The sequence below is a fragment of the Canis lupus genome, chromosome 26, assembly GCF_048164855.1.
Source record: "Canis lupus baileyi chromosome 26, mCanLup2.hap1, whole genome shotgun sequence".
NCBI classification, from domain to species: Eukaryota; Metazoa; Chordata; class Mammalia; order Carnivora; family Canidae; genus Canis; species Canis lupus.
The window spans coordinates 35,648,575-35,792,393 of NC_132863.1; the positions used below are offsets into that span (position 1 = coordinate 35,648,575).

Sequence of the window (143,819 nt, forward strand, 5' to 3'; positions counted from 1 at the left end):
AGCGGGAGCGAAGGCTCGCGCACCCCAAGGGAGGGCGATCCCAACCCTCCCGCCCCGCAGGCCGGCGAGGAGGCCTTCCAGCACCCGGCCTCCGCTCCGGCGCGACCTCGTTCCCACGCCTGCCCCCGCGCCCGCCACGCTGGCCCCCGGCCCCGCGCCAGGCCCGCCGAGCCCGTGTCCTTTGCACGGGCCGCCCCTCCTCCGCGGACCTTCGCGCGGCGGCAGCCTCCTCGACGGCCGGCGGCTCGTCCTCCGGGCACCTCCCACCGCCTGACGTGGCCCTTGTGCCCACGTGTTCACCGCGCGCCCCGCACTCCCACCCCACCGGGCCGCGGCCTCGGGGCGGGGGCGGGGGCGGGACGCCGGGGTCGGGCAGGAGGCGCCGGGGAAGCGCGCGCGGCAGGCGGCCGGGGAGGGTGCGTGGAGGCCCCGGCGCGTCCACGGCGCGGACGCCGGGGCCCGGGGGGGACGGGAGCCCGGGGTGCCACGGCGCGCAGAGCCCAGCCGGGACCCCGCTCCCGGGCCCGGCCTGCCCTCCCCCGCCCTCGGGAGCGCGCGCAGGGCCCGCCGCGCGCCCCCACTCACCTCGGCCGCGGACGCTCCGGACGGGATCCTCCCGCCGGAAGTGTGAGGCGGGGCGTCGCCGCGGGGTGGGGGCACTTCCGCCTGAAGCCGCCGGGGGCGGGGCGGGGCCCTGGGGGCGGGGCCTGGGCCCTGGGGGCGGGGCCTGGGCCCTGGGGGCGGGCCCTGGGCCCTGGGGGCGGGGCCTGGGCCCTGGGGGCGGGCCCGCGGGCCACTCATCACGCACCGAGCACCCCCAGTACTCTCGTTCCTTGTGTCTCTTGCGCTCTACGGCCTGTCTCCCGTGCCCCCTGCGTGCTGCCCAGGCATGCGCACCCGGGGGCAGACAGAAAATAGCCATCTGTTTACTTCTATTGGAGCAACCAACGAGCCACAAGAGATAAATCTCTCATGGGCTTTTTCTTCCCAGAGCTCAAGTCTGCTGGGGAATGAGAAGTCAGGGGCATTACATTTTACGACTTAGGCGATCCATGGGAGATAATACACATTTCGTGAGACATTTTGTGTGCCTGAAACTTTCTAAGAATTATCTTAATTTCAATAAGTGGGGGTGGCAGGGAGAGTGTCTGGGGCAGAAGAAATGGGGAGAGGAGAAGGCTGCGGCCTGGCTTGAAGCCCAGTTGTTTATAAGGGGAGTTAACAAAAGCTGTGGTTGGAAAAGTAGCTGTGGGGCGGGTTGCAGTAGTCTCAAAAATGCCAGCTAGGAAATTCAGATCTCACTGATCTTTCAGGATAGATTAAAAGAAGCGGAGCCTGGCGCATGAGCCACTAGGAGGTCAGAGCAGGTGAGGGTTGCAGGAGGCCCAGTTAGTGATTTTTTGCTCTCTTCCCAGTGCCTCCTGTGCCCTCTTCTAACACTGGCTGCAAACCTGGATCCTTGTGAGTGACTCAGCTGACCTCCCTGGCCCCTCTGAACCAGAGTGTAAGCAGGGCATTATGCAAACCACTGCTGCTCCCACCCCCACAGGCTGGCAACATGCAGGCATTAGTTCATTCATTTGGCACTTACCGAGCACCTACAATGGCACCCACCACTGCCCAAGGTCTTGGCTGAATGCAGTACAGGCTGAATTCTCAAGGCCTGTACTGCATGCACTTTCTCTGCCTTTTGAAAGACTTTTCTCTCAGAGGTAAAAGAAAGTGTCTATTTTCATCACCACCCTCATTCAAGCCTCCCAGCTACCAGGGCTGAGTTTTGGAGCAACAGCCTAAAACACCAGCTGGAAGGCTGGGCATGAAGCACCAGCAACACACAGGGTGAAGAAACGTGTCTTCTTTGTAAGTCACAAGAATGTGAGCTGTTCCCTGGCTGTGTCCCTGGCAGGGAGAAGAGGGAGGATATGTTCACGGGGGTGTACAGTATGCCATTCCCTGCTGCGCCCGGCAAGCCTAAGCAGAAAACACTTTGTCCTGGTGCAACAATCTGTGAGCATCCTTAATTGTTGAGGGGTGTGTTTGTGTGTTGCATGTGCTGCTCAAGCACATACACATGCACAGTGAGGGCAGAGAGGCTGAAGAGGAAGAAATCTCCCAGACACACTGAAATGAAGGCTTGTCCAGATGAAAGAGCAAGTACAGAGAAACAGCTGTTAATAGGTACCACAGTTTGTACATGAAAGAGTATTTATTGAAAACATGGTTACTGACAGGAAGCTGCTCTTGGCTGCTCTCAGCTTACTCTCTTGGCTCACAACTGGAAGTGGTTTTTTTTTTTGTTTGTTTGTTTTTTAGGGGGAGCCTTCAATTTTATTTTCCCTCAAACATTCCACCCTAGGATAGGTAGATCTTATATAAATATATATACACGTCTGTATAAGTATGGCCTATAGTAAAGAAAATATATAGTCCATTCTTCATCGGGCAGTACCTACCATGCCAGGCTACCAATACTGAATGCCACTGTGTTCACATGTCCAAGGAGAGAGGCTGGGGCGTGGTTTACAAGTGCCACAGCACCAGGGAAGCCCCATTGGCACAGCCGTGGCCTCAGCTAGCTCCCTGAAATCATGGCCAATGGCAGAAACCACAGCACTGGGATGGGGGCGGGGAGGGAAGGCCAAACTTCCTGAGGTCGGGGAGGCCAAAGGAAAGCAAATAAGAGGGGGCTGCCATTCAGGTTAGGTGGAAGATTTCTAAGAATGGAAAAGATAAAAATGTGGGGGGAAGGGAGTGGACTCCAGTGACCTCCCCAGTCTCGGCCCAGGCCTCGTCTGGGCTCTCTCCCTGTAGAATTCTTTGAGACTAGAAGGTAGGACTTAGCTTGCACGTGTCTGACTTGCCAGGATGAGAGCCTGAGAGCTTTGCAGGGAGAGCTTTCCATCTGCCCAGACAACTGTGTGGGCAAGAGAGATCTGGTGGCTCCGGAGACCAGAGATGTTAGAGCCGAGCCTCAGTAGCAGCAGCTTATTGGCACTGAATGAGGCCGGAGTAAGCCCTCACGAAGGCGACAAAAGCAAGGGCAAGGCATCTACCAAGCCAAGGCCGAGGCCTCTGCTTGGCTCTGAGACACAGGCACGGGTCACCCAAAGGCAGTCTCTCTGAGGCTCTTAACATGCCCAGAATGTCTGTTCTCTGCGGGCAGCCTTTGCTGGGCTAGCTCTTGTCCACACAGGGATCCAGCTGACCGGAGAGCAGGCTCAGGAAGAAAAGGTGAGTGACTGTTGTTAACTCCAGCCCAAGCAGCCCCTGGCCCGGGAGGCAAGGGGGTCTGCTGGCCATTCCTCACGCTCTGGTCCCAGGCTCCATGGTGACCAGGAGGGCAGAGCACCCTGCCTGCATGGCTGATCGTGGGCAGGGACCAAGAGGAAGCTCTGGGTGGTCTGAGGTGAGTTTGAGGAATGGCTGGCATTTACTGGCCACCATGGTCACTACAGATTCTGTACAAGCAAAAGACAAGGCACCAGTCTGTGGGTGTTTCTCCTGGGCCCCAAATCCCTTCCTGGGTACCGTGGAGTCTGGCTCCAGGCCTCAGCCATAGTGATAGACAAAGTCATAGCTGCTGGGCTCCTTGGGTACTGGCGGCGGGGCTTCAGGAATCTGGATATTCTCCAGATCCAGGAGCCGCAGCTTCATCTCCATGCTCAGCAGCGTATCCAGGTCACTCTTGGTCAGCTCGCTGGACATGTCCTTCCCCAGAAGGGCACTGAGGCCATCAATCCAGATGCAGTACTGTGGGAGCAAGCCGCAGAACATCACATGGTGGCCCCAGGTCCACAGGAGGTCCCACCAAGGTCCCTTTGTGGGGAGGATTCACAATAGTCTCTTTTGGCACTACTTAGTATAGGCAGAGCTGATTTGGGATAACGGCAAAAATAAAATGGGAGGTAATTCATTCGCTTCCCCACACCACCAAAAAACACAATCTTTTGGCTTTTATGAGGGATTTGCATTTAAGCTTCCTAAAATAATCTGAACTATGATATTTTTTTGAAATAGGACTTTTAAAAATGCAACTAATGAATACAGCAAAATAAGACCTAAGTACTAGAGCATCAACTAACCCAAAACTGCCCATGACACAAGCAATAGTGGAGGGAATACATATTAGGAGAAAAAATCAGGGCACAAAAGGAATCACTGTAGGATCTCAATTTTGTTTCCAAAAAAGTAAACAAACAAAAAGCCCTGTCAACAAATGTTAAAAATAAGTGCTAGAGAAATTGAACTTGAGGGTCTCGTGATAAGGAGGAGTAACAGAATTCTCCACCTGTCCCTCTCACTCCTCCTGCCTTTGCTCACCATCTCCCCACCTGCTAGTTCCTCATTTCTTTTCTTTTTTTTTTTTTTTAAGTTCCTCATTTCTTCCCAACAGCACTCACTGGCATCTTGGGGCTGGCCAAAGCGTCTCACCCTCCAGAAGCCCACCTCTAGTCCCCTCTGTCACTTCCAGAGCTCAACACATGGGGCTCCAGCACAGTTACTCATGTAACTTACAGTATCTCCCAGTGCCACAGGTACAACGGCAGGCTCCGGGTCAGGAGGACCAGTCCTACTACCACATGCGCCCAGGAGCCAAGGAGGGAGAATCTGTTAGGGTCACTTGGAAGGTGGCCATGCGGAGACTGAAAAGGGGGGGAATTTCCCTAGTCTGAACAAGTTGGATTATCCCCTGATGAGCCTGTTTTTCTAATGGCAACTTATAGCTGCTGCTGAAGAGTAACCTGGGGAGCCCAGCTCAGGGGGATGGACCCCAGCCTGGTAGATGCTCAGTGCCAAAAGCCTTCATGACATGCTGTGGCCTCCTCTCTTTCGGGGGCTGTCCCTCCAGCTGAAGAGTCACAGAGAGGGCTCAGCTGTCCAAAGCGGCCCCACAATGCTCACCTCATACTTGTTAGGTGCGATGAAGTTTAAGGTCTCATCAGGGTCGTAGAGGATGGAGAATGCCAACTCCAACACCTCCTGAAGGAGAAAAAGTTTCAGTTATGTGGAGTAGTGGGACGGCTTGGGCTCTGCGACTCTGGCCAAATTCCTTGTCACCTGGCACCATTGCTGAATGTGCTGATTGAGATGTGGTATCATCAGGCCTCATGGCACATGCACGAGGGTGGCTGGAGACAAGGCACAGTGGGAACGAGTGGTAACTCACCCACCCGCCTGGGTCACACCTAAGATGTGGATGCTTTAAACATTGGAGAAAAGTCCTTTCTCAACACTCAAAACCTCTGAATGTCAGAGTCCATGACTGTAGATTACCTTCGGTACATATGTTGGTGATTAGACTCAAAATCTTAACAGTTTAGAAGCCACCACAGCAATAATAAAATGTGGCCAAAAATGAGAGAATTTAAGCATCAACAACATAACTGTAATGGCTTGGAACAAATGTCATTTGCTTCAATCCATGAGTTCATAGAAATGCTAAACAAAACAAAACACATACACAAAATTAATCACTGTTGGATGATACCAGAGAACCAACTCACTGTTTTTAAAGTAGGTACTTTTAGAGGCGCCTGTGTGGCTCAATCGGTTAAGTATCTGACTTCAGATCGGGTCATGATCCCAGGGTTCTGGGATTGAGCCCTACACTGGGCTTCCTGCTCGGCAGGGAGTCTGCATCTCTCTCTCCCTCCCCACCCTGGCTAGTGCTCTCTCTGCACAGTCTCTCTCAAATAAAATCTTAAAAAAAAAAAAAAAAAAAAGAAGTAGGTACTTTTATAAAAGGAAAGAATCAAGCACATATTCTCCTTTCTTAAATAAACTGGACCACTGGGAAGCCAAGAGTAGATGATAGTAAGTTTCTCTTTAGAGAAGTAGTTCAGCACATAAATGAAAAGAAATGACCGCATTAGAACACCACTAGTTTGCAAATCTTAATTTACTAGTGGACAAGGCACTTAGCATCAACAGTCTGCTAACTTTGCAAAAAGAGAGGCAATCACACCTCAATCATGTGTCTCTTGATAGAACATAATGCCACTTAGGAAGTCATCCTGCTCCCCCCAAACCCCCAAAAGGGGAGTCAAACCTGAACTGGAGCCTCCCCCTAGATTTCTCCAACAACATACAGATCTGGGACAGAGGAACAAGGTGATCTATACCATGGAGAGACAATCAGCACATTTCAGACCTGGAGAAACTACCAAATAAGCAACCTGATTTCTTCAACTAATAAACTGCAAAGAGGAAAACAAAGATGGAAAAGAGAGAGGGGAACTAAAGACTAATCACAGTGTGCATGCCCTATTTGGCTGCAAACAAAATAGGTATGAGTATGCACGTGTGTGTGTACACATTAAACATTTACATATTTTTATGAAGAGAAACTATATGTTACTTATAAGAAATACAAACATCTGTGCAACATTTGATATGAAATAACTTTTTAAGTTTCTTTTTAGGAGTAATAATGGTATTGTGATTATGTGAAGAGTCCTTATGATTTACAAATACATTCTAAATAGTTAAGAGGAAATGATATCATACTTGAGGTTTTCTTTGCAGTAATAATAAGTAGATGGGCAGGATCTGGTGGGTGTTGGTTGTTGGGGCTGGGTGATGCATATGTGGGGGTTCTGTCTGTTTCTGTGTATGTTCAAAATGGTTCTTAGTAAGACTTGCAGGAATAATTGAGAAGGAGAGAGTGGGGGCAGGAGAACATGCACTTAAACTGCAGCCACCATCGACTCAACTCTCCAGGCGTCACAGTGACAGTGACTCCGGCAGGCCTGCTGCTCTACTCACCTTATTCTGTTTCAGAGCGCTCTTCTCTTTCATGTGGGGGCAGTCCTTCCCAGTGACGATGGCCTTAATGTCTGCAACAGGAACTGGTAAATTAAAGCAATTAGTTTCTGGAAGATCCATGCTGTACGTGGGTCTTTGCACCAGTGCTGGAGAGAAGCCCCAGTGCCTGAGGGAAGCCCCAGTGCCCAGACCAGAAGGCTGTATCAGCTCAGGGAGAGTGGCCTTGTGCTCTTTCCTCCTCCATGGTCCCTTCCCAGAGGCCATGGCCTGCTGGGCTGGGTAAATCTAACTGGGGGTCGGTTCAGGGCTGTGGGATTGATTCCCCAAGGATGGGGGCCCTCAGACGCTCACATCACTTCCATGGCACAGTGATGAAGACGACAACGCTGCCAGAGCAAACAGCTGTGCTTACTACCTCCCAGTCCCTGTCCTAAGTGACTCATTTAATCCTCTTACAAAGGAAATGTGCCTATTATTCCCATTTTGCACAAGACACCAAGGCAGAGGTTACCATTGATTAGAGTGAATGGCAAAGCTAGTATTTGAATACAGTCAGTCTGGCTTCAGAGCTTCTGCTTATACTACTGCCTTTTGATATCATCTTGTAGCACCCTGACAATCTGCAAACCCCATTCCCATCAGTGATCCCACTGAACTCTCCAAGTGGCCCTGTGAAGTAGGCCAGATGAGGAGACAGGTCCAGAGAGACATGTGGCCCAAGACCAGATAATCAGTTTGAAACAGCCAGGACTACAACTCTGTTCTGGTGACCTCGAGTCCAGCTACTATGATGCATCAACAGAGAAATGAACCTACTTTTCTCCTGCAGGGATTCAAATGTCACCTCCCCTTGAGGGTTGTCATCCAAGTCACCATAGTGCAGGACCTTGTGGTTCAGTGCCAAGCGGCAGTACCAGAAACGTTCTGGAACATAAGGGTAGACAAGCAGGTGACCAAGGACAGTTCTGGGAGAGGCCTAGGCACAGGAAGGGCAAAAGGATGACTTGTTCCCTGCCTGCTCCCTCCCCAGTGTGCTGACTTTGAGCAGTCAGGACCAGCCTGACAGCCTAGGCCCGCTCACCTTGCCTTCGGCGGTTCCCAATCTTCCGGAAGCTGCTGCCCTCACAGAGCCGGTTCAGGCGCTGCTGCTTGATCAGTTCCAGGATCTCAGGCTGGATCTTCTCCCTTAGCTCCCTGGGTGGATGCACACAGGAGCAAAGGGAGGTCAGGGGACGGCAGAGGTGGCGGTGCCTCCCCGCAAGCCCACCTGGCAGCACTTACACAATTGGTGGGGACTGGAAGTCATCCTGACTCATCCGCTCGGACTGGCGCAGCCGCAGGATCTCTGAGTAGCTCAGGCTCCTAAGTTTGCTCTTGAACTGATCCAAAGAGCTGGGTTTGGAGGGCAAAGCTCGAGTGATCTGCTCTCGGACCACTTGCATGACCTGAAAGGGAAGAGAGTGGCTGCCTCAGCCCCACTGCTGAGGGCCAGGCAGGTTCCAGGCAGCATGGGCTCAGATTCTGACCCCATCTCTTAACTGTGGGTACTTGGTATGTATCACAGATGACTACCACGTGGAGGGCCAGGACCTGTGTCTCATGCCAGTCCACAAAACCTCATCTGTGCTTGTACACAGTGGTACTCCGTAGGCCACAGCTGTTACTGCGAGGCTTAGCCTCCTGTCCTCTACAGAAGACAGGCAGGGCAGGTACCTGCTCCATTGGAGAAGTGAGGGGCCCAGGGCACCAGGGGCAGCAGGCAGATCCCTGCTCCAAGGCTGCAGAGGGAGCCACGGTTCTCCAGTACCCCATCCTGTGACCCAGGGCTGCTGACCAAGCTCAGGTGGTCCCCTGGTGCCAGCCAGCAGTCACAGACTGTCACATGACGGCCTGAGCCCATGGGCGTCGGAGCCCCGAGCCACTGACCTTGTTGAAGTCCTCCGCTGTCGCCCGCATCTCCTTCCAGGTCTTGTTCAGCAGCTGGATGCAGATCCCAAAGAGCTCCTCAAATGCCCGGTCATGGGTAAAGAACATCGGGTGGTAGTCATTTCGGCCCTCATTTGCTATGAAAGAAGAGAAGCGGGAGGGTGAAACTGGGCACTCGCCTGCAGACCTGGGTCCTGTGCCCCCAAGTTCCAGGGCAAGGCCAGGGTGAATGAAGAGTGTGGGATGGGCCTTTCTCTATTTCCTGAGCTTTCTTCTCTTGGTCTGGCTCTGCCCTCTCTCAGCTCAGCTTGCCTGACCCATGGGAGCACATGGTCGGGGGCGTAGCTCCTGAACATGTTAAATGACCCGTTCAAAGCAGCAGCCGTGATTCCCATAAACAAGGATAAGATGGGATCACAGTTCACCCAGTGATTAGCAAAACAAAGCACAATAGTTGTCCAGTCCCACTGACCCTTGACTTCATAACCTCGAGTGTCCCTAGGCTCCTATTATGGAACGGGTGTAAGAAGAGGGGGGTGGCTCGGACTTACGCAGTTCCCCAACCTGCAGAATTTCACAGAGCATTTTGGTGAGCTCGATGGCGCTGCGGCCAAAGGGGCACTCATGTTTGTCCTCTCGGCTGCTGTTCTCCAGGACGATCTGTTGGGGAGGAAGGCCAGGGGATTAGGGAGGCAGATGTGGCAGCAGGGCTGAGCCAGTTGGCCCCCAGTCTTTACCCGGATGTAGGTGTCCTGATGGACTTTGGCCAAGTACAGCATGTTGTCCAAGGCCAGCATTCCAGGAGGGGTCTGGGTAAAGTCCATTGCTGGGTTGATATGGTTCTGGGGAAATAAAGAAATCTGATTTGAGACTTGATAGCCTCCAGTATACAGCACCAACCTGAGGGGAAGCCCTACTGCCCTCCTCTCCATGCCACTAGCTCTTGTGTCCCAGAGCCTAGCATACTGTGCACCAAGTAGGGAGGTCCATCCTCAAGCTTTATCTTATCACAAGATATTCACTTCTACTTTTCAGAGAACTTGCTGCTCTTGTGAGAGCTCCTATCTTTCCCTATGTGACTGACCTCCTGGTTCCTCCAATAGATGGGAGTCATCCCAGAGGGCCCAATGCTGAGCAGAAATGTGTGACCTGCCATGCCAAGGCAAACCGAGTGCCAGGGCACCCCTCCCCCAGCTTCTTAGTGTCATCTATTCCAGGGCCACCATTATGTGGTAGGGAGGGTTCTCAGGGCTCTATGTGGGGCCCTCCGACCTTCTGTCAGGGAGGAAAGCCCACCAAGATTCATACTTTGGGAAACTTACAGTAAATCCCAGCATTTTGTAGTCCTTGGTATACATGGCTTTTCGCTTCTCAGTACCGCTCCCAGGGACGTTGCTTGGGTCAGACTCTGCATCAAATGCGATCCTTCTCAGTTCAAATATGATGTCTCTTTGAGCCTGAGAAGTGAAATAGATAGTCAACAGGTAAATCAGCTAACCCAGGGAGGCAAGAAAAAGAAAGAGCAGGTTGGGCTTTTGGAGGCAGGACTCTGGCCCTGATCAATCTCTGAGAAGGCATCACATCTGCCTTAGCAGGACAGAGGTGGGCTTGGTCCAAAGAGTCACTCAGCAGGAACAGAGGGCAGGGAGGCCGAGCCAGGTTCCCCAGGGCAACACATACCATATCTGCCGACATAATCAAGCACAACCCCTGAACACAGCAGGCGTTCAATGCATAGCCTAGCGGTGGAATGCATCACATCAAATGGCATATAATTTAAGCCAGGAATGCTCTGTCCTGCTGAACACCTACCTGGTCATTGGGGTCCATCTTGGTCATCATCCTTTCTTCCAGAAGGTTAAAGGTCAGAACTTGCAGGACATACAGCTGATGGGCCATCTCAGTTTTGATTGGGCGGTTCCCTCGGATCACATGCTGGAAAAAGCAAAGGCAGGGGACAGAGGGCGGAACTGATTTTCTTCTGCTGAAGACTCACATCCATGCTGGTGAAAAAGAAAGTATGCTGGGCAAGGAACAGGGTTTCCCTCCCACACACGGAACTTCAAGACTTCGAGTTCTAGAAGGGATGGAGCATGAAAGGACTTGATTCAGGCTGAGATGACTCACTGCAGGCCCCAAGGGCACAAGACCTTTTTCAGCACTCCCCTGAGCAGAGGAAGTGGAACCAGGGGGCAGAGGCTGTATCTGGCCACACGGAAGATGGCAGCTACCCTGCTAAGATGATGATGTAGGGCTTGGCAGCTGGACCATCCTCCAGGTGGATACTCACTCCAAGAAACACAGTGTGTGTGGAGGACTCTGCTTTGCCTTCCCTTAGAAATATACAATGTTGGGATCCCTGGGTGGCGCAGCGGTTTGGCACCTGTCTTTGGCGCAGGGCACGATCCTGGAGACCCGGGATCGAATCCCACGTCAGGCTCCCAGTGCATGGAGCCTGCTTCTCCCTCTGCTTGTGTCTCTGCCTCTCTCTCTCTCTCTCTGTGTGTGTGACTATCATAAATAAATTAAAAAAAAAAAAACGAAATATACAATGTTGTGGATGGCCCACCAAGTAGAGGCTTCAGGACAGGCTACTTTTTTGAAATGGCATGGAGATAACTACACAAAGGAAGGCAGCTAATGCTCCTGGGCCAGCTCCCGAGGCTCCTCTGTCACCTTCTCCCCTATCACTCCATGCATGCTCCCCTCCCTGCGTCCTGTATTCTATCCTGTCCCCTCTTTCCATGACCCCACCATACCCTCTCAACTCAGTACCTCTGATGCCCACCCCATTTCAGGCTCTATCCTCTGCCCTCATGCCCCACCCCCATCTTTTTTCTTGCATGCTACCTCTCTCCCTCTGTCCCTCGGGTTGATCAATGCACCTGGCGACATTCTCGCTTCCTATTGTCCTGTTCTCACTTCCACAATGGCAGCTCTTCCTGGCTTGCTCCCTTGTATTTCTTGCTTTTTCCTGTCCTACCCACCATCTTGAATCCTGTTGTTCTTGCTTTCTTCTCACCCAAATGAGACTCTTGCCCAGTTTTACACACACACCGCCTTTGTGTCCTTCATGTCCTCTCAGTCTAGTGCTATATCTCTGGAGCTGTGCTGCCCAATACGGCAACCACTCGCTATATATGGCTGAATGTATTTCCGTTAGTTAGAATTAATTTAAGTTAAAAATGCAGGTCTGTGGTCACACTAGTCACATTTTAAGTTCAATAGGTGTATGTGGTCAGTGGGTACCACCCAATGATACAGTAGATAGAAGATATTTCCATTGTCATAGAAAGTTCTACTGGACAGCACTGCTCTAGAGCTCCATAACTCTACAGAGTTTGCCCTGGCTTGAGACTGAGGTCTTTGGACCTGTGTAGTCTGATTTGGTAGCCACACTTTAAATGTGGGTAGTCCAAAATGAGATGTGCTGCAAATGTCAAATGTACACCAGATCTCAGAGCCTTAGTGTGAAAAAAGAGAATGTAAAATACGTCATTAACAATTTTTTATGTTGATCACACATTGAAATAGTATTTGGGATATAGTGGGTTAAATTAAATATATTATCAAATCTGATTTCCTATATTCCCTTTTTAATGTTGGTACTATTGTCATTTAAAATTAAATAAGTGGCTTGTAATGTATTTCCACTTGGTGGCGCTGCTCTAGACTAGACTTCTGCTCCCTGACCTGTGACTCCAGAGTGTTCCTCGTTTCTCTAGATCTGCACAGCTCAATAAGGCAGGCAGCCACAAGCCACATGTGGGTATTTTAACTGAAATTTTAAAAAATGACAAATTTAGCTCCCTGTCACACTACACACATTTCAGGTGCTTAGTAGCCATATATGGGTAGTGACCACCATTCTGGACAGCACCTTCATGCTACAGAAGGTTCTACAGATGGTGCTGCTCCTAACCCCTCACTAGAGTGTGTGCGCTCAGGCCCTCACCTCCTCCAAGTGGTGGAATGTCTGCAGAATGTTTGCAGCTCTTTCTAGCTCCCTGCTCTTGGCTCAGTGTAGGGGCTCATTCGCATCCCAAGGGGAGTCCTCAGTTCCTCCTCCCCCAACCTGAGCAAGCCACCCCACCCCCAGCCTCAGTGCAGGGTCTCCTAGGCCCCCTCCTTACCTCATTTGGCCTCCCTCTAAGCCCCTTCCTTTCTCTGTGTCCCCTCCCTCTGCTGCTCCTGATTTTTCCCTACCCTACCCTACCCTACCCTACCCTACCCAACCCAGCTCTCTTGTCTTCCTTCCTCCTTTCTTCTCTCCATAATTTTGAAAACCACTTTGAGAAGAGGTTAAAGTTAATGTGATATGGTTTTCGTTCACTTTAATCCACTTTTCTCAAACTTAGAAACATGATAGTAGGAAGGTAATCACTCTGCCAGTAATGGCTTCCAGGAGTACAGCTCCAGTCTGAGGAGTCATGGTTTCAGACCTTTTACCTCAAGTCCTGTTTGACTGCCGAGCAATTCAAGGGCTACACTCTTGGGCTTGACTCCCTGAACTCCTGGGACTTCAGTGAGCATGCATTAACCATTTCAGTGCTGAGTCCTGACCTTGAATTGTCTTTTCTAGTAGAATCTTCACTTGTTCCAAGGTTTGTCCAGAAATGAGCTGAACTAATCCCATTGAGGTAAATAATAAGCCTCAAAAATGCATTCAATTTCCCTCAGAAGGGTACCTTCCCTCCCATACATGCAGAGGGTGGCACCTAAGACAGCTGCTCAGGTATGTGGACTAGCATGCATGGGGCCTGTGTGCTCTGTATCCCTCGGAGGCAGCAGGCTGGAGAGTCTGCTCAGGTCCCTCCTGCCTGACTGGCAGTGGGGCTCTGACTAGGGATACGGCCAGCAGGCAGGAGCTGACTCTACAAGGTGAAGTGGGGGCTCTGTGTATTCAGAGTAGCCCATCGCTTGACTCTGCCAGTGCTCAGAGTGCCCTTCTTGAATTCTATCACTTTTGTATCCTGTTCACAGTAAAGTAACTACTGATGTGAGCGGGGTGCTTACCCAGGGCCAGGCACTCTGCTAAGCGCCGTGTATATATATAAGCTCCTTCAGGCCTCCCATCCAGATGAGCAAATCAAAGCAAATCAAAGTTAAGTGAATTGCTCAAGATCAAAGATTGGTTAATGGCAGAGTGGAGGAGGCTGGTGACTCTGAAGTTCATGCTCAGAATTATCAAGCTTTTCACACCTGACTTCTCATTTCTTTTCTTTTCTTTTTTTGAGACATCTTTTTTTTTTTTAATTTATTCATGAGAGACAGAGAGAGAGAGAGAGAGAGAGAGAGAGAAGCAGAGACACAGGCAGAGGGAGAAGCAGGTTCCATGCAGGGAGCCCGACATGGGACTCGTTCCAGGTCTCCAGGATCACACCCTGGACTGAAGGTGGCGCTAAACCGCTGAGCCACGGGGGCTGCCCTGACTTCTCATTTCTCATTTTATTCCTTTCACTGTGGTCTCCTGGTTTTTCCCTTGGTTTTGACAACTGATAAAACGGCCCCCTTTTCCCCCCAGATCCTTGGCTCTCTTCAGCTTTTCCCACCCAAAGCCGGCTCTTTCCCACCCACATCCCTGTGTGGGGACAGGGAGTCAGCCCTTTCCAGATGCCTCCCTCCTCACCAGCTCCCATCTACTTTCCTCCCTCATACACACCCAGGAAACACGCACACCTGTTAGTGTGAGGTTTCTAAATGCCAATCTGGTTATGTCACCATCCTGATTAAACCCCCCCCTACTGCACTTGGGAAAAAGACTAAGGCCTTACTTGATCTGCTCTTTGCTGCTCTCCAGCCTCCAGCCAGGCACGCACTGGCTCCCTGCCTCACCCTCCACCCCACTGCATACTCCTAGGTCTGCAGAGGGAGCTTCAGCCTCACTTGCCCTCATTCCTCTAGAGGCTTCTTGACACCTCCTTCAAGGCAGGTCATGCTCCTCCTCCAGAAATCCCCCAGACTGTGAAGCTCTATGGAACCACTGACCACACAGAGATCTGGCCCCATCCCACTGGACTAGATCTTCAAGAGCAAACGCACTGTCTTAGTCAGCCCTCCACTAGTGTCCCACTCAGGTCTGACTGGTGTTAGCTGAATGAATTACTTTCCTCTTCTGTGCCTGTTTTAACACATTCCTTCTGGATAAAAAATGTTGGGAGTTGCAGGGCAACAAACAGTACAGCTCGCTGGCCTTAGTACCTCCTCAGAGACTGCAATTTCTGGTGGGCCAGCCTCCTGGAGACAGCTCTGCTTACAGAGGACTACAAGAAAAAGCTTTCCAGCTTACCAAGGGTTTATTAGCACCTATCGGTAGGTTCCTTTGAGTGCCCTCCCCACTCAACAGTAATTTCAATAATAATAATACGACTACAGTAACAGTAATAATTGCTCTCACTAGTGACAAAATACAGCTTTGTTCTGGGGACTTACATTCAGGATTATGGACCGAAGGTGCTTCTGTGCAAATGCATTGGCCATATCCTGTTGAGAAAAACAAGCAAATGTAAGGCAAGGTGGTAAGCATCCAGCTGTGACAGCTGTCAAGCGAAAAGTGATATCAGGGCTCTGGGGCTTTTTCTCTTAAATGTTTTCTCCTTTCAAATGGAAAGTGGGCAAATGGAGAAAAAAAAAAATCCAAAGACCACCAAACCTATTGTATACTCAGAAAAATTCCCTCATGCTTTTTTCTGGGAGTGCAAATCAACTCAAACAGGGTGACCCTCCCCAATGGCACAATCACCACATCATTTCCAAAGAGCAACAAAGACTGCTTCAGGACGAGACACTTGTGTCACAAGGATGCTGGGCAATGGACAATGTATACGGAGCACAGAGCAGCATGACGGTTCCCATGTACTGTTCCAGGTAGACACCCACCACCAAGGCTGGAAGGCACTCCTCCAACCCAAGGCGAGGGCTTTGGCCCCCTTCCCCCACCCCCGGCGCCACAACAGCTGGCAGAGTCAGGGGCGCAGATGCTCTTTTGAAACAGTAAGTAGTCCTTGATTCACTTCTGATTCTGGTTTGGAGAATAGAATGTTGGTGCTTTTGGGTAATTTCTCATAATAGGGCCATCTTTTTTATTATATTTTGTTCAGATTCTGACAGTAACACTATTTATTTAGCACACTCAGGAAATAAAGTATCCTACATAAATGAGTCTTCCAGGGAGCGAAGCTTCAAGGGTCCTTTCAGGACCTTATTTTGACCGGCCTTACGCATATTCTCTAAAAATATACTATAGACATTTATTTTTGAAGGGACTACAATGATTATAACTTCATCACTGCCAAGGACTCGGCTTCAGCAGAAGAGCGGTGTGCTATGACACTCTGCAGCCCCGAGGAGCTCTGAAATGTGAGGTTATTTTTCCCTAAACAGAATGGTCCCAAGGTTACTGTGCTTTTAATCTTTCTGACAGCTTTTCATAATTCTTCTGTCTCTTCCTTCCAATCTCGGCCATTGCTTCTTACCACGTTAATTAGTATGACTTCACTTTCTAAACTGCTGCCTTAATTTAATTTTATGGATAATTCTAAATCAATGGGCCTGAGGGAGCTGTCACACCTCTCCTGTGGAGCAGTATCTGTGAGCACTCTCATTTTTCTCAGAGCTAAAAGGCCCTTCCCTCTCACTTCTGCATTTCTAGCCATATTCCAAGTGGCTGACGCTACTGGGAACATTAAGTTTTACTTTGCATCCCCTGAGCACACACTGGCTGGCAGAGCAAAGGGGGGACACTTAGGGGGGTTTACAACAGTTGCTCGAAGATGGTAATCAACTAATGATCCAGGGTGAAGTCTCCAAAGCCTAGGAAGGTGGCCTAGAAACTCCTTTGGTAGCTATAGGAAGTCGGCTTGAGATTAAATCTTGCTGTGGACAACTCACAAAGTGGGTTGTATTGGGTAACTGACATTCGTCTACTGCTGGAATATAATGGCCTTAGACCAAAAGCTTCTCTGGGTGCTGGGGGAAAGCATTTACCCTCTTCATAGCCTCATAAAGCCAACCTCTAAAGCTCCTTCTAACCAAGAAACAAGCATGCAAATTCCCTTCTGACAACCATTTAAACTTTTTCAAATTCCTATGGTGTAGTACGCATCCGAAGCAACATGGATTTATTTTTACTCTTTGCCGTACCAAGCTGGGAGAAGATGCATCCGTCCTATTACCGAGATGAAAGTCTCAGGCTACTTCTGAATCTGATCTCCCCTGGCTGAACCACAAACTTACCTAAAGGCAGGTTACAAAGGAAAGACTGGGCAGATTCCCTAGGGCAGGCATCCCCTTAATCCTAGAAGTCCTAGCTGGAGATGCTGGTCTCCAGCACTTCCCTGAGCACTCTGATGTTTACAGCATACAACCTTTCCCTGGGTCTTGGAGTTCCATGAACACCTAGATCAGAGCATGAGATTATCGCCCAGCTCTGACCTCCCCACCTGGAAGAGAGCTGGGGCCCTTTCCACACGGCGGTGCTACTTACAGTGACAGGCAGGTCTAGAGGGTTAAGGTGCTTGTCCTGCCGGCAGAAAGCAAAAAGCACAGAGAGAAGCAGATGGAAGAATGAGCTTTCAGCTGATGTTCAAAACAGGACTGGGAAGGGAGAGATTAACAGAACAAAGCCATCCAAGAAAGACAAGGACAGACAGAACCATAGATGCTGCTGGTCCTCCCCCTGGAACCCACCAAGAGCTTGGTTCATGATCCCACATGAATTCCAACTTACAGAGCCCATGGCATTGACAGAGAACTTAAAAGTCTTTCTTCTATACACCACTTGGGCTTTTAACAGAGATATCCAGATTGTCATAGGTGGACGGGCCCTTAGAGATCATTTCCTCTGGCCCTTTCATTTATAGAAAGAGAAACAGAGACCCGAGAGGTTCAAGCACCTGCCCAGCAAGGAAAAGCACTTAGCCTGTGGGCCCTGGGCTCAGGTCAGTGGTCATTCTTCCGCCCGGCTGATTCCTGATTTCCTCATTTGTAAAACAGAGTTCTTATTTTCCCTTGTGACATCCCTGTGAAGCACACTGGGCATATGTTGCTGCTCCCATGGTACAGGTGAGGGAATCGGGCTTCGGAGAAGCAGAGCTGTCTGTATCGTGTCACACAGCTAATGGACAGGGGAAGAAAGCAGCTTAGAATCTGGGCCAGAGGGTCTTTATCCATGAAACTTCATGCCAAGTCCCCACACACTTGCTTCCTTAAGTCAAGATCTCATTTGTGCTGGTTTCCTTGGACTCAACAGTGATGCCTAGAGGGCCTCCTTCTCCCTTCTCGATCCTCTAGCCTGGGTCAGCTGCTAAGACCCAATTGGGCTCGTCATCTAGTTGCATATACAAGGTCTTTTTGGAAAGCAGCCACCCCTGCTTGTTTACCTATTGTCTGAGGCTATTTTGGCCGTAATGACAAGCTTAAACAACTGCCACACAGACCATAAGCCCACAGAGCAAGAAATATTTACTCTCAAGCCATTTGGAGGAAAAAGTTTTTGCAGGCCCCCGCTTGGCCCTAAGACCCACTGATTCCCCCTTCTAGATCTTCCCCAAGTCTTCCTTAGTAAGGCCACTCTGAGGGCCCTTGACACAGAGGGACGAGAGGAAGGACTCTTGAGGCAATGGCTGTATGTCTGCTGTCTGCACAACAGAGGGGAGGGTGGGTGGGAGACAATTCTTCTCCTGGAAGAGCCCAGATGAAAAGCTTGAAAAGGCAGCCACAGACCTGTCGCTTGTCCTCGGGAGCCTTCAGGAAAAGCGCGTTAATCAGTGCAATGGCGTAGGTCTGAATCTCCTGGTTGGAGCTGTGCCAGTGGAGAAAGAAGGCAGAGGGAGATTAGAGGACTGACCAGCAAGAGGACACTTAGGGGGGTTTACAACAGTTGCTCGAAGATGGTAATCAACTAATGATCCAGGGTGAAGTCTCCAAAGCCTGAAAAGTGGGCAACTCCACCAATAGCAATTTATCCAAAGACAGTAATCAGAGAGCTGGGTAAGATGTATTGGCAAAGCATTTCATTCAAGTACTGTTAAAAAAAGAAAGAAAGAAAGAATGGTAAACAATCCAAATGTCCATAGTCACAACTCTGTTTATATACATTAAAGTCCTAAATCATCATTAAAAATCACATACAGAGTAGAAGTTCTTCTTCCTGGATTCAGAGATGGTGTAGAGTGTCTGTAAACCCTAGAAATGGTGCAGAAATTATTCTGTGCAGTTGGTTGACTATGTGTTATTTTCTCCAAGGAGGTGAGAGTCTAGAACTGTTACTGGATTTTCAAAGGCATATGGGATGTAAAAGATTTAGAGCTACCCTTTTAGAAGAATCGTTATTTTTTTGAAAAATATTTTATTTATTCATTTGAGAGAGAGAGAGAGAGAGAGAGAAAGCACAAGTAGAGGGAGGGGCAGAGGGAGAGAGAGAGGGACAAATATGCTCCCCACTGAGCAGAGAGCCCAATGTAAGGCTTGATCCCAAGACCCTGGGATCATGACCTGAGCACATGCTTGAACAAGTGAGCCACCCAGGTGCCCCAAGAAGAATCTTATACATGGGAAAGGTTCAAGCCATTATACATGGTTTAATATTCCATTAAAAACAAAACAAAACAAAACAAAACAAGGTACACAGAGTATGTATGGTAAACTCTCAGTTCTGTTAAAAACATGCAGAGAAATAAATAAATAAATAAATAAATAAATAAATAAATAAATAAATAAATAAAAACATGCAGAGAAAAAACAACTAGCAGAGCAGTCAATTTAATGTGAACAGTGGTTGTGTCTGGAGGTAGGGAAATGGGCAAAGGGTTTACTCTTTGCTTTTCTATACTTTCAAAGTCTTCAACTATAAACTTATTTCATTTTAAAACAAATTAACTACAACCATTCTCTGGAATCTTATAACCCTGGCACTGGGCAAGATGCTTCTACCTGCCACACTGGGGGTACACACGGTGGCTTTCTTTTTAGATGGGCCAGTTGACGTCCTGGTCAGGTGAGAGGTGTCCTGGGGGGGGGGGGGGGGTCTCATGGAAGGCACTAAGTGTCCCAGCCCAAATAGAAGAGGCCAGAATTTCTAGTAACAGCAACAGGTTGAAAATATTCACAGACCGACCCCTGAGAAAAGCCATGCTTTTCATATCATCCTTGGGGACGCAACTGGGTCATTCCTGATTCAGAAACAAAGAAACAGAGGGATAAGTCTGCCGTCAGGAAAATCAGAACTCTCCATCTGGAGTTTATAATGTTCCCTTCACTTCAAACAATCTTTTTAGCTTTGGGGTATGAAAACAGAGACTGAAGAATTCCTTAGAAGTGACAAGGAGAAATCAGAGCTGCAAATTGTGCTTTCTTTTTACTTGGATTAGTTGTGCGAGGGGGAGGTATGGGTTGGGAGCAGAGTTGAGTGAAGACAAGGCTGCTATAAACAAGCAAAGCTGGGAGCTGTGGCTTCCCTGGGAACTGACAGGGCATTCTGTTGGCACCTGTCCATGTCCGAAATGCTAAAAGGGAGCAAGAGTCAGAAAGGAATCAACAGTATTACCATGTTGCTTTGGGGGTCCAGCCCCCTTAAATTGTATAGAAGGGTTAAAGTGAAGTGAAGAAAATGGAGAGGAGGGGAACAGTGCTCCAAAGGGTTCATCTGTTTTCTGGTTTTCCTGTCTGATAAAATGTTTTAAGATGTGATAAGCTTCTTAGTTGGTTCTTTGTGTTTTTTTGTGTGTGTGTTTTTTTTTTTTTTTTTTTTAAATAGGTCCTACATAGAGCTCAATGCCAGGCTTGAGCTCACAACCCTAAGATCAAGACCTGAGCAGAGATCAAGAGTCAGATGCTTAATGGACTGAGCTACCCAGGTGCCCCTGTGTTCAGCTTCTTAGAAAACAAACAAAAGCAAAGAACTCTTGAATTGTATACATATCCTGTACTGGCCATGATGCAAGATCTGTTATCTCCTTTGATCCTCACAAGTCTGAGTGGTGGAGAGGATTAACCCCAGTCTAGAGATGAGGAAACCAAGACCAGAGACCAGGTAACTTGCTAAAGGCAGAGATGTGGTTAGCATGCAAGAGAGCTGTGATCTGAATGGATAGCCTGAACTCATACCCTATACAATATTTCTTGCTACCCCCCACAGCATACCGTTTGTCTGCTAAACGTTCATACAACAAATACTAATTGATTTCTAGTTAAATCAAGGCAGGGGACCCAAAAATGATTGGTCGCTCCTCCCAGAGAGTTCAAAATTTTAAATGGGAGATGAGTAATAAAAATAGAGAATTTTATATAATTATTACAGGTACAAACAGAGACTATTTGGCCCGTAGAGGAGAGAGCATCTAATTGTATGTGGTGCATGGTAGTGCAGGAAGGCTGGGAGAACTCTGCTTCATCCTGAGGGACAAGGAGTGCCATGAGGATTTTAGCGAGAGCATGACACGATTGGGTCCAGGTCATGGGAGCGTCCTGGCACTAGTGTGGAAGTAGTGATGAATGAGTGAGCAAGCAGACCGGTGGCATGGAACACAAGCAAAGGAGATGTACTGGAAATAAGAGGCGAGAAGGGAGGCTGAAATAAGAGGCGAGAAGGGAGGCTGGGGCAGGGTGTCTTACTCACACCTGGAGGTGAGAGATGAGCTGTCCCACGGTGATTTCCTCGGCGATCTTCTGGTACAGGCTCTGGCTGTTCAAGACCATGCTCTCCAGGATAGCCAGGGACCTCTGAAGGATTGACACGTCCACCATGGGCTGGCTCACATACCCTGCAATCTACAGCCAGCGAAGGTCAGATCAGTCAGGAAGCCCAGGGCCTGAGAGCACTGGGCGACTTGGGTTTCTGATTATCAGCTCATGAAGGGTTCCTCCAGGTGCGCTGCCTACATGGGGGCAGCTATCCCCATAAAGTCACTGGTACCTAGTGTAGAGCCACCCTGGCCAGTGTGCCAGGGTTTCCCAAGGCATGGACAACTCAATTTCAAACGACAGCATCCAGTCAACTGTGTTTCCTCAAAATCTAAAGGTTTAATCCTTTGTTTTCAAAATAAAGGTTCAGGCATGAAAAAGCTGAGTGTAGAAAGCAGAGGATCTTACTGAAACTGGGGTCTCCTTTTTTTTTTTTCCTGGGGTCTCCTTTTATCTCGACATACCCTTCTCCTGTCACATGTTCTGTCCCTGCATGCACACAGGACAGCAGAGGCTTGACAGGAAAACCTCAAAGTCTTGTGATCTAGTAATTTCCCATTATTCTCAACCCCCATTATAATGTCCCCGACACATGGTCATTTCACTTTTGTCTGAATATTTCCAGCATCAGGAGGTACCCAGTGGGGGATCCCTGGGTGGCGCAGCGGTTTGGCGCCTGCCTTTGGCCCAGGGCGCGATCCTGGAGACCCGGGATCGAATCCCACATCGGGCTCCCGGTGCATGGAGCCTGCTTCTCCCTCTGCCTGTGTCTCTGCCTCTCTCTCTCTCTCTGTGTGTGTGACTATCATAAATAAATAAAAAATAAAATAAAAAAAAAAAAAAAAAAAAAAATAAAAAAAAAAAAAGGAGGTACCCAGTGTCCCAAGCCAATGACAGCTCTGATTCTGTATCTGTGGATATATTACTCATTGAGTTTAGTCCAGTTTTTGGCATTGATGCCGCCTCTTCCTGTCGAAGAAAGGAGGGCAAAAGTAAAAGTGTCCCCTCCCACCCACCAAGTTTGATCTGACCATCCAAACAAGCTGCTTTGCAGGCTGCTTTGTCAACAGAAGGCAGACTTGTAAACCTAAGGTAAAAGGTGAACAAAATGAACATGTATAGCCAAAGAGAAGGGAGCTCTTGGGAAGTAGGTCAGAAGACTCAGGGCTGGTACTGATTGACTGGTTGGGATCATCTCAAGTCTCACTAATCATCCCATCCCGCTTTGGCCACAGTCAATTCTGAAAACCTGTTTCCATCTTCTCAGAGCAGGCCCTGACAGAACAGTGAAGGAACTCTTTCAGGATCCCAGGAAGACCAAGCATGAGGATGAAAAGTCAGGCCTTGGGGGATAGAAAGTTAACTCTCAGTAGGATGACTGTCTTGCTTGCATCTCTCCATAAACTGAGAGGACAACTGGCCACAGAGGGAGGAGAGGAAGATGGAATGCTGGAGGCCTCACCTGCTTAATGAAGGTGATTGAAACCATGTCCCAGGAGACAATGCCATGGTCCATGAGCTCTAGGAAGGCAGTCAAGGTGAATGCCAGCATCTCACTGTAGCTGAGACATAAGCAGAACACACACAAAATAATACAAAGATTCAAAACCGGGAACACAGGTGTGATGGCAGCCATAATGGAGATGGCTTTGAGCTTAAATGCCCCACAAGGGGTGGGTAGGCACAGCCATGAATAAGCACCTGTTTGCATCCCTCGCCAGGTGTGCAGCAGATTCTGTCCAGGTATACATCTCTGGGAAAAAAAGAGCTACCTGGGCACTGGCTCTCCTTCCCCATATCACCTCATCTAAACACAATCACTCATCCATTTCCCAAAACCAAAAAGGTATCAGACTTTTATCAACCCCAATACTTGGCAGGCGTATCCAAGGGAAATAACAGCCCACGTTCAAGGCCGAGAGGCAGCAGAGTATAGGACAAAGAGTACAAACCCCAGACCCGGGCTCCATTCCTGTTCAACCATTTACTAACTATGCAAATTTTATCTTTTCAAACTTCAAATTCCTCCTCTGTCAAACTGAGTTTATCTCACAGCATTAACATCACAGGGTTGTGGCGGCGGCAAGATGACAGTGTATGCAAAGCCCTGCTGCAGTGCTGATGGAGGATGGGGATTACCACGCCGTCTCTCCTGTGTCCCTTCTCTCTCTACATACAACCCTTTACACATCTGTACGGTGCTCTAGATTTAACAAACCTTATTCCCACTGGCAAGGCAGATTTGGACCCGTTAACAACACTCCTCATGGCGATACTCCAATATAAGCAGCATCTCCAGGTTAAAGAGGAGGAAACCAGGGCCAGTCTAATCCTGCACCCCTCAGAGATGGCAGAAGGCTGATGGCCACTGAAGGTTTCAGGAGGTCAGTGCAGCCGCAAAATCCAAGACTTAAACACCTGTGATTAGTTGCTTTGTTTGGCTGAAAATTTCAAAAGGTGGTCTATTGACTGAAGATTTCAGACTCCCCCTGTGCCAGCTGAGAGAGACAGAAAACCACCACTGGCCTAGACAGCTAACTAAACATCTGTTAATCATTCACAGCACAGTGTCCCGCTGCACTCATCTTAGCACTGGAGCACCACAGAGGTGTCCGCGGAGTATCGCAAAGTTCTGGAGCGATACTCCTGGGACCTCCTCCCTGTGAATATGGGTGGAAGGGAGATGGCGAACCCATGGTGAGCACGGAGGAAGCCCTGTGTGTGTGCGCGTGCATGTGCGTGTGCAGAAGTGGGAGGTGACTGGACAGGGAGGAAGCAGGGGGACGATTAAGAATAGACAGATCTTTTCTGGTCAATAACATGGACAGTCCACTCACTAGCTTCCACCAGGCCAATCATTTTCCATAAATGTACAGATCTGTCACGACATGCCCTCTCTCTTCCTATACCCCCTCATTTCACTATGGCTTGGCATCTGTGAAGACCAACTAGACTACAAGATTCAGGACCACAAGAGAGAATTCCTCTTACAGACCCCAGTACTGGGCACACTGCTCTGTATATAGAAGGTGTTCAATAAATTCAGGTGACTCAGTGAATATGAGAAAAGGATCCCCTGCAGAATGAAGGAAGACTTCTGAAACTCCCCCAGTAAGAGCTCAGTAATACTCACTGGGACAAGAGCTTGGTTCCACTCTCCACAAGCCGTGTCAGCACGACGATGCCATCCATGTTGATGAACTCAGTGGCGAAGGTCACATCAGCAGAGAGCTTGGCCAGCTCTTTCATGGCATCCAGCCGGGTCTCCATGTTGGATGACTGGGTCCTCTCCATCAGCTGGCGTGCAGCCCGGGACTATGACACCAGGGACAAGATGTATGCCATCTGCTCCTTGTGGCAGGTTACTGCTCTGTGAGTAGCTCATAAAGGCTTTTCTGTGGACATCCAAGCCCGAGGCAGAACTACTTGTTCATGCTGTCTAGGAGTTGCTTAAAAAATGCTTGTTGGATCAATCATGGAATTACCATTGTGCCAAGACCAATCTGTAGTTACGTATATCCTTTCTGTAGTGCTCTGGTCTATGGATTACAGAAACTTCCCAGTGAAGGACTACAAAAGACCGGGAGACAATAGTCCACCACCTCCAGCAAGTCATAGAGAAAACAATACTGGCTCCACAGAGGGGAGTTTTCTATTAATTTAAGCCATTAGACAGTGGACCAGGTTGTCTCGACATAACGACCTCTCAGTCACTAAAAACAATCAAGGAGACTCAGGACAACTGGCTGTCAGAGATGCTTCACGAGGGATTCTTGCACTGGATGGAGAATTTAATCTGATGATCACCTTTAAAGTCCTTTTCAGGGACACCTGGGTGGCTCAATGGTTGAGCGTCTGTCTGCCTTTGGCTCAGGTTGTGATCCTGAGATCACAGGATCCTGGGATCAAGTCCTGCATCAGGCTCCCCATGTGGAGCCTGCTTCTCCCTCTGCCTATATCTCTGCCTCTCTCTGTCTCTCATGAATAAATAAAATCTTTAAAAAAAAGTAAAGTCCCTTTCAATCTGAAAATATAAGCCTGACAAGTTTTTTTTTTTTTTTAACTTTCTCTGAAAGCCCATATCATGGTTCCTCGAACTGACAGTCCTAGGGAACCTTTAAGAACATCGAGGAGCCGGAAGCTTTTGAAATAGCTTTTTCAAAGTGATGACTGGTGACTCAACCTTCTCCTAGCACTTGAACTTTTTCCAGCAGAATGCTTGCTTCCTTTCTACAAGCTCCAGCCACAAGCCCTCCCCTAGAGTCTGCCGGCCCTTCCTCTTGCGGAAATTCCTAGCTCTATAGCCAGTGCCCTGCAATCCACTTGCCTGCATCATTCTCTATTTTTTTGCGTGTTAATTAATATTCTCAGCTGGAATAGAAGAGCCTTGAGAGCAAAGTGCTCCTGTGGTCTTTATTTTTTCTTACTATGCTAAGCAAGTGATGGAATCCCAGCTCCTGCTGCTGGCCAAGGAGTCAGTCCTGTTCACCTCTCTCTGCTCCCCTCTGCCTCTCCTCTTTTTTTTATTACAAAGATGGCCCTATAGCAGCACATGGCTCTCAACACAGAAATCCTCCAGACTCCCCACAGTGGAGAAAATGCACACTGCGAGAAAAGGTCACAGGATAGAACAATTTGCAGAGCACTGGTCTGCATCACACTTAGAAACTTCCAACTCCAAATGTTAATTTTCCTCCCGAGACTGTGTTTCTGGGCCGCTGCCTCCTGCTCCAGAGAGATGTACTCCTGAGAAAGTCAACTACTCTGCGCAGGAGGTCTGTAAAATGCTTCAGTACAGCTACGGCTACAGCTATGAAAGCAACTCCCAGACTGTCATATTAAGCTAGCAGAGCTGATGCGGGCTGGGGGTGGAGGTGCGGGACGTAAGCCTTTAGGATGAGAAGAGTTCCGGAGAAGGGGGAAAGCAGAACTCGCTGGTAGGAATACTGGCCAGGAGTCAGGCAGCCCCGGGTTTGAAAGGCAGCTCTGCCATGTTTTTGTCTGTGTGACCAAGTGGCAAGTCATTTAACTCAAGCCTCAGTTTGCCCATCTGCTAAACGAGGCTATCGAGCACCCATCTCTTCAGGTGTCTGTCAAGATGAAATGATACAATATATGCGAAGCGCTTGGCCTTCTGGAACCGTTAGCTGTTACTACTCCACACTGCCCTTCCACTCAGATGAACCAGTCTCTCGCCTTGCCAGGAAAACGAGCGTCATCATGCCCTTAATTTTCTGGCAGCCTGGGATGCCTGGGTGGCTCAGCAGTTGAGCGTCTGCCTTTGGCTTGGGGTGTGATCCCGGAGTTCGGGGATCAAGTCCTGCATCGGGCTCCCTGCAGGACTTCTCTCTCTGCCTGTGTCTCTGCCTCTCTCTGTGTGTCTCTCATGAATAAATAAATAAATCTTAAAAAAAAATTTTTCTGGCAGCCCCTCCACCCCTAAGGGACCCCCATATCGATCATCCTCCTCTGGGACCAAATGGTCAAAAATCCCTCCACCTGGGCTTTGGGTTCCTCCTGTCCTGACCCAGGGAGGTCCTGTTTCATTAATTATCCCCCTTCCTGCACCATCAACCTTCCTCTCTTCCATCTTAACTTATTTTCAAAGATACAAAAAATTGCACCAGAAGTTAGCAACTATGAAGGGTCAGAGGAGGTGGGGAACTGGGTAGATGAGGGACGGGAGTGGGAGGGAGACCTTTTACTACATCTTTGCAAACTTTTTGATTTTTGAAACCCTTGAACGTTTTACCTCTTTCTAAAAAGTATTATCTTTTTGGCTTCACATCCCTGAGTTCCTGTCTTCTGCTGTCTACTTCCTTTGACAACCAAGCTTCCTGATAGTGTGGTAAAGTCGGGGACCTCACGCTGCCACCACTATAGTCTGGCTGCCACTTATCACCCCACCAAAACTGTCCTCACAGAAGTCGCCAGGGACTATGGACTTTCCGGATCAACAAACAGCTTTTCTGTTCTCAGTTTACTAGGTCTCAGCTCTCGGGCAGACCACACTTCCTCCATCCTCACACTCCCAGCCCTCTGGGCCTACGCCACACCCCCCTCTTGGTTTTCTCTCTGCCCTTCTGGTTGCTTCCTTTGTTACCTTTAAGGACCACTGAGGAAGGAATCAGGGAGTCACCTCAGATTCTCTCCTTTCCTTCCATATCCAGGCTATCACCATATCCCCAGATTTACCTCTGAATAGCTCTCACGCCCGTCCGCTCGTCTCCACTGCACTTGCCTTCATGGGCTGTTAACATCCTCATTAGCTTCTTAAAGATTCCTCCTACCACCAACCTTCTTTTTTTAGCCCATCTACCACACTGTCACTACAGGGATCTTCCTAAAATATACATCTAAACATAATGTACCTTCCTGCTTAAAATCTTTCAATGTCCCCATATTCCCTTCTGAATAAAGTCCAAACCCACGAGCAGGCCGTCTGGGACCCTTCCCCTGGTTGCTATAAGCCCTCTGCCATCTAGTACTCCAGCCTCCCAGAAACAAAGCACATGTCTCTGCTGGGGATACTTTCTTTTCTTCTTTCCCAGCGAATTCTCACTTATCCCTCAACATCTGTGCTAAGTGTCCCCTTCTCTGGGAAGGTTTTCTGGGAATCCTCAGGCTGAGCCAGGCAGTCCCTTTTCTGAGTCCCTACAGCTCCCTAAGCAACTGTCAGGATGCTTGAGAGAGGCCTTTGTGTGTTTACTTCTAACAATGTTGTGAGAGCAAAGAATGATTTTTGTTTTTAAAGTAATCTCTACACCCAATGTGGGGCTTGAACTCACAACTTTGAGATCAAGAGTCAGATGCAAAAAAAAAAAAGAGTCAGATGCTCCACCGACTGAGTGCCCTCAAAGATTGACTTTTTAAGCTCTGTAGTCTTGGTTTCTAGAAGAGTCTGGCCCATGGTGGGTGCTCATTTTTGTGTTAAACAAATGTACTCCAAAGGAGAGCCAAATACCTACCGGGGAGATAGCCAGCTGTAAGATGGTCCCATTCTTAATATCACTGCGCGTCTAGATAACAAAGAAGAAAAAGAATAAGATAAAATATTAAAATTGTGTAAGCCAGCTGAATCAACAAGAGCTTGCTGTCTTTTACAGTAATTATAACTGAGCCTCTTCAGTCAGGACTCCTGTGTGCTTCTTGCCCAAGAACTTCTCAGAACACTTCCACGCACCCCCAAGCCCTCAGGCACCCCGAGCCCTCAGAAGGAGAAGACATGGCTTTCCAGCCACTAGAGGCAGGGCTGTTGCGCCCCCATCTGCCTGGGAGGCAGCTCTTCCTCAGTAAACAGAAGCTGCTTGCATGTCAGCAAGGCAGGCAGCACCACCTCCTCCCTTGGATCTGACTCTGCCCCTCCCGCACTGACCTGCTCCGTGATGTAGAGCTGGGGGCCATCTGCATAACGGAGGGTATAATACTCTGGGTTCGGCAACGACCACCTATGTAAGAAACACACCATGCAGACATCTGACTCTTCTGCCGGGCCTGGCTAGAAGCTGCAGATGTATTAATAATTTCCAGCAGAGTTGCCTAAGGGATTGGGCGGCCTTTTTGGAGGATGGGGGAAACCCAAAGCTTCAGCCTGAGATGCTGACAAAACCACCGGCTCAGCTTTGTGTATCGACTGGTACCGCAAAAGGTGGTCCACACAATTCAGCATGGGCCTAACACCCCATCAGGGCCTCAGGCAGGGCATTCCTCGGCTTACTGGGGGTGGGGGTGGGGGGTGGAGATTTCTACAAGGTCTTAGGGATGTCCTCCTCAGCTATACTTCCTTTGTAAGACAATGATCTCCCAGGATCCAGCTAACTGGAGATTTCTTTCAAGGTCTGACAACATCCCGTTAGTTGTTAGCCTACCATTGTGCAGAATGAGGGCTGCTTCTACTCACCCATCACAAACTTCCTTGATGATGGATGCCAGAGGCCGTTTCTGAAAGACAGAGAGAGAGAGATCCTTCATCTACAACCACATGCAACTCACACCCAGGTTTTGAGGAGGGGTTGCCAAGCAGGATCAGTCCAGGACCTGTACATGAACTGCCTCCCAGAAGCTTCTGTTGAAGAGGAAGCCTCTCCCAAGTCAGGGGACTGACCTTCTGCCACGGGGAGGGACAGGCCTTGATAATCCTGTAGCTAGCTCTTCCTCCTCATGCTAAAGGTCCCCACCCCTGAAGACAACCCTGCCACATACTTCCCAGATCCTGCTTCTGCTTCTCATTGCAGGAGCTTACCTGGTCGATTTCAAGGAGCTGAGCATTAGCACCTGGCCACTCAATGGCTACTTTGACAATGTCTGATGGTGGTGGCATTGTTCCCAGTGGGACCTACTTCTCCAAGAAACACAAACAGACACAGCCGCCTAGAGCAAAAGAATCAGAAAGAAGAAAAGAGAGAGTTTGCCTTCATTTTTCACTCGTTAGATATTTTTGAGAATCAGAAGACAGTGTCCAAAGTAACATATGGAACTACTTGGTTGGAATTTTTCTACATCACACCATACCCTCTCCTTGGGCTTTTTGTCTCTGGAGATTAAATCGACAAGTAGAAATGGGACAGACCTATCCATCAACTGCAGATCTGCCAGTAGCAAGATCTGCCGGCATGACACTTCGGTCTAAGGGTCAGGAGGACTGGGCCGCAGAAGAATGAATTTACTGCAAATTCCTGTCTTGGGACCTTGGGAGGGAGAAGCATATGCTCTGAGACAGATAAGAATAGCCAGAGCCTTTTCTTGGTTGGGTGGTTAGCTGACGGAGCCAGCCCACTTGTGTTCTGCAGCCATCCTAGGAAGATCCTAGTGTCAGCAGGGCCCGGCCACATGCTCTCTCGCCTCCTCCCTAGTTACTGCTGCCACTCCTTCCCCCTCAAAGGACACAATGTGGAGCCTCCTCTGTGTGGGATGACGCAGAGTTCAGAAAATGGGGAAGAGAACTGGGACAGGAAATGCTATTTTAGTCCCTATTGCCAAGGGCAAGGGCTGCTGGAGCTCAAGCGTAGGGAGGTGAGGACAGCCTCACACAAAGGCCCCTCTATAGGAGGACGAAGCTTCGGAAGTACCTCTGACCCTCTCCCCGTTTGTCTCCCAAATAAAGGAAAATAAATCATTTTGAACAGGTCTGGAAGATGGGCCCATGTGACCAGTATCCTAGGCAACTCCGCTAGCTTAGTGATATTCCAAGCAGCAGCTAAAGCATCCTCTCTCCAAGGTCTGATGAAGGCAAGTCACTCCACTGATGGATTATTTCCATGTATATTTACATTCCTTGCCTACAGGTTCAGGAGAGGCCTCTCTCTTAATGAAAAAGACCTTTCTCCTACATCTGCCAGGCTTGGCCACTCACCCGCAATTCATGCTTCGCTAATGGAGACCGCCTGGCTCTCCCGGAACATGCAGCATAGCTGTTGCTAAGCTGTTATTCGTGTATGCTATCAACTTTTAGGCCCAAACACAGATGTCAGTTCTCGCAGCCTTGTGAGCATAAACCCCTCTGGTGAAAGGGGTAAAAGTTCCTCTCCCTACACACTCACGAGTCTCAGTAAGAGGGGAGCTTTCATAACCATTTCCGGATCAGGGTGGGGTGCTCCGGAAGTCAGGTGTCAACAATACCAGCATTTCCAGCACATGACAACGCACAGATGGTTTTCTAAGTGCTTTCACTGATTCTGCTGAGCCCTCCCAGCAGCCTCCTGAAGTAGGCGGAATCAGATTATTACCTCCGAAATGACACAGCTAGAGCTCAGACGTCGGTTAAAGTGCCCCAGTTCAACCAGCTCATGGGTAGGTAAGGGGACAGAACTTGGGGCTGACTTTGGCCCATGCTCTTCCCTTCTCCCCTGAGCCAGCCTGAATTTCTGTTCATTGGAACTAAATCAAGCCTAAGGAAGTAGTGGAGTGGGGGGCAGCTGGCCTGATGGCCCCTAAAGCTTCCACAACCTCTGCGGCTCCAAGCAGAATGTCCCACATGTGATGTTCATGTGCCTAGACACATAACGAACCTATGGAAAGAAACTGTTCCCATTTAGATTATCTCCTGGTTGAAAGGTGACACAGCAAAGCAGGGGTGGGACCATGACTCTCCTAAGGCAGGCATCCTTAACCTTACTGGTAAATGTGCCATAATTAGGAGGTATGACTGTACAGTTGTGAGATCACTTTTTAAAACTGATAGAATTTACATACAAAACACACAGAACACATATATATGTGTGTATAAATATATAAAATAGAAATACATCTCTCTGCAACCACCACCCAAAACAAGACTTTGAACATTTCTATCACCCTAGAAAATCTCCTTCTACCTCCTTCCAGTCAATCCCCCACCTTGCAGCCCTCTAAGAGGCAACTTCTGCCTGACTTCTCTCACCATACATAAATGTTCTGTTTTTGCACTTTATATACATGGAGCTGCATAGGATGGCTTCTAGGACCATTTGTTATTTAGTTCTTCTTTAAGATAAGTAGGTGCTACAGGTGCAAGAGAAAGAGCCCTGGGCTGGGAAGACTGGCCTGCTGAAGAAGTAGCTGGATTTGGACCTGATGGACTCAGGACCCAGTCACAGTCCCAATCCCAGGGGTCTGGGCGAAGTGGATGTGTCCCTTTCACCCAAATTTCTACTGTGGGATATGAATATTGAACTAAAGCACGTGTAGAGTGCCTCCTAAGTTTAAAAGGCCATGATTCTAAAGCAGAATTTACAAATCCAAATGAAGAGTATACCCACTTCAAAATCCACATCCAAAGAAACTACACCTTTATTTTGATGGTGCTACTAAGAAACAATCGTATTTGTTAGAACTCTGGATACTGTCTTTGGAGACAATGAAGCAAAAGCTCATTATTTGGCAGTTCCACTTTACTCTGACCCCACTTGGCATTTCCTGGGTTGACTGTTTCTTTTCTTTATTAAACTTTGCCCTGAGTGATTCTTGGCGGTTTCAAAAATTCATATCCATTTTACAGCATGGAGATTTGCAACCGCCAGGACGATCCAAGAGATACTATGAGCTCCTATTCTCAGCGACTCTGCCCTTTCTCACACAGGGCAGGCTGGCCATTTATGTTGAATGACACTCTCTCGAACCATGCCCCAGCTGGTGAGACCCAAGTGAACACTCAATCTAAGCAGGACAAATCCAATTCTTTCTATTAAATTTAAAGACACAGGCTGAGGAAATTGGATGACTAGGGGCCCTGGAGCAGAAAGCTCATAGTTCGGGATCCCTGGGTGGCGCAGCGGTTTGGCGCCTGCCTTTGGCCCAGGGCGCGATCCTGGAGACCCGGGATCGAATCCCACATCAGGCTCCCGGTGCATGGAGCCTGCTTCTCCCTCTGCCTATGTCTCTGCCCCTCTCTCTCTCTCTCTCTGTGACTATCATAAATAAATAAAAATTAAAAAAAAAAAAAAAAAAGAAAGCTCATAGTTCAATTCGGAGCAGGTACCATGGCAAGGTAAAGCCACCAGCAAGCCAAAAATACCAAGAAGCAAAAACCAAGAGCCTTTCAGAGGAAGCTATACTGCAGGAAGAATCCAGAAATGTGTAGATAAGTGGAGGCCAGAAACCAGAAACCACAAAGTCCCAAAAAGAGATGGAAAAGCCTGATGACTTCCCAGATTCCATGGCTCCAACTCCTACACTTGGGGTGCCTGAAATTCCCCCGGATCCTGCCAAAAAAAACCTCCTTTATATGGAACTAGCCTGCTTTTCTGTTCACTGCAATGAAAAGGCCTATGACTAAGTTTGACCCCAAGCTTTGGAGGAACTCTGATATGGGGGTCTGCACAGACAGCTGCGTAACAGGTATATGATAATGACAGTGAGCAGGTCCTTAATAACACCAGCTCAATTAATGAAGAGTGAGACCCTCTTAGATAAGTTTGGTGTGTTTAAAATAGATCAGTTATATAAGCGACTTTATAGTAATCATGTTGTATATAATAGTATGGGTAGACAACCTCTTTATAGTTGATCACTAATTTCTTTTAAGATTTTATTCATTTATTTATTTATTTATTTATTTATTTTATTTATTTATGATAGTCACACGGAGAGAGAGAGAGAGAGAGAGGCAGAGACACAGGCAGAGGGAGAAGCAGGCTCCATGCACCGGGAGCCCGACGTGGGATTCGATCCCGGGTCTCCAGGATTGCGCCCTGGGCCAAAGGCAGGCGCCAAACCGCTGCGCCACCCAGGGATCCCAAGATTTTATTTATTTAAGTATTTATTTATACCAGGGGTGGGGCGGGGGAGGAGCAGAGGGAGAGGCACAAGCAAACTCCCCACTGAGCACAGGGCTCAATTCCACAACCCTGAGATCACAACCTAGGCAGAAACCAGAGTCAGTTGCTTAACCAACTGAGCCACCCGGGCTCCCCGGATATTCCACTTCTATAGCATTTTACAGCTGATGCTCAAGGAACCTTGAAAATCATCCCTACTTTACAGATGAGACAACTGAAGTTCAGATGGGTTGAGAAGCTTGTCGTCCACAGGGCTCCTTCCCACGCCTCCTCTCCCTCCATAAAAAAGAAATCAGATCAGAACTGGATCTCAAGGCTGAGTCATTTGGACTTCAAAGTTAGTTCTTTCCCCTCTACTTAATACTTCTTCAATGCTGATGACATTAGCTAACTATTACATGGTGCTAATGTCCTATTCTAAGGGCTTTACATATATTGATTCATTTAATCCACACAGCAACCCTATGTGATATATTTTTACTCCCCATTTAACAGATTAGACAACAAAGCACAGAGAAATGAAGTCCAATGCTCAGTGTCACACAGCTAATAATAATAATTAGATCCTGGGTAGTCTGATGCTGTTGGAAAGCCAGGTGAAAAGCAGGTAGTGCTGTCTGTGGCCCCCAGCAGGTGCTCGGAGAATTCTGATTTGCTGAACCAGAAGCTAAAGCACACTGCAGCTAAGAGACCTGCAGAACAAGAGCTCACTGTTCCAATAGGGAGTGGTTCCTCACTGTCTAGAGGAGATCCACACCTCCCCACATGCTATTCAGTTCCTTTCCACCTAGCCAGATCTTCCCAGACTGCTTGCTGTTTCTATGAGGCAGGCCGTGTTCTTCCATTTCTTCTGGCCCTCTGCATGTCCCCTTCCTCCCCTGGACTGTCAAAAGAGCTCCTATTCGGGCAGCCTGGGTGTCTCAACGGTTAGCGCCACCTTCAGCCCACGGTGTGATCCTGGAGACCTGGGATTGTGTCCTGCGTCGGCTCCCTGCAATGGAGCCTGCTTCTCCTTCTGCCTGTGTCTCTGCCTCTCTCTCTCTCTCCTCTGTTTCTCATGAATAAATAAATAAAATCCTAAAAAAAAAAAAAAAAAAAAAAAAGAGCTCCTATTCAAACATCAAAGCCCAGCTCAGATGTCATTTCCTTCCCCACCTTTCCCAAGCAAGATAAAATAGGATGGGGCCGCTGTGTTCTCATAACATTCTGTTCCAACCTCTAGAAGGGCTACTGTGTGACTCCATTGTAGGTATTAGTACTATCATACTTACTGTTATGATAGTTACGTATTTATACATCTCTCTTCTTCACTAGTTCCTCCTCCACGGCAGGTATGCCCTGTAGCCCACTAACCTAGCACAGCACCTAGCATACAGTTATGGTTTGGTAAGCACCAGTGTCTATGCAAATCCATCACCTCTAGCTTCCTCAACTCCTATGAACAGGGCTGCCTCTGAATGGAAAGGGACTAGCGTGAATTGTTCTGGTTGTTTGGGGTTCCCTCCACGTCCCACCACCTTCCAACTTCATGGTAGTTCCACTGTTGAGTTAGTTGTCATCTCTAACGTTAGAAGGTGTCTCACCAGAAAACCAGGGTTAGTGCTCCTTACTCTACTGAAAAGAAAAGGACGAGTATCCTTCTGCTTTTCTCTCTGTAGATGTGTCAGGAGATGGGAGAGTAGGAGCAGTCAGGGTCTCCCGAGCACATTCCTGGATGAAGGGTCTCCTTGTGGGAACTCCTTCAGTACTTGCTTGCTTACTCTTCATTTTCATTTTAGAAAGGAAGTGGAAATTAGGTCGAAGCAATTCAATAACATTGCAAAACTCTGAGGGTTATAAATAGCCTCTTGCTCTGGCCGCTCAGTGGTGCTCTTGAGTTCAACAGCAAATAGCCAGGCCAGAATAAGGGAACTGTGGTTCACATCCAGGCCCAGGGGGTGGAGAAGTGATACCCCTCTTCTAGATGAAACAGCTCACCATCCCTTACCTCCCACCCCCTTTAAAGCATTGCAGACATCAAGCTGGCTGGGAAAACTCAAAATGCCATCAACAGGAGAGAGGTACGCATTTGATCTGAGGAAGGTAATTCTGTAAGGCAGGAGAATGAAAGCACACATTTTCAAAAGCAAAGCTGGGGAAACGAGAGAAATAGTAACATTGGTGTCTCCAATGGAACATTCTCTAAGTGGCCTCCAAAAGTGTGTTTCTAAAATCAACACCGTTACAAAAGGCCCCGTGGAGCTTTATCAATCATCACCCATGCAGTGACTGCTTTGGAGTTTGGAGCAGAACTGACGGCAGGGTGGCACAGCCCATCTGAAGAAAGGAAGTGAAAGAGGATCCCTTCCCTCTAGTAAGGTATTCAGAATGAAGATGCCTGGTTTCCAGCTCCTCTTCTCCCCTGTTCTCTGCTCTTTTAAGGATAAGGATTGACATGTGCTTTTTTTGTTCTCTTCTTTTGCTTTTGATTCAGTTGGGGTGGGGGGGCGGGCAGTGTGGGTGAGTCTGGTTTGTTTCCTGCAAGAGTCCACCATACCAGGAAGGGAACTAGAGGTCACACCTTCTTTCTAATCGAAACCACAATCTCACTCGAGGCTCTCCCTCTGAAATCTTCTCATCTGAAGAGTGACTCAACTTCCCTTAGTTCGGACTGCTGAATGAGGATGAACTCTCAGGTTCAGAGGAGAGGAACTGGGTTGGCAGAGATTCAGGTTCTGCTGCGTACTGCTAGAAACGCTGAGGACCTTCACGCCAACAGCAGCTGCTGTTTCTTTTTGTAAAAATATGCTGGACACCAGACTTACCCAAAAGCCACTAAGTTGGAGCCAAAGCACAATGAGGAAGGCTATGGGAACTGGGAAACTGTTTGGGCTTCTTCCCCTAAGGATCACCTAGGTCTCCTCTTACCCTGTATAGAAACCCTCTGCAGGGTTTGTCTATGTATAGAACAGAGTTTAAACTCCCTAGCAGGGCATTCAGCTGACCCCAGTTCCTCATGGCTCTGCAAGGTGGAACTGCCTTTCAGACTCTCCCGTGTAGATGCTAGTATGTTGCACCAGACCATCTTGTTCCCTCAAACATCATGCTCTTCTGAGTCTGTGCTTTTGCTTGAGCCATTACACCTTCCACCTTAGCCAACTGGCAAACTTCTAGTCATCCTCCAAGGCCCAGCTCATACAACCACTCATCCATGTGGCCTTCCTAGTCTTCTTGCCTCAGGTGGAATTAAATGCACCCTTTTCTGAGCTCCCAGTTGTTATTAGTACAAACCTTCACAGTCCCACTGACTTGTAATCCTCTGCGTGGTCTCTTCTCTTTCTACTAAAGTGTGAACTGCACTCCAGCAGCATCAGCAGCTTCTGGGAGTCTATAGTCATGAAGGATCACCCAGTCAATCAGAATCTGCCTTCCAACAGGACCCTTAGGGGGTTCACATGCATGTTTAAGTCTGAGAAGCAGACTTCTAGACCAGTGGTTCTTTTCTTTTTCTTTTTTTTTTTTTTTTAAGATTTTATTTATTTACTCATGAGACACACAGAGAGAGAGAGAGGCAGAGACACAGGCAGAAGGAGAAGCAGGCCCCATGCAGGGAGCTGGACATGGAACTCGATTCTGGGTCTCCAGGATCATGCCCTGGACTGAAGGCGGCGCTAAACCGCTGAGCCACCCAGGCTGCCCAAGACCAGTAGTTCTTAACTCTGGTTACAACCAGAGTTGTACATCATCAATGCCCACCCCATGTCACTGAAGCCCCTCCCCACCCAAGTGATCCTAATGGTGGTTAGGGCTGAGAACTACAGCCAACAGGACTGTTAGCCATCTGAGAGCAGGGACTCATCCAGCCTGTGTCTCGTCCCCTGCCCATTCTTCCCCAAAGTCTGTAGTACAATACCCAGCACAGTGCTGTGCCTGCAGAATTCCACACTAAAAATACCCTCCATGGGACACCTAGGTGGCTTACTCAGTTAAGTGTCCAATTCTTGATGTCAGCTCTGGTCATGGTCCCAGATCTGTGAGATTGAGCCCCATGCTGGGCTCCGCACTGGGCATGGAGCCTGCTTAAGATTCTCTCTCTCCCTCTGCCCCGCCCCCAGCTCTCTCTCTTAAAAAATTAAATTAAATTAATAAAAATACCCTCCAGGATGTCCTGGGACCTGACTTTCAAAGAGAATAAAAACACTACAGAGGACTATCCACTGCCTAGAACTTTACAAATCCCTCACTATAACAATTGACAGATTTAGAAGGGCTCAGTGTTTACAGACTATTTCCCTCAGTTTTTGGAAGTGAAACAGACACCGAAATGGAAAACACCAATGAATTTTAAGAAACTGTTCCCCTTCAATAGACCACTGTGGTTGTGAGATGGTGGCAGAGCTCATGTGGGAAGGGGGTATGGTGAGCTGAGAAGAGTCCTGGGTTATGGCTGAAATCCCGGGCTGTGGGCCTGACTCCTTCAATACTGACTGTAACAACACAGCATTGTTCCCATTGTAAAATCAGGCCAAGCCCTCTCATTTTATAAATGAGAGAACTGAGGTCCAGGAAAGCTGGCAAGGCCACGCCACCAGTGGGGGACAAAAGGCCTTGCCCCCCCCCCCCCCCCGCAGCATGTCTGGGTTAGCTCCCCCTCTGCAAGCACAGGAGACCTGACTGCCCAAATTCACGACCACAAGCCTCTCCAGCCCTCCTGTCCTGATCCGCATGAGGAGGTTAGACTAGATATCCTTGATGTCCCTTCCCACCTTGACCTTCTAGTGAGCCAGTGCCACTTAATGGTTGGAGCTTGTGTTCTGGAGTGAGACAGACCCAGATTTGGATCCCAGCTCTAACAATTTCCATAACAGTAAAATGGAGATGAGAATCAACCCTCCTCTCTAAACAGTAAAATGGAGATGAGAATCAACCCTCCTCTCTAAAGCGGTTATGAATATTAAGTGAGATAAACTCTGTTAATCATATAACCACAAATTCTGACACACAGTAAGCAGAGTTCCAACTGTGTGAACTTAAAGAAGTTGCAAAAACACTGTAACCATATTTCCCAGCATAAAAAAGCCCAACCCACCAGGCTGCAGGATATTGATGACAAAATGAGAACAGATGTGAAGGCAATCAAGGAGGCAAATCAGCACAAAAGGCAAAGGCAATGCTGCTGGTGGTGAGCTATTATTGCTGTTGTTATTGTTACTGTCTTCTAGAAGAAGCGCCTTGGAGAGTTTTTGGTCAGTTCTAGAGCAATGGCCAATACAAGGCTTGCCACATAACAGGTGCTCAACAAATCTTTCCTGGTGACTCATATTAAACCAGCATGCCTCCAGTGGGATGGCAAATTCAAATGCCTTAAGTATCAGGGCAGATATGTAAATGAGCTAAGTAGCATCTATTGCAGGCACCGTGAAAACTGCAAAGTACCCACCCCTCCTAAAGGAACTCAAATTCAACACTTTTAAACACATTTCACAGCTTGGCCAAGACAGCAACTTTGCAGGCTCTGCAGACCACTGATTCTGGTTCTTCTTCACACCACACGGTTGTGTTGCAGATCATCTAATCACCCCGTGATCTGGTCTTTCCTTTCCACGGTAAGCATCCTGAAGATGAAGGCTGTGACTTATACTCTCCAGTCACCCTAAATGGCCTCAAACAGTGCTGGCCTCTCGGTAAGGGGAACCTCGCTCGGTGAGCAATTGTGGAACTGAACAGCCAGAGTGTTAACTCGGGCGTGGTACTCCTGGCACCACTGCGATGCTGCAGGGTGTGTATATTCTTCTCCCCAGATCCTGGGACCAGACTGAGTTGGTGTAGACGTGCTGGGGTACAAATGACTGGGTCAAAGAAGGACTTGCCTTGCAGGTTTATCCTCCAACTGCATCAGATATGCTTGCTACTGAGCCACCTAGACAGGTGGTACTGATGCGTCCAGACACTTTTACTCTGCACGAAACCAGACAGAATATGCAATACAGCCACAGGTGCCACTGTTTTCAGGTTGAGTCCCTACTTCCGGCCCGCCCCCAAACTTCCTTGGCACCTCCTAGAGGCAGCATAGGGTATAAAGAGACCAGACTCCCAATCGATCAACACATTAGGTCCTGGTACTAATCTCCCTCCTCCATTCACAAACTCTAGGATGATCACCAGCAGACAATGTAACTTTTAGGAGACTCCTTATTTTTATTAGTAAAATGCAAGTAGCAATAACTACCTCAAAAGACTCTGAAGGGGATTCAATGCCACAGGTATACAAAGGTTTTAGAACTGCACACCCCAATACGGCAGCCCCTAACCTAAGTACTCTTTAATAGCTTTTGGGCATGTCATTACCACGAACTGAAATGGACTGGCTGTAGGTAGAAAATGCATACCAGATTTCAAAGGCTTAGTGAACCCGCACCAATGTGAACTATCTCATTAATAGTGTTTTCATAGGGAATCCCTGGGTGGCTCAGTGGTTTGGCGCCTGCCTTCGGTCCAGGCATGATCCTGGAGTCCTGGGATCGAGTCCCACATCAGGCTCCCTGCATGGAGCCTGCTTCTGTCTCTGCCTCTCTCTGTGTCTATCATGAATAAATAAACAAAATCTTAAAAAAAAAAGAAAAAGTGTTTTTAAAGGGGCAGCCCCGGTGGCTTAGCAGTTTAGGGCCACCTTCAGCCCAGGGCCTGATCCTGGAGATCTGGGATCGAGTCCCACGTCGGGCTCCCTGCATGGAGCCTGTTTCTCCCTCTGTGTCTCTGCCTCTCTGTTTCTGTCTGTCTCTAATAAATAAATAAAATCTTTTTAAAAAAAGGCCCATAGAGGCTATCTCTTATTAAAAAAATAATAATAAAAAAATAAAAATAAAAAAAAATAAATAAAAAATAATAGTGTTTTTATATTGATTGATCACATGTCAAAATAATATTATTTTGGAATATAATAGGTTAAGTAAAATGTGTTCCAAAACTTAATTTCACCTGTTTTAGTTTTTCAGTTGTGGCTCCTAAAAAATTTAAACTACACATATTGCATTCTATTTCCATTGGACACTGGGTATGGCTCTAGCCTAGAGCTTAGGACACAATATATTCCAATATTGGTTTCCTTCCCTCACTGGCAGGCTATTAGGGGCCACAATTCACAACCCCCTTCCTCCTGTCAAAGCCAAGTCCTCCATTCCCTTATTTTTTTTAAGATTTTATTTATTTATTCATGAGAGACACAGAAAGAGAGGCGGAGACACAGGCAGAATCTCCCTCCTCGAGGGAAGCCTGATGTGGGACTTGATCTGGGACCCTGGGACCACACCCTGAGCCAAAGGCCGACACTCAACCACTGAGACATCCAGGCCTCCCTATTCCCTTATTTAATAAGTATTTACAGTGCCTGGTCCTGTGCAAGATGCTGGAGATACAAGAAGCAAAACCAGACACTATCTTCTGGACCCTATTATTTGGTGGCATAGACAGACATTTTAGACATTTTAATACTTTCACAAATAAAACTGCAGCTGTTCAAGTGTGACGATGTACAGAGGGTGACAAAAGTGAGGAATTCACCAGGAGGAGGAGTCAGGACCCAGAGATGCCCCCTAGGAAGCGATACAGGAGTGCAGGTTAGATTGGAAGGACCAAGACGAGTTCACTGGACTAAAACGGACCGGGTAGAGCAGAAAGAAGGCTAAGTAAGTGTAAAGGCCCTGAGGAGGGCCAGGGTTTGGGATGTAGAAGGAGCAGGAAAAGGACAGTGTGAAGAGGACCGAGCAGAAGGGAGAGGCTGGAGGTTCCAGGTCTCCAGGGCTTGGGCGAGGATCTGGGGCTGACCCTGCAAGAGGTGGGCAGCTGGCCAGTTTGAAGCCGCGGAGTGTCGGGATCTGATGTGCATTTTGAAGCATCCCCCTGGCCGCGGTGCGAGGCCCCCGGCAGCCAGCCCCAGCGCGTGCGGGCACATCCGGGAGGACAATGCAGCCGTCCAGGTGGGAGGCGACAGACGCCCGAACGGAAGGGGAGCGGCGGAGGTGAGAACTACACGGGCTGGGGGCCACGGAGCCGGCCTGCTCGACGGGCAGGGTGTGCCTCGGGGCGGCGAGGTCAAGAGAGACTCCCGGGCCGCGGCCGGGGCCACCAGCCGCAGACACCCCCGGCTCCCACTGCGCGCTGCCCAGCCCGTCCCTCCCCCATCTGCTGTCGCGCCCGCAGGCTCCATCCTCCCACCCCCTCCTCCCTCCGCTCCTCCAGGCCCTGCCCGCCCTCTTCCCCGCCCGAGGCCCCTCCCGGCCGGGGACCCGCACCCCTCCGGCCCGGCGGACCCAGCAGGGCCGCGACCCCCCTGCAGAACCGGCGCCGAGCAGCCCGGGCCCGCCCTCCAGCCACTTTGGCCAATGCAGGCCGCAGCCTCCGGCCCCCTTCCCCGCCCGGCCTCTCCTCTCCGCGTCCCCCGGGCCAGGCCCCTCCCGGCGGCCCGCCACACCGCGGCGCCCGGCGCGCCCCCCACTCACCAGGGCGCCGACCTAGGCCCAGCTCCCGCGCCCGGGTCTCGCCTCCGCGGCCGCTCCAGCCTCCGCCCGCCCCGCCTCCCCGGGCCCCGCCCCCGCAGGCCGACCCGCGCTCCTATTGCTCCGCTTCGCCGTCTCGCTGAATTCTCTTTCTCCCATTGGGTTGCTTACGTGTCACTCAAGGGAGGGCGGGCCCAAGGCCCGGGGAAGCGCCGGCCGTCTCCGCCCCACTGGCGGAGGCCTCTTAAAGACACAGGCTTCCTGCGCTCCCGCCCTCACCACCCACCCCGCGGGCTGTGGGGTCAGAAGGCGCGGGCTTTCGCCGCAGATGCGGGAGGCAGCCTTTTCTCCCTCGAACTTTTCTTTGGCACGGCCCGGGAGTGACGGAAAAGGCTTTGATCCCTTGTGACAACTGGGAGATTTTGAGGGCTGAGCTGTCCTCTGGTGGCACTCAGCCCCATGCCCAGCGGGCATGTAATGCACACTCTACAGTAGGGATGAGTGAGTGGGAGGTGACAGTCGTGTCAGAGGCTGTGAGCAGAGATGGAGCTAATTATACCGGCACCCGGGGCTGACCGTGGGCGCCGAGCAGAGGCAGAGGGCTACCGCTCTGCTGTACTGTCAATGGAGCCCCGTGGGAGGTGGCATTTGTCACCGCACCTACGCATCAGATCGAGGCCGGGCTCCGAGCCAAGGCCTCACTTGTGCTACCTCCCTTTATACTCAAGGCGGTCCTGATGCAGGTATTATGTTCATCCTATTACTACGGATAAGGAAACTGAGGCTTCTAGCACGGGCCAGTGATCATACACCTGAGTCTGGGAGCACAGGCCAGAGATCATACACTCCATGGCAAGGCCCAGCAAGAAGTCAGACTGTGCTGGTTTGATTCTAAAGTTTATGGTGGCCTAGCGGTTTAGTGCCACCTTCAGCCCACGGTGTGATCCTGGAGTCCCAGGATCGAGTCCCATGTCAGGCTCCCTGCATGGAGCCTGCTTCTCCCTCTGCCTGTGTCTCTGCCTCTCTCTCTCTGTGTCTCTCATGAATAAATAAATAAAATCTTTAAAAAAAATAAATAAAATAAAGTTTATGGTTCCATCACTTTGTCTCACAGATCCTAATGGCAATCTCCGAGAAGTACGTATTTTGTTGTCCATTTTACAGATGCTCAGCGGATACTAAATGAAATCGATAGGACCCAGAAAGGATAAAGTAACAACCACCATTTCTATGGCACCTTGCCATTTGCCAAGCAGTTTTACATATGTTGTTTCATTTGATCCCCAAAATATCGAAGGTAGCTTTTATTAGTCTTATTTTACTGGTGAATAAACTGGTACTCAGGGAAGTTGAAGCTTAGAAATAGCTAACATCAATACAGTCTCTCCCGCCCCCCCACCCAAAGGTCCTCAGCAAACTTTCCACAAAGGTCCACATAGGGCAGCCCTGGTGGCCCAGGGGTTTAGCGCCACCTTCAGCCTGGAGCATGATCCTGGAAACCTGGGATTGAGTCCTGCATCAAGCTCCCTGCATGGAGCCTGCTTCTCCCTCTGCCTGTGTCTCTGCCTCTCTCTCCTTCTGTGTCTGTCATGAATAAATAAATAAAATCTTTTTTTTTTTTTTTTTTTTTTGGGGGGGCAGCCCCGGTGGCGCAGCGGTTTAGCGCCGCCTGCAGCCCGGGGCGTGGGGCGTGATCTTGGGGACCCAGGATCGAGTCCCGCGTCAGGCTATCTGTGTGGTGCCTGCTTCTTCCTCTGCCTGTGTCTCTGCCTCTCTCTCTCTGTCTCTATGAATAAATAAAATAAAATCTTTAAAAAAAAAAATCTTTTTTTTTTTTTTTTTTTTTTAAAAAAGGTCCACGTAGTAAATACTCGGCCGTATGGTCTCTCTGACAACTACTCAACTTGGCTATTGGAGTGGGAAAGCAACTACAGGCAATAGATAAACAAATGAGTGTGGCTGTGTTCTAGGTGGTGGCCTGTGGCCACACTTTGCCCACCCCTGGTCAACATGCTTTGCTGGATATCAAGGTCTTTTTTTTTTTTTTAAGATTTTATTTATTTATTCATGACAGACACAGAAAGAGGGGCAGAGACACAGGCAGAGGGAGAAGCAGGCTCCCTGCGGGGAGCCCTATGTGGGACTCAATCCCAGGACCCCAGGATCATGACCTGAGCCAAAGGCAGACACTCAGCCACTGAACCACCCAGGTGGCCCTCTCAAGGTCTTTTATAGACCATTGCTTTGTGGGATCCTTGAGGCAACTTTGTTATTATTCATACTGTTATTGTCTTTTATAATTGTTGTTGATGATGCTGTCTGTCATCTTTATCCTTTTACAAAGGAGAGTCAAAGGTGTGGCATGGTTAAGGATTTATCTGGGGTCAATGCAAGAACTAGAAATCAGACCCAGTTTTGCTCACTCTGCATCCCATTATCTACCACACTCCTTTCTGCCCCATTATAAGGTAGCAAGCCATGTTCACCTTACCTTTCCCAGGCTCCAGGGAAAGATAACTCCTATAGTTACCCTCCTGGGGAACATTCTACTCCACCCTGCCTTCCCCATTTATTCCAGCCCATCAACACCTCTCCTTCCCTGAGCACCCATGGTGTTTATACCCAGTAGCCTTGATAATTACTGAGAAACAGTCTCCATGTGGTCAGTGACTGTTGTGACCCACCAGCTGTCTGCCAAACCCCGTCTTCTTGCCTTCCGTAGTCACACGGCTGCCCAGCTAAGCTTCACTGCCCAGCCCTACTTGCTGTTAAGAATGGCCAGGTAACGAAGCTCTTGCCAGTGGAAGCAACGGTGTGAAACTTTAAGCGAGGCCTTTAGTCAGTGGGCCTGCCTCCTCTCAGCTCTTTCTCCTTATCGATGGCTAGACCCAGCCTTGACCTTGTCATGAGGATAACGTGGGAGGGAGGGGGATGACAGCGCCACAACACAGGTGCCAGGGTCCCCGAATGATCCCGTGGAGCACAAAGCTACCTGCTGGAAGTATTCCAGGTCACTTCATACTCTCATGTAAAAGAGAATTAATCTTTGTTCTTTAGGCCATTAACTTTTGGGTGAGGAGGAGGGGAAGGGCATCTGTTAGAGCGAGCCCTGCCTGCACTCACACAGCCTGTCCGTAATACCTCCTTAATGGTGTGCCCTGGTGTCTCACTTGCCTCATCATCATTCTGGCCCCGCTCAGTACACATTTATCCAAGGAACGAGTCCCTCACTTTAGCTTTATACTACTTTGTCTTCTTTTCCTGATATGCCAGTGCAGGTGCTTTCATCACAAGTCTCAGGAACCAATTCTGGCTAACTTCAGCTGAACGGGAGTTTGAGGGCAGCCTGGGTGGCTCAGCGGTTTAGCGCCACCTTCAGCCCAGGACGCGTTCCTGGTAGACCCAGGATCGAGTCCCACATCAGGCTCCCTGCATGGAGCCTGCTTCTCCCTCTGCCTGTGTCTCTGCCTCTCTCTCTCTCTCTGTGTCTTCCATGAATAAATAAATAAAAATCTTTTTTAAATTTTTAAAAAAATGAACGGGAGTTTGCTGGCAGGCTGGTGGCTGGCTAACTCACAGAGGTTACAGGAAGCTGGCAAGCTGGGTTATGGAGGGACAGAGATTGGAGATGCCGTGGGTGTCGAGGTAGTCAAAACGAATTAGTTCCATCCTTTTCTCCTCATCCTGGAACAGATCTTTCTTTGATCAGAATCAAAGTCCCTGGGGCAAGAGTTGGCTAGGCTGGGCTCAGGTAACTTGTCCCCTTAGCTAAGGAAGGCAGACATGGTGATTGACAGCCCCACCCAGGCTGTACACAAGGGAAGAATTCCAGATTCCTCCATCTCCACTCTCAGCTGCTACCCCTGGCCATTTGAGGCCGGGTGCTCTGTTTCCAGGAGGGGATCAAGTATGATCCCTTAACACTGAATGCCATGGGGATCCCTGGGTGGCGCAGCGGTTTGGCGCCTGCCTTTGGCCCAGGGCGCGATCTTGGAGATCCGGGATCAAATCCCACGTCGGGCTCCCGGTGCATGGAGCCTGCTTCTCCCTCTGCCTGTGTCTCTGCCTCTCTCTCTCTCTCTGTGACTATCATAAACAAATAAAAATTAAAAAAATAAAATCTTAAAAAAAAAGACTAAAAAAAAAAAAAACTGAATGCCATGACTATGTAAACCCAACACAGTATCTGGCACAGGGTAGAGCATAATAGTTAAGAGCCCTAGGCCTTGTATCATACAGAGCTCTCTGTTACTTACCAGCTCGGCATTCTTGTGTAAGTTACTAGTCCTCTGCGAGCCTCAGTCTCCTCATCTGTACAGTGGGGATAATAATAGTACTGCCCTTAATGGATTGTCCTAGGCATTAAATGAGATACAATAAATGAACCACGCAGGGCACGGTGTCTGACATAATACGTGCTCAATAAATTGTAGATAGTTTTGAAAACTCCAGTAGGCCTTCTATAAGTATTGATTGTGCAAGTGAATTATCCGTAATATTCTTGAGTTCCTCTGAAACTTCATCAGAAACTGGAAGGTATCGAAATACCCCTCCTGGTTCTCTAACACATAGACCTTCCACATTTGGATAGGCTGGCATCCCCTTTGTGGCCCTCACTGCCCTCCTTACCCGGCTTCAAACCCTGATCTCCCCTACAACAACTTCCTTAAGTTCATGGCTCATCTCCTGTGCTCTCTTCTCGCTCCACTGACTCACCTGGAAAGTCCCAACTCTGCTCAAACTCAGCTCATCACCTGTTTCTCACCTGTGCCCAGCAATGAACGTGGTCACAGAGAAATCCAGATCCTTTGTGGTCCAAGTGGGTCCTCTGCACTGTAGGGCAGCCCCACAGCACCGCATTTTCCCAGTATATCTGGTCCTGCTCTCCCAGAGGCTCTCGTGCATCTTCTCTCTTCTACTTTAAGCTCTTCACTCGCAGTTGATGACTTTATCTAACAAAACAGAAAAACTAACAAAAAAGAAAGAAGGAACAAAAGAAAGAAAAAGAAACATAAGGATACAGGGAGAAAACTCTCTCATCTTCTCATTGCCCCCCGCCTGTCTTCCTTGGAACCAAAGAGCTTTGCCTTCTCTCCTATTCTGTAAAGGTACCTTCTCTAACCCCTGTAAGGGCAACCCTGCAAGTGCTCCCTAGATGGCATCTCTTCTCACTCACAGATTTTGCTCCTGTAGGTATCCCGTCTCCCGGGCACCTTGGTTCTCTGTCGTGCCTACCCATGTCCAACAAAGCTGTGACATGGCCCCTCTTTAGAATGGCAGGGGCTTCACCATGGTCTGTCTACAAGACCCCAGATGATCTGGCACTTGTCTGCTTGATTTCATCAATGTCCAGTCTCCCCCTACTCACCCAGCTGCAGTCTTACGTCCTAATTTCCTACCTCTGTACTTTTGCATTTGCTGTTTCCTCTCCTGGCATGCTCTTTCCCCTGATGCTCACATGCTTACTTCACTTTATTCAAGTCGGCTCTAAAACCTCCTCAGGCAAGTCTCCCTTGAGCTCTCTATCATCCTAAATCTAGCTCCCACTAATGCTACTCTGTTCCCTTAACCTGCTCTAATTTGCTTCAACATGCTCAAATCATTCCTTTTTTGTTGTCTGACTTCCACAAGAGTCATAAGTTCCATGACAGCATGGATGTGGACTGTCTTGTCCCTAGCTGTATCCCCAGGGCCCAGAGCGTATCTTGCACATGACACGTGGTCAATATGTTATTGGTTGCAGCACTGAATAAACAAAGGAAAACAAACCACAGTAAATGGAGGATCTCAACAAAGTTGACTCATGTTATATTTGAACGTTCCTAAACGCTCGTGTACTAAGCATAGCCCTTCACATACATTATTGTTGAAATACAATCCCTGCAACCACACTGGAAGAATTTCTGATATAGTGCCTCATAAATGTCAAAACCTACATGTATCTGCTTAAAGAAATAGAGCCAGTATTTATTGTGGGTCTGTGTGCCAAGATTTATGTCGGAGATTGTTTTATATGTGATCATTCAAATCAACTTTCTATGGAGTATTAGAGGCCCCATTCTACAGATGAAGAAGACTGAGGTTTAGCAGTGCAAAGAAATTTGCTAAGGCTGCACAGCTTCTATGATACCCAAGTCAGTCTGATTTCAAACTACATGTCCTTCTCTTTATGCTACCCCCTGAAAACAATACAGAACCTGGGCATTTCATTTTCCAATTTATTTTATTTCTCAAATAATTGTGGGGTTTTAAATTTAAAAATTGTTTAATTTATATTTATTTATTTTTTAAAAAAAGATTTTATTTATTTATTCATGACAGACAGAGAGAGAGAGAGAGGCAGAGACACAGGCAGAGGGAGAAGCAGGCTCCATGCAGGGAGCCTGACATGGGACTCAATCCTCAGTCTCCAGAATCACACCCTGGCCTGAAGGCTGCGCTAAACCGCTGAGCCACCTGGGCTGCCCTATATTTATTTATTTTTGAATAATTGTTTTTTGGGGGGATTCCCTGGATGGCTCAGCCGTTTGGTGCCTGCCTTTGGCCCAGGGCATGATCCTGGAGTCCTGGGATCGAGTCCCACATCCGGCTCCCTGCGTGGAGCCTGCTTCTCCTTCTCCCTGTGTCTCTGCCTCTCTCTCTCTCTCTCTCTCTCTCTCTTTCTGTGTCTCTCATGAATGAATAAATAAAATCTTCAATAAATAAATAAATATTTTTAAAAAATATTTTATTTATTCATTTGACAGAGAGAGTGAGAGAAAAAGCATGTGCACAAGCAGGGGAGCAGCAGGCAGAGGGAGCTGGAGAAGCAGGCTCTCCGCTGAGCAAGGAGCCCAATGCAGGATCATGACCTGAGCCTAAGCCAGATGCTTAACCGACTGAACCACCCAGGTGTCCCTCTTAAATAATTATTATTAAGCCTGGATACCTATGAGACTTTGAGTTAAGGCCTGGATATTATTTCTCTCGTTTGCTCCTCACATCCTTGTGAGGCACATCTGCTCCTCCCTCTGTTCTCCAGTTGAGGATGCCGAGGCACAGGGAGGTGGTGGACATTTGCCCAGGCTTGCTCAGTGGAGTGGTGAAGCCAGTATTCAAATCCATTCTGCTTCATTTCAAGGCCTGAGTTTTTTTCGACAAGGCCGTGCTATCTCCCTTAAGACAACTCTCTGCCTGGGATAGAAAGAGAAGAAAAATGACTAAAACAGATGAATAAAGTATCATTACGAAAATTCATGGTGACTTGGTTTTTTAAGTGGGAAGCAAAGGGCAGGAGGCAGACAGCCAGTCTAGCGTCGCCTCTTGCGGGTTGGGGGGTTCACATAACTCACGATATAACTGAATTTGCAAAGATCATTCTTCCAGGAACTGAGGCTTATCGTGTATTTTTGTGAGTGGAAGTGAAGAGAGGGGAGGGTGTCCTGGAGTCCGGGGTGACCAGTCAGCTCTCAGCCCCAGCGGGGGAGGTACTTGAGCTTCTCGTGTGAGACTAGCGCTCCCTGCTGGCCTAGGAAGTCATCTTCAACTCCAGCATCTGAAGCTGTGTGTGTGTGTGTGTGTGTGTGTGTGTGTGTGTGTGTGTGTGTGTGTGTCTGTGTGTGTGTCTGTGTGTTGGGGCAGGAGGGCTTTGAGGGGCATATTCAACGAGATTTGAGAAATGTCTAGCACACCCAGTATGTAAAATTAATAGCTACCACTTACCAATATAACTGGGTAGCGTGCAGGCACTGTTTTATAGATTTGACATTAATTTTTTTTTTCCTCCTGGGACTTTACATACTACATCTAATTTTACCGTCACCCCAGCCCTCTGAAGTAGAAATTATTATTTTTACTCCCACTTTTCCCAAGAGGAACTTGAAGCAGAGAGAAGTTATTTCTTTTCTTTTTTAAAAAAGGTTTTATTTGTTCATGAGAGACATATGGAGAGAGGCAGAGGGAGAAGCAGGCTTCCTGTGGGGAGCCTGATGGGGGACTCAATTCCAGGACCCCAGGATCACGACCTGAGCCCAAGGCAGATGCTCAACCACTGAGCCACCCAGGTTCCCAGGTCATTTCTAATACAGCTATTAAGTGGCAAAGCTACGACTTGAACCAGTAAGCCTGTGTTCTGGAAACTACTAACTGGCCTTTTTTTTTTTTTTTTTTTTTTTTATGGCTGGAGCGCCCCCTGGCAAGTCCCCCAGTAAAGTGCCTCACTCAGGAATTTCCATGTCTGGATTTCCTGTCCTTAAGCTATTAAATTTGATTTTCTCCTGTTAATCTGTCTCATGTCAATTTGATTCTAAATCCAGCTAGAGGGATCCTGAAAGGCAGAGGAAGTTGGTGTGGTTGGCAGGATACTTTAACTCACTGGACACCACTCACCCTGGACACCACTGCAGCTGGGAGATCCTTGGGAAATGTGACAAACAGCTGGCAGAAGAGATGGGTTCATTTGAAAATTAAGTCTGCCTTTTTCCCTAAAACCTTGCAACTAAATATCAAGGTCCTCATGTAAACTCCAGGGAAGTCACCACAACAGCTCATGTAGAGACAATCCTCATGCCTGTTGCTGTGTAGGCCATGCAAAGATTAGCAGAGACATCTGGGTCACAAGCCAGGAAAACCTGTCAGAAGGCCACTGCCTCCTCTCATTCTCTCGAAAGATGGTTTTGTTGTGCCCAAGATTGTGAATCCGAGAAACCACCAAGGAGAAACCACCAAGGAGCCAACACTGATGCAAGTACACGAGGGTTTATTTACAAGCTTGAGCTTGGGTCCAAGTATACTCCACACAGCAGAACCCGAAGTGGGTTACAGCTGGGTTTTTTATGGGTCGGTCTAGGGGATTTTCAGAAGGGTGGAGGAATTTTGTTTTCATTCCAATATGGGGGAAAGGGTGGGGGAGTTTCTTAAGATCTGATATGGATTTCTCTGCCTAGGGCATTCTGAGCTCTGTTGTCTTTCTGATATGGGATTCCCTGTCCAGGACATTCCGCAGCTTTTCCTGTAAAGTTCAGCTCTTATTCACAGGGGCCTAAGATGGCTGTACTTGTGCTAATGCTAAACTTGAGGTGGAATGGCCTTAATTTTCTCGGCCTCCACAGTTTGAGCTTGACGTGTAGAAGTCTTCACTGACTATCCTCAGAACCCAAAGACTGCTTTATATTTTGGCCTAATCACTAACCATTGTTCTTTCATTTCCATAAAAACACCTTTTGTTTAGTACCTGATGATGTGGGAAACAAAGGCAGAAAATAATTATGAAATATCCTTCCTTCTTACAATCCATGGACACATCCTTGAAGCAGAGTGACCTTTCTCTAGGGACTCAGCTGCCTGGATACTAATACCTTGCTAAGGTCAAAGGCTACCTTAGCCCGAATCCCAGTATCCTGCAAGTCCTCTTTAATATCTAAAAATTCATTTGGAAACTGCCTTTATCTCTAAATTCCTCCAAGATGCATGTTGGCAATCATTACCCAAGCATATGACCCACTGATATGTATCTGAAGAGTCTCAGGACTCAGGTTTTATTGATAGTAATAAATGACATTTCCCTAATGATAGCTAAGCCTCCTCAAGGTCCTGGAAATCTGGCTTCCAAAATTCCTTAGACACTTAACTCTACCCCTTACCTCCTCCCAACTTGAAAGCATATAATGGGTCACTCCTCATGACCCGGTGCAGCTCTCTCTGCCCACAGGTCCCGTCCCTGTGCTCTAATAAAACCACTTGTTTGCACCGAACATGGCTCAAGAATTCTTTCTTGGCCATCAGCTTCAAACCCTAACATCTTTCCTTCATCATCTGATACGTTTGGGGCTTTGTTATTGTTGTTTCTTTGTTTTTGAGAGAGAGAAAGGTGATGGGGAAGAGAAGAGGCAGAGAGAGACAGAGAGAGAGAAAGAGAGAGAAAATCTTAAGCAGGCTTCACACCCAGCATGGGGCTCAATCCTACAACCCTGAAGTCATGTCCTGAGCTAAAATCAGGAGTCAGACACTTAACCAACCAAGTCATCCAGGCGCCCCTAGTGCCTGATTTCTCGAACCAGGAGCCCAACTTTGAAAACACATCTGCTTCCCCACCTCCTGAAATTAATGTGGCTGAACTGACCTATCGCCAGGACTAAGACTGGTTTGATGAGACAATTTACCAGCTCAATTTTATTTTTTATTTATTTTTTACCAGCTCAATTTTAAATGCATAAAACTTCAGGGAAATTTTACAGGAGGGAACCATAGGAGCCAAGGGCAGGCTGCCCCAAGAGGGGCCACTTTGGCAGGAACATTATTTTGAGTTAAAAGCAATCCCCCCCCCCCAAAAAAATAAAATAAAATAAAAGCAATCCCAACCAAGCAGCTTCAGAAAAAGTTCTTTACCTCCCCCTCAATTGCCTGCTTTACCAGGAAGAGAGCTATTAACAGGGATTCCTCTTTGCCTAAGAAATCTCTTTGCATGAAAGGACAATTTTTGTTTTTCAAACATCTCTATTCACCTTCCTGCTAGTGGCCTTTCTCCCCCTTGGTATCCTCAGACCCCTAGCCCTCTCCTTAGCTCTTGTAAGCATCTTGTTGCCTGTCATTAGAATTCCCAAATCTGTATGCATTCCCCATTTACATATTCTTAAATTACTCTTAAATTTTATTTTCTCAGGCAGCCCTGGTGGCGCAGCGTTTCAGTACCACCTGCAGCCTGGGGTGTGACCCTGGAGACCAAGGATAGAGTCCCAAGTCGGGCTCCCTGCATGGAGCCTGCTTCTCCCTCTGCCTGTGTCTCTGCCTCTCTCTCTCTCAAATAAATAAATAAAACATAAAAAAAATTATTTTCTCCTGTTTTATTTTTTTAAATATTTTATTTATTTATTCATAGAGTCAGAGAGAGAGAGAGAGGCAGAGACACAGGCAGAGGGAGAAGCAGGCTCCATGCAGGGAGATTGATGTGGGACTTGATCCCGGGACTCCAGGACCACGCCCTGGGCCGAAGGCGGTGCTAAACCACTGGGCCATGGGGGTTGCCCTATTTTCTCCTGTTTAAAAAAACAACACAAAAAAACCTCACTCAGAACAGACACATAGCAATGGCTTCATCATTTTTGAGAAAATGGTAAACATGTTTCCAGGATTTAGTGGTGAGCCTGCTGCTTCTGTATTCCAGTGTGGGCAGTTGGGGGAGGTTGTAGATTCCTCTGGGCCACTGGTCTTGCCACCACTACATCTATCTGGTTGGAAGATAAGTCCCCAGCCAGTGACAAATGGGGGTCCTTGGATCTGCTTCTTCAGCATCTTGGTTACAACAGAAGCAGAGAATCCAAAACAATAAATGTAAAATATTTAGCAACTCTTGTGGAATGAGGGCAGGACTGAAGGATGAGAACAGACAGCTTCTGGAGAAGATCCCTAGGGGATTTCTCTGCCCCCACCTCCTATTGATGTAGGAAATACTGGGGTTCAGAGCTGACAGCCAAGAAAGAATTCTTTTGAGATGTTTTTGGTGCAAACAAGGGTTTTATTAAAGCATGGAGACCAAACCCATCGGCAGAAAGAGCTACACTGGAGTTGATGAGGGAACAGAAGGCTAGCTGAGGACAAAGCAGAAGCTGATACCTTGCAAGTGACATCCCCCCCCCCCCCCAACTGTGGGATCTATGTGACATTCCTCAGGCACTCCTGGCTGCCCTAAAGCTAATGAAAGGAAAAACAAATAGTTGACCTATAGAGATCACAATCCTGCAAGACAGGAGTCTCCCTCAGTTTACAAATGTCTTAGTAATTTGAAAGAACAAAGCATTTTTATCATAACCTAGCTTCCAGAAGGAAATGTAGATACAATTGAATGTCCTGATAACCTGCAGCCCACTGACAGATGCTGGAAGTGGGCAGAGTGTCGTGTTCCTCCATGAAGCTCCCAACTATCTTAATGTTTTTTGTTTTTTTTTTCCAACTATCTTAATGTTAATGCCTTGCTAGAAGGAAAAACAACCTTAACTTGACAATGGCAAGGCCTCCAGGATCCTGTGGGTCTTCTTTAACATATGAAAATCCTTTTGAAACCTCCCTTTTCCTTACTGCCCCCCAACTCCCAGGTGTATAATCAGCCACCCCTCCCAACCCTGGGGCAGCAGCTCTTCCTGCCCACAAGTCCTGTCCCTGTGCTTTAAAAAAAAAAAAAAAAAACCACCATTTTGCACCTAGGATGTCTCAAGAATTCTTTCTTGGTCATCAGCTCCAGACCTCAACCCACCAAACCTCACCGACATTCCAAAACTATATCCAACCTCAGGGTCATGAGGAGTAGCCCATTATAATCTTTCAAGTTGGGAGGGAGTTAGGGATAAGGTAAGTCTTTAAGGAATCTTGGAAGCTGGGTTTCCAGGACCTTGAGGAGGCTTAGCTATCTTTTTTTTTTTATTTATTTATGATAGTCACAGAGAGAGAGAGAGGCAGAGAGAGAAGCAGGCTCCATGCACCGGGAGCCCGACATGAGATTTGATCCCAGGTCTCCAGGATCACACCCTGGGCGAAAGGCAGGCGCCAAATAGCTGTGCCACCCAGGGATCCCAGAGGCTTAGCTATCTTCAGGGAAATGTCATGTATTACTGTCTAATAAAACCTGAGTCATGAGACCCTTAGGATATCTATCAGTGGGCCGTATGCTTGGGGGATGACTGCTAACATGCGGTTTAGGAATAAACGAAGTTTCTAAAGGAAATTTTTTTTTTTCTAAAGGAATTTTTGTATGTTAAAGTAGACTTACCGGATCCTGGGGGATCGGATAATGTTAAGCTAAGATTGCCTTTTGCCTTTAGCAAAGTGTCAACATCAAGGCAGCTGAGCTCCCAGAGGAAGGTCACTACCTGTTTCGAGGACATGCCAATGGACTGTAGGCAGTAAGGAGGTTTCCCACATCACTGACCAAGACCGATACTGGAATGTGGGGAGGTGAAGAGGTTAGGAGTGGAGGGAAAAGGCAGGGCTGCTGGCCAAGTGGGGAAAGCACTAAAGGATTTGAGGCAGCTATTTTACATATGAATATGGGGGAGTTAATATACTTTAACAACCAGTATGGCTATGCGGGCTGCACACTGCCATCCTTATTGTAGGTTCTGGGGCAATTGGCCTGACCTCTCTGAAATTCCTTATATTCATGTGTAAAATATGGATAATAGTAGAAATTGACTTATGGGACTGATGAGGGTGAAATAAGTAAAGGTCCAGCTTCTAGTTCACGGCATTCAGTCAATGGAGGTTGTTACTAATGGCCAACTACTCCGTGTGTGTCTTTTTGTGCCCAAGATTGCGAATCTGAGAAACCACCAAGGAGCCGACACCGATGCAGGCGCACGAGGGTTTATTAGCAAGCTCGAGCTTGGGTCCAAGTACACCCAACACAGCGGAGCAGGGACTTGGACCCTAAAGTGGGTTACAGCTGTTTTTTTTATAGGCTGGTCTAGGGGATTTTCAGAAGGGGTGGAGGAATTTCTCAAGTTCTGTTTACATTCTGATGTGGGGCTTTCAAAGGCATTGAGCTCTGTTCTCATTCTAATATGGGACTTTCTACCAGGGGTGTGGGCTCTGTTGTCTTTCTGATATGGGATTACAGGCCGAGGACATTGAGGACATTCTGCAGTTTTTCCCATAAAGTTCAGCTCTTATTCACAGGGGCCTAAGATGGCTGTACTTGTGCTAATGCTAAACTTTAGGTGGGATGGCCTAAATTTTTCTCGGCCTCCACATGTGTGTGTGTGTGTGTGTGTGTGTGTGTGAGTTAGCCTTGTTGACCAGAGTCCTCTGTCACACCATCCCTTGCCACCATCCTTCTGATGATAAGCCTACTCCTAGAGACCATATCCCCTGGAGGGATAAGGGTTGCTTTACTGGTCGATGTTTCCTTTGCTCCAGTAGACTCCTCCCTGAGTTTCCACAAACATTCATTGAGTGCTCCATGCATGCAACCATTGGTTATGTAGTGGTGAGCAAAAGCATGGTCCCTGTCCTCAGAGCATTTACAGCCCCATGGGGAGATAGCAAACAAACAAATAAATAAAATATGTTATTATACATTGAGATAAATGTTATAGGAGAATGCTTAGGGTCACTTCTCTGCATTCCAGCAACCAAAGCAGGAGGATTACATGGTTATGGAGGTCTCCTCTGAAGAGGTGATGCTTGATAAATGAAATGATGATTGCATTGAGACTTGACAGGTGAAGGGTCAAAGGCTGAATGTTGCAGGCAGAAGGAACAGTATAACATGGGACGATCTGGAAGTAGGAAAGATCCTGACTTGAACTGGGTGGTTGCATCATCAAAGCAAAGGGAAGAAGGGTAGGGAGAAGCCAGCTAATGCAGTCCTGTCATCTCTTCTGTGACAAGTTTAGGTTTTGTTCTGTGTGCAATGTGAATCTATTAGAGGGCCGTAAGCAGGGGAATAACACTGTCTGATTTGAATTGTTTTTTCAAATGGAAGATCTTGCATATTTATTGCTCAACCAACCCACTGGTGCAGAAGCATAGTAACAGAGAAAAATCATCTCCCTGATAAAACATGTCTATTATTTAGATAGTAGTGAAGTTTACAGAGTAATAGGATAGGAGCAGGTAACCTCATGCAGCATAAATATGGGTGTCATCTCATGTGTGATCCCTACTAGACCCAGCTTGGTTCTTCTTCAATGCCTCCTCTTGGGGTTTTAACTAATTTTATTACCAGTTTTCATCCAAATCTCCTGGGGAATGAGACAATTCTGCTTTTGTTTCTTGGCCAGGAATCACTTAATCCTAAAGTCTTGTGAGAAAACATGGTGAGGGACAGTCAATGGCACACACCAGGCAGAGGGAAGGGGGGAACTAATCTGAATTTTGAAGAAAGATCCTATTGGTTGTTGTGGTCAGATTGTGTGTTGGGAATAGGATACAAAGATGGAAACTAGAAGATGCAAAGGGGATGTAAATATTAAAAAGCCTGCATACTCCTGGGAAAAGAGTGATTTTCCTATGGTCCTAGGAGCTGGTCTACAACTTGACCACTAGGTCAAATGGCAACTCATCTCAACAATTTGTCCTCTAGTTTATCTTTTTTTAAAAAATATTTTATTTATTTATGAGAATACACAGAGAGGAGCGAGAGAAGCAGAGACATAGGCAGAGAGAGAAGCAGGCTCCATGCAGGGAGCCTGATGTGGCACTCGATCCCGGGTCTCCAGGATCACACCCTGGGCTGCAGGCAGTGCTAAACTGCTGAGCCACCAGGGCTGCCCTCCTCTAGTTTATCTTATTTAGTTCTCAAAGGTCAGCCCTATTTCTAAGATTTGGGGAAATCACCTCATTGTTGCCTTCTGTACTTCTTTCAAATTGCTCCCTATTTGATGTGGGGCAGATGCATATGCAGCCAGCTTACTCCCAGCAGAATGTGATGCCTTAGGTGAATGAAGGGAGTGGTGGAATGTGATGGAGTTCACCCTGAATGGCTCTAATCCTCGGAAGTGACCACACTGAATTGGTACTGCCATGGAAAGCCAAGTGAAGCCAAGTGATAAGTAGCATTCCAGCAGAATTGACCAAAAAAGCGGGGGAGGGGTACTGTAAGACCCATTTTACAGAAGAATAAACTGAGTCCATTTCTTGAGTCAGAAAGAACACTGACTACCTAGCACAGATTCCTGAGCTACTGCCCTGTAGACCCTGGCTTGTACTTTCTTCAGGCTTGATATATTAAATAAAAACATAGAGCCTTTTGGGGCTCCCACTTACCAGTCTTGCAGCTTATAGTTCAGATTCATGCCTTAGTAAAGTTATGAAGCAGTTCATGCCATGGATCAGGGGTGGGAGGGGTGGTGATGTTATGACAGAGTCAAAACCAAGAGAGTAAAATTTTTAAAATCATTGTCTCAGCAAATACTACCAATGAAGATAATGATAAGATACTTCCATTTAATTAGTACCTACTATGTATGTGCCAGGTATTTTACATTTATTATTTTGCTTTGTCTATTCATCAACTAGGTATTTAATGCAATACCACCAGGCATCTTTTTATGTTAATTCTAATAATCACCATGAAACTCAGCAGTAGAAATTATCATTCCTGCTTCACAGATGATGAAACTAAGTTAAGAGAGCAAATAGAACCAGACTGTAGAATAAGTATCATTAATATCTTGGACAAATGAAAGGGCCTACTGTATCAATTTTTAATTTTTATTATTTTAAAAAGATTTTAAGTAATCTCCACACCCAACATGGGGCTCAAACTTACAACTACAAGATCAAGAATCACATGCTCTATTGACTGAGCCAGCCAGCCAATTGCCCCTGCATCAATTTTTTTAAAAAGTGCACAATACTTGCACTTTTTAAAAAGTGCACAACAAGCGCACAACCTGGCTGGGTCAGTCGGTAAAGCATGTGACTCTTGATGTGGGGTCATGAGTTCAAGCCCCACGTTGCATTTGCAGGTTGAGTTTACTTAAAAAAAAAAAAAAAAAAAAGGCATTCAAAAAGCACACAACTTTATAAATCAAAAAAGTTTGATTCTTCTTAAAATAAAAATAGTAATTCTTTTAAGATAAACATCTCAATAGATATGTTGAATAGCAAAATGGATTAAAGAGTGAAGTACTGAACCAGAAGATTGAGCTAGGGAATCCTCGGAAAAGACAGTGTCAAAGAATAAACAAATGGAAAGTAGGATCAGTGCATAGAGACATGAAAGGCAGTTGCAAAAATTCCATTGTCCACTTCATTTGAGTTACAGAATAAGAGAAGAAAACCAGAGAAGGAAAGTTGCTGAAGCAAGGGAATAATTCAAGACATTGTCTTAGAACTTAAGAAATGTACAAGCTGTTATATTGAGAGGACATGGTGAATATTTATGGGGAAAATGTGGAAAGACTAATGTCTAAGCACGTCATCCTGAAATCTCAGGACCCTAAGAATGAAAAGGAAATCTTGAATGTTTCCAGAGTGAAAAAAAAAAAAAAAAAATTATCCAGGACCTCAGGAATGTGGACAAGATTGATATCAGTCTTCTCATTTGCAACTTTGTAAGCAAGAAAATGGCAGAATTGATGAAGCTTTGGAATATAGATGAGGTCCGGAGCCGATGACCAAGAAAGAATACTTGAGACATTTTTGGTGCAAAATGGTAGCTTTATTAAAGCATGGGGACAGGACCCATGGGCAGGAAGAGGTGCTGCCCATGGGGCCTGTGAGGGGTGGCTGATTATATACCTGGGAGTTGGGAGGGCCTTGGGGATGGTGTACTCTCTAAGGAATTTTGGAAACAAGGTTTCCAGGACCTTGAGGGGGCTAGCTATTGTTGGGAAAAGGTCACTTATTACCATCTAATAAAACCTGAGTCATGAGATGACTCAAAAAGCACACAACAGCTTTTTGATGTATATCAGTGGGCCATGTGCTTGGGGGATGATCGCCAACATGTATTTTGGGGAGTTTAGAGATAAAGGAAATTTCTAAAGGAATTTTTGTATGTTAACGTAGCCTTACCGGCTCCTGGGGGTCAGACTAAGATTGCCTTCTGCCCTTAGCAAAGTATGAACATCAAGGCAGTTGAGTCTGTAGAGGAATGTCACTCTCCCTGTTTCAAGGACTTGTCAATGTGCTTTGTCCTCAGCTAGTCCTCTGTTCCCTCATCAGAATGCTATCTTCAATGTTCTCTGGTGGGATACTTGCCAGTTTCGGAGTCTTTATCTTGGAGCGCCTGGGTGGCTCAGTCAGTTAAATATCTGCCTTTAGCTCAGGTCCTGATCTTGGGGTCCTGGGATCGAGCCCCTCTTTGGGTTCCCTGTTCAGCTGGGGGTCTGTTTCTCCCTCTCCCTGTGCCTCTCCTCCCCACTTGTGTTCTCTCTTTCTCTCAAATAAATACAATCTTAAAAAAAAAAAGAAAAGAAAAAAGGAGTCTTTACTCAACCAATCTGTCAAGCAAATGTAGGGGGAATCATGAAGAATTTTAAGATAGCAATGGACTAAAAAAGTTTACAACTCACAGTTTGTGAAGCATAGCATTCCTCCACAGGGTACTGTTGGCACTTTGGGTAGAATGATTCTTTATCATGTAAGACTGATCCCCACACTGCAGATCGCTTAGTGTCCTTGACCACCATCTATCAAATGCCAGTGGAATTCTTCCTTAGTCACTGAGACAATACAAAACACTCCACACTGGGAAGGGGTGTGGTATAGCCCCTTTGAGAACCCACTTAGCATAGGAGTTATATTCCAGTGACGAGAAGATGGATCCAAGAAGAAAACACGGGATATAAGACACCAAAGGTAAACAAGAATATCAGCAAAATGTAAGTCTAAATAAAAATCTTTACTTAGGGATCCCTGGGTGGCGCAGTGGTTTAGCGCCTGCCTTTGGCCCAGGGCGTGATCCTGTAGACCCGGGATCGAATCCCACGTCGGGCTCCCGGTGCATGGAGCCTGCTTCTCCCTCTGCCTGTGTCTCTGCCTCTCTCTCTCTCTCTCTCTGTGACTATCATAAATAAATAAAAATTAAAAAAAAAAAATCTTATAACAACTAAAACCAGAGATGACAGCATGGGATGGAGAGGTATGAAGACTGGAAAGGAGGTAGAGAGAAAAGTAAAATCATGCTAAGATCCTTATTTTGTTTGGTAGGAATGATGAGGGAACAGAAGGTTAGCTGAGGACAAAGCACAAGCTCACACTCTACAAACCACACTCCCTTCTCCTAGGTGGGGTATGTGTGACATTCCTCCTGGAAGTTTCCAACTGTCTTAATGTTAATGGCTTGTTAGAGGGAAAAACAACCTTAACTTGACAATGGCAAGGCGTCCAGTATCTTGTGAGTCCTCCGTAGCACATGAAAGTCCTTATGTAAACCCTTTTTTTTACCTCCCCCAACTCCCTAGTGTATAATCAGCCACCCCTCACAAGCCCAGGGCAGCAGCTCTTCCTGCCCACAGGTGTTCCCATGCTTTAATAAAATCACCATTTTGCATCAAAGACGTGTCAAGAATTCCTTCTTGGTCGTCATTTCTGGACCTCAGCCCACCAAACCTCACCTATATTCCAAAACTACATGAGGAAGACATAGATATTAGTTAATATGCTTAACTATGTGTTTCAACAAATAAAGATAATAGGAACAGAATATAAACTTTCTAAATGGGCAGCCCAGGTGGCTCAGTGGTTTAGCGCTGCCTTCAGCCCAGGGCATGATCTGGAGTCCCAGGATTGAGTCCTACATCGGGCTCCCTGCATGGAGCCTGCTTCTCCCTCTGCCTGTGTCTCTGCCTCTCTGTGTGTCTCTCATGAATAAATACATAAAATCTTAAAAAAAAAAAAAAAAAAAAAAACTTTCAGGCAGCCCGGGCTTCAGCCCAGAGCCTGATCCTGGAGACTCAGGATCGAGTCCCATGTCGGGCTCCCTGCATGGGGCCTGCTTCTCTCTCTGCCTCTCTCTCTCTAATAAATAACTAAAATCTTAAAACAAAACAAAACAAAAAACAAACAAACAAACAAAAACTTTCCAAGTCATTAGAAGAAAAATTAATTGGGAGCAAATAAAATGCTACCCACTAACTGAAAAGTAGAGATGAAAAAGAAACATGAACACACCATATACAATAAAAAATACAAGGTAAATTGGTAGAAATGTACAAATGCATCAATAACCACAATAAGTGTGAATATATTAAATTCACTGTGAAAAGACAGTGAATTAAAAAAAAAAAAAAAAGGTCAGGGGCACCTGGGTGGTTCTGTGGTGAGCATGTGCCTTGGCTCCAGTTGTGATCCTGGGATCGAGTCCCGCATCAGACCCCTGCATGGAGCCTGCTTCTCCCTCTGCCTGTGTCTCTGCCTCTCTCTCTGTGTCTCTAGTGAGTAAATAAATAAATGAATCTTAAAAAAAAAAAAAAAAAGCACCAAACTGTATGCTGTTTTATTAGAGAGCAAAAGTAGAGTAACACAGAAAGACTGGAAATACTGAGTGGGAAAAGTATTTCCCCTGGCAAGCCAGGGAGACAAAATCAAGTGGTGCAAAGGATCATAGCATTAGGCAAAATGGACTTCATGCAAAAATGATCATTGTTGGGCTCCTGGGTGGCACCTGCCTTCAGCTCTTGTCGTGATCTCTGGGTTCAATCCACCTCAGGCTCCCTGCTAGCAGGATTCTGCTTCTCCTTCTGCCCCTCCTCCCCGCTCCCACTCTCTTGCTCTCAAATAAAAAAAATCCGTGTTATTTGAAAAGTCCAAACTATATATTGCTATTCAATCTACCAATAAGTTTAGCCTTTGTGTTGGTATGTGCCTAGTGACATAGGATTGAAATGTATAACACTAAAAGTGACAGAATTATAAGGAGAAATAACCAATCCACAGCTCAGTGGGAAACTTCAATACGCCTGTTAGAAATCCGCAGAACAAGTAGTCAAAACATCAAGTAAAGCACATGGAAGATTTGAAATACCATGGTTCACAAGCTTTATCAAATAGATTTATGTGGAGATAAATGTTTGCCCTTTTCAAACACACATGATAACTTTACAGAAATTGTCCGTCTTTGAAATAATAGTTTTTTCTCTTAACCCTCCTCTTTTCTCTATTCTCATATTTTTCTTTGCCGCCTTCTCGTGTTTCTATCTGTACCACCTGCTTGCTTCCCCTCTTCCCAGAGAACTTTGCTGGCAGAGCGATGATCTCTTCCTGGCTCTCTCTTCGTGCTCATAAAATCAGATGTAAATACACACAGCCATATAGATTTTTCTCCCTATCTCTTACAGAAATGAAACCATAGTTTATACATTTCTCTGCATCTTGCAGGGATGGAGGACAGAAGTGCCTTCAAGTCAAGAAATTCTTTGTTAGGGGTACCTGGGGCCTCAGTTCAGTTAAGTGTCTGCCTTTGGTTCAGGTCATGACCCTGGGGTCCTGGGATCGAGCCTCAAGTCAAGCTCCCTGCTCAGAGGGGTCTGCTTCTCTCTCTCCATCTGCCCTTCCCCGTACTCATGCTCTCTCTCTCTCTTTCATTCTCAAATAAATAAATAAAATCTTTAAAAAAAATTAAATTCTTTCTTAGTGGCTGTGTGATGTGCCATGATATAAATGTGTCACAGTTTATTCAGCCATTCCTCTATCTATACTCATGATTGCTGAGTGAACATCTGCATCTACATATATTTTGGTGCTTTTATTTCTATGGCGTGGATTCCTGGGCATGGGATTGCTGGTCAAAGAATATGTGGAATTGCAATCTGGCAACATCCAGCCATTGTGATATGGTGAAGAGAGTCCCTTCCCAGTCTGTAGTAGGTGTTCTCAAGCTTCCATTTTGCTGGTCTGATGTGAGGAAAGTGATGGCTTATTATTTTTTCTTAAGATTCTTCTTAAGATTTTATTTATTCATGAGAGAGAGACAGAGACATAGGCAGAGGGAGAAGCAGGATTCCTGCGGGTAACCTTATGCAGGACTCGATCTTAGGACCCTAGGATCACAACGTGAGCCAAAGGCAGACCACTGAGCCAACCACTGAGCAACCCAGGCGCCCCTGGCTTGTTATTAAATATGTATTTCCCTGACTCCCACAGAAGCTGGATATTTTTTTAGGCCTATTCACCATTTGGGTTTGTCCTATGAGAGCTTCTAACTATTTTTATTCTGATACCAATTTGCCAAAACTCTGTGTATATGGGCATTAACCCTTTACCTGCCATCTGCATTGCAGATTGATAGATCTTACAAGTGTCAGGGAGGTATAGCGTTGCATGTTTTCTTCTAAGATTTTAATCATTATATTTTTTAGATTCATTTTTAAAAAAATATTTATTTATTTATTATTTATGATAGACACAGAGAAAGAGAGAGAGAGGCAGAGATACAGGAGGAGGGAGAAGCAGACTCCATGCCTGGAGCCTGACATGGGACTCGATCCCGGGACTCCAGGATCACGCCCTGGGCCAAAGGCAGGCACCAAACCGCTGAGCCACCCAGGGATCCCCTATTTTTTAGATTCAAATCTTTAATTCACTTGGAATTTGTTTTTGTTCAAATGACATGTGAAATAGGGTTCTGGTTTTATTTCTACTATCTCTGCACTATTTAATATAGTAGTCCCGAGGTACATGTGGCTTTTGGGCGTGGGAAATGTGACTGGGCCAACTGAAATGAACTGTATGTTTAAGACATACACCGATTTCTGGCACACCTGGGTGGCTCAGCCAGATAAGCATTCGACTCTTGATTTCAGCTGAGGTCATGACCTTGGGTTTGTGGGATCAAACCCTGTTATCAAGCTCTGTGCTCAGTGTGGAGTTTGCTTGGGATTCTCTCTCTCCCTCTCCCTCTGCTTCTCTCCCCCACTCATTCTCTCTATCTCTTGAAAAAAATAAATGCAATCTTTAAAAAAAAAAAAAAAAAAAAAAAAAAATATATATATATATATATATATATATATATATATATATATATATACACGCACCGATTTCCAAGACCTAGGACAAAAAAAAAAAAAAAAAAAAAAGGAATGTAAAGTGTCTCACTACTTTTATAGTGATTGATTATATTTATATATGTTGAAATCATACTATTTTTTAAAAGATTTTATTTATTTGAGTATGAGAGTGAGCACAAGCAGGGGGAGTGACAAGAGGGAGAGGGAGAAGCAGGCTCCCTGCTGAGCGGGGGCCCTGATGTGGGGCTCCATCTCAGGAGATCCAAGATCATGACCTAAGCTAAAGGCAGATGTTTAACCAACTGAGCCGCCAGGGTGCCCCTAAATCATACTATTTTGGATATGTTGGATTAGATATTAAAATTAACTTCACATAATTCTTCACAATTTTAATGATATCACAGCTTCCATTATATTTTTTTCTTTTTTTTTAAGATTTTATTCATTTATTTGAGAGAGAAAGAGAAAGAGCATATGTGCAATGGACAGAAAGGGACAAAGGGAGAAGCAGACTCCTCACAGAGCAAAGACCCCACTGTGGGACTCGAACCTAGGGCCCTGAATCTATGACTTGAGCTGAAGGCAGATGCTTAACCAACTGAGCCATCCAGGAGCCCCAACTACCATCATATCTGACAGCTTGACAATAATCAGCTAATAATCAGTCAATAATCAGCTTGCCAGGACCATTTCTTATTTCTGATCTGCCTCACCAGGAGTGTAGCTGTCTTATTGCTTCTACTAGACATCTGTCTCATGTTCCTCACTTCCCATCATATTCGGGACAGCGCTCTCAGATTTGGAGAAATTCACAGTCATGAGTCCTGTCTCTCCAGGCTTGGATCAGAACTCAAGTTCCCAGAGCTCCTTCATCATTAGGATGTGGGCACTAGATCCTCGTGGAATGAATGGGGAGTGCGCTGGTTACATGGGGAATCCAGTTCTGCATGGAGTTGCTGTTTCTGTAGGTCCAGGTGGCACAGGCAATGAGCTTTGCAGTTGGCATTGCCGACAGTGGTTCCAAGGTCAAGGTCCTGGCATGGGGGAGGGGTGGTGACAGGAATGGCAGTTTATCAGCAGACAGCATGGGTAGGGTTGGGACATTACTTCATCTTGAGTCTGGCTTTTCAGCCCTCATAGCAATAGTCTGAGCTACTCAATATTTCTAACAAACTTGCTTGCTGCATCATCATCAGAATCGGCTTGTATTGCTGACCACACAGAACCCTGAGTGATATACTGGGATTACTTTCCTTGAAGAAAGCAATTTTGAATTTTTTCCCCTATTATTCCTAAAATATCATCTCACTATCTTAATGAATTCTCTTTTATTTATTTTATTTTATTTTATTTTATTTTTTTAATGAATTCTCTTTTAATTTGCTTCCAGTTTATTTTCTCATTCTTTTTTTTATTTCTCAAGGACTGTGTTGTCTTAGCCTGGGCTTCCCAGAAAACAGAGCCTGTGGCAAAAGTCTACATGCTAACACTTTGTGGATGAGTGCAGCCTCAGAGAAATCAGGCTGAGGGGAAAAGTGAGTCAGGGAGGAGAGCCAGGGTGTGCCAGAGCATTACTGAGAGTTTTGGAATAGTGTAGCTAGCTAGTTGCATGAGTTAGTCTTGGAGAAGATGAGCAAAATTTATTCATGGCTCCTTCTTGTCCCTCCATCACCTCTGGTTCAAAATCTGCCCACTGGGCACTAACCGGGCACACCCATGCTGTATGGGGGCATCTAGGGAAGCCAGAGCCTCTGGGACCCATCTAGCCAGTGCATATAATGGTCTGTCTCTCCTTTTCTGTCCATGCTACCATGGGGGTCTTCAAGCTGCAGTGTTGTCAATGGTAGAGGCAACCATGACCAGACTTAATGACCAGGAGGGTGGCTGGGTCGCTCATTGGTTGGGTGTCTGCCTTCTGCTCAGGTTGTGATCCCGGAGTCCTTGGATTGAGTCCTACATCAGGCTCCCAGTGAGGAGCCTGCTTCTCCCTCCATCTATGTCTCTGCCTCTCTCTGTGTCTCTCATGAATAAATACATAAAATCTTAAAAAAAAAAAAAAAAAGACCAGGAAATGGCTCGCTGTTGAGCCCTTCCATCTAGGAATCAAAGCAAGCAATGTAGGTATGAGTTAGTGGGTGGGATGGTTGTAGGGAGAATGCCAGAGATATGTGGTGGTGCACAATGCAAGTCTAGCATATTCCAGCCCTTGGACCATTCAGATCCACTTCTCCCCTCTTGTGGTATCTGGAGCACATCTAAGAATAAGATGCCTTCATTTCTTCCCCAGGAGGAGAGATGCAAGTCAGTCCTTCAAGATAATCACTTGTCGCAGTTCCTGAAGGAGTTTTAAGAGGGTTAGCACACTAACATACAGTTTCTGCACTGGTAGCTCATTCCAGGGTAGGAATTTCTATTTATCAGCTTCCTCCTGTGCCACCCATTCTAGAATTTTCTCCCCCATGGCCATCACTTTAACTGACATATGCTGCTTGCCTGGTGGGGTGACATCAGACCTTCCTTCTCAAGAGGTCTAGGCTCTTACTTTCCTTGCCTCTGTCTAACTGTGGATGTTACAATAGCCTGGAATTTTCTGGAAGCCCTAAGAGATGCCCCCATGATTCTCTGGGCTCCAAACATACACTGAGCCCCACTATATGGCAGCTACTTTCATTCCTGGAGCTGCAAGGTGGACTATCCCAGCTGGTAGAGTCATTTCTTTCTTTGTTTGCTAATCCACTGGCTTGAAGACTCTAGCATTGCCAGGAGATAGTGGGAGGCTAATCCTATCTCCTCCACTCATTTGTTCCCCGGGGATACCACGCCTACCATACATAGGCCATTGGTTTGGTGCATATGCCCTATTCTGGAGGACAGCATCCCAATCCTAAAAGGTATAATTATAACTGAGCTGATGCCTTAGCCATGCCTTGGACTGGCCACCCTACTATTCTATCAGGCTAACTGCTTTAGGTAATGGTGTATATCCTTGCTACTTAAAAGTAGGTGTGTGGGGTGCCTGGCCTGGCTCAGCAGGAGGAGAAGGTGACTCTTGATCTTGGGGTTGTGAGTTCAAACCCTGTGTTGGGTGTAGAGATTACTTAAATAAGTAAAACTTTTAAAAGTTTTTTTTTTTTTTTTTTTGAAGGATGTGTTAGGGAGAGGATTAACAGCATCACCTGGGAGCTTGTTAGAAATGCAGAATCTCAGGCCCCACCCAGAACTACTAAAACAGAATCAGAAATTTAATAAGAGCCCTAGGTGATGTGTTTGCTCGTTGAAGTTTGAGAATCGTGGTGCGTAGTGAGACCAACAAATCGTGTTCACTGAAGCAGGGCAATGCCTGAGGAGGGAGGGCGGGAGGGAGGGAGGGAGGGGGAAGGGAGGGGTGACAGAAGCAGGGAAGAGGAGGGGGTGTAGGATGTGGCTCCAGATATGAAGCAATGGTTAAAGTGAATCATATACAAGTAGCAAGTTCTCTTCAGTATTAATGGCATTATTTAAGGCTACTAAATTTCCTTTGAGTGTAGCTTTTTCTGTCCGTGTAAGTTTTCCAGCGAAGTCTCCTTTTCTGTTTCCCAGACAATTTGTAATTTTACTTTTGCTTTTCTTTGATTTGAGTGTTACTAAACAGTGTGTTTCTTACACTTAATTTCTAAGTAGTTAGTATTATTTTGGTAACCTTTTAAATCCTTTCTTTTTTTTTTTTTGTAGTTGAATGATGAGCAGATAAGAAAGTCTATGAGATATCTAATTTCTTGAAATTTTCAACATTTTTCCATGACCCAGTAGGTGATAAATTTTGGTAAATGGTCATGTACACACAAAAATACATATCCTGTATATGAAGAAACGTTTGTTTGAGTTTGTGGACTATTTTACTAATTCTTCTAGGTGCCTATTTTCCCTATTAGAGCTACTGGTTTTGAAAGGGATAGATTGAAGCCTCCTACTGAAACTGTATTTTCATGAGATTCTCTTTGTATTTCCAATAACTTTTGCTTTCTACATTTACCTGCTATGTTTTTTTAAAAATTGTTAAAAGATTTAATTTATTTATTCATGACAGAGAGAGAGAGAGAGAGGCAGAGACACAGGCAGAGGGAGAAGCAGGCTCTTTGCAGGGAGCCCGACGTGGGACTTGATCCCGGGTTTCTAGGATCACACCCCAAGCCAAAGGTGGCGCTAAACCGCTGAGCCACCAGGGCTGCCCCCTGCTATGTTGTTTGGTGCAGAAGGTTTTATTGCCTGTTACATCCTGTTCACAAATTGTGTAATAGTAATGTCCTTCTTTATCCAATTGGGGATTTTAATCTTAAAAATCCAAATTGTCTGGTGTGATTATTGCCATTCTTGCCTTTTTTGTCTGTTTCCAGATCAAAGCCAATTTTTGGATCTGGAACACCTCGATAGAGCAGGAGTAACAGCGTGGCCCTGAGACCAGCTGTACGGGCAGGGGCTGTGCTTTTTCCCTGTAAGGCTGCTCTTAGAAGTTCCTTCCAGGAAAGATGCCCATGGGAGTTCTGGAACTGAAATGAAGAAGTGGTGCTGAGTGGCAGGGGTGGACACTGAATGCACTCCCCGATCCCCCAGGAGGGAAGGACCCATGGCTGCTCAGCTGCTCAAGATACTGCCTGTTGTGCCCAAGATTGCGAATCCGAGAAACCACAGAGGAGCTGGAGGAGCCGACACTGATGCAAATGCACAAGGGTTTATTTGCAAGCTCGAGCTTGGGTCCAAGTATACTCCACACAGCAGAGCAGGGGCTTGGACCCTGAGGTGGGTTACAGCTGGGTTTTTTATGGGCTGGTCTAGGGGATTTTCAGAAGGGGTGGAGGAATTTTTTCCATTCCAAAATGGGGGAAAGGGTGGGGGGAGTTTCTTAAGATCTGATATGGGATTTTCTGCCTAGGGCATTCAGAGCTCTGTTGTCTTTATTTCTTTCTTTTCTCTCTCTCTCTCTCTCTCTCTCTCTCTCTCTCTCTCTTTTTCTGTTGTCTTTCTGATATGGGATTCCCTGTCAAGGACATTCTGCAGTTTTTCTTTCTTTTTTTTTTTTTTTAAATTTGTTATTTATTTATGATAGTCATACAGAGAGAAAGAGAGAGAGAGCCAGAGACACAGGCAGAGGGAGAAGCAGGCTCCATGCACCGGGAGCCCGACGTGGGACTCGATCCCCGGTCTCCAGGATCACGCCCTGGGCCAAAGGCAGGCGCCAAACCGCTGCGCCACCCAGGGATCCCATTCTGCAGTTTTTCCTGTAAAGTTCAGCTCTTATTCCCAGGGGCCTGAGATGGCTGTATTTGTGCTAACGTTGAACTTAAGGTGGAATGGCCTTAATTTTCTCAGCCTCCACGTTTCCCCCTCTCAGAGGAACCTAAGGAAGGACCCAATCATGGGTCCAGGTTGCTCTCAGAATGAGCCAGGGGGAATGATTAAACCAGGATTCGAACCAACCTTGTAGCTGTTCTTGCTCCCGTTTATGTCCCAGTGAAGAAGCAACATCTTACGTTTAAGGCAGCACATACCGCACCCCCACACCCCCTTGTTAAGAAGACTAAGTCTAATCCCTTTTTATTTTGAAGGACAACCTCAGACTAGGGAGGTGGGAAATAAGTGAGAACGTCGCAGTCTTAGCTTTAGGGGATTGTCCTTGTCTGGTTGGCCTTTCTATTCTGGAACAAAGTCCTTGAGAAAGGCATGTGGGTCAGCTGGCCAGACGTGGGTGTAGTGGACCCAGGGAGTAATCCCCCCAACCTTGAGAGCAGTGGGAGTGGTCAGGATCACAATGTAGGGTCCCTTCCAGCAAGGTTGAAGTGTTGGTGTTGGTATCTCCGGACATACACCCAGTCACCCGGCCAATATCAATGGGGGTCCGGGGGTGGCCCAGTCTCATAGAGGGCCCTCAGCTTAGGCCACACCTGCTCATGGGTTCGTTGTAACATTTGGAGGGAGAAAAGAAATTGGTGATCATCAAATTCAGCAAGCACCTCAGGTTTCAAATTGGGGATAACAGGTGGAGGAAGACCGAACATGATCTTGTAGGGGGTCAGTCCCATCTTATATGGGGAGTTTTGTACCCTATATAGGGCAAAGGGGAGGAGAGTCACCCAGTCCCCGCCAGTCTCCAGGGCTAATTTAGTTAAGGTCTCCTTTAATGTTCTGTTCATCCTCTCTACCTGCCCTGAGCTTTGGGGCCTATATGCACAAAGTAATTTCCAATCTGCCCCAAGAACTAGTGCCACTCCCCGTGTTACCTTAGAGATGAATCCTGGGCTGTTGTCTGATCCAGTCTTAACAGGGAAACCATACCTCGGTAAGATGTCTTCCAGCAGTTTCTTGGTCATGGTCTGTGCTGTTTCATGTTTGGTGGTAAATGCCTCTGTCCATCCTGAAAAGTATCTACAAACACTAGTAAATACCTGTATCTGCATTTTCCAGGTATTACCTCAGTGAAGTCCACTTCCCAGTAGGCTCCTGGGTGGTCCCCTCGGAGCCAGGTGCCCGGGTTAGATCCATGGGCGGTGGCATTAGTTAACTGGCATGCGTGGCAGCTTGCCACAATCTGCTCAATCTTTGCTCGAGAATCTTTAATAGTGGTCTTTGCATGTCGTATGAGGTCTTCCATCTTCCTTGTTCCCATATGAGTACCCCGATGCATCTTGGATAGGACTCGCCGTTCTAGTTCCTCTGGCAGGATGATGCCGGAGTCTGTGGCCCTCCACCAGCCACGCAAGCACTGGGTCATAGGCAAGCATTTGATCCAGTGTAAATCAGCATCAGTATAGTTGGGGGTGTCCGGCAAGGTTGGTGCCCCCAGATCGGGTCTTGTTTCCGCGGTTACAGCTGCCCCCGCATATCTGATTCCTTCTTTTTTTTTTTTTTTTTTAAATTTTTATTTATTTATGATAGTCACAGAGAGAGAGAGAGGGGCAGAGACACAGGCAGAGGGAGAAGCAGGCTCCATGCACCGGGAGCCTGACATGGGATTCGATCCCGGGTCTCCAGGATCGTGCCCTGGGCCAAAGGCAGGCACCAAACCGCTGCGCCACCCAGGGATCCCCTATCTGATTCCTTCTTGAATGAAACTGCTGCCGTCCGTGTACCAGGTGGTGTCCGCGTTCAGCAGTGGCTGGTCCTGGAGATCAGCTGATTCCGTGCACCTGCGCCAAAATTTCTTGACAGTCATGCAGACAGGGGGCCCAGTCTGGGTTAGGGAGACTAGAGGCATGGGGTACTGGCAGACCCTGACAGGGTCTGCCCCCAGCTTTAGTTCTATGTATATGGCCAGTCGGTGCTGGGCCAGCCCAATTCCCCCAGTTTCTGCCCATGCTTGGGGAAATTCCTGCAGCCAACGGTCAATGTCAGTCATTGGGGCTGAGGGCATTTGGTGGAGACGATTTTCATCCTCTAAACTCAGGACAAGCTGTGTTCCCGGTGGGGAGGAGCACCCTGAGTTCTGAATTGGGTGCTCCTCCTTTTTTTTTTTTTTTTTTGGGTGCTCCTCCTTGTTTAGGATTTTTGCCCCTTCGGGATGGAAGCAAATTTGTGCCCTCATCTTGGTGAGTAAATCCTGACCTAACAGTGGGTAGGGACACCCAGGGATGACCATGAAGGAGTGGGATACCCAGCCCATGCTGAGATCCACAGTTCTTCGGGTAGTCCATGAGTACTGTTTGGTGCCCCCTCTTGCACCCATGAAGTCTTGTTTGCCAATTTCCCTTGGGGTTGTAATAAAACCGAGTGTTGTGCCCCAGTGTCCACTAGAAATTCAATGGGTTGCCCCTCCACTCTGAGAGTTACCCTGGGCTTGGAGAGGGGTGCCAAATCCCGACTCCCCTAGTTGTTCAGGTCCTCCATCTCCAAGAGCTTGGCAGGGGCCTTAGATCTTTTGTTAGGGCAGTCTTTCACCCAGTGGCCCTTTTCTTTGCAATAAGCACATTGGTTATTGTTCAGTTTATGGCGCTCCCGATGGGGACCAGGGCCATCCTCCTTACCTGGCCCTGAAGCCAGCTTCTTGAGGTGCCTCCGTCTTTCCTGTGGGTCGTCCATGGTTGTGGCCAGCAGGATCTTGGCCAGGGTTCGGGTCTGCTGGTCACTTAGTTTGGTTTGTTGCTCTTCCGGACTTTCTCTATTATTATAGACTTTTTCTGCTACTATTACTAAGTCCTGCAAGCTCTTCTCTCCTAGTCTCTCTACTCTTTGCAATTTCTTTTTAATGTCTGGAGCGGCCTGGTTAACAAAGGCCATGATAATTGCGGCCTTTGTTTCTGGGGCTTCTGGGTTTAGGGGTGTACTGCCTAAAAGCCTCTATGATTCTAAGAAGGCTGCTGAACTCTCGTCCTTACCCTGTCTCACATCATATACCTTGGCCAGATTGGGAGGCTTGCGCACAGCAGCCTGGAGACCTGCCAGCAGAGTCTGGCAGTAGAGCCGGAGTCTCTCCTTACCTTCAGCCTAGTTGTGGTCCCAGGTGGGGCGGGATAAGGGGAAGGCAGCGTTTATGAGGTCTGGGTTTTGAGTCGGTTGTCTGTCCTCTCCCAGGACAGACTTCCGGGCTTCCACCTGAATTCATTCTCTCTCTTCGGTGGTGAAGAGAACCTGCAAGAGCTGTTGGCAGTCATCCCAAAGTAGGCTGGTGGGTAAAGAGAACAGGATCTAAAAGCCCAATTAGATCTCTCGGATTATCAGAGAACTTTGCATTTTGGGTTTTCCAATTATATAAATCACTGGTGGAGAACAGCCAGTATAACATTATCTGTCCACCAGTCTTGTTGGGGGGGGGGGGCCCATGGCCCCAAGGGGAAGGGCGGTGGAGTTGTCCGGCCTTGCATTTGGAGGTGGGCTCACCTGGTGGGTCCATCTGCGTGTCCCCGCTGCTGGCCCTCGCACAGGGACTCCCTTGTTGGGGGTGGGGGGTGCCCCTTCTGCAGCCCCTGGTGCTCCCAATGGAGGGGCGTAAAGGAGAGGGAGCGTCAGGTAGGGTGGCAGGAGGATCAGGTCTTCCAGGGAGGAATCCTGCAAGACTGGATAAAGGGGCGCTTTGGTAGTAGAGTCGGTCTCCTTCTCGGCTTTCTGCAGGGCTAGAATCTCGGTAGGTCCTGCTTTGGGGGGTAAAAATGGTTTTAGCCAAGGAGGGGGATCCTCGGTCATGTCCTGCCAGACCAGGATGTAGGGCACCTGGTCAGGGTGGCCATCTGGTTTGTCCCTGAAGATCACGGCCTTAACCTGTAAGATAATAGGTAGGTGGAAAGTTCCTTCTCGGGGCCATCCCACGTCAAAGGTTGGCATTCTGATACGCAATAAATTTGAAATCTCTCTCTCCTTATGTCTGTGCTCAGATTATGAGCTCTTTCCCTAGCGTCCGAGAAGTGGGAGAGTGAAAGAGACAGGGGAGTGGTTTGTGTCTGCCCCATTATGTCCCCAATCCACACCAAGACACAGACAGTAAAGACGATTAACAAGTACACAATAGTTCCAGTGCGGCTGCAGAGACCAAACAGAAAGTAAACCGAAGGGCTGGCAGTCGGTCCTCCTTACAGATGAGGACCCCGTCCTCCTTAGAGACGAGGACCCTGTCCCCCTTACAGATGAGGACCCTGTCCTCCAGGCGGGGGCAAGGGACATCTCCTCAAGACCCCCGGTCGAGGGCCCGCCAGGCGTCCACCTAAGCCAATGTCGACCTAATACAGATTGGAATTCCTACAGGTAAAAATACAGTTTAGAGCTCTCAGAAAATATGCACGCAAAAGGTGGAAAAAGTTGAGTGCACTCACCAGGCGTGAAACCCTCTGGATGGGGTCCTGGGGGTCTTTTGGATCCTGGACAAGCCCCCAAAAGTTGTGCCCAAGATTGCAAATCTGAGAAACCACCAAGGAGCCGACACTGATGCAAACACACGAGGGTTTATTTACAAGCTCGAGCTTGGGTCCAAGTGGACCCAAGTGGACACAGCGGAGCAGGGACTTGGACCCCAAGGTGGGTTCCAGCTTAGATTTATGGGCTGGTCTAGGGGCCCTCCAGAAGCGGGGGAGGAGTTTCTCAAGTTCTGTTTACATTCTGATACGGGGCTTTCAAGGGCCTTGAGCTCTGTTCTCATTCTGATATGGGGCTTCCTGCCACTGGCTTGAGCTCTGTTCTCATTCTAATATGGGGCTTAACTGAAGTAAGGTAAAGTTCAGCTCTTATTCACAGGGTCTGAGATGGCTGTACTTGTGCTAACACTGAACCTAAGGTGGAATGGCCTTAGTTTTCTCGGCCTCCACACGGCCAGCACATAGTCCTCAGTTGTCAGCACTCTTCAGGGAGTGCCTGGGCTGAAGAAAACTGCTTCACCCAAGATCAGATCCCCGGGCAGCCCATGTCCAGTTACTGGTTGACAGGGGAGTATAAAGGCCCAGCTTCCCTCATACCAACTTGGGACAACTCTGAAGTGCCAGCATAAGCTTCAAAGCTCCTCTAGAGGCTTCACCTGCTTTTACTGAATCTGCATAACAGCCCACCTCCTCCCTCTGCCTAGACCTTCCTTCCCTTTCACAGATGTGAATCCCAGGGGTGCTCCACATGCAAATCTCTGCTTTGGAGTTTTTCTTCTGAGAAAGCCAGCTATGACCATAGGAGGTTGTCCTTATTCTTAAGGGATACAGGCTTAAGAGAAAAGTGTCATCATTCACTCTTGACTCTTGCCTGGATGCCTGGGTGGCTCAGCTGATTAAGTGTCTGACTATTGGTTTCGGCCCAGGTCAGGATCTCTGGGTCCTGGGATGGAGCCCCTGTCAGGCTCTGCGCTCTGTGTGGGGAGACTTGGCATGAGACTTTCTCTCCCTCTGTCCTCCCCCTTCTTCTAACTCTCTCACAGAAATAAATACATCTTTAAAAGAAAAGAGTGAAGTGTCATAATGTTGGTAACTAATGCCGATGATTCAGGAACAAAAATGTGTATCTACGTACTAAGAGAGAGACAGAGAGATAAAGCTAATGTGGCAAAATCATAACAACTGCTGCATCTAGGTGGTTCATATAGACATGTTTATTGTAGTGTTCTTCTGCCTTTTCTGGGGATTTGAAAATTTTCAAAACATAGGTGAAAATGAAATCTCTTTCTTTTTAATAGGTGTCTCAGTGGAAGCAAAATTAGTCTTGAATATTCAATGTACTACCTTTACCTGGGGCCTCTTCATTACTTTTAATCTTTTGCTTGTTTTTCTAATACAGTTTTATAAATCTCTATGTCTTCTTTCAAATTCTCCTTTGGTCACATCTCATAGATTTGGGTATTTTCTCTTCTCATGGTTATTCATTAGAAATAATTCATAACTTCTATCTTGATTTTCTCTTTAACCCTACAGATAGTTAAAAGAGTGAACTTTGATATTTATGCCTGTGAGGGTTTTGTTGATGGTGAAGTTTTTGGGGTTTTTTTTGCTTGGCTCTTCTAGTTGATGATCTTGGTTCTATTGCACCATGGTCTATGAAATGGCCTATGGTATTTTGGAATATAATGATTTTTCCTCTGGGAATTCTGGGGAGATGGTTCTTGAATACATCCTTGCCGCCATCCTCCTTCAACTTAAAGCTAACTACAGAACATTCTTTGAAGCAAGAAGATTCTGAGGTTCAGGGTGGATGCAAGACCTTGCTGATCTGGAGCCCAGAAGAAGGGAGTGGCAGAGAAATTCTCTGCTTCTCACTCTTAGTGAGAGCCTGGAGACCAGAAGCACAGAGCGAGGGCAGCCTGGGTGGCTCAGCAGTTTAGTGCTGCCTTCAGCTCAGGGCGTGATCCTGGAGTCCCGGATTGAGTCCCAGTTCGGGCTCCCTGCATGGAGCCTGCTTCTCCCTCTGCTTCTCCCTCTGCCTGTGTCTCTGCCTCTCTCTCCCCCTCTCTGTCTCTCTCGAATACATAAATAAAATAAAATCTTTTTTTAAAAAAGAGGAAGCACAGAGCGAGGAGTCATGGTCAGAAGGAAAACTGTTAAATATGGGAATATTTGATCTATAGACATCTTAGTACATCCTGAGAGATGTGGCTCAGTGGGTAGAGCATGCAACTCCTTTTTTTTTTTTTTTTTTTTTTTTAGCATGCAACTCTTGATCTCAGGGTGATGAGTTCATGTCCCATGTTGGGCATGGAACCTACTTAAAAAACAAAGAAACAAACATAAAATGCTTTGGGGGAATAAACAATGTACCTCTTACCTCTTCCCCAGGAAAATGTCAGCTGAGGAGATTGGAGAGCAGAGAGAGTCCTTCTGGGAACCACGACTTACCAGCTAAGGAACTGCTGACCCAGAGGGGCCAAGGCCGCTGGGCTGTCTGTCCATTACTCTGCCAAAGATCCCCAGCAGCTGACCACGTGCCCTGATGAGCCAGCAAAGGAAAATAGGAACACGTGTACAGGGACCTAGAGGAGAGCAAGAGAAAGAACTAGCACATCACAGAGAAGAGCGGGCATAAACCTACTGGAGGAGAGAGAGGATGCCCTGAACAGAAATCAGTGATGAGAGCACCGCCGAGGAGCTACAGGTGCAGGGCGATACATGTGTCCTGGGTGGACAGAAAATCTCATGTTCAGACTAAACATCTCAGCAGAGGAGCAGAGGAGGGGATGGTCGCTGCTGGAACCTGACATGGAATACTACCCAGTGGAGACGTAAAACACGCATCAAAAATTTGAAGGGGGGATCCCTGGGTGGCGCAGCGGTTTAGCGCCTGCCTTTGGCCCAGGGCGCGATCCTGGAGACCGGGGATCGAGTCCCACGTCGGGCTCCCGGTGCATGGAGCCTGCTTCTCCCTCTGCCTGTGTCTCTGCCTCTCTCTCTCTGTGACTATCATAAATAAATAAATAAAAATTATTAAAAAAAAATTTGAAGGGATGGAAATTATAAGGTGAAAAAGAGAGGTTTGAGGAAATGACGCAGGCCACCGAATACCAGGCCATTGGAATTATTCAATATTGGAATTACTATTATTGAAATACTGGAAGCTCATAAGGTAGAGGAAATGGAAGACACGCATTGATTAAACAGAATGGAGGAAATCTTCCCTGAAATTTTCCCCATAAATACTTGATCTGAAGATTTGAAGGGTTTGCTGAATTACAAACAGAACTTAGAAAAAATAATACTCACCTTTAGGCATGTCCTGAAAAATAGACTGAGTTCCGAGGCTAATTACAAAGCTTCCCTGCTCCCAGGGAGGGAAAATAAGTAACTTACAAAGAAGAAAACCAATAAGGCAGGCATTGGACTTGTTATCTGCTACACGGAAGCACATGATAGTGTAAGGATAACCTACAGACTTTTGAGAGAAAAGGAATCCTATGGGAAAGTCTACTATTAATATGGGAGGACCTCCACCTGGTATTTCAGGGGAGGGGCAGATGGAAGAGGAGGCTAAAAGCTTTTATGTCTCTTAGGGCCTTGGGGATCCTGGAGATGTAAAAGTGTTATAAATGGGTCATCTTAAAAGTATTATAAATGGGAAATATATGGTATTTTTTTCATATAATAGAATATTACATAATTGCAATTATGTACTTTATTCTAAATGTTAAAAGGGAAAAAGGTAACTGCTGTCAGAACGGAAAAGTATAGAACACTAAACTCTACAAGAAAAAAAAAGATAATGGCCATGTTATCAAACCAGCAAAAACAAGAAAAAGGAAATAATAGAGTAAAATAAATAGTAAGGCTGAATTAAAATGAAAGGAATAAAATATATCCATTTCTACACTATCTCAAATGGGTCTGCGGGGATACTTGCCAACTTGGACCCCGTGCCAGTGGTTTTGAAATACTGGCATCTCCCTCTTTCCCAGCATACTGTTATCTGTCATGGTCTTACAGGGCCCTTCTAGGGATCCAGCCTCTCCTTGAGTTGATGTGTTTGGAACCCTAACGTGGGCTCGCCTCTGGAAGCTGAGTGAGGGATTGTGACTTTTTTTTTAAAAGATGTTTTCTTTCTTTCTTTCTTTCTTTCTTTCTTTCTTTCTTTCTTTCTTTCTTCCTTCCTTCCTTCCTTCCTTCCTTCCTTCCTTCCTTCCTTCCTTCCTTCCTTCCTTCTTTCTTTCTTTCTTTCTTTCTTTCTTTCTTTCTTTCTTTCTTTCTTTCTTTCTTTCTTTCTCTTTCCTCTCTTCCTTCATGAGAGACACAGAGAGAGGCAGAGACATAGGGTGAAGCAGTCTCCCTGCAGGGAGCCTGATGCGGGACTGGATCCCAGGAACCCAGGATCACAACCTAGCCAAAGGCAGATGCTTAACCCCTGAGCCACCAGGTGCCCCAGATTGTGACTTTTCAAAGGGATGATGAACAAGCTGATCAGGAAAGTTAAGTTGTGAAAAATATGTATTTAGCGTAGAAGAGGCACAGGATCACACATTTTATGTATAATGCATCTAGGAAAAGACTGGAAGGAAATATAGCGGATCGTTGGCCTTTCTTACCTCTAAGTGGTAGTATCGTGGGCCATTTTAATTTTCTTTGTATTTTCTGTATTTCCCACATTTTTGTACTGTAGCAGAGGCACTCTGTCACTCCAGAGATTACACGTGTGTAGGTGTGTTTTCTCTCCTTTGGAGAGAGATTCCAGAAAATCTTCTTGGCATAGGCATCATGAAAGTGGTTGTCAACTCCCCAGTCTCCAAAGGGAGTGTGTGGCTATCTGGCATCATTTGAGCAGGCTTCCCAGGAAAGACTCCTTTAGAATTGTGCAAGGTGGCTTCCCAGAAGAGTGGGAAAGGGGCCCCATAGGCCGGGCAAGGGGACTTTAATCAGCCTCTTTGTAGTCAGGTTAAACATGCATGTGTCATACAAGCCAGTGGTGTGTCTCCTAGGTATTTATTCAATAGAAATGAAAATCCATGTCCGCACAAAGACTTGCATGTGAATACTCACAGCAGCTTTATTCATGGTAACATCAAAGTGGACTCAAACCAAATATCCACAAGCAAGTGAATGAATAGACAAATTTTGGTGTATTGGAATAGTACTCAGCAGTACAAAGGAATGGACTACTAATGTACCCAACAACATGGGTGCATCTCAAAATAACTATGCTGAGTGAAACAAGCGAAAAAGAAAGAGTACGTACTGTTTGCTTTCATTTATATAACACTCTGAAGAAGGCAAACTCTTCTGCAGTGACACAAAGATCAGTAGCTGTTTGGGGATGGACTGGAGGGAAAAGAAAAAGGAGGGAACAGGATGGTGCAGGGGGAAACTTTTGGGAATGATTGTAATGGAACATTGGAACTTAAATTTTCCTTGGGGGAGTGCATTCTGAGCAATAACAAGATCTTGACTGAGGAGCTGTTGAGGTTGGACAGCACCATGGCATACCCCAAGTTGCCAGAGAAGGGATTGTCCTAAATTCAGATGTGGGGTAATAATGGGATGTTCTCTGGATTCATCTCCCCTTACTGCAGTGCTTCTCAATCTTTATTTTTTAGGTTACAGCCCACCCACCCCACTGAAAAGCCTTTTTAGATATTTTCCCCCTAATTGTTCCCTTCCTCATGAAATTTTAATTTAGATATATTGTATACCTGTTTATATACTGTGGTCCTCTGAAGGCTATCGACCACTGCAGTATCTAAGATTTTGGGTGGGACCCAAGAATCAATTTTCACCCAGTTGGGGGCAGACTGGTCCCGTTGAGATTGCACGCCTATTCCCATTTGAAAATAATTAAGGTGGGCAAGGAAAAAGAGGTTTTATAATTACAATGATCGATTGATTCTTTAACAGAAACACAGGGACACACAGAGCTGTGAAAAATGTTTCCTCAGCACTGTGCGTGAAGATGGATTTATGGAAACGGGAGGCTGAAATGCCGAGGCAGGGTCTGCAGGGCCTGCAGGGCCCCAAGCTTTCTGGGAGGCGGCCGTCTTTCATGTGCGAGTAGAGCCCCCTGCCGGCCATTCCGGGAACATCGCCCAGTAAATTAACGTAGCCCATGCACTCACCTGCTATTTTCCCAGTATCCGTAAGGTGTCGTTGTGAAGCTCCAGGCTTGGGTGGAGGTTTAGCCGAGTTTAACGACAGAGTCAGGACCCCACAGTGGTCAAGGGGCAAAACTAGAATTAAAAGTCAGGTGTGTCCGAATCCAAAGCTCATACTCTGCTCCTCTGGAGGTCGAGGTTCATTTCTCCATCTATACATGTCTGATTGCTGCAGCATCATTTGTCCAAAAGTCTACTCTTCCTCCATTGTTGTTGCACATTTGTAAAAAATCAGTTGGGCGTATTTGTATGGGTCTGTTTCTGGGTTCCCTCTTCTGTTCCATTGATCTGTGGGTCTATCCATTCACCAATACCACACAGTCTCGATTCTGGTAGCTTTATCATAAATCTCCTGTAGACTCAGTCTTCCATTTTATTCCTCTTTTCCAAAATTGTTTTAGCTATTCTAGTTCCTTTGTCTTTCCATATAAACTTTAGAATAATCTTGCCTATTTCTACCAAAAGAGCCAAATCAAACCAAACTCCTGCTGTGATTTTGATAGAAACTGCATTAAACCTATGTATCAGTACGAGGAGAATTGACATCTTTACTCTTGTTAAGTTTTCCAATCCACGAACAAGGTATAGAAGTTTCTCCATTTCTTTAGATCACCTTCTTTTTTTTTTTAAAGACTATATTTATTCATTCATGAAAGACACAGAGAGAGAGAGACAGAGACACAGGCAGAGGGAGAAGCAGGCTCCATGCCGGGAGCCTGATATGGGACTCGATCCCGGGTCGCCAGGATCTCGCCCTGGGCCAAAGGCAGGTGTTAAACTGCTGAGCCACCCAGGGATCCTTTAGATCATCTTTGATTAGCATTATTTAGTTTTCAGCATGCAAGTTCTGCACATATTTTGTTAGATTTACATCTAACCATAGGCTTTTCCTGGAGCAATTTAAAATGGTATTTTATTTTTTAAAAGATTTTATTTGTTTATTCATGAGAGACACAGAGAGGCAGAGACATAGGCAGAGGGGGAAGTAGACTCCCTATGGGGAGCCTGATGTGGGACATGATCCCAGGACTCCCGGATCACTATCTAAGCCAAAGGCAGATGGTAGCTAAAAATCAAGCTACTATCTATTCCTATTTTTCTGAGTTTTTTTTATCATGAATTTCAAATACTTTTTGTCAACAGTTTTCCTTCATTGGTTGGTACAAGGTTGATTCCTTCATTGGTTGATAAACTTCATTTTAGGTTATTAAGATGATGGATTATATTGATTGATTTTGAATATTGAACCAGCCTTGCATCCATGCAATAATGCCCCATGGTATATAATTCTTTTCGATATTAATGCCTTTTCATATAATTAATAAATAATTCTATTTGCTAATATTTTGTTAAGGATTTGTGTGCATATAGTCAAAGGAATATTGGTCTGTTTTTTTATCGTGTATTTTTAAAAAATTTTTGGTTTTGGTATCTGTGAGTACTAGGTTCATACACTGAATTGGGAAGTGCTTTCTTCTCTTTGATGATCTGGAAGAAAGTGCATAGAATCGGTGTTAGTTCTTTAAATATATTGTAGAATTCTTCAGTGAAATCATTTGGGCTTGGATACGGCCTTTGGGGGAATTTTTACATTACAAATTCAGTTTCTTTAATTCTATTTCATATTGGGTGAGTTATGAGAGTTTGTATTTTTTGAAAAATTGGTTTATTTATTATCTTATTTTTATTTTTCAAAGATTTTATTTGTTTATTCATGAGAGACAAAGAGAGGCAGAGACATAGGCAGAGGGAGAAGCAGGCTCCTGGCAAAGAGCCTGATGTGGGACTCCATCCCGGACCTCAGGATCGCATTGTGAGTCAAAGGCAGCTACTCAACTGCTGAGCCACCCAGGTGTCCCTATTTTTTTATTTTATTTATTTTATTTTATTTTATTTTATTTTATTTTATTTTATTTTTTATTTTATTTTATTTTATTTTATTTTATTTTATTTTATTTTATTTTATTTTATTTTATTTTATTTTTTTAAAGTAGACTTCATGCCCATCGTGGTGCTCAGTGTGAGGCTTAAATCACAACCTCGAGATCAAGACCTGAGTTGAGATCAAGAGATAGATGCTTAATCGACTGAACCACCTAGGCTGCCCTCAGAATTGGTTTATTTAATCTAAGTTGTCAAGTTTATAGATATAAAGCTGTTCATAGATTTGAGGTCTGTAGAGTCTGTCATGATATTGAATTTCATTATTGATATTGGTAATTTGTGTCTTTTTTTTCTGTATCAATCTTCCTAGAGGCTTATCAATATTATTGATCTTTTTATAGAAACAACTCTTACCTTCATTGTTTTTTTTTCTATTGTTTTTCTATTTTTAATGTCATTGGTATCTTCTCTGTATTGTTTCTTTCCTTGTGCTTGCTTTGGTTTATTTTATTCTTTTTCTAGATTTTTGAATTATGAGCTTAGATTATGTTTCTCTCTCTCTCCCTTTTTTAAGTTTTATTTATTTAAGTAATTTCTACACCCAATGTGGGGCTCTGACTCACGACCCGGAGATTAAGAGTCTCCTGCTCTTCTGATGACTGAGCCCACCCAGGCGCTCCATACTACACTGCTTAAAACCCAGACTTGGACTTTAACCATCTTTGAATTCTTCAGAGCATTTAGCCCAAAAAAATACCCTCAAGTGACCCCAGGAAACAAATGTTGGGTTAAAATTTACTCTTGCCTTCCAGTCCTTGGATTTCTTGGTATTTCTTTAGAGTTTGAGGCCAGATTGAATTTCTGTAGCTTCAGGATAGCTCACAGTCTTAGAACCCCTGTTTGAATTTGCCGGAGGCCAAGTTTGAGATTCCAGGGCCCAGCAGGTGCCATCAGACAGATGTGTTAGAGGTAGGGATCCCTGGGTGGCGCAGTGGTTTAGCGCCTGCCTTTGGCCCAGGGCGCGATCTTGGAGACCCGGGATCGAGTCCCACGTCGGGCTCCCGGTGCGTGGAGCCTGCTTCTCCCTCTGCCTATGTCTCTGCCTTTCTCTCTCTCTCTGTGTGTAACTATCATAAATAAATAAAAATTAAAAAAAAAAAAAAGATGTGTTAGAGGTAGATATTCCATATAAAGTGGGCTTGGAGCCCAGACACTGACTCCACATAAATACACGAATTCTTGTGTGTTAGGAGGATACCCCAGGAATAATAATCCACCAAGGGGACACACATGAGACTTTTCACCAAAGCTCTGAGAAGAGGCAGGAGGGTTCCAGACAGGCAGCTGGGTCAGAAGAAATTCTTGATCCTCCTGTTCAGAGTGTGCAAAGTTTGCAGTGTTACCCTCTGCAGATACTGTCAGAACTAGGTGACGAAGGAAGGTTTGGGGCAACTTTCAGGGACGTGATCTGAGCTGAGGGGACTGGCAGGAAACAGACTCCACCAGAGAAGGACTATTACCAGAGTCTGTGAGCTAGGTAGGAGAGAAGCATCAGGCTCAGCTGAGGACAACCAGCTCCATGCTTGCCTTATTCTCCACTTTCTTTCCAGATCATCACCTTTGGCTTTTAAGGATGTGCTTAAAATTGACATACAAAGTTCAAAATGATAATACCAGAAAAATGTTATAGCTGTTTTTTTTTTTTTAGTTATAGCTGTTATGTCCTGTTTGTATCCCTCCAAAATTCACATATGGAAATTCTAGCCATGCCCCCCCCCCAAAGTGATGATATTAGGAGGTGTCATGAGAGGTACTTAGGTCATGAGGATGGAGTTATCATGAAGGATTAGTGCCCTTATATGGGACCCCACAGAGCTCCCTCACCCCTCCTACCCCATAAGGACACGGTGCACCAGGAAGGGAGCCCTCACCAGATGCTGCCATGATCTTGGACTTCCCAGCCACCAGCACTGTGAGAAATAAATTTCTGTTGTTTATTAGGCCCTCACTCTGCAGTATTATTATAGCAGTCCAAGTGGACTAAGACAATAATATGGTCTAAATCTTCCCTTCGATTTATTTATTTTATTTTATTATTTTTAAAAGATTTTATTTATTTATTCATAGAGACAGAGAGAGAGAGAGAGGCAGAGACACAGGCAGTGGGAGAAGCAGGCTCCATGCAGGGAGCCTGATGTGGGACTCGATCCTGCGTCTACCAGGAACGCGTCCTGGGCTGAAGGCGACGCTAAACCGCTGGGCCACTGGGGTTGCCCTGCTCTTCGTTTTAAAAGTTAATAAAATTGAGCTGGAGGGAATGTCAAGATGAGAAGTCAAGTTGCCCACTCTCAGTGCCCTGTCCATCATTCCAAGTAAAGTTAAAATAAGCACCTTAAAAAAGTTTCTTAATAAAAATGACAACCAAGGGAGCATCTTCAATCAAAACGACACACATGCTTGAAAGCCCATTCTCTCCTCTTTCCAGAGCTTCCTTTGGATCCTCAAATCAGGGTAGGTTAAAACCATTAAGACAGAAAGGCAGCATCACCTGAACATATATTCATATCAATGGCTATTGCCCTATAAGATCATTTTCTTAAGATTTTATTTATTTCTTTGAAAGACAGAGAGAGACAGAGAGAGAGAGAGAGAGCGCACACAGCAGGGAGGAGAGGCAGAGAGAGAGGGAGAAGGAGGATCCTCACTGAACAGGGAACCTGATGGAGGGCTCAATCTCAGGATTTTAAGATCATGACCTGAGTCTAAGGCAGATGCTTGGTTGACTGAGCCACCTAGGCGCCTCCTTATGAGATTATTTTTGGTGGGAGGCTGAAGAACCTAATATTTAAGAGCACAGTTGAGTTAAATGATATAATCACATGACTTACCAGTAGGTAGTTTTGCTTTAGTGGATGAATGAAAAAAAAAAAAGGTAGAAAAGATATATACCTATATTTATAAATATCAATATCTATCCATCTATATAACATCTTTTGCCCAATCCCGTAAATTTCTTTTTCTTTTCTTTTTTTTAGAGAGGGGGTAGGTAGAGGGAGGGAAGAGAGAGAATCTTAAGCAGGCTCCACACCCAGCATGGAGCCTGATGCAGGGCTCAATCTCATAACCCTGAGATTACGACCTGAGCCAAAATCAAGAACTGGATGCTTAATTGACTGAGCCACCCAGGTGCACCCCAATCCCTTAAATTTCAAACTTCCTTTGTCACCTGGTTTCAGATATATATATCTGAAATTTTTTTGGTTTTTTTGCAAACCACACATAAGGTGGTTTTTATTTATTTATTTATTTTTATTTTTTTTATAAGGTGGTTTTAAACCAACAATTAAACCACCACTGTTTTTGTTTTTGTTTTGTTTTTTTAAAAGATTTTATTGATTTATTCATGATAGACACAGAGAGAGAGGAGGGTGGGCAGAGATACAGGCAGAGGGAGAAGCAGGCCCCACGCAGGGAGCCCCACATGGAACTCGATCCCAGGACTCCAGGATCACACCCTGGGCCAAAGGCAGGTGCCAAACCATTGAGCCACTCAGGGTTCCCCCCACCACTGTTTTTGATGTGTGAATTCAACTTATTCTCGTTTGGGAGAACTTTTATTGTTTTTTTCATTGTTATTTATATTTACTATTTAATGTACTTTTTCACTTTATTTTTTCTATCTTGGTCAATGTTCACTGTATTATTTTTAAAAAATTAGGATTAATTTTACTAGGAAGCAAAAGGCAAAATATAATAAAGAAAATCAAGATGACCAGGCAGGCACAAAGATGAGTGGTATAGACTCTTGAGAAGGGTCAATGTGGAAATTTTAGATACAGAAAAATAGATGAGGGCAGCCCTGGTGGCTCAGCAGTTTAGTGCTGCTTCAGTCCAGGGCCTGATCCTGGAGACCTGGGATGGAGTCCCATGTCAGGCTCCCTGCATGGAACCTGCTTCTCCCTCTGCCTGTGTCTCTGCCTCTCTCTCTCTTTCTCTGTGTCTCTCATGAATATATAAAATCTTAAAAAAAAAAGAAAAATAGATGATTTTTTTTGCTGTTTTTTTTTAAGATTATTTATTTATGAAAGAGAGAGAGAGAGAGAGAGAGAAACAGGCAGAGGGAGAAGCAGGCTCCATGCAGGGAGTCTGATGTAGGACTCGATCCCGGGTCTCTAGGATCGCACCCTGGGTGGAAGGTGGCGCTAAACTGCTAAGCCACCAGGGCTGCCCAAAAAATAGATGAATCTTTATGCCAAAATACCACTTTTTTTTAACATTCTAATGCAATTATCTTGAAGCTTGCTTCTTGAAAATTAGTCTATAAACAGAAATAGTTATATATGCATATATATGATATAAAATATTAAAAGCAATACCTGTATACTCATGAGTCATTTAAGAAAACATGAAGCTTTCTCTTTCTCTGTAAACATAAGTCCCTCTTTCTTCCACAGATGTAATTGCTATCCTAGGTTTTGTTAATCATCCACTTGCTTTCCTTTGTACTTTGACTGTTCACATTATATCTATCTTTCTTTCTTTCTTTCTTTCTTTCTTTCTTTCTTTCTTTCTTTCTTTCTTTCTTTCTTTCTTTCTTTCTTTCTATCTCCCTGAACAATGTACTGCTGAGTTCTTTGTTTTTTGAATTTTATTTTTGAAATGCAGTAAAATAGCTATATATTTTTTTCATTCAACATAATCATCTTGAAGTGTTTAATTCATTAATTCATTTTCATTGCCATATATTATCCCCATGGTATGACCAAAACCAACATTTATTTATCTAGTCTATTGTTAATGGACATTTTTTACTTTCCATTTTTGTAAATTGTTACTCAAAAAATTATTGCAGTGTTGCAATGAACATTCTGGTATAGGTCTGTGGGTGCACACATGCAAGAGTTTCTCCAGGGTGGTATTTTTCTGTGATGGAGCCACAGGCATTGTAGATGAGTCTCTTCTTCCTGTCCTTTTCCTGACATGTTGCAGGACATTTGGTGTCTTTGGCCCTCTCATATACTAACCACCTATAGCACTCTGCCACAGTGACAACCAAGCAATCCCAGTATTTCCAAACACCCTTTAGGATGCCCAGTTGAGAACTCTTGTTTTAGAGTATGTTATCAAGAGGTGGAACTGTTGGGTCACAGGTTACAGGACTGCTTGGTTTTTACTTAGTCTACATATACCATACTGTTGAGGTTCAGAGATAGTGGTGGGTTCCTATCACAAATCTGACATATCCATAATTCATGTTCTATGGCACACTCATGTACTACATGCCTATATATAGTTCAATATACCTCAGAAAGTCTTCACACATATATTTAATGCTGTTGTATCAACAATTTAAAGTATTCCTCCTTTTACAAAAGCTCCACATTTCACAATCTATTAACAGAATATTTTCTGTTATCCTTTCTGTAATAAGTTTGTTTTTTTTTTTTTTTTTTTTTTTTATGTATCTGTAATAAGTTTGGTTATCACATCTGAAATAGGACTTCTAGTTAAACATTCCCACAAAAACATTCTTATCCATATTCCTTAAAATGATAAATCTCCCCTCAATATCTTTGAATGCTTGTTGAAAGCTTTCACATGTTCAAAACATTCGTAGGTTTCACTCCTATATTAATCCTCTAGTTCCAAGAAGCTATAACTGATTGATGAGGACTTTCCCACATGTGATGACATCTTAGCTTTCCTGCCCTGTGATTTTGCTGATGTTCAACGAATCTGATTTGTAGATGCAGGCTTCTGCATGCGGGCAGCGTTGATAGGAGTTTTCTTCTTGTGTGTTTTTCTTTGATGTTTGGTGAGGGCTGACCTCTGGCTGAAGGTTTTTCTACATTCATTACATTCATAGGGTTTTTCCCCTGTGTGAATTCTCTGATGTTTTGTGAGGGCTGATTTTTCATAGAAGGTTTTCCCACATTCAGGACATTTGTAGGGTTTCTCTCCTGTATGAGTTCTCTGATGCACAACAAGGTTGGATTTCACACAGAAAGATCTCCAGCATTCATTGCATTTATAGGGTTTCTCTCCTGTGTGGGTCCTTTGATGCTGAGTAAGGTTTGATTTCACACAGAAGGTTTTCCCACAGTCATTACATTTATATGGTTTCTCTCCTGTGTGAGTTCTCTGATGAACTGTGAGGGCTGACTTCTGGCAGAAGGACTTCCCACATTCATTACATTCATATGGTTTTTCTCCTGTGTGAGTTCTCTGATGTTCAGTGAGGTTGGACTTCACAAAGAAGGACTTGCCACATTCATTACACTCATAGGGTTTTTTCCCTGTGTGTGTGCTCTGATGTTGAGTAAGGTCTGTTTTCTTAGGAAAGCTTCTCCCACATTTATTACAGTTGTAGGCTTTCTTCCCTTTGTGAGCTTTCTGACTTTGAGTGAGGTGTGACTTCTTACTTATGGTCCTGCCACTTTTGGGATACTCATTAGTTTTCCTCCCCGAGTGCATTCTCTGATGTTGAGCAAATTTTAGCTTCTCACAGGAGGATTTCTCACATTTACTACCTTGAAAGCTTTTCCCTCTTGTGTTAATTCTCTGACTTTGAGTGAGGTGCGATTCCTTCCTTATGGCTCTCTCACTATCATTACACTCACTAGGTTTTTCTTTTGTGTGAGTTCTCTGATGTTGAGTAAGGCATGGCTTTTCATGGAAGGATTTCCCACATTTATCACTGTCACAGATTTTCTCTCCTGCATGAGTTCTATCACTTTGAGTGTGGTATGACTTCCTCAAGGCTCTCTCACTTTCATTATATTCATCAGGTGTTCCTCCTCTGTACATTTTCTGATGTTGAGTAAGATTGGACTTCCTGCTAAAGGATTTCCCCAGTTTATTACAATCATAGTGTTTCTCCCCTAGGTGAGCTCTCTGATGTACATGTGTTGACTTCATGCATGAGGGTTTCTTATTTTTACTGGATTCACATGATTTCCTTTCCTTAAGGGTTTTTGGATGAGCACTGAGCTTTAATTTTTGGGTGAAGGCTTGTCTGTATTCATTATCTTCAGAGGGTTTCTCTCCTTTGTGAGGTCTCTTATGTGTAACAAAGGCAGTCTTTTTGTGAAAGACTTTCCCACAATTATTATATTCAAGAAGTTTCTCCAAAACAGAATTCTTTTCATGTTGAATAAACTCCTCCTTATATCTGTGGGATTTCTTCTTTCGATCACTTTCATGGGGCTTGTTCACTGCATGAATTTTCTCATGCATAGCATGAAGGGATCCCCATCCATTGAGATCACTAGACGTTTTTCTTACATGGTTTCTATTACTAATAATTAATTCTGAAACACTTTCCAAGCTTGTTCCAGATAAGTCACATTTATGGGATATTTTTCTTGAGGGCACTGGGTTTCTCAAGGTCTTAGTTCTCTCCTTAGTCAATATTCTGTTGTTGAAGAAGAAAGCTTTCCTCGAATACTTATCTTCCTTTGCTTCGCTTCTTTCTTTCATGTTATTGGCTTCCTGGACTTCTAGAAATATAAGAAATTGACATACATCACAAATCTCAATGCATTTCTTAAGAAATGGCATTATACACAAGTGGCCTATATGGAATTGATTCTTAGGTTCTTAGATATAGTGTTCTGGGATGGAAGAAGTCCTGAGCAAATATTTATTCTCTTCTTTTGGTTTGGTAACATGAAAATCAAGAAAAAACACATATTATAATAGAAAAAAAAAAGGAGAGAAAGTGGAAACTTAATACAAATACAAGTGGCTTTGGTTTGTTATAAATATGATGTCAAGATGGATAGTAAGTTTGGAAAAAAAAAAGACATAAGGAACATTGTGCTAAGTAAAAAGGATGTCAGGAAAACAACTGATCCAAGGATGGAGGATTTTCTTTTTTTTTTTTTAAGATCTTATTTATTTATTTATTAAAAAATTATTTATTTATTCATGACAGAGAGAGAGAGAGAGAGAGAGACAGAGACATAGGCAGAGAGAGAAGCAGGCTCCATGCAGGGAGCCCAACGTGGGACTTGATCCTGGGTCTCCAGGATCACGCCCTGGGCCGAAGGTGGAGCTAAACCGCTGGGACACTGGGGTTGCCCAAGATCTTATTTATTTATTGATGAGAGATACACAGAGAGAGGCAGAGACATAGACAGAGTAGGAAGCAGGCTCCCCGTGGGGAACCCAATGCAGGACTCGACCCCAGGATCTCAGGATCATGCCACCCAGGCATCCCAGATGGAGGATTTTCAAAGGATGGGCAAAGACAAAGGATATTGAGGAGGCAGACAAGGAAGACTGGGTGGTAATAGGGGAAGTTTCAGAGCCAAGATCAATTTGACAGCATATCAGAGACTTGAACCATATCCTCCTCTCCCCATGCTTCACCACTTGCAGTGGAATCCTTTACTCCACTGTCCATTTTCCCAATCTCTTCTGCCCTTTTCCCATTCTGTATACTAACTCCAAATTTACATATGAAATAATTAATTGCCTTGTGTCCAAAGGTCCAGTCCTATAGTTCATCCCTATCTCTTCACAGAACTGTGATATGGTAAAACAATGCCCAAAACATGTGTTAAAACAGGAGGGGACAAGCCAGGCTTGCAACAGGATCCAATTCCCCTCTGTATTCTGGTTGTTGGTGCTGTCAGTTGATTCTCTCAGAATAGATCAATAGTTATCTGGCCTGATTGACACCTCTACTTCTCCCTCTTTCAATCTACTGATTTGCTTTGCCAACTGATTGTGTCCTGTCATAATTAACTCCACCTTTATATCATGTTTTCTTCCTCTCTGATTTCTTTTTTTTTTTTTTCCTGTGAAAACTCAAGCAGCTGGCTATCCAGTTTGGTCCAAGGGCCTTTATTAATCTTTGCCTTAAAATTTTTTTTTGCTATGGGTGATTATTACTATCCTCTGTTCTTCTCATTTTATGCAAGAACATCAATTGTATACTTAAAAATACATGACTTTTCTGTAGCAGATAAAACAAACAGAAGCCAATATGCTAGTAGGGAAAATTTGATATTGGATTTTTACACCTAGAGATTACATTCGATTCTTATAATCTAAGTTCACAACACATGTTCAAGTGATCAGCTCATAAGTCTACAATATTGTCAGATTGTATCAGATCAGGGCATTTATTTATTTATTTATTTATTTATTTATATGATTTTATTTATTAATGAGAGACACACACATACACACACACACAGAGAGAGAGAGAGAGAGAGAGAGAGAGAGAGAAGCGGAGACACAGGCAGAGGGAGAAGCAGGCTCCATGCAGGGAGCCCAATGTGGGACTCAATCCTGGGTCTCACACAGGATTCACACCTGGGCTGAAGGTGGTGCTAAACTGCTGAGCCACCCGGGGTGCCCTAAACTGGACATTTCTAGCCACAAATCCACTCTCATGTTTTTGACTTGGTTAGTACATATTCTGTCCCTAGCTCTACTCAGAATCTACACATCCCTTCAGGGCAATGCTACTGTCCCATTGTTTTTTTTTTTTTTTTTAAGAATCTCATCACTTCAAGTTCCATTAATGGCAAGGTTTGCAAGTAAATACTATCTGTACAATGTGTTCTGACACTTTTTTTCCATGGCCAGTTTGTGTGATATTTTCTCTACTTAACTACCACAACTGAGCCTAATTTCCATTGCTTCTGGTTATAATCCATTTTCTTTCTTTCTTTCTTTCTTTCTTTCTTTCTTTCTTTCTTCTTTCTTTCTTTCTTTCTTTCTCTTTCTTTCTTTCTTTCTTTCTTTCTTTCTTTCTTTCTTTCTTTCCTTTCTTCTTTCTTCTTTCTCTAATTAGGTAGTTAATTAATTAATTTTTTAAGTAGGCTCCACCTGGGGCCTGAACTCACAACTCTTGAGATCAGGACCTGAGCTGAGATTAAGAGTCAGATGCTTAACCGACTGAGCCACACAGGCGCCCCATTCCACTTTTTACTTTAAGTTTGGGATTTCTACTGCCTCCAACCTCCAGTGAAAATGGAGTTGATATTTTGTCTTTCTTTTCTCTATGGCCTTGAATAATATGCAGGAAAAGAAGAGGCAATGCTGAGTTTACACGTCCATCTGCATGCTGGAATTTATTCCTTCCTTCTCAGAACACTTTTTTCACGTGGCTTCTGGGACACCACTGTCTTCTGGTTCCCTCCCCACCATCCTCGGTGCTTCTTTTCAGTCTCGCTTTTTGCAGTCATGTGCCTCTGGCCCTGCAAACCTAGTAGTCCTTGCCTTTCCCTTCTCACCTAATGCTTCACTCAGATTTAGAAGTCAGTCTTACCAGGCCCATAAAGCTTTGTTCCTGCTAACTCTCTGACATCAGCTGCTACCTCCTTTGGAAGCCCCTCTGGTCCCACTGACACCTCGCTGTTCTCTGATTACACCAAGCATACTCCCATCTCGGAGACTTCATACCTGCTGCTCCCTCGAGCTGGAAATCTCTTAATCTGTGCCTCTCTCCATCCCTCCGTTCAAAACTCTATTCTACTGTTCCTGCTCAAATGTTCACCTCCTCAAAGAAGCCTCCTCTGATTTCCTTTCCAAAAATAGCACTCCCTATTGATCTCTATACCCATCATCTGACTTTAATTTTTCATATGATAACTACTAGACATATTACATTTTTTCTTGCTAGTTGCCATTTTTTTGCTAAATTTGCCAACTTACTCATTGGATCTACTGATAGGAGTAGAGACTTTGTATCCTCTATGCTTAGAATGTGACTGGTGTATAGCAGTGCCTAAAATAAATATTTGTTGAATATAAGAAGGCACCAATAACTGCATATTTACTGAGTGTTTGGCATAGGAGGGAAGATGAACAATAGTCATTACCAAACAGAAAAAAAAAACAGAGAAATAAAGGTCGAGGATGAGTACCAATCGGTTTCTATGAAAGCCAATCTTTCTACATATAAAAGTCAAACAGAAAAAAAAATAAAAGTCAAACAGAACATGAAGAGCATTTATATAGGAGGGTGCTATTTGGAGGTTTGTTATCTAAGGTAGGGTGATCATCTGTCTTGAGCCACTTCTAAAAGCCTCTAAAAGAGATTTCTCTCTTTTTTTCTTTTTTAGATATTTTATTTATTTATTTATTCATGAGAGACACACAGAGAGGCAGAGACATAGGCAGGGGGAGAAGCAGGCTCCCTGCAGGGAGCTCAATGAGGGACTCGATCCCAGGACCCTGGGATCATGACCTGTGCCAAAGGCAGATGCTCAACCATTGGACCACCCAGATGCCCCACTAAAATATATTTCTAAAATGCTTTCAAAAATACCCTGAACTGGCCACTTGGGAACCAGTTTCCACCAGTTGTCTTCTATCTACCCCTGTGAACTCACCTGGGCAGCTCTGACTTGGGAGTTCTTTCTTTGGTACCCATGGCTCTTCTCCTTGCTCCAACTTGAATATCAGCTCAGGTTTGGTGACGCAGTGCCCTGTTATGGGAAATGACATGGGACTTGGCAAAGCTGCTTAAAGTTCAGGCCCTTTGAAGAATCAGATGGGAGAAGCTTTAGAAGCTGTAAGGTGATAGGGCCTTCATTAAAAAAGACCTTTTTACCATGGAGGTGAGAATACAACATACTTTCAAGTTCCCTAAAGAGGGTCTTTTAATCCAAAATCTCAAGCCTGAAACTCATGGGGCCTTACAGTGATTTGGTTCCTAAGATAGAAAATGCATGTCGTTGACAGGTGCATGGAAGCCGTGCTTACCCAGTGATACCAGATGCCTGTAGTTCTCCAGCATCACATCCCTGTACAGGAGCCTCTGGGCAGGGTCCAGCAGCTGCCACTCCTTCTGGGTGAAGTCCACGGATATATCCTCGAACAACACCGATCCCTGTAACAGCCCAGTCCTGCTCACCATGAAATGCTCAAGATCAGATGGCATGGGAAATATATATGAGAATGAATTTCTACTGTGTTCATTTTTAAAAAAGCTTTTAGGGTGGAGAGAGAGGGTGAGGGGAAGGAGCAGAGGGAGGAGGAGAGAGAGAATCTTAAGCAGGCTCCACGTCCAGTGCAGAGCCTGACATGGAGCTTCATCTCATGACCCTGAGATCATAACCTGAGCCAAAATCAAGAGTCAGATGCTTTTTTTTTTTTAAGTTTTTTTTTTTTTATTTTTTTATTTATGATAGTCACACAGAGAGAGAGAGAGAAAGGGAGGCAGAGACATAGGCAGAGGGAGAAGCAGGCTCCATGCACCAGGAGCCCGACGTGGGATTCGATCCTGGGTCTCCAGGATCGCGCTCTGGGCCAAAGGCAGGCGCTAAACCGCTGCGCCACCCAGGGATCCCAAGAGTCAGATGCTTAACTGACTGAGCCACCTGGGTGCCCGTACTGTGTTCATTGTTAAGAGTTTACCAGAAAATGTTACAAAGGATGACGTAACCAGGTACCTTCCTTTATGTTATACTTTATGGAAGAAACAGAAATCATAATAGAAATATTCTGCCTCTATATTTATTAATTTATAAACAACAAAAATTTGAGTCCCTCTATATATCTAGAATGATTCTAGTTGTAAGGATGCTAAGGCAAAGGAGACAATGGTCCTGTTATTAAGGTGTTCACAGACCAAGAAGGAGACTTTCTACAAAACACATTCAGGCCCAATAATAATTAACAATACATATAAAATTAAGGGAGTTGCAAGTAGTGCAGTGTGACAAAATAGGTTGGGGGCTTTGAAGAGACTCAGAACAAGTAGAGATATTTAGTGGTTAGTCACAGAGAAATACTGGATTTTCCCCCAGAGACCAGTGGCCTCCAGATACTTAGTCACCCCATTACTCGGAGTTCCTAAGCATCCCTCAATGTATTAACTTGTAAATTATGAATGTCTAGGACTCTGCAGCTAGCCAGCAAAAGTAAAGCTTACTTTCTTAGTTTTTTTTTGATACAAAAGAAACATGAGAGGGCATTCTAATACCTTCTTTACATCCTACACTACTTCATTGTCTCATGCGGTTCTCTAGGGTGCACACCTGACTTTGGAGATTACTTCCATGGGAATGGGGACATATACATAAGTAACATGATCAGATTTATATTTTGAAAGCAAAGACTTAGTAGCAGAGTGGGAGAATGTTTTAAAGCAGTGACTCTCATTCAACTTGATCTTGTCGGCAGCGGGTGAAGGGCATTTGGCAATGTCGGGAGACATGTGTGGTTGTCCCAACTGAGGAAAGGGTGCTTATGGTATCTAGTGGCTGGAGCCCAGAGATGCTGTGGGATATCTTACGATGCTGAGGACAGCCTCTACAACAAAGGATTATCTGGCCCCAAATACTGATTGTGTTGAGAAAGTCTGAGAAGGGTTTTTAAAGGGAAGGGAAGGGAAGTCATAGAGGAAGGTAATAACCATTATAAGAGAAGATTTTATTTATTTATTTATTTATTTATTTATTTATTTATTTATGATTGTATTTATTTATTCATGAAAGACACACACAGAAAGAGAGAGAGAGAGAGAGAGAGAGCGGCAGAGACACAGGCAGAGGGAGAAGCAGGCTCCATGCAGGGAGCCTGACGTGGGACCTGATCCCAGGTCTCCAGGATCAGGCCCTAGGCTGAAGGCGGCTCTAAACCGCTGAGCCACCGGGGCTGCCCAAGAGAAGATTTTAATGTAGTAGCAGGGCCATTCAGAAGTGGAGTTGATTCTAAATGGAATTAATCAGCAGTTGGTTAGGGCAAGAGGGGAAATGAATGGAACACTACTCCGAGATTATCAGCAAGAGCAGCTGGGTCAGTGCTGGTGCTGTATTTGGAGACTGACAACCCAGGAGAAAGAATAGGTTGGGTGAGAAAAAGATAGATAGATAGATAGATAGATAGAGAGAAATCCTGGACATGTTATACATAAGGCATCTGTGACACATACAGGTAGAGAGGTCACTACAGGTAGAGAGGTCCAGGTGATGGTTAGATATAAGGTCTTGGAAATCAGGAGGGAGGTCCAGGATTAAGGCGAAGTTTGGAAATCAGGAGTTTCTCAGCGATAACTGAAGCCATCTGAGTAGGGAGCTTGCCCATAAAGAACAGGGAGATGGAAGATTTGGAACCTAAGAGGGAGCAGGAGGGGGAGAAGACCTTGGCGACCAAAGAAGCAGGAGTTAGTAGTAGTATCTCCACATAGAGCAGAGCACGTCCACGGTGGTGCTCACTAAACAGCCGTTGAATGAATGAAGCCTGTCTCAGAGGCCATTGGTGGTGACAGTTTCAAGAAGAGATGCTCCTAACTCGACATGATGGGCTGGGCACACACACTGATCTCTTCTGCTTCCAAAACTATAGCAGGGAGAGACATAACAACACCAGTACATGATCAGGGAAGAGGGGTGCAGGGAAGGGGGCTGTCAGCAAGTGACAAATTCTGACTGGTTTCTGTAAGCCATAGAGTAGGAGGCAGATATTGGAGGAAGTGTGCTCATCCCCTAAAACAAACACAGACTGTGCAAGAGTCTGAGGTTCTGTTCAGAGCCAGGCAGGATCTCCCAGCTGGGAAGCAGCTGTGGCAGGAGATGAAGTGGGCTCTGGGCTCAAGACCCAGAGGAATGAGTGGGAATATGAGGCCTGTCACATTCCTAGGTCGTTATTAGCCTCCAGAGGGGTTGGCTAAGGATTAACACTTGGGAGAACCTTCCCTATAAAAAGCAGGACACCTGCCTCCAGTCTGCGTGAACTTTGCAACCCAAAAGAGAAGCAAGGTACTATGCTGAGTACCCTGAACCAGTCACAGCTTTGCTTTTAGGGCAACTCTAGGGAAACAGATCAACACCTTCTGTCATTGGGTAAGGCACTGCCAGCTTTGTCAGGGGGAAAGGAAGGTCCCCTGGGGCTCTGTCCCCCTCTGTACATCCTACAGAGAGGCCTGTCTGTACACATCTCCCACCAATCCATGTAAAAGGCCCCAGGTCTGTCTTTTCATTCAAGGGAAAAGCTGGTGGAGGAAACAGACCCTTATGCTACCTAGATCGATCTTATGAGTTTTTTGCCTTTCTATTCACACAGAAAACTTTTTAAAAAAGGGCCTCAGATGCTGGAGGAAAAACAACCATTGGAAAAATAAGCATGAAGAAAAACTGCTTAACAAATTATTCTTTTATGTAAATAAAATCTAACAGCCAAAAAAAATTAAGTACCAAGAGGAATAGATTGGAGCCTATGAAAACAAAATTAATTTAGATACTGAAGACAATAATTTTTAAGACTTCAAACTGGTATCCCCAGATTGATGTCAGAGTCTCACTTCCATAAAATGAGAAAAGTTGGCTATGTGAAAAGCAAAGGGACCCAGATAGTACAGATGCTTTTTTAATTTTTAAAATTATTTATTTATTTATTTATTTATTTATTTATTTATTTATTTATTTATTTAACAGAGAGAGAGCACAAGCAGAGGGAGTGGCAGGCAGAGGGAGAGGGAGAAGCAGGCTCCCTGCTAAGCAGAGAGCCTGATGCAAGGCTCTGTCCCAGGACCTGGGATCATGACCCGAGCTGAAGGCAGATGCTTATCCAACTGAGCCACACAGGCACCCCAGATAGTACGGATTCTGTTGCTGACTTAGGAAAGCCAAAAAATCTAAAACCCTCCAAAGAAGGCTCGAAAACAAAATGACGTGGGTGACAAAAATGAGCAAATCTCTTACCACACAGAATGAAAGCACAGGAAAATGAAAAGGATGACAGGAAAGGAAAGGAGGACAGATGGACCACCGCGGAGAGCCACTGACAGCCTCCCAGGAGCTCTGGGTGGCAAGAACCAAGAGGAGGGTGGGAGGGAAATAATCACGGGAAATCACTAGAAGTGTCCCAGAGCACTTGAGTGTTCATCGGCAGGAGCTGTCCGGTTAACCAAATAGGCACACTGGCAGACGCTGCCCGGCGAAATAGCTCAAACCCCAGGAAAGAGAAAAACTTGCAAGAAGAAAGAATAAAACAGGTGTAAGAACAGAAATGGCACTCAACTTTTCATTCTCTGCAGATGCTAGGGGATCCTGTTTACTCATCATACCCAGAAGGAAAAGGAGTCTGAACCCAAATGCTACAACCAATCATCCCTGTAACAGGGCAGAAGAAAGGTACTTCCAGATAGTCAGACTTAGAAAACGTATCACCCACACAGTCGTAAGATTCTCCAGAGGCCTCCATCAGAACTCAGCAATCAGAGAAGGAATACAACCAGAAAAGGAGAGTGTGGTGAGCAGACAAGAGCAGGAAAAACTGGTTCCAGGTGAAGCAAGGGGGGCTTACAGACTATGCAAGGAAAGAGGCATAGGGTAACTCAACAGGAAACTTCAAAAAAATATTTATAAACTATATGTAGGCAACATTTTTACATTTTTGGACAAAGCAACGTATTGTGAGCATGAAGCCTGAGAGTTCTCGAAACTATAGAAGAAGAGCTGCTATGGTGATTGTTGGGGAAACTGAGGCAAGCTGTGATGGTCCAGTAACAGGTCATCTGGAATGAGGTAGTAAAGTCAGCCCCTGAAAATACAGAGAATGACTGGTCCTCTGGATGGACGGGGACTGCCAGAGCTCACGGTCAGCAGAGTGCACCCGAAAACCCTCTTTCTGCCTAAGTATGGGTCCCAGATTTAGTAACCAAAAACGCAGGGCACCCAGTTAAACAACAAATAGGTTTTTAGTATAAGTATGTCTCATACAATATACTTTATGTACCCTGTGTCTTATTTATAATCTCATGCCTAAGAGCTCTCCCATTCCAAGTTCTTGGACAGGCTTGAACAGAAGCAGATGGTATCTTACTCTCAAAAATGAGTGAAAGCTTGTAGTGGACTTGCATACTAAGACATATTTGACCTATATGGCCAAATTGCTTTTTTTTTTTTTTTTTTCAGTTACCTCTATACCCAGTGTAGGACTTGAAGTCCAACCTCAAGATAAAGAGTTGCTGCTGTACCGACTGAGCCAGCCAGTTGGCCAAATCTCTAACGATGTATCCTTAGAACCATTCCAGCTAAAAGCACTTAAATCTATTATTTATACTTTCAGTAAAAAGTATAAATAATAAATTTCATAATGCTATTGTCCTAATTAAAAGAATTAGGCCAGGTAAGGAATTTAATAGTGACTGGAACATGATAAGCAACTCTAAGTTGTAGATAACATTATAACGCCTTATCTTCATACTTCGGACTGCAAAAATAACCAGAAGATGTATATTAGAATTGAAATAATTGGGCAGCCCCGGTGGTACAGCGGTTTAGCGCCGCCTGCAGCCCAGGGCGTGATCCTGGAGACCCTGGATAGAGTCCCACATCAGGCTCTCTGTATGATGTCTGCTTCTCCCTCTGCCTGTGTCCCTGCCTCTCTCTCTCTCTGACTCTATGAATAAATAAATAAAATCTTAAAAAAAAAGAATTGAAATAATTTTTGTTCAAGTAGCTAGAAGGTGTGATGTGATTGTTAACAAAGAATTCAAAAAACTATATTTATTATGTAAAGAGAGAAGAGAAAATGGGAGAAGAAAAGTATTTAGAAGGTTTCCATAGAACCTGAGATAAAGGAGTCTATAGATGGTACTGTGGATGAAAACAATCCCTGATGTCGACAAGAAGATAGGTTCACATATGCGTCACATACATCAACGGTAATCAATAATACAACACAAATCAAAGGTAGACCTTCAGAGCCACCAGAAGAGGAAAAAAGGAAAGTCAGATAATATCACAGGAACAAAGTCAAAAAATGAAAAAAATGAAGAAAAACAATCAATGAGAAAACATGGTCACTAATAAAAGGTGAAGTCACCTTTTCATTGAAAAAGTAATTAGTAAATGACTTACCTGGGATGTGTTCATTTTCTCCTGCTCCTGGAAAAGTTTTGAGAACTCTGAGGCCAGAGCTGGAGGAGGGAGAAGGAGCAGAGCAATTATGAGAAATGGGATCTGTCCTGAAAGTCCTCGGAGCCTTTGCTTAGAAACCCCATGCTGACAGATGGCCACACCGTGGGAGAATGTCTCTGACCCTTCAGAAGGGGCAGGTGCATGGAGGGGACTCTCATAACCCTTGTATAACTGTGGGGAGCTAAGAGAAGCATGCTTTTCATTGTGGGGGGGAGTAATATTTATCTTACTGGTTTCTTACAATTTACAGCTTTCTTTGATTTAATAGCAGAGAGATATAAAACAAGCCAAAGTCCAATGAAGAAAGAGTCAGTTAAACAAATCTTAGCATAGCAAGCATGACATGCCATGCCTTTGGTCATTATTAAACATATTATATTTGAAGTTTTTGATGTCGGGATTTACTTTATTTATTTTTATTTTTTAAAAAAGATTTTATTTATTCATGGAGACACAGAGAGAGAGAGAGAGAGAGAGAGAGGAAGGCAGAGACACAAGCAGCCTCCATGCAGGGAGCCTGACGTGGGACTTGATCCCATGTCTCCAGGATCATGCCCTGGGCTGAAGGCAGCGCTAAACCGCTAAGCCACTGGGGCTGCCCTGGGATTTAGTTTATTTTTTAAAGTTTATTTATTTATTTAAGTAATCTCTATACCCAATGTGTGGCTTAAATTCATGACTCCGAGATCAAGAGTCAGTTCCACAGTCTTCCAACTGAGCCAGCCAGGTGCCCCCGGGACTGAAAACAATCTAGTCATGGAAGGTGGAAGGGAAAATTTGTGTGTGTGAGTGTGAGTGTGTGTGTGTATTTTGGGGGCAGATATAGATGAAGCAAAATGGTCATAAGTTGATAATGGCTGAAGCCGTGACAAGTATATGGGAGTCATTACATTATTTTCTTTACTTTTGTAAAAATGTGTAAAAACAGATGCAAGAAACAACAAAAACCTGACAGAAGTCTGCTTATCTACTTTCCTACATATCTATATATCTCTATATATATATTTAAATTTTTTTCATTTTTAAGTAATCTCTACATGTAACATGGGGCTGGAACCTACAACCCTGAGATCAAGTTTTGCAAGCTCTACTTACTGAGCCAGCCAGGTGTTCCTCCTACTTATATTTTTAACTCCTTTGAGTTAAAAAATTAATAGGAAGCTCTGACAACAGGGATAGATGTGCTTTACGGAAGTCTGCTTTTTAATTTTTAATTTTTATTTTTTTAAGACTTTATTTATTTGGGGGAGAGAGAGAGAGAGCAGGAGCAGGGAGGAGAGGCAGAGGGAAGCGGACTCCTCGATGAGCAGGGAGAGATCATAGGACCTGAGGATCATGACCTGACCCATGAGCCAAAGGCAGATGATCAACTGACTGAGCCACTCAGGTGCTCTATAAGTCTGTTATTTTATTTTATTTTTTAATCTTTAAAAAGATTTTATTTATTTATTCATGAGAGACACAGAGAGAGGCAGAGACACAGGCAGAGGGAGAAGCAGACTCCCTGTGGGGAGCCCGATGTCGGCTCCATCCCAGGACCCCAGGATCATGACCTGAGCTGAAGGCAGATGCTCAACCACTGAGCCACTCAGGTGCTCTTAGTTTTTTTTTTTTTTTTTTTTAAGGGATTTATTCTCCTTTGGTTTCAGTGTCTCCAAGGGATTTTTTATTTTTTATTTATTTTTATTTATTTTTATTTTTATTTATTTATGATAGTCACACAGAGAGAGAGAGAGGCAGAGACATAGGCAGAGGGAGAAGCAGGCTCCATGCACCGGGAGCCCGACATGGGATTTGATCCGGGGTCTCCAGGATCACGCCCTGGGCCAAAGGCAGGCGCCAAACCACTGCGCCACCCAGGGATCCCTCCAAGGGATTTTTTAAAGAGTTTTTTTTTTTTAATTTTTAAAAAGATTTTATTTATTCATGAGAGACAGAGAGAGAGACAGGCAGAGACTCAGGCAGAGGGAGAAGCAGGCTCCATGCAGATGTGGAGCCTGATGTGGGACTTGATCCCAGGACTCCAGGATCACGCCCTGGGTGGAAGGCAGACGCTAAACCGCTGAGCCACCCAGGGATCCCTTATTTTTTATTTTTTTTAAAAGACTTTATTTATTCATGAGAGACACACAGAGAGAGGCAGAGACACAGGCAGAGGGAGAAGCAGGCTCCATGCAGTGAGTCCCATGTGGGACTTGATCCCGGGACTCCAGGATCGCGCCCTGGGTTGAAGGCAGGTGCTAAACCGCTGAGCCACCCAGGGATTCCCAGGATTTTTTTTTTTTTTTTAATTAAGAAACTTGTTTCAACTTAACTGAGCCACAGTGGACCGAACAGGGGCTTGGAAGTCAGGGGGCCCCAGTGGTCCTTTAGGTTCTGGGACTAACAAATAATGTAAACTGAGATTATATTAATATTAATGATACTGACAATACTTGGATAGCGCTTACTATGGAACAGGCACTGCTCTAAGTACTTTACATATGTTACCTCATTTATTCCTTAAAATAAAGCAAGGTGTAAGTAGTATTATTACTCCCAGTTTATAGGTGAGAAATTGAGGGAAGAAGTGAAAGTAAATGTGGTAGAGCCGGGCTTTGAACCCTGGCAGTCTGGCTCCAGAAACCTTTTTTTTTTTTTTTTAAATTTTTATTTATTTGTGATAGTCACAGAGAGAGAGAGAGAGAGAGAGAGAGAGGCAGAGACACAGGCAGAGGGAGAAGCAGGCTCCATGCACCGGGAGCCCGACGTGGGATTTGATCCCGGGTCTCCAGGATCACGCCCTGGGCCAAAGGCAGGCGCCAAACCGCTGCACCACCCAGGGATCCCCAGAAACCTTTTTAAAAGATTTTTAATTTATTTATTCATGAGAGACACACAGAGAGAGGCAAAGACACAGAGGGAGAAGCAGGCTCCACGCAAGGAGCCCGATGTGGGACTTGATCCCAGGACCCCAGCATCACGCCCTGAGCCAAAGGCAGATGCTCAACCACTGAGCCACCCAGGGGCCCCCAAAACCTTGTACTTAACCGTATACTAATGACTCCCTCAGACCCAATACTGCTCACTTTTAAAATGAGACAGGCTTACATAACCCCTGAAGCCCCTTGCTATACGCCTACAAAGGCTACAAAGGCAGGAATGTGCGGGGGGGGGGGGGGGGGCGGTAGCATATCTCTAAGTTCCAGGTAAGGGGATGGCCGTAGTTTGGGGACTGAACAGCATCCCCAAAAGGGACTGGAAGGAGAATAAAAAGGGGAGGAGTTCGGGGAGGAGAGGAGCTGGTGTCTCCATGGCCGTCCTCCCAGACCACAATCTCCTCAACTGTCCAGTGGATGTCCTCATCCCAGAAAGCCTGCCTCTTGCTCACCACCTTCAGCTCAGCTCACCTCTCTCTTGAAAGCCGGCCCAACCTTCACGGAGGGACACTTCTTGACAACCCCTGGTGCCGTGATGTTACTCAGGGCAGAAGGGTCACAGTCATTGCCTCCAAGCAAGCAGAGATAGAACCTGCTTGTTTCCTCGATCTGTGCCCTGCAGCTGTGCCCCGGCTTTCTCTGGGTAGGCTGGGGATCTCCCAGGTGGGAATCCTGTTCCTGATGGCCCCAGCTTCTTTCCTTACAAGAGCTGCGGGATCCAAGGAAATGTGAACCTGGCTGGAGGAGGTAAATTCACACAACGGGAATCTCCAGCCCAGGTCCCAACGGTCTCTGGGACTTCCCCACCCCCTACAACAGAAGCTCTCAGTGAGGCTCCCAGACCAGCAGGAACAGCAACGTCAGATACTTGATAGAAATGCAAATTTGGGGGCCCCTCCCAAACCTATCGGGTGGGAGACTCTAGGGGTGGGGCCTCGCCAGCTCTTGGGTTTTGACAAGTCCTCTAGGTGATCCTGCCCTGCCGCAAGCTTATTTGGGAACCACTATCAGAAAAATCTGGTTTGAGAGTCTGTAAACTGTTGCGGTCACAGGGCAGATGGACAATGAAGAAAGAGCAGAGAAGCCTTCAAAACCTGAGGGCTCTAAGCAGATGTCAAGAAATCTCCAAGAACTCTAGAGAGGACTCAGCTGGGGACACTCCAGGTTCTTCCGCCTGGCTCTTAGAGACTTGCCACTCTGTTAAGTGCTGTGAAGGATGCTCTGCTGGACAAAACCCAACATAGGATTTGGAAATAAAACTGTTTGAGGTTTGCATGCCAGCTCCTTCAATTACTGTCCATGACACTTCACCTCCAGAGTCTTGGTTTCCTTCTTGGTTAAAATGGGATTAGTACCAATTTTACAGGGGGTCTCTAGAAATCAATAATATTCTTAATGAAAAGAACAGTGATAAAGGCAATTAACATTTCCCAAGGGGGATCCCTGGGTGGCTTAGCGGTTTAGCGCCTGCCTTTGGCCCAGGGCCCGATCCTGGAGTCCCGGGATCGAGTCCCACAGCGGGCCGGCATGGAGCCTGCTTCTCCCTCTGCCTGTGACACACTCTGCCTCTCTCTCTCTCACTCTATGTCTATCATAAATAAATAAATAAATAATTCTTAAAAAACAAAACAAAACAAACATTTCCCAGGTATTTACTGAATGCCAGGACCTGTGCTGAGTGCTTTACAGGTGCTATCTGATTCAATCCTCAGAACAACCTGGAGACAGGTTATAGGAATAAGTTCATTGTACAGACAGGGAAACTGTAAAGTATGAGTCCTAGAGGCTCATCACTTGGCCCATGGAGACTCAGTGGCTGAGCTAGAATTTAAACTCATCTGAGTTCAAACTTTGGCTTTTTTTTTTTTTTTTAAAGATGTTATTTATTTATTCATAAGAGACACAGAGAAAGGGGGTGGCAGAGAAGTAGGCAGAGGGAGAAGCAGGCTTCCTGTGGGGAGCCTGATGCAGACTCGATGCCAGGACCCCGGGATCACGCCCTGAGCCAAGGCAGGGGCTCAACCCCTGAGCCACCCAGGCGTCCCCAAACTTGGGCTCTTCCACAGCCCGCTACAGTGCAGACCCACCACCTGCCCTTAGCTTGCAGGCGTATAATAAATGTTCTGGGAATTCACTCCCACCTCCGCTGCTCTCGTGGATTTGACTCGCTGATGAAGGGTTAACCAGGGCACATGCAAATTCGAGGAGCTCCTGGAAACAGTTCTTTCACATTCAGATGTCTTTTCTTCTTGCACTTTATTCTGACCCGGAAACCCGTGCCCCCTGTCCTTCTCCTGGAACCTGCGGGAACGCAGCCACGCTGCTCTGTCCCTGGCTTTCTTTAGGGTCTCAGCCCGCGTAGGATTCGCTCAAGTTTTTGCTTCCAGCACGTGTGGACACAGACCTATCCCGCGCCCGGCAAAGCAACGGTGCAAAGAGGTTCTCACCTGTAGTGCGCATCCTTCGTGCAGGACTCGGCCCGAGCAGCGCGTCGACCCCGGGTCTCCACGGTTACCTGCGCTGCGAAGCTGGAGACAAGGGAGCGGGCGAACAATGAGGCAGAACTGCACATGCGCAGGAGCAGCTGCGAGGGACCAGTTGCCTGGGCTCCTCTGCGGGGAATCCATCAAATTCGGGACTCCGTTTCCCATCAGTCTGCGCGCCCCCTTTCTTAGGGAATGTCGGAAGAGTCTCTGCCTCATCTGGTGAATTAGGTTATTTGTCCAAAATCATCTTTACTTTTGCTTGGAGCCCTGGTTCCTCCATGACCCCTGGATTAGGAATCTGAACCTGGTTCCACCTACGACCCTGCTCAGGTCGTGATCCCAGGATCCCAAGGGTCCCAAAGAATCCCCTTTGATCCCTTTAGACTCAAAGCTACCTTGAGGAGGAAAGGTAGGTATCCACTGCACACATGAAAACATAACATTTTAACTAAAGTACTAGGAATTTTAAAGCCCAGCACTATGGGAAAAGATTGATGTCCACCCCCAGCCAGTTTTCTCCCAGGGATGCAAACACCATCTCCACTCAAAATTAGATTTCAAAGTACACTAAGATTGTTCCTAAAACAGCAGATACACAAAAATTGAAGGAAGATTTGATCAAGGACAGCCCTCATAATCTCCCCACCCAGAGAGGACCATGTTCAGTGATACTTTTGTTAAACCAGGACTCTAAAAGTTTCAATGTGTTATTTTTTTTTCAATGTGTTATTTTGATCTTTTCATTAAACACATCGTGAATCATTTTCTGATCCTTTTAACTTTTTTTATTTTGAAAAAGTTCAAACCTACAGAAAGGTTGCAAGCATGATTCATTCTGCATGAACACTTGGAAATCATTTATTTATTTATTTTATTTTATTTTTTATTTTTTATTTTTTTGAAATCATTTATTTAGATGACGTGATGTTAGCTTGTCCCATTTTTGGTAATGTTACCTTTGATCCCATGATTAAGATGCTGTGCAGGTCAATATACTCTTATATCAATTGCTTCTCTTATGCCACATAAGAATGGTAGTAATAGGGCAGCCCTGGTGGCTTAGCGGTTTAGCGCCGCCTTCCGCCAGGGGCTGATCCTGGAGACCCGGAACGAGTCCCACGTTCATCGTTAATATTTTGCCACACTTGCACTCTCAATTCTCCCTCTGTCTTCTCCACCTCCTCACCATTTGAGAGTAAGCTGCAAATATGAACTATCACTCCTAAAACTTCAGTATGCATCTCCTAAGTACAAGGGCATTCTTTTATGTAACTACCACACAGTGATTATTCATATGTAGGCCATATTCAAATTTCACCCATTAAAAAAAAAAAACAAATTTCACCCATTGTCTCAATAATAGTTTCTTTTTTTTTTTTCAATAATAGTTTCTATAACATTTTTTTTCTTCTGATCCAGGATCCAACTCAGAATCATTCGTTAGATCCAGCTGTCACACTGCTTAGACTCTTAATCCAGTTCCTCAGCCTCCACTGTCTTTCATGGCAGTGGCTGTTTTGCAGAAGACAGAGCAGTTTTGTTTCTGTTTTTTTTTTTTTTTTTTTTAAAGATTATTTATTTATTCATGAGATACACAGAGAGAAAGGCAGAGACACAGGCAGGCCTCATGCAGGGAGCCGGATGTGGGACTTGATCCCAGGGCTCCAGGATCATGCCCTGAGCCAAAGGCAGATGCTCAACCACTGAGCCACCTAGTTGTCAGAAACAGTTGTTTTGAAGCATGTTCCTTCATTTGGGTTGTCTGTCTCCTCATAATTAGATTTAGGTTATCTTTTTTTCTTTTCTTTTCTTTCTTTTTTCTTTTCTTTCTTTCTTTCTTTCTTTCTTTCTTTCTTTCTTTCTTTCTTCTTTCTTTCTCTTTCTTTCTTTCTTTCCTTTTCTTTCTTTCCTTTTCTTTCTTTCTTCTCTTTCTTTCTTTCTTTCTTTCTTCCTTCCTTCCTTCCTTCCTTCCTTCCTTCCTTCCTTCCTTCTCTTTCTTTCTTCTTTCCTTTCTTTCTTTCTTTCTTTCTTTCTTTTTTCTTTCTTTCTTTCTTTCTTTCTTTCTTTCTTTCTTTCTTTCTTTCTTCTTTCTTTCTTCTTTCTTCTTTCTTTTTCTTTCTTTTCTTTTCTTTCTTCTTCTTTCCCCATGAGAGACACAGAGAGAGAGACATAGGCAGAGGGAAAAGCAGGCTCCCCGTGGGGAACCTGATGCGGGACTTGATCCCAGGACCCTGGGATCATGACCTGAGCAAAAGGCAGAAGCTCAACCCCTGAGCCACCCAGGTGCCCTAGGATATCACATTTCTTGGCAGAAATTCTATTATCAGAGAGCTGTGTTCTTCTTAGTAAAATCACATCAGATCAGTTTCATATACGTGATGTTAGCTTGTCCCATTTTTGGTAATGTTACCTTTGATCCCATGATTAAGATGATGTGCAGGTCAATATACTCTTATATCAATTGTCAATTGCTTCTCTTATGCCACATAAGAATGGTAGTAATAGGGCAGCCCCGGTGGCTTAGCGGTTTAGCGCCGCCTTCCGCCAGGGGCGTGATCCTGGAGACCAAGGATCAAGTCCCACGTCAGGCTCCCTGCATGGAGCCTGCTTCTCCCTCTGCCTATATCTCTGCCTCTCTCTCTCTGTGTGTGTCACTAATGAATAAATAAAATCTTAAAAAAAAAAAAGAATGGTAGTAATAGGAAGTAAGTTCCATTGACAGCATTCAGTATGTAGGACTAGGTTATCAAGAATTTAGCTACACTAGTGGTAAACACAGATTAATGTATAAACCTGTGGAAACACTATGCTGTACACTGGAAAGTAATATAACATTGTGTGTCAACTATACTCAAAAAAAAAAAAAAGCAAGAATTTGGCAGAATTACACAAAAGAAACTAAAAGAAACTATTAGAAAGAAATCTGCTGGTGACATTAAAGATATGGCATATATTGTATTGTAAAGACACATATTGTTGTCCTAGATATGAAAGCTCGACATTTTTAAACAAAATTTCAATCAAAATCTCAATAACTTAAACAAAAAAACCTCCCAAATTTCAGTAACTTGAGTGACATGGTTTCCTTCTTTCCCTCCCTCCCTCCCTTCTTTTCTTCCTTCCTTCCTTCTTTATTTTTACTTAACAGGACACATCTAAATTTCATCTGGAAAAAAACAAACAAACCCTAGCAAAAAAGCTGAGACTCAAAAAAAAATTTTTTTAAAAGATTTTATTTATTTATGCAGAGGGAAATGCAGGTTCCTTGTAGGGAGCCCATTGAGGGACTTGATCCCAGGACCCTGAGCCAAAGGCAGATGCTCAATCATTGAACCACCCAGGTGTCCTAAAAACAAAAAACAAAAAACAAAAACAAAAAACCTGCAGTATTTCCTCAGACATGTGTATGTATGATATGAATGTAATATTCAAAACGTTGCCTCTTGCTCTTAGAAGAATAGGTACCTGAGCCCTCATAAAAATTTAGAGCATGATAATGGTGGAATTTCCAAGAAGAGCACTGTGGGAGGAGGGGAGAAATGAGGTAGTTAAGAAATCATATTGGGAAATGAGGGGCTGTGGGAGGAGAGGGCAAGCTTATGTCTCTAGTATGGACACATTATAATATATACATTTCACATCAACTCTTGATTTAACATTTGAACAGTAATCTACCAAGAACCTAGAGAAAATATGAAAGAGTTTTCTCATTTAATCTCTGGGCAGGGATGGCAAGCTATCAAACCATAAAAGAAATAACTGCTGAATTTTACTCTAGAAAAATTTAAAATCTTACTTTCAGAAAGAAATCAAGTAAACACACACTTGGACAATATATTTGTTAAATATGTGAAAGAAATGGTTTATTGACTTCATTTAATTATCTCTTACACATTTATAAGAAGATCACACTACCATAAAAATGATCGATGGATATGAAGGGGAAAGTAATAAAAGGGAAAATGCAAATGAGGAATAAATATGCAGAAGCAGCCGATAAACTACAAATAAAAAATGCAAATGTTTAAATACATTTTTTGGCCTTTATGGTTGGCAAAGATTATAAAGAAAAATTACATCCAGGGTGGACATAAGTTTGGGGAAATGTTCATTCTAATAAATTTCTATTTGGAATGTAATTTATAAAACAATTTGGAGGCCACCCTGTATCAAGATTTAAAGGTGCATGTACTTTAACGCAGCAATTCTATTGTTAGAAATTCAACCTAAAGAAATAATTGTCTGAAGTTACATGTTTAAGTGCATTTCTTACAATTTATGTTATCAGCACCGCACTGTCAAAAATCTAAATCTAAAAAATCTAGAAAAACAGAAAAAGAAAAAAGAGCTTGTAGGAATCCATAAAGTAGGGAATATATCAGGTAACCTTGAAAGATTATAATGCAGAGATACATTAACTGACATGGAGAGAGTTTACAATATTTTATTTATGTTTTATAGTATTTTAAAAAATAAAATTCTTCTTACACAAAAACATAAGGTGCTGATCTATTTTTTATAAAAATCATAAATGTCTTCTAAGGGCTTAAAAACAAATGTAAAAACCAAATACAGATACAAAACTGAACTCCCCAAATTAAAAATTACTTTCATATGTAACAGTGGAACAGTCTATGCAAAGATTTTGCTTATAAGACCTGGAGAAATTCAAAACCTGCATTATTCAGTACTCGTATCCCCATAGGAAGAGATGAATAATAGGAAGAATGCATTCTCAGGGAGCATAAATTCACACCCATTGTGGGATGTATCTGCTTTAATACTGCTTTTTTTATTTCAGCGGCCTTAGCTCTAATGTTGTATTGAGCGTTCGCCACTAAATTAACTGCACAGTGTATTATGGTGTTTGTTTAAGTGTCTTTGTAGTATATTATAACATCTAATTTCCACTTCAAAGTAATTGGTCTTCATGAATTTTTAAGCCCCCTAAGAGCACTACCATTTAATGAATATTTGGATGAGAATGGTATAGTAATTAAAATATTTTAAATTTTAATAACAGTGAATGCTAAAATAACGGCCAAAGTAACAAAATCATTCAAAATATTCTAAAGCATTGGTAACACTGTGCTCATTCAAGGACATTAACAATCCCAAGCTTGCTTGTTAAATGGGTGAATTTTAGTTTATCTGCTACAATGACCTAGCCAAATCTCAGTAACATAAACAAAGCTACAATTAGTGCTCTTTACTGCTTATAACTGATGAGGTTCTTTACAATTTTGGAAACTCCAAGAGGCTGTATTATATTGAAATTTGTACCTATTATGAGACAGTATACTCACTGTTGGTTTCTTATAAATGTCCATTATCAATCATATTTAGGAATTTTTCTTCTATTCCTAGTTTGCTAAGGATCTTTAAAATCATGAATTTAAAAAATTATGATTGGACTCTGAATTTTAACAAATGCATTTTCTATATTACTGATATGACCTTTATGTTGCTAATATATTTTTGCTTCACTGGTTAATTTTTAGAGTTAAACAAAATCTGTAATCCTGGACTAAATCCAACTTTGTCATGAATTCTTGCCTTTTAAAAATACTGTTTTTTTGTGTGTCTATGTGAGATGATGGATGTTCACTAAACTCATTGTGGTAACCATTTCATAAAATATGAAACTCAAGTCAGGTGCAGCTCAGTGAGGGGAGCATGTGACTCTATATGTCAGGGATGTAGGTAAAAGCCCCAAGTTGGGTGTAGAGATCACTTAAAAAGATAAAATCTTTAAAAAAAAGTCATGCTGTATATCTATGCTGTACATCTTAAACTTATACAGTAGTGTATAAGTCTTATACAGACTGTCAATTATGTCTCAATAAAACTGGCAAATATATTGCCCAATTTTATTTGCTAATATTTTGTTTAGAACTCTACTTGGAAGGAGGTTGACTTTTATTTTATTTTATTTTTTTAAAATTTATTTATTCATAGAGACACAGAGAGAGAGAGAGGCAGAGACACAGGCAGAGGGAGAAGCAGGCCACATGCAGAGAGCCCAATGTGGGACCTGATCCCAGGTGTCCAGGATCACGCCCTGGGCTGCAGGCGCTAAACGGCTGCACCACCAGGGCTACCCCCGGAGGTTGACTTTTAATGTTACATTCTTGTAATATTATTTTTTTAAAAAAAGATTTCTATTTATTTATTCATGAGACACACACAGAGAGAGAGAGAGAGAGAGAGAGAGAGAGGCAGAGACACAGGCAGAGGGAGAAGCAGGCTCCATGTAAGAAGCCCAATGTGGGACTTGATCCCGGGACTCCAGGATCATGCCCTGAGCCAAAGGCAGATGCTCAACTGCTGAGCCACCCAGGTGTTCCTCATTATTTGGTTTTGATGTCAAAATTATGTTGGCCAATAAAATAAGTTGAGGAGTATTTCTTCTTTTTCTATTCTCTATAACAATTCTTTAATATTAGGTTGCTTCTTCCTTACGTATTTGGTACAATTAATCAGTGATAATATCTGGGCCCTTAAAATTTAAATTATAGAATCAATTTTTAAAAAATTTTAAGTAGTTAAAGAATTATATAGATTTTACACTTTTTTGTCATCATATTTTTCCGAAGATTAATTTATTTGTTCATGAGAGACACAGAAAGAGAGGCAGAGACATAGGTAGAGGAAGAAGCAGGCTCCCTGTAGGGAACCTGATGTGAGACTCGATCCCAGGAGCCCTGAGCCAAAGGCAGACGCTCAACCACTGAGCCACCCAGGCACCTCTCTCATCAGTTTTGGTCATTGATATTTTCCTAGAAATCCATCCATTTCATCTAATAACAGTGGGAGGAGGTTCCCCTCAATTTCTAGTCTTAATTCTGTCACAATATATGTGGCAAGTTACTCATTCTAGCCTAATTTTATTGCTATTTAAAACACGGAGCAAGATTTAGGTATCTTACAAAGTTCACCCCCATACTACCTTTTAGTGCTTTTTTAGCTAAGAGGAAAAGCTTTTCTTCACCTTGGCTAGGATGGAGGGGAAAAGAATCAATCAGGTATGGTAACACATAGGGTACAGGACCAGAGCAGAATCTGGAAAGAGGAAGCAGAAAATAGAATTGGTGTATAATGTAGGGAAGAATGGAGATACATTTCATCTGCTGGGGTTGGTGAGCTCTTATTCCAAGGCCAACCCCTCAAACACCCTTATAATAATGTTTATTTTCCCCTCAGACCCTGTCCTTTACCCGTCTCTTTTGCCCTGACTTACCACTCACCTCTCAAAGTTTGCCCACAGCTTCCACTGGCACACTGTACTCGATGGCCTGTGGATGTGGTTATATTATCCTAGTTTTGCTCACTATAAGCAGGAGACTCAGGAAGTGCTTCAAGCCAAGCTATCTGGGAAATACCAGGGATTCTCTTACTCTGTCCTAAGAGGTCTCAGGTTAGGCAGGGTGCTCTTCAAGGTGCTCCTGGAACTAACCCCTTATTCTTTCTCTTGAGCTCCTGTTTTTCTGGAGCTTGGATGAGAGGGTCAAACGAATTTGATCTAGAACCTCAGACTGAGCTATAAACTCTAACCTGGGCTACTGAGGATGGAGCCAGACTAGAGAGGTTAGAGGCTCACAATCCTCACTGTCAGACCTTTTGAACCTTTTGAAAAGCAATCGCCAGAATGGTAAGAGTGATTAAATATTTTCTCCATAATTTTTTTTTAAATTTTTTTTTTTATTTATTTATGATAGTCACAGAGAGAGAGAGAGAGGCAGAGACACAGGCAGAGGGAGAAGCAGGCTCCATGCACCAGGAGCCCGATGTGGGATTCGATCCCGGGTCTCCAGGATCACGCCCTGAGCCAAAGGCAGGCGCCAAACCGCTGCGCCACCCAGGGATCCCTATTTTCTCCATAATTATTTGGCATGGGGATACATGTTATTATGGATATTTTTATTTTTATTTATTTAATTAATTTATTATTTTAAAGATTTTAGTTTTAAGATATCTCTACACCCAACGTGAGGTTTGAACATACAACCAAGAGTCCCATGCTCCACCAGCTGAGCCAGCCAGGTGCCCCAAGGATATTTTTACATTCTTTTGATATTAAAGATAAAATGATGCATACGTTTTTAATTTTAGGCATAAATATGTATTGAAAAGATAATGAAATTTAGAGTTAAATATCTGAAGCCCAAAGGAACTCCTCCATTTCACCTGTATGAGTTTTGCTTTACTTATATATTAAAATGAGGATTTAAACCCTAACCTCATGATTCTGAAGGTGGATATAGTTAAGAACCTAAGTAAAGAGGCTTGTGTGTTTTTTCTCTTGTGAGATGCAGCATCTTTCATTTAGGTATTTTCATTTATTTTATTTCTTTATTTTAAACAAATAATTATTTTATGAATAAAATAATTGATATTTCAGATAGAGCTCATTAATTCATTTTGACCTTAGATACATTTGCACATTTCTTTTTTTTAAATTTAAATTCAATTAATTAACATATATGTATTATTGGTTTCAGAGGTAGAGGTCAGTGATTCCTCAGTCTTATATAACACCCAGTGCTCATTGTATCATGTGCCCTCCTTAATGCCCATCACCCAGTTACCCCATTCCCCCGCCCCTTCCCCTCTAGCAATTCTCAGTTTGTTTCCTATGATTAAGAGTTCTTATGGTTTGTCTCCCTCTCTGATTTCATCTTGTCTTATTTTTCCTTCCCTTTTCCTATGATCTTGTTTTGTTTCTTAAATTCCAATATGAATGAGATCGTATGATAATTGTCTTTCTCTGGTTGACTTATTTCACTTAGTATAATATACTCCGGTTCCATCCATGTCTATGCAAATGGCATGATTTCATTGTTTTTTATGGCTCTGTAGTATTCCATTGTATATATAGACCATATCTTTATCCATTCTTCTGTCAATAGATATCTGGGCTCCTTCTATAGTTTGGCTGTTGTGGACATTCCTGCTATAACATTGGGGCATGCAGGTGCCCCTTCAGATCACTATATTTGCATCTTTAGGATAAATGCTCAGTAGCGCAATTGCAGGGTCGTAGGGTAGTTCGATTTTCAACTTTTTGAGTAGTCTCCATACTGTTTTCCAGAGTGACTGCACCAGTTTGCATTCCCACCAATAGTGTAAGAAAGTTCCCCTTTCTCTGCGTCCTTGCCAACATCTGTCATTTCCTGACTTGTTCACGTTAGCCATTCTGACTGGTGTGAGGTGGTATCTCATTGTGGTTTTGATTTGTATTTCCCTGATGTCAAGTGATGTGAGCATTTTTTCACGTGTCTATTGGCCATTTGCATGTCTTCTTTGGAGAAATGTTCATGTCTCCTGCCCATTTCTTGATTGGATTATTTGTTCTTTGGGTTTGAGTTTGATAAGTTCTTTATAGATTCTGGATACTAGCCCTTATCTGATATGTCATTTGCAAATGTATTCTCTCATTTTGTTGGTTGTCTTTTGTTTTTTTCCCCACTGGTTCCTTTGCTGTGTTTATATCCTGACGAAGTCCCAATAGTTCATTTTTGCCTTTTTTCTCCTTGCCTTTTGAGACATATCTAGCAAGAAGTTGCTGCGGCCGAGGTCAAAGAGTTTGTTGCCTGTGTTCTCCTTTAGGATTTTGATGGATTCCTGTCTCACATTTAGGTCTTTCATCCATTTTGAGTCTATTTTTGTGTATGGTGTGAGGAAATGGTCCAGTTTTATTCTTCTGCTTGTGGCTGTCCAATTTTCCCAACATCATTTGTTGAAGAGACTGTCTTTTTTCCATTGGATATTCTTTCCTGCTTTGTTAAGATTAGTTGACCATAGAGTTGAGGGGCCATTTCTAGGTTCTCTATTCTGTTTCATTGATCTATGTGTCTGTTTTTGTGCCAGTACCATAGTGTCTTGATGATTACAGCTTTGTAATAGAGCTTGAAATCCGGGATTGTGATGCCACCATTTTTGGTTTTCTTCTTCAATGTTCCTTTGGCTATTTGGTGTCTTTTCTGATCCATACAATTTTTAGGATTATTTGTTCCAACTCTGTGAAATAAGTTGAAGGCATTTTGATAGGAATTGCATTGAATGTATAGATTGCTCAAGTAGCACAGACATTTTTAACAATATATGTTCTTCCAATCCATGAGCATGGCATGTTTTTCCATTTCTTTGTGTCTTCTTCAATTTCTTTCATGACTGTTCTATAGTTTTCTGAGTACAGATCCTTTGCCATTTTGGTTAGATTCATTCCTAGGTATCTTATGGTTTTGGGTGCAATTGTAAATGGAACTGACTCCTTAATTTCTCTTTCTTCTGTCTCAGTGTATAGAAATGCAACTGATTTCTGTGCATTGATTTTATATCCTGACACTTCGCTGAATTCCTGAATGAGTTCTAGCAATTTTGGGGTGGAGTCTTTGGGTTTTCCATATAGAGTCTCATGTCATCTGCACAGAGTAAGAGTTTGATTTCTTCTTGGCCAGTTTGGATGCCTTTTATTTCTTTTTGTCGTCTGATTTCTGAGGCTGGGACTTCTGGTACTATGTTGAACAGCAGTGGTTATAGTGGACATCTCTGCCATGTTCCTGACCTTAAGGGAAAGGCTATCAGTTTTTCCCCAGTGAGAATGATAATTTCTGTGGGCTTTTAATATATGGGTTTTATGATATTGAAGTATGTTCCCTCTGTGAAGAGTTTTAATCAAGAAAGGATGCTGTACTTTGCCAAAAGTTTTTTCTGCATCTATTGAGAGACATCATATGGTTCTTATCCTTTCTTTTATTAATGTAGTGTATCATATTGATTGATTGGTGGATGTTGAACCATGCTTGCAGCCCAGGAATAAATCCCACTCAGTCGTAATGAATAATCCTTTTAATGTAGTTGGATCCTATTAGCTAGTATCTTGGTGAGAATTTTTGCATCCATGTTCATCAGGGATATTGGTCTGTAATTCTCCTTTTTGGTGGGGTCTTTGTCTGGTTTTGGGATCAATGTAATACTGGCCTCATAGAAAGAGTTTGGAAGGTTACCCTCCATTTCTATTTTTAGTAAAGAAGCTTGTAATAACAACACTGATCAGATGGATGCCTATGTGTCTGTTAGGTGCTAGATGATGTGCACAGAATCACCTGGGAACCTTGTTAAAATTATTCAGCTGATGGGGGGTGGGGCACAATATTCTGCATTCCTATCAGTCCTCATGCTGCTAGGTCTTCACCACATTTTGAGTAGCAAGGTGCTACAGCTTTTCCTTCCTAATCTCATTCAATCCTCCTAACAGCACTTTGGTTTTTCAAAAGAGGAAACAGAATCACACAGATTTAATAACTTGCTCAAGGTCAGAGGAGCATCTCAGTGGCAGATATGGGATTTGAAACCTGGCATGTTCAGTTCCACAAACCACACAAGCACTGTAGATCATCACTTATCAGGGAAACTGAAACAACTAGTCAATGATCTTTCCAACTGTCTTCAAGTACTTCACTATCAGGTACTCTGCTTTTGTGGAATCAAGTCTGGTAATTCATTTTTTCTTTACTTTTTATTTATTTTTATTTTTTATTTTTATTTATTTATTTATTTATTTATTTATTTATTTATTTATTTATTTTAAAAGATTGTATTTATTCATCCATGAGAGACACAGAGAGAGAGAGAGGGAGAGGGAGGAGAAGCAGGCTCAAGGCAGGGGCCTGACGCGGGAATCGATTCTGGGACTCCAGGATCACACCCTGGGCCAAAGGCAGGCACTAAATGGCTGAGCCACCCAGGGATCCCTTCTTTACTTTTTAAATTTGTGAAATACAGGGTGCCTGGGTGGCTCAGTCGGTTAAGCATCTGCCTTAGGCTCAGGTCACGATCCTGGGATCAAGGCCTGCATTAGGTTCCCTGCTGAGCAGGGAGCCTGCTTCTCCCTCTCCCCTGTCCCTGCTCATGTTATTTCTTGCTATTTCTCTCTCCCTCTCTCTCAAATAAATAAAATCTTTAAAATAAATAAATTTGTGAAATATAAACCACTTATGGAGAAGTGTGGAAAACAAGTGTATAGTTTACCAAATGACTGGGACAGGAAAGCCAATGTAACCATACCCATGTCAAGAAAGAGTGTTCTTATACATTTCTACAGTCATGACTAGCATAGAGTACATTTATTGAGAAATAAATGAAGGCAAATGAAGCCAACCCCAGCTTCCTCCAGCCCTGGAAAGCAGATCTGGCTGAGATCTACCTTGGTCTGCTTTACTCTGGAAAAGGCTAAGAAACAAAAAACAAAGGGTCTTCACTGGCATGGATGGGGTGATCTTGAAGCTTTGCCTCCAACCCATAGGGGCCAATCCAGCTACCACATTTCCCCACAGACTTCCTTGGAAAGAAGAAAAAAAAGTAAAGAGGGAAAGAAAAAAACACATGTGAAGAAGCCACATGAAGAACACTGCACACACCAAGGCTTGTTTTGGTTTAACAAAATCCCAACCAAAATCTGATTTGTTTATTTTTGCTTTGATGTTTTACTTGATAGACATTTCTAAAAGTTCATCTGAAAGGAAAATAATTAGGAGAACAGACAGGACCTTTTTTTTTTTTCCTTAGAAAATCAGAGTAATACTTCTAATAATCAGAATGGCTCAGGACTGGCTCCAGCTAGGCTTCTTGTTCAAAGACAGGCAGAGGGGGAGCATTTGGACACCGGGGATCCCTCGCCTACTGACCAGAGCAAGAAAAAGTGGAGGAGCAGGAACAGCTTGAGGGACTGATGGCACTCACTTCCCCAGGGACCATATCAGGGAGGGACCTGGATGAGGACTACATCTTGGAAAGGACAGAGGGGAATGGACTTGACAAATAGCATTGGCAATCCAATGCACAGTATTTGGTAGTTGATGAGTGTGAAGTATTAAGTGGAAGCCAGTTCTGGTGGCTTATGTACCATTATTAACCTTGTGAAAGTCATAAATCTATACACATATTCTTACACAGCAATATTCTTCTGCATAATCTACATATGTAAAGAAAGGACTGAGATACCCACTCAATAGGTGATGCAAATGCAGTTGCAACCTACAGGGCACTTACCTAGGCAGACTCAAAGACACTCCATTCGTTACAAAATACAGATTCACAGTTACTATCAATGCAATAGTAACATTTGGCACAGTTGCATGTAGTCACACAAAAATCAGTACATGCTCTACTCACGTCCCAAATGTACCATATATAGTTGTCTCTATCATTACAATGTGCAAATAGAGACATGTTTTTCTCTTCTAACTCAGCTTGAAGTAGTGAGATTTTGATGTTTGTTTCTCTTTCTCTTTTTCAAAAGACTTAAGTAATCAAATGCCAATGTGGCATTTGAACTCACAGCACTGAGATTTAGTCATGTGCTCTACTGACCGAGCTAGCTGGGCTCTCCTTATTTCTCTTTCTTAGTGCTATTAAAGCAACTTCTCAGAAACATTGACTCCCAAGCTAGTCACAAAGGAAAAAGGGAAGGAGACAGCAAGCCAAAATCAGATAGTTCTTCTTGACAGGGGCTCTTTACAGAAAAAGGGAAGGATCATTCATTGTTAGGAAATCCTGCAACTTGGTCATTTTTCTTCAATTTGGTTATGGCTGCTATTGGACCTTTACATTTTCATGTACATTTTAGAATCAACGTGACATGTGTCACTGTAAAACCTGCTGGAATTTTGATAGAGAATACCTTAAATCTATAGATCACTTAGAGGAAATCGTAATCTTTATAATACGGGGTTGTCAAGTCTAAGAGCATGGTGCATTCTTCCTTTTATTCAGACCCTCTTAAATTTCTCTATTATTTGTTGTTTTCAGCATTGAGGCCTGAGATCGCCTTCACTAAATTTATTCCTCTGTATTAAATGATTTTGATGCTAAGTGAATATTTTAAACCTCTGTATTAAATGATTTTGATGCTAAGTGAATATTTTAAAATTTTCATTTATTATGTGTTTGTTGTTGGCATATAGAAAAATATGATTTTTAAAAAATATTAATTTGTGCCCAGGCACCTACCAAATTCACTTAAATAATTTGTAGATTCTTTTGGATGTATTATGTACATGATCAGGTCACCTGTAAATAGAGTTTCATTCCTAATCCCCTGTGTCAATTTCTATTTCTTTCCTTTTGACTATTAAGTTCATTAAGATATGGAGTAGAAGACAGGATGGCAGGCATCCTTTAATTCATTCCTGATGAGATTAAATTAAAACTCATCTATTTAATTCCATTCAGGGGACAACTCTTGATATTTAACCATTTCTTTTCTTTTCTTTCTTTTTTTTTTTTAAATATTTTATTTATTTCAGAGACAGAGAGAGTGAGAGAGCATACAAGCAGGGGAAGCAGCAGAGGGAGAGACAGAAACAGACTCCCACTGAGCAGGGAGCCTGACCCAGGGCTCCATCCCAGGACTCCAGGGATCATGACTTGAGTTGGAGGCAGCACATGCTGCCCCTCCCAGTCCCCACCCACCTTGTTGATGAGGGCTCATGGGAAGAGGAGGTACAGTTTTATACCATCTCTCTGCCTAAAGGTGCCAAGTTACCTCTCTTCCTCCACTGCAGCTACCTTGTGAAGATGAGGATGACCAGGAGAGACCCTTCCTCTTGAAGATTAGAGTGAGGAAAGGGCCACAAGCTCTGCTGGGTCTATGTACTGGAGACATCACAAATGAGGCACAGGGTAGGCATTACTAACGAACACTCACAATTTTTCAGCCTAAATCTTTATTTATTCCTTAGGTCACTGGTTTTCAAACTGTGGTCCTCAACCAGCAGCATCAGAATCACCCAGAAACTTATTAGGAATGCAAACTCTTGGGCCCCACCCCAGACCTACTGATTCAGAGTCTGGGAGGGGGGTGGTGGCTAGCAATGGATGTTTTCACAAGCTCCCTGAGTGATTGTGGTGCAAGCTCAAGTTTGGGGATCACTGCCCTCAACATCCTCTCCTCATCATACTGAAGGGCTGGGAGATGTGGAGGCAGGTGTCTAGCCCAAAAGGAGAAACCAGCGGGTCCTGGGTGTGTTTATCTGAGCTCCATATAAGTGGGTTTGGATGTAGGCTGGGTCTGTCATAGCAGCTGGACTTCCTTCTCAGAGAAGGGGAGTTCACTCCTTGTCTGCTGGATGCCAGAGGCAGTTTCAGTTCCTTTTTATTTTTGTAATTTTTAAAAATTTTTAAAAGGTTTGGTTTTATTTATTTGAGGGAGAGAAAGAGAAAGAGAGAGAGAGGGAGAGAGTGAGCATTCAAGCAGAGAGAGGCAGAGGGAGAGGGGGAAGCAGATTCCCTGCTCATCAGGGAGCCTGAAGTGGGGCTCGATCCCAGGACCCTGGGATCATGACCTGAGCTGAAGGCAGACACTTAATCAACTGAGTCACCCAGGCACCAATCAGCTTCAATTTCCAGAGAAGATTTGGGGAGGGTAGTTTCAGACTCCAAATCACTGGGGCAGCATGCTCTACCTCAGGTCCTGGTTGCTGTAGCAACAACCATGTGGGGCCAGCAGGAGGACTGGGTGAGGTGGGGAATCAGGGCACAAGCTGGGGAGTCTGAAAAGAGCCTACAGTCTGTTCCTCTCTGGGGGTGGGGGGTTAGGGGTGTGGAATTCCTGGTTTCTCATGATTCTGTTCTCAGTTCTAAGGTGTGGCTTCTGAGTCTGCTCTTCTCTAGCGAGGGAACAAAGAAGAGAAGAGGTGGATAAAATGATTCTTTCATTTTTTAAAAAATCATGTCCCTGGCGAGTTAACTTCTTCTTTCTTTTTTTGAAATGCCAATAGTCAGTTCCTAACACGTTAGTTGCTGTGGTGTCTGGGATTTTCATACTCTCGTGTCTAGTGGCGTGTTTTCCAAGTCTATCTCTTTATATGCAACTAGTCAGAAAGTGGAAGTTCTCTTCCAATAGCCACATATTCACTCAACAAACATCTCAAGGAGGTACTGACTGAAGGGCATCAAGAAGATGGTCTACTAGGAGCAGGGCCAGGGGATTTTCTAAGAATTCCACCGTGGAGGTGCAGGAGAGACCAAGTGAGCTGGGGATGAAGCTGGAGAGCAAGTTTTGGTCACTAGCATCAGCATCACCTGGAAACTCATTAGAAAGGCAAATGCTCGCATCCCTCCTCAACCTGCTGACTCAGACCCTCTCCAGGTGGGGCCTAGCAGCTTCTAGGTGATGCCTGGTATCTCTCAAAGAGTGGTCCCAGTACCACAGCTATGGGGCAGCAGCATTAGCATCACCAGGGAACTTGCTAGAATTCGTAGAACCTGCGAAGGGTTGCAAATTCTCTGGCCAGAGTTTGCATCTGTTGCTTTGAAACTCCATTTGTCTGGAGCAAAGCAAATGGTCAGTTAGGAGAGAATAGAATGAACCTGTTCCAATGCCAGAATATATCTGACAAGAAAATAAGTTTAGGGATTATGCACGCTACCAAATTCTTTAATTAGTATCACCAAGGTACAACAAAAGGAATGGAAAGTTGGCCTTAGGGTTGAGACGTTAAGTACAATGACAGTGAACATTCAGAAACAAATCAATGTAGACCAGACGATTAGGTGTCTGGTGACATTTTTGCATTATGACAATTTAACATAAGAGGATAAAGCTTAGTCAATGTATGATGCCAAAGAACTGGAAACAGGCCAAACATCCACACACAGAAAATAGGACTCCATTTAATTATACTTAATTTGATCAAAATATTCCTTAAAATGTTTCAGGAATTTTCATGAATATAATACACATGACATCATTGAGTAGAGTGCAGTGGTTATTAGGCTGGACCTCGAGAATTAGACAAAACTAAATTGAATTCTGTATTTGTCCTGGGACATCACTTCTCTTCTTTCAACCTATAAACTTATAACTTACAAATTCTCATATTAATGAAAAAAATGCAGGATAAAAAGTGAAATTCTTCATTGATCCCTAGCCCTATCTCATTTTCTCCACTTTTTATAGACTGTGCATCTTTAGGCGTTTACATGTCTGCATATACATACAGTAATGATACATATAATGAACACTCAGATTTTTATATAAAAACAGGATATCTAGGTCATATCTTGTAAACATCTCTTTTAATTTCACAATATCCTAGAGCTATTTCTATGGCTATCCATGAAGAGCTCTATAATTCTTTTTTTTTTTTAATTTTTATTTATTTATGATAGTCACACACAGATAGAGAGAGAGGCAGAGACACAGGCAGAGGGAGAAGCAGGCTCCATGCACCGGGAGCCCGACGTGGGATTCGATCCCGGGTCTCCAGGATCGCGCCCTGGGCCAAAGGCAGGCACCAAACCGCTGCGCCACCCAGGGATCCCGAGCTCTATAATTCTTAAAACTTCTGCCTGCAATTCCACAGACTGGTTATTCCATAAATTATCCCTCTAATTATATACCCATGCAGTGCCTGTATATTTTACTCTTGCAATAATCTGCTATAAATGTCCTTTGTATGTGCAGATATTTTTCTACTAAAACCTAGTTCATCAAAAGATATGAGCTATATTGTTTTCAGAGGCAGTACCAAGTCGTACTTTGAAAAACATGGGCCAATTTTTAAACCCATCTCCAGTGTTGGAGAGTTCTTGGTTCCCAGAGCCTGACCACAGTGGATATTATGTGTTTAGGTATTGTGGCTTTCTTGCCAAGAAATTAGAGCTCATGAGTAGTTTAATTGCATTTCCAATTCCGACTGGATCTGACCATCTTTCACCTCTACTGGCCCTTTGCTGATTTAAAAAATGAATTGTTCACAGAATTTCATTCACTTACTAAGCAGCTCTTCTTTCCTAGTTACTAAGCTGTGCATAGATTCTGAATATTAATTTCAGCTATGCTCTATGCAAATGTCTCCAGATCTGTTGCATATCACTTTGATTCTGGTAGATTTTCTATCTTTAATATACTGGCATTGATTTTATTAGTCATTTCCAGTTTCCTGAATGTTAAGTCTTGCTTCAGACCTCTCCTCTGTGACTCTAAAGTATAATTTATTGTAATGCCGGTCTACCCTTCCCATGTAAGGGGCTATCTCATCTGGGATTTACTTCTGTGGACAACTCCAAAAACAGAGATCTTCTTCTTCCTCCCCTAGACGATGTTACCTCCTTGTTGTTCATGGAATCATTTTATAGCTGATAATGTGGATGTCTGGGTTGTTACTATATTCCATTGATCTACTATTGATCTACTCACCCATTCCTATGCCAATTATTATTCTATGATTAATTATTATAGCTTTATATTCTGTGACTATAGGAACCCCTCCCTTATTCTCTTTTTAAAAAGATTTTATTTATTTGAAAGAGAAAGACAGAGAGAGAGAGAGCATGCTCTCGAGAGAGGGAGCACGAATGGGGTGGAAGGGCAGAGGGAGAAGGAGAAGCAGGCTCCCCACTGAGTATGCAGCCCAACACAACAGGGGGTTCAGTCCCAGGACCCCAATCCTAGAACCCCAGAATCACGATCTAAACCAAAGGCAGATTCTTAACCAGATTTTTCTTCTTTCTCCAGATGTTTTACACAGCTGTTTTTGAATTATCAAGTATTTAATGGGGTGTAAATTAGGGGTGCTTTGCCACTGAGAATGCAATGCTTTTTTCCTTCTCTAATTACTCATTTCTCCTGTATGGGAAATCTCCTGACTTAAAAACTTACTTACATTTTCATTGTTTTTTGGTTTTTGGCTTGGCTTTTGTTAATTCTTTTTCTAACTATATATATATATATATATATATATATAATATATGTAAAATATATTTTATAAAGTTTGGCATGCATGTGTGTTTCTTATTGCTTTTGTCAGTTTTTTTTTTAAAAAGAAAGCTAAATGACAAATGGGAGCATCCTAGACATTTTTGTTCCAATAATGAAAATGTTCCTACTGTTTCATTATTTCAGTTGTTTATTTGCTATGGGTTTTGAGTAGGAATGCTTGTTCTCTAAGTGATTTTCCTTTCTCCCTCAATTTTGAACAGTATTTTTTTAAGTTTTTGCATTAAAAAAACTATCATTGAAGTATAGTTGACACAATGTTATGAGTTTCAGGTGTACAACACAGTGGTTTGACAATAATTCTATATATTACTCAATGCTCACCACAATAAGTGTAGTCACATTACTTTATTGACTATATTCCCTATGCTGTGTTTTTCTTCTCTGTGACTTATTTGCAAACAGTATTATTTTAAAAATTGGCTGAATCTTATCAAATTCAGAGTTTGGTACCCACTGGGAGTATTTCTTTCCTCTATTAATGTACTAAATTTGAATAACAAGGTCTTTGTAATCAATAATCAACCTTTATGTTTATCCTAGGAGTAAAATTTATTAACTATATGGCAGAATAATTTTGCTATTTTATATTTAGAAATTGTATCTGTTTAAAATAAAAGTGGTTTATTTATCCTTTTGTGGCTAGACATATGTGGTATGTTTGCTCTATTTGTTTTGGGGGTGTCTCTGTCTCAAATAAGGTGGTGACTTTTCCCATGCCTATTTTCTTTCTTCTGCATTGTATAATAAGGAAATGTATTCTTTGAAATTTTCATTAAATTGTTTTTCAATAAACTCTACCTCCAGCATGGGGCTCAAACTTGCAGACCCAGGATCAAGAGCCATACTCTCTAATGACTGAGCCAGGAAGACACCCCATTCTTGGAAATTTTGATTGGCTTTCTACGTAAAATGGTTCAGGCCATATTCCTTTTAAGGGAATGATTTTGTTTACTCTGGAGTCACTGGCCAGAAGTATTTTCTGAGTCCAAAATTGTTTGTAGCCCTATCTTTTGTTCTGCTTTCCCTAAAAATACCAATTTATCAGAATAAAGATGCATACTGTTCTCATTTCTTAAAAAATTATTTATTTATTTGACAGAGAGAGCACAAACAGCAGGAGCAGCAGGCAGAGGGAGAGGGAGAAGCAGGCTCCTTGCTGAGCCAAGAGCCCATACAGGGTTCAATCCTAGGACCCCAGGACCATAACCTGAGCTGAAAGCAGACACTTAACCCACAGAGCCAGCCAGGTGCCCCCTTTTTCCATTTCTGAATAGTAATTACTATAGGTAGGTTATTCTTGCTTTTTATACTTGGTATCTCTTTTGTAATCTTTCTTAATACAAATACCTATTGGTTTTTAAAAAATTTTAATTTTTATTATTTTTTAATGCCTATTGGTCTTAAAGAATCATATTTTTTTTTTCCAGTCATACCATTTTTCTTTATGGTAGAAAGAGGCTGGGATGACAATCTGGTTTGGGCATGATGTTCTGTTCCCACTAATAGTTTTCCTTGCATTGTACCTATTTAAGAGTGTTACTCCAGGTAAGGCTATATATTTCTTTATTTATCTTTATTTTTTTTATCATTATTTCAGGTAGGCTCCAAGCTTAATGTAGGGCTCAATCTCATGACCCTGAGATCAGGAGTTCCATGTTCTACCAACTGAGTCAGCAAGGTGTCCCAAGCTATATATTTCTTCAGATACTTCTTTGGCCACATCCTGCAAATGTTGATATACATATTTCAATTTCTAAATAGCTAAAAAATCTGAGTTAATACCTCTTTTACTGTAGTGTTTGATAATTAAAATTTTTTCAGATAAGATTTCATTATTTCGTTTTCTGGCTTTTTAATAAACATGACTGCAGTTTAGGCAGAGAATCTGATATAGAATTTCTGCCTTTAGAATCTGTGGAGATTTTCTTTGCTCCTAATAGATTATCAAACTCAAACGGCTGGGTATTAACTGATTGTTGGAGAGAGCACAGAGGGAGAGGGAGAAGCAGGCCCCATTGGGATCATGGATCCATGATCCCAGGACCCAGGATCATGACCTGAGTTGAAGGCATACGCTTAGCCAACTGAGCCACTCAGGTGCCCCATAACCTGTAACTTGTAACATTTAGATCAAGTTTAATTGTGACACTCTTCTGCCTCTATACTCAATTTGTCCATGTAGACTATTTTCTGAGACAGAGATGTAAAATTCCTGTGGCTTTTTTGTTTCTTTTTCTTTTTTTTAAAGATTAAAAAAAAATTATCCATTCATGAGAGAGACAGAGAGAGAAAGAGGCAGAGACATAGGCAGAGGGAGAAGCAGGCTCCCTGTGGGGAGCCCAATGTGGGACTTGATCTGGGGACTCCAGTGACTCCGGAATCATGCCCTGAGCCAAAGGCAGACGCTCAACTGCTGAGCCACCCAGGCGTCCCTTCTTTTTGTTTCTATTAAATTTTTACTTATAGAAAGCATACAGTGTTGGTGCATAAAGGTTAATGCAGACTAATATTTATCAATGTAAAATTCTTCTTTGGGTCTTTGACATAGAAAATTTGGACATTAACTTTCTGTGCTCTATCACTACATAGGTATTGAAAGGTGGAGGGGACTCTGACAGGGTAGGACTTAATGGATGCCAAAGGAATATTTTGGCACAAACCCATCTATAGTTTCTAAATTAAATTTAATAGGGAAAAGACAATTCTTGATCATCACGAGCTCTACCATACACACTGACTTCTTCACATTATTTTGTTTCCTTTGCATGGGCCCTCTAACCTTTTAGTGATCTCTCTGGCCTGGCAACTTTAACTGTTCCGTTAGGAGTCCTGAATACTTTATCTGCACCAAAAGGAATGTTCAAAGAGATGTATTTCCAGGGTAACTTCCTTCCCATAACACAATCGTGTCAGTTGCCCCAGGCTCAAGAACTGGATTCATTCATTCATTCATTCATTCATTCATTCATTCATTCTTTAGTCAACCCAAAAGTCTGGACAACTTTTCTGTTTCTACTAAAGCAATACTTTAAAAAAATCATACCTCTTCAATGAGAAAGTTGAAAATATGGATTACAAAGAAAATGCATCTATATGGCCACATCTTAGACCACCACTGTTTTTTTTATAAATTTATTTTTTATTGGTGTTCAATTTGCCAACATATAGAATAACACCCAGTGCTCATCCCATCAAGTGCCCCCCTCAGTGCCCATCACCCAGTCACCCCCATCCCCCACCCACCTCCCCTTCCACCACCCCTAGTTCGTTTCCCAGAGTTAGGAGTCTCTCATGTTCTGTCTTCCTTTCTGATATTTCCCACTTATTTTTTTCTCCTTTCCCCTTTATTCCCTTTCACTATTTTTTATATTCCCCAAATGAATGAGACCATATAATGTTTGTCCTTCTCCGATTGGCTTATTTCACTCAGCATAATACCCTCCAGTTCCATCCACGTAGAAGCAAATGCCACCACTGTTTGTAACTTTTCCCAGGAACCTATATATTTTTTTCAAAGTTACCCCATGTAAAATTTTAATATATATTATCAGTTTAACAAATTCTACAAGTCATTAAGTTACAAAATACAACTGATAATATATAAACTATTGACTTTAGTGGTTTCTTTGTAGTATATCCCACAAATAGGTATAATTTTACCAATTCCTCAAAGCAGGCAATTTTCCACTTTTTTCACTATTGTAAAACACTACTATGGACATATTTCGAGTTAACTATTATATATTTATCTTAGGTTGCATTTCCAGGAATTTCTATGTTTAATCCTGCTTCTTTTTCATGTATACCACAATCCAAATTTATCTCCTTGCCTAACTTTTTTTTTTCAATTATTATTATTATTTATTTATTTATTTTTAAAGATTTTATTTATTCATGAGAGACACACATAGAGAGAGAGAGAGGCAGAGACATAGGCAGAGGGACAAGCAGGCTCCATGCAGGGAGCCCGACGTGGGACTTGATCCCGGGTCTCTAGGATCAGGCCCTGGGCTGAAGACAGTGCTAAACCGCTGAGCCACCCGGGCTGCCCTCCTCGCCTAACTTCTATACAAATTGTGGTCCCACTTTTTGACATCCCTTGGCCAATGTAAGACAGTATGTAGTTCTATCTGGTGTAACAATAATTTTTTAATGAAAATAAATAATTCATCTTCCTTAAACTCTGCAAGGGCAAAAATGCTCCCTATAGTGTTCAGTTGGCATCATAACTTGACAAACTAGTGCCATACGTGCTCCCCAGTAATCTGATGTGGATGACTTAAGGTTCCTCCAAGATTTTTACATCTTGATTTCACATCCAACTGCATGTTCTTTAAGCTTTTGAGTTATAGATTTATGGGAGTTACAAAAACAATATAGAGGGGTTCTCTACACTCTTCAGCCAGTTTCTACCGTTAGTTACAACTTATATAGTAAGTATAGTACAGTGTAAAAACTAGGAAACCAACATTGGTAGAATGTGTGTAAATCATTCTGTGTCATAGGTGTGGATTAGTATAACCACTATGGCATTCAGTACACAGAACTATTTCATCATTGAAAAAAATCTCATCTACTCCTTTGTAGGCACACCCAGCCCATTTCCACTCCATCCCTAACCTTGGACAACCACTAATCTGATCTCCATGTCTATAATTTTTATTTAAAAAAATCATGAATTCAATTTCCTTATTAATTTTAGGGAGATTATTTTCATATTGAGTTATTATGGTTTATGCTCTTTTTTGGGGGGGTTTATGCTTTTTGAGGAATTGGTACCTTAAAGTTGCCAAAGCATGTGTAGAGTTGTTCATGGTATACCCTTTTTTTTTCTTTTTTCTTTTTTCTTTTTTTTTTTTGACATTGGAGGATCTGCAGCAATGGCTGCTATTTCATTCCTGGTATTGTTAATTTGTGTCTTCTCTTTCTTTTTAGTCAACCTTGCTATCCAAGTTTATGCTTACATTCAACCTCCCATTTTTTATGTTCCAGATGACCAAGACTAATTTTTCTAGGACTATGTGACCATATGGGCAGTTGGAGGTCATAAAGTCTTTGTTATTTCACAAGTCAATATAATTTGGAGTTGTGTTCATTGACTTATCTCCGGAGTAAAGGGAATATATAGATGCTATATAAGAAGATGATGTTGGAAAACTATAAACATCTGATGACGTTGGGCAAGAATATCTTTCCTATTTGTTGATAAGCTGCCTACTTTGAAATTTTTCTTCCTGTTGTACAAGTATATACAGAACTCTCAAAATGCTTACCTAAATTTCAGCTCCCTATCCCTAAAGAATCTGTGGGAGCTTTCTGAAGGAAGAGATGGGCACATTCATGCTACAGACGCCCAAACTTCATGTATCCCAGCCTCAAATCTTCATGCCTTTCTCAAAGATAACAGTGCAAACACAATCCTGGATCCCAAAATGGGCTGGAGAACTATTTTTAAAAGGTGATTTGTGGGCAGAACTGTGAAAGAACACTGCTCTGAGGCTTCCTCTTTCTGCGCTTAGTGTCAATACATAACTTATCCTCCATCCTAGGTGGAGTGTAAAAGTGCAAGTGAATGTTACAAATGATGCTGCAGTAACTAAAGGGAACCAGGTCCCAGAGTCACTGTGCTAATAGTCAAATGTTGGGTCTTAATTCTCTGATACTCAAAGCATTGACAAGGGCATTTTATTTTCCTCTATGCAGGGCTCTTTAAAGCAAAAGTGAGGCCTTCTTTGAAGCAAGACAGTGATCCCCAGATTGCTGATGAGAGAGGGGACAAGCACTCCATGCTCAGGTAATTGACACAGTGAGCACAGAAAGCCATCACAACGCACACCCCACTGGTCAGAGTAACCTGGGTCCCTGATGTGATGAGACATGAGCTCTCTGCATGGGCTTTGTTTAGTACGGGGGAGAACAGCATACGCAAATGGATATTTTTACCCATCATTATTCTGCTAGATTCCCTCTTGCTACATCCCTCTTCTTAAAGAGGTAGACACTCTTGTCTGTCTATAGGCACATCTTTTAAAACACTTTTGAAGGGCACCCGGGGGGCTCAGTTGGTTAGGCATCTGCCTTTGGCTTAGGTTATGATCCTGGAGTCCTGGGATTGAGCCCCTGCTTAGTGGGGAGCCTCCTTCTCCCTCTCCCTCTGCCTGCAGCTCCCCCTCCCCCCTTGTGCTTGCTCTCTCTGTCAAATAAATAAATAAAATCTTTCAAAACCAAACCAAACCAAAACAAAACACCTTGACGTAGGTCAGGACCCCTGCGAAATAGAATCTGATATCTGAAATTTACATGCAGCAAGTTTTGACATTGCTTTGGGAACGACACCCGTGCTGGGTGAGGGGAAACTGGATTGGGCCAAGGGAGAGACTGAACTACAATGATGTTGCAACCAAGGGTTCATCCAGTCCTCCAGGGAGTTTTGGAATTGACATGGTCCTGCAAGGTTGTTCTGAATTGAGGGAAAGGAGTAGAAACTTTGCATCCCTGGATTTATGTGGGTGCTGGCTGCATCCAGGAGGGGTGTAACCTTGGGCAAGGTCGTGGTCTTCAGGCAAGAGCAATGTTCAAAGAGTGACTCTCTGTGAGCCATAAGCAGCTAATACTTAATATAGTTGGAGGGGTGTCTTAGTCCTAAAGAGGGATCTGGATGATGGTCCACAGTAGCCATTATAGCCTTCCTTCAAAGCTTAGCTTTTCCTTTCAGATTCACATATGGATTTTTAAAAAAAGATTTTATTTATTTACTCATGAGAGACAGAGAGAGGCAGAGACACAGGCAGAGGGAGAAGCAGGTTCCATGCAGGGAGCCCAACGTGGGACTTGATCCCGGGTCTCCAGGATCACACCCTGGGCTGAAGGCAGCGCTAAACCGCTGAGCCACCCGGTCTGCCCTGGTTTCTTTTTTTAAAAGCTGATTATTGTTGTTTTTAAGTTGTCTTTGTTGGGAAGCCTGGGTCGCTCAGCAGCTGAGAGCCTGCCTTTGGCTCAGGGAGTGATCCCAGGATTTGGGATGAGTCCCACATCGGGCTCCATGCACGAAGCCTCTCTCTCTCTCTCTCTCTCTCTCTCTCTTTCTCTCTCTCTCTCTTTCTCTGTCTCTCATGAATAAATAAATAGAATCTTTTTTTTTAAAGCACAATTACAGAGATTTTATTTTTTTTATTTTTTATTTTTTTTATTTTTTATTTTTTTTAAATTTTTATTTATTTGTGATAGTCACAGAGAGAGAGAGAGGCAGAGACACAGGCAGAGGGAGAAGCAGGCTCCATGCACCGGGAGCCCGACATGGGATTCGATCCCGGGTCTCCAGGATCGCGCCCTGGGCCAAAGGCAGGGGCCAAACCGCTGCGCCACCCAGGGATCCCAATTACAGAGATTTTAACAAATGATTATAGAAGAGTCTTTTTAAAAATGTTTGTGGTAAAGCAACAAGAAAACTGGGAAATAAAGCAAACTGCAAATAATCAAGAAGTTTATGTCTGACTGGGCAGGGACGCTGTGATCTTAAATATCAATGTTGAAATCATGAAGATTTCAAATCACATAGAACATAAGTTCAATACAGAGTCCAGATGTAGTAAGATATAATATTCTTAAATTTTATAATAAAATATTGAAGGAAGTCACTGTTCATTAGCTGATACCTAAAAATTAAGGGGAGAATGTGGCAGGAGAATATTATTTCTGATTTGGGTCATAATGAAGTTCAAAGAATAGGGAATAGATCAAATGTAGATAGGCTGTAAGCAGTTTGTAATGTGTACTGGAAGCCCAGAAGTAAGTTTAAAATCTATATTTCTGGGAATCATTCATAGGAATCACTAATAACATCCAGGTATTTAGTTTCCTGAGTTAAAAACTACTCCACCAAAAAAAAAAAAAAAAAAACAAAAAACAAAAAAAAAAACAAAAAACCAAAACCAAAAACCAAAACAAAAAAAAAAAAAACAAAAAAAAAACACTACTCTACAAAAGTGACCTTAATAAGCTTCAATTTACAATAGTCAAAGCATAAACCTGATTTCAAGATAGCATAACCTGAGTTGTGATCACTCATAAATATAAGAAAATACTATTTCCTGGAATTACATTTTAGAAAACATAAGGAATGACCCCAATCTCACCACTCTGTGAGAACTGAATTACCCTTTAGTTCTTACCTTAAAATTACCAACTGAACACTTACTAAGACCTAACCATTATCAGAGCATACCCATGTTAATTTATTATAGACACACACCAATGCCCCTGATTCATTTAGCTGGTTTCCAGTACTTCGGCATTTAAGTTACCTTATAGGTAACACGTAGAATGGCAGAATGAGAAGCTTAGCAAATCCTCTCCCCCAAAGCACTGTTAAACAGAACAAAATTATAAAGCAACCATTTCTCTGGTAGTAGACCAAGTGCACACAACAAATTGAGAAATATTCTCCAAGGAAACTACTGAACTATGGGTATGAACAGTGAGATTCTTGGCATTTTATCCCAGCTGTCAGGCCAGTAGTCTCACGGCAAGCTAGGAAACTAGACACGTTGCTGCTAGAGAGGATTCACTTAATTTGGAAACCTAGAAGCTAGGAAAAATCCCATGTGTTTAGGTACTTTTGGAAACTGTACGGATCTCGGTGCAAATGAGTGAGGAAGATCAATGGTCTGCTTAGCCTGAGGCTGTGCTCCTTCTTGGGGCCAGTAACAAAATGGCAGCCTAGCCAAGCCTTTAATCAGGAATCTAAGAAATGAGTTAGATATAGTTAGCCTTGGTAAGTTCCCTATGTTCCTGGTGGGAATTCTGAGCAATGGTATACACATGCTTAGGAGAGAAGAGAGGGGACTTTTACTATCTACCCTTTCCAGGATCAATGGGAGGTCTTGCTCGGGTATAGAGGAAACAAGAACATACCAGGGAAAATCTGGAGGCAACTTGTAAACAGACTGAACTTTTAATTCAATACCCATCCTTCACACAGGTTCATTGGCAGGAAGTAGAAGGCTTACTGGATGGAGATTTTTTTTTTTAAGATTTTATTTATTCATGAGAAACACAGAGAGAGAAGCAGAGACATAGGCAGAGGGAGAAGCAGGCTCCCTACAGGGAGCCTGATGTAAAACTTGATCCCAGGACCCCAGGATCACAACCTGAGGGGAAGGCAGATGCTCAGTCACTGAGCCACCCAGGTGCACCTGGCTGGAGATGTTTAAGCACAATCTCTGACCAATCATTGGCTAACTAACTACCAACGTATGCTGAAACAGGAATGAAACCAGACTTATGAACGAAATCAAGAATAATTGTTTAAAATGATGAGTAGGGGCACCTGGGTGCCTCAGTCAACCGTCTAACTCTTGATTTCAGCTCAGGTCATGATCTCAGGTTTGGGAGATCAAGCCCCCTGTCAGGCTTTGCACCCAGTGGGGAGTCTACTTGAGACTCCCTCTCCCTTTGTCTCTTGCTCACACACTCTCTCTCAAAATAGATAAATAAATCTATAAATCTATAAATAAATAAACAAATAAATAAAATGATGTGCAGAGACAACAGTGGTTGTACACCATGGGGGAGACACTCCAAAGAATTAGTTCAGACAAGTCACCAAACAAAACCTGAAGCAACAATGCCCTCGTGTGGTAGAAATCAGAATTCCAAAGTTACTGCAATATTATCCTGTTTTTAAGGAAAAAAAAAAAAAAAAAAAAGGCAAGCCATGTAAAGAAACCTGAAATTGTGGCCCATACTGAGAAAAAACAGCCAACAGAAATTTAGAAATTTTGCAGGGAGCCCAGGTGCTGGACTTACAAAGACTTCAAAAACAGTTATTGTAGGTATGTGTTCAAAGAACTAAAGGAAACCATGGCAGGTCAGACGATTCAAGTAAAGAATATCACTAAAGGGATAGAATTTATAAAAACTGGAAATTCTGGATTTTAGAAGTATCATAACTGAACCGGATATTTCACCAGCAGGGCTCAACAGCAGATCTGGGCTGGCAGAAGAGAATCGGGCAGAAAGCAAAGGTGATGATGTATCAATGGAAATTACCCAATCTGAAGAAGAGAAAGAACAAGAATGAATACAAAGAAATAGAGCATCAAAGACTCGTGGAATGCCATCAAGCATACCAATATATGCCTAGTAGGAGTCTTAGAAGCAGAGGAGAGAGAGAAAAAGGATTTGAATACTGGCCAGAAAGATCACACATTTGGTGAAAAACAGCAATCTACATATCCTAGAAGGTCCACAAACTCCACCTAGGGAAAGTAGAACATTCTACAACTATATCCATCAGGATCAAACCGTTGAAAGCCAAAGACAGACAGAAAATCTTGAAATCAGCAAGAGAAAAATGACCCATCTGTACAAGAGAACAACAGTATAAAATGCAACTGACTTTTCAAAAACAGTGGAGGGCAGAGGCAGTGGGATGATACCTTCAAAGTGCTGAAAGAAAGAGATCAAACCTGTCCACCAGCAAATTGAACACCAATAAAAAATAAATTTATTATAAAAAAAAAAAACCTGTCCACCAAGGGCAGCCCTGGTGGCTCAGCAGTTTAGCACCTGCCTTCAGCCTGGGGTATGATCCTGGAGACCCTGGATCGAGTCCCACATCGGGCTCCCTGCATGGAGCCTGCTTCTCCCTCTGCCTGTGTCTCTGCCTCTCTCTGTGTGTGTGCCTCTCATGAATAAAACAAAACAAAACAAACACCTGTCCACCAAGACTCTTATTATTTCTGGAAAGTATTCAGATATGCTAGATTTTTTCCCTTCCCTATATGTATTTTTTTTTCTCTTATTCTGAGGCTTCTAGTTAGTAAATAATAATATTTCTTTATTTTACATTTACCTTAATTTTAAAATTAATTTAAATCTGATCTGGATTTTTCTAAATGCTTCACAGACTTCCCATTTTACTATTTTGTCTTTGTCTGTATTATTCTATTTTATACCATCTACTGTACTCATTCCCAGGAGTTCTTCTTTATTTTTTAAATTACTTCCTGATCCCGCTTCACATTAGCAATACGTTATCCATCATTTTGAGACCAGAATAACATTACCCACAGTTTGGATGCAGGCAAGTAACAGGACGCTAGGCTAATTACACTTCTTGTTGGTGGAGAAAAGTATCATATTTACTGCCTCATATTTTTGTAATTTATTTTATTTTGTGAAGCAAAAACCAAATGTTTTTTAGCTATTGAATAAATCCACATAAAAAGATCATTGATACAACTTTATATCTGATTGGCAAAAATATAAAATATTGGTAGAACCTGAGGTTGTAGAAATCATGATAGCAATGATCAATATATGTAGTGAGTTTAGAGTGCAAACAGATTAGAACTTGAGTTTTGTGTTTTATTATGCGACAGGTATATAATTGAGCTTCCTCTTTGAAAAATTCTAATTCTGGAAGTTTTAATACAGTATACTGATGATTAATTCCACAATGACCTAATACAAGTTAGTGAATCACTTTTATATTAACAAATGAACAATGTGAATTCCATGTAGTAAATAAATGGGTAATTCTAGTATGGCACTCTAATTGTTAGTGTTGAAATAACATTAAAATCAATGTACTATAATTATATTTAATCACATATTAACTTATAAAATCTGTGGCTAAATGAAAAACGAGAATAAAATCCTAATTAACACTTTATTAGGTGTACAATTTTTTTTGTGTATAGGGGCACCTGGATGGCTCAATTGGTTAGGCATCTGTCTCTCGATTTTGGCTCAGGTCATGATCTCACGGTCCTGGGATGGAGCCCTGCATCAGGCTCTGCACTCGGTGGGGAGCCTGCTTGGGGATCTTCTTTCCTCTCCCTCTGCCCCTCCTGCCTCTCCTGTTTTTTTCTCTCTCAAATTTTTCTCTCTCTCAAATAATAAATAAGGTTTTTGAGTGTAAAACTTTTAATTGGTAATTCTTAAAGAAAAAACTTTCAGTTTAAAGAATAATGCCTGTGCCTTTTTATTGTTTAAGAAATACTAGTGCTGCTTTTAAATGAGACCTTCAGGGTGCTGGGGTGGCTTAGTTGGTTAAATGTCTGCCTTTGGCTCAGTTCATGATCCCAGGGTCTTGGGAATGGAGACTGCATTGGGCTCCCTACTTAGCAGGGAGTCCGCTTCTCCCTTTCCCTCTGCCCCTCCCCTGCTCCCTGTTTGTGCTCTCTCTGTGTAAAAAAAAAAAAAAAAAAAAAAAAAAAAAAAAAAAAACTAAAAAAAAAATAAATGAGACCTTCAAAATGCATAGCTGCACCATTCACTCCTCATCCCCACACACCGCTACTTCCCAACTTGCAATCACCATTTCTTTGTATCCTACACACATAAACACACACACACACACTTCATTGTGATTTATATTGTGATGTGAGAGTCTCATCTTATTTTCTTCTCTTATTGTCTCCCCATCAGCCTGCCAACCAACTCTGGATTTTTCTCCTAAATGTAATGAATCCATGGGTGCCCTCAGACAGAGCTCACACTTGACAGCACAGCAGACTTTCCACTGGAATGCAGAGCTGTGAGTGTGAAGACTGTGGAACAACATTCAGTCATAGCTCACCTTTACATGACATAAGAAAATTCATATGGTACAGAAACCACACAAACAGGATGCACATGAAGGCCTTGTAGGTATTGTTCATTGTTTTTTATTTTTTATTTTTTTATTTTTTTTTTTTTAATTTTTTTTTTTTTTTTTTTTTATTTATTTATGATAGGCACACAGTGAGAGAGAGAGAGAGGCAGAGACACAGGCAGAGGGAGAAGCAGGCTCCATGCACCGGGAGCCTGACGTGGGATTCGATCCCGGGTCTCCAGGATCGCGCCCTGGGCCAAAGGCAGGCGCTAAACCGCTGCGCCACCCAGGGATCCCTTGTTCATTGTTTTTTAAAAAAGACTTTTATTTATTTATTCATGAGAGACAGAGAGAGAGAGAGAGAGAGAGAGAGAGGCAGAGACACAGGCAGAGGGAGAAGCAGGCTCCATGCAGGGACCCCGATGTAAGACTTGATCCCAGGACTCCAGCATCATGCCCTGGGCCAAAGGCAGGTGCTAAACCTCTGAGCCACCCAGGGATCCCCTGTTCATCATTTTCTACTCACCAAAACATCCATGCGTTCAAGCAACTCTTTGAAGGTCATGATTGTGGAAATACTTTTTACCAGAGCTTCAAAATTTATATGACAACAGAAAAAGCATACAAGACCAAAACTACACAAATGTGATGCATGTAACAGGGCCTTTACATTTTACTCCCTCCTTATTGAACATGGGAGAGTTCACATGGGAAAAAAACCCTTTCTACCTGATAAACGTGGAAGGGCCTTTAGCCAACAGGCAACCTTGAAATGACATAAAAGAATTCATACCCCAGGGCAACACTTTGAATGCAATAAATATATAGATACCTTGGACAAAGTTTCAAAGCTTATTGAACACTGGGTAAGTTCTACTGAACCAACACTATATAAATGTGATAAATGTGAAAAATGCTTTAAGTTTGACTCACCATCTAATAGACATCAGAGAAATCATACTGGAGAGAAACCCTTTAAGTGTAATCTGTGTAGAAAGATCTTTAGTCAAGAAGAGGTCCTCAAATGACATTAAAAAATTCACGCTGGAGAGAAACTTTTTCATTGTCAAGTGTGTGGACATGATTTTGTGGACTAACTATGATCTTACCTAGCATGAAAGAACTCATCCTGGAGAAAAGCCATATGGATGTAGCCAGTGTGACAAGACCTTCAGAACTGCATCTAATCTCAGTGGTCATAAGAGAACTCATTTAGATGGGAAACCCTTTGTATTCAATGTAAAAAAAAGCTTTTAAAAGAAGGTCATACCTTGTTCAACATCAGAAAGCTCATAGGAAATAGAATTTCTAAAATCGTGATAATATTGCAAAGGTCTCTAGGTGCCATATCTTTACTAAACACCAGATAATTCATCCAGAGAAACTATCTATAGCTAAATAGTTTCCCATACTGAATACTCAACTCTTGTTCATCAGAGTTCATACTGTATGAAAAATCCTAGAGTATAAAACTCATGGAGGAAATTTAAGAACATACTCAGCATGGAATGTACTCATCACGGGAACATATGATTACAGATGTATTTTACATCTTCCTTTGACCATGGTTCTTTGAAATATCCACCATAAAAATGAGAAGATCCAGCCTAGGATTTGAAATGAGCCAAGGTATTGCCTTTATCATATTCTCTATATTGAGAGTAGGAAGCAAAGAATAATGTAATCAGAAAAATACTTTATTGAGGGTGTTCATTGAAGATAATAAATTAGACCATGAATGTTTTTTAGGAATAGAGGCAATATGGTAGATGATAAAAAGATTCTGTCTGAAAAACTGTACACCCAATCCAAATAGACATAAATGATATGAACTTAGTTTCTGGGATTAAAACTATTGAAGAAAATTCCTAGGGGTGCCTGGGTGGCTCAACGGGTTAAGTATCCAACTCTTGGTTTTGGTTCAGGTCATGGTCTTGGGGTCATGAGATTGAGCCCCATGTTGGGCTCTGTGCTCAGAAGGCAGTTTGCTTGAAATTCTCTCTCTTCCTCTCCCTTGGCCTCTTCTCCTGCTCACACTCTCTCCCTCTCTCTCTTAAATAAATAAATCTTTAAAATGAAAAAAGAAAATTCCTATCTGCAGAGACAGAAAAAAAAAGCTTTAATTGATTTTTCTCCTTAATTTTGAAACCAGAACTTAAAGAGTGATTGCTGATGGTTGATGGATGATGATTGACTTATTGCAACAGAGGGCTATTGGCTTCCATTAAAAAAATGGAGAACCTACTTAAGGTAGTGTTTTGCTTGAAGGTAACTACATTTCTTAATGACTTAATAAACATTAAATCTTTCCAGTTTCTGCTACCTAGTGGATTTCTGACCTACAAAGTCAGGACCTATCATACATTGCTGGGTGAATTCCTTCAACCATTAGTGACAGAGTTGCCCTGCTAAGCCTAAAGCAGAGGCTCTAGTTTAACAAGTCTCATGGGCCTGATCCCAATGCACAGATAATTTTGTGAATAAGACACTCAATTTCTCTTTCTTGTCCGCTACTCTTCTCTCTCTGATATTACTAAGGCTTCTCCAAAGAAAAGTTAGTTTGGGTATTCTCAGATGAGCCCATGAGCATGCACAGTTCACTAATATCCTAAGGAATACATGTGTATTTCTCCAATTAAAGTGGATACAAACATTAAATTCTCATACCTAGACAGGACCCATTCTGCTTTGATTGGATTCAAGTAGAGGAGCTAAAAATACAACCGTACTTGACCAAAGAGTGAACCGAAATATATTTGAGAAATAACTGAGAAAATGGAAATGGGATTATAAATACAGTCATGACAATAGAGACATCACTGGCCTGAGGTAGCTCATATATTCCTTAGTTAATGAGACAAAGGAAAGGCTTTAGATGACCACACATCAAACCCCTTTTCCCATCTTTTGTCCTTAAAATCCAGAGCTAAAGCAAACTGAATGGTCTATATGTAACATTAGCCCAAATAACTCATACCAGTCCATCACTCCAGTACTTAAATCCAAATGATAGGAAAGAAAAAGAAACTTAACAGAAGACTAAAGGAACTTGTTCTAAAAAGCTGGCCTTCCAAACATACCATCACTGGACGGACTCATTAGAGTAATAGGCCCCTCATTTTTAAAATGCCCAAACTAATCTTCTTCTGTCCCTACATGTTGCCACACTTGCTAAGGGCTTTAACTAACTGGAAGCCAGTTTCAGCCTCTGAATTAACTGTTTGAACTTAATTGCTTAAGAAGACCAAAAAAAAAAAAAAAAAAAAAAAAAGCATCCATTATGAAATTCCAGTCAAAGATATCTTGATGGAGGAACTCCAGATGAAGTCATTTTAGGTTATATTTTTCCAATTTTTGATAGATCCATTTATAAATAACTTACTATTTAATAGTAAATTTTAAAAATAAATATTTATTTTTATAACTATTTATAAATAACTTACATCTAATAGCACAGTGTTTTCAATATAATCAAAATCATAGTTATGAGTGATTTTTATTTATTTATTTATTTATTTTTTATTTTTATATCTATCTTGGAACACCTGAACATTAGTATAATACACATTTCCAGTTTTAATTTTTCTGTAAATTCTTTATATCAAACACTCATGGTCTAATAAAAAATCCTTTATATTAGACATTGAGGAGCTATTAGTTATTGTCTAGTAAAATTGCTCTAATTTGGGGGAGTGCCTGGGTGGCTCAGGTCATGATCTCAGCATTCTGGGATGCACCAGATTCTGACTCTGGGCTCAGTGGGGACTCTGCTTCTCCCTTTCCCTCTGCCCCTCCCCCCACTCGTGCTCTGTCTCTCTCTAATAAATAAATAAATAAATAAATAAATAAACAAATAAATAAATAAAATCTTCAAAAAAATTGCTGTAGTGGGAAGAGCTCACCTGAGCTTTAGGAAGAATGGATTCAGATTCTAGTTCTGTTACAAAGAACTGGGAACCTACACCATGTCACCTACCTATATATTAAAAAAAAAAAAAAGGGGGAACATCAGGTAATGTTGCTCTTCCTTCCAAGCAACAGGACCAAGACCATAGTCTGAGATTTGGAAGAGCTATAGAGAAGTATCCTTCCACATTTCTGGGTAGAATTCTGAAAATCAACTTCAATTTTTCAATGCTTCCAACTCCAGCATCTTCCAACTCCAGCATTTCCTCTTTATCCCTCTCCTTCCTCACTTCCCATATTTTAAACATGCATTTAAAAATTGAGAGCCTGGGGCACCCGGGTGGCTCAGTGGTTTAGCACCGCCTTCAGCCCAGGGTATGATCCTGGAGACCCGGGATCGAATCCCACGTCAGACTCCCTGCATGGAGCCTGCTTCTCCCTCTGCCTGTGTCTCTGAGCCTCTCTCTCTCTCTCTCTCTCTCTCTCTCTTTCTCTCTATGTGTCACTCATGAATAAATAAATAAAATCTTTAAAAAAATTGAGAGCCTATTTCTATCAGGTATATGTTCCTAGCTGCTAAGGATATATCCATTAGTGGACAAGACAGAAAAATTCTACTCCCTCATGAAGTATACATTCTAGTGAGGAAGACAAACCAATCACAAATCTTCTGGGTAGCCAGACAGTTGGGAAATGTGGTTGAATATTTAGCTTGTGACTATGTCATATAATCAGTTAATGCCTATGTTTGACAGGGTAGAGGGAAGTCACTCAATGTGAGCCTAACAGGACCATGTGCTACCCCTTTATGCCAGAGTGGGGAGAAACAGGATGGATTAATTTCCAAAACTGAATTGAACAATATGGTTATGTGGAATTGGCTGTACATTTTCTGGATCCAAGATTCTGATTACTTCTTCTGAGGGATGATGTTCAAGGTTTCGGTTATCTTGTGAAAGTCAGCAATAAAAATTACCTGAAGTATGTATCCCATATACAAGTAGAGGGACTACTGAAAATGCCAGGTCAATGGCCCACGTTCAGTGCAGTTTTGTGAAGTACATGGAACCACAGATTGCTAATGAGGAATAATAGTTTAAATATGTTACATAAGCCACTACGTGTATCATGTATTGTAACATTGGAGAATTTTATCAATGTTAACATCCTGGTTTTGATACTATACTATCATTTTGCAAGAAGCTGACATTGGGAGAACTGGGTACATGGCATCTTTTCCTTTCTTTTCTTTCTTTCTTTCTTTCTTTCTTTCTTTCTTTCTTTCTTTCTTTTTTTTGCATAGTTTTTTTTAAAGATTTTATTTATTTATTCATGAGAGACACACACACACAGAGGCAGAGACACAGGCAGAGGGAGAAGCAGGCTCCATGCAGGGAGCCTAATGCAGAACTCGATCCCATGACCCTGGGATCATGCCCTGAGCCAAAGGCAGACGCTTAACTGCTGAGCCACCTGGGCATCCTGGCATCTCTGTTTCTTACAATGGCATGTGAATCTACAATGATCTTAATAAAAATGTCAATTATTTAAAAAACAAAAAGTCAGATCCAAAAGAAAGTATTTTTCTTTCTTTTTTTTTTTTAAAGATTTTATTTATTTACTCATGAGATAGAGAGAGAGAGAGACACACACACACAGGCAGAGGGAGAGAAGCAGGGAACCTGGTGCAGGACTTGATCCCAGGACCTCGGGATTACAACCTGAGCCAAAGGCAGACACTCAACCAGTGAGCCACCCAGGTGCCCTGAAAGTCTTTTTTCTCTGCAGATTCAGGTTATACCTGCAGAATCACACATGTTTCCACCATGCTTATGATAAAGAAAAAAATGTGAAAGAGACCAATGCCTTCATTTTAAGGAAAACAGAGGTACACCAAAGCTAAGTACCTACCAAAGCCCCTAAAATTTGTTAATATTAACAGCTAATCACAATTTCTGCCTTTCTGTATTTATAACGGAGCATTCTGTGGCAACTGTCAAGCCCTCCAGCCCTGGGTTCAGACAACTTTGGGATATATCCCATCAGGACCACAACTGTCTGGCCATTGATCTTAGAAAAATAATGTTTAAATTTTATAATAATTAAAATGAGAACAATTGTATTAACACTAAAGAGATTTCAAGATACTGAAATAAAATCATTCATGCCAGTACAGCAGGTCGGTGGTGGGAGACTCTTAAAAGAAAGAATGCCTCTTCACTGGCAGGTAAAGTGCCAGACTCCAGAGCTGAAGGCTTCATGTAGCAAGACATAAAAGGTACAGTCCCTGCTCTAGGAACAAAGCCTAGAAAGAGAGAATAATATAAAAAAAAATAAACTCAGAAGCATGGAGTGTGAAAAATGATATGGGTTTGGGGATTGGTGGTTGATGAGCCTGCCAAGTAAGATGGGGCCAGATGCAGATCCTATCCTCAGGATTATGCCCTGGAGGGTCATGCCAGAATGCCTAGTCTTTTAGCATCAGGCAGCTGGGAGGCTGATGCCCAGTGGGGCCCCTCACCACTAGGAGGCCTGGAGCAAATTGCCTCTTTCTCAGAATCCTCCCTTTCTTCATCTCCAAAATAACAGAATAATGTCCGCAGAGGATGACTGTGTCAGTAAATGAGATCATGAGCTTAGAAGTGCTTAGCACCTGCCAGGTTCACAGGATCCCCCAGCAGCCTGCTAAAACAGCCATCATGTGTGTGAAAAATGTCAGCGCCTTTACTTTCTGAATAATGCAACTAGCTCGGCCACAAATGATGGTAAACACCCATATTCATACCTCTCTAATTTCACATCTTCATGTTTAAAACAGGGTCTTCTGAAAC

At 43.9% G+C, this 143,819-nt stretch overlaps 3 protein-coding genes and 1 long non-coding RNA gene across 9 annotated transcripts in view; 1 reads left to right on the forward strand and 3 right to left on the reverse strand.

Annotated features, from left to right (window-relative positions):
- Nucleotides 1–676, reverse strand: part of SLC35C2 (solute carrier family 35 member C2) — a 13,573-nt gene extending 12,897 nt beyond the window's left edge. For 2 of the 4 annotated variants that reach the window (XM_072801303.1, XM_072801307.1), the window contains exon 1: nt 586–675. The gene's annotated coding sequence lies outside the window, so the exon portion shown is untranslated. Of the gene's footprint in view, nt 1–585 lie in introns of all 4 variants that reach the window. The other 2 variants (XM_072801305.1, XM_072801306.1) reach the window with 2 other exon arrangements.
- A 1,495-nt stretch (nt 677–2,171) lies between these two features.
- Nucleotides 2,172–42,205, reverse strand: ELMO2 (engulfment and cell motility 2). Of its 2 annotated transcripts, XM_072801308.1 has the most exons (22): nt 42,104–42,205; nt 29,615–29,742; nt 29,273–29,313; nt 28,748–28,820; nt 28,341–28,391; nt 24,506–24,687; nt 22,835–22,934; nt 21,308–21,459; nt 18,415–18,493; nt 17,177–17,212; nt 15,124–15,174; nt 10,504–10,626; nt 10,014–10,148; nt 9,429–9,533; nt 9,243–9,351; nt 8,692–8,828; nt 8,047–8,210; nt 7,847–7,959; nt 7,582–7,689; nt 6,766–6,848; nt 4,903–4,980; nt 2,172–3,750 (listed from the first exon to the last, which is right to left on the reverse strand). In XM_072801308.1, the coding sequence occupies exons 2-22, from the start codon at nt 29,690–29,692 to the stop codon at nt 3,550–3,552; spliced, it is 2,199 nt and encodes a 732-aa protein (XP_072657409.1). In that variant the 5' UTR covers nt 29,693–29,742; nt 42,104–42,205; the 3' UTR covers nt 2,172–3,549. The 2 variants fall into 2 exon arrangements, with proteins under 2 accessions (XP_072657409.1, XP_072657410.1); XM_072801309.1 differs by lacking the exon at nt 17,177–17,212.
- On the forward strand, nt 41,184–78,442 carry LOC140618569 (uncharacterized). The gene is made up of 3 exons (XR_012018643.1): nt 41,184–41,290; nt 68,898–69,300; nt 76,728–78,442. It is a non-coding gene; the product is annotated as an uncharacterized lncRNA (long non-coding RNA).
- On the reverse strand, nt 71,500–105,841 carry ZNF334 (zinc finger protein 334). Of its 2 annotated transcripts, XM_072801311.1 has the most exons (6): nt 105,656–105,815; nt 100,231–100,289; nt 94,127–94,253; nt 93,754–93,849; nt 76,788–76,921; nt 71,500–75,863 (listed from the first exon to the last, which is right to left on the reverse strand). In XM_072801311.1, exons 1-5 carry the CDS (start codon nt 105,666–105,668, stop codon nt 76,791–76,793), a joined length of 426 nt encoding a protein of 141 aa, XP_072657412.1. In that variant the 5' UTR covers nt 105,669–105,815; the 3' UTR covers nt 71,500–75,863; nt 76,788–76,790. The 2 variants fall into 2 exon arrangements, with proteins under 2 accessions (XP_072657412.1, XP_072657411.1); XM_072801310.1 differs by lacking the exons at nt 71,500–75,863; nt 76,788–76,921 and adding an exon at nt 87,873–89,901 and having other exon boundaries at nt 105,656–105,841.
- Nucleotides 105,842–143,819: the final 37,978 nt, after the last annotated feature.

Coding starts and splice junctions, on each gene's coding strand:
- ELMO2 (XM_072801308.1), bottom strand. CDS start 29,692: ATGCCACCACCATCAGACATTGTCAAAGTAGCCATTGAGTGGCCAGGT. Junction 10,149..10,503: donor AGATGGACCCCAATGACCAG/GTAGGTGTTCAG, acceptor TTCACTTCTCAG/GCTCAAAGAGACATCATATT. Junction 3,751..4,902: donor TCGCACCTAACAAGTATGAG/GTGAGCATTGTG, acceptor TTGCTCCCACAG/TACTGCATCTGGATTGATGG.
- ZNF334 (XM_072801310.1), bottom strand. Junction 94,254..100,230: donor AGAAAATGAACACATCCCAG/GTAAGTCATTTA, acceptor GGGCTGTTACAG/GGATCGGTGTTGTTCGAGGA. Junction 89,902..93,753: donor CCCAAGTCAGAGCTGCCCAG/GTGAGTTCACAG, acceptor TTATATTTCTAG/AAGTCCAGGAAGCCAATAAC.